The sequence below is a fragment of the Pituophis catenifer genome, unplaced genomic scaffold (assembly GCF_029215685.1).
Source record: "Pituophis catenifer annectens isolate HBS135680 unplaced genomic scaffold, rPitCat1.0.hap2 SCAF_2, whole genome shotgun sequence".
NCBI lineage: Eukaryota > Metazoa > Chordata > Lepidosauria > Squamata > Colubridae > Pituophis > Pituophis catenifer.
The window spans coordinates 285,848,181-285,992,359 of NW_027256882.1; the positions used below are offsets into that span (position 1 = coordinate 285,848,181).

The following is a 144,179-nucleotide window of genomic DNA, read 5'->3' on the forward strand; positions in this document are numbered from 1 at the left end:
CACTTTAAGACTTGTGGACTTCAACTCCCAGAACTCCCCAACCAGCAGAGCTGGCTGGGGAATTCTGGGAGTTGAAGTCCACACATCTTCAAGTTGAGAGTTGAGAAGCACTGATCTATGGGAAGTCTGTCTTATTGAACCCTTGATCTCTTGCAATAGCTCAGGGGCTGCCACAAAGACGAGGGAGTGAAGCTATTCTCCAAAGCACCTGAAGGCAGGACAAGAAGCAATGGATGGAAACTAACCAAGGAGAGAAGCAACCTAGAACTAAGGAGAAACTTCCTGACAGTTAGAACAATCAGTGGAACAAGTTGCCTCCAGAAGTTGTAAATGCTCCAACACTGGAAGTTTTTAAGAAGAGATTGGATAACCCTTTGTCTGAAGTGCTGTAGGGTTTCCTGCTAAGCAGGGGGTTGGACTAGAAGACCTCCAAGGTCCCTTCCAACTCTGTTATTCTGTATTCTTTCCCTCAATAGCATATTCTCACATTAACCTTTCACTTCATATGGAGGAAAAAAACATTTAACTGGTCAGCTTGCTGAGCAAACTATAAACTAAAGTTCTGACATGATGGGGTAGGGGAGAAACACTGATACATTTCACCTTAAATTCCAAGGCTAAGCTATTGGATTTTTAAAACGTCTTAACAAAAAACATTTCCCTACTCCAGAAATTCCACCTAACACATACTTACAACTTACCTTCTATTCATCGGATGACTGAAGAACTTCAAGTCTTAATTCCTCATTCCTACTCAGCTCCCTGAATTAATATTAGGCTACGACAGAATAGCCCCTACCATAATTGTAACCACGGTGTATTAAAATCCCTCATTCACCCCCCAACTTAATTACTATTAGTTTTGCTCACTCTTCAATCTTCACCATCAGCGGATTTGCTGCAAGTCAACTCTGAGAATAATTGGCACTCAGTTTTTGTCTCCATCTAAGTTACAGGTGATCCTCGACTTACGACCACAATTAGGAACAGAACTTCCATTGCTAAGCAAGGCAGTTAAGTGAGCCGCGCCCAGTTTTATGACCTTTATTTTGCCGCGGATTGTTAAGCGAATCACTGCAGTTGTTAAAGTGAATCATTTGGCCATTAAACAAGGACCACTTTTGCCACAGTCGTTAAGCGAATCTGGCTTCCCCCAGCTTTGCTTATCGGAAGCTGGCTGAAAAGGTCACAAATGGCGATCATACGATCTTAGGACAGTGCAACAGTTATAAATACATGGCAGTGGCCAAGCAGCTGAATTTTGATCACATGACTATGTTGCAATGGTCGTAAGTGTGAGGACTGGTTGTAAGTCACTTTTTTTAAAGTGCTGTTGTAACAGTCGCTAAACAAAGGGTTGTAAGTCAAGGACTACCTGTATGCTTCTCTGCACAATTCAAGCCAATCCATATATTTATAATTAATATGAGAAACACCAAGTGTGTTAAACACAGCAGAGCTGATACGTTATTACATATGTTAATATTTAAACAGTCATTCAGATATTTTAGAAAACAGACGGCAGGGTGACAATATTTTCCCCTCCCACATTAAATTAAATGTTCAGTCCAGAATTTTATTACATTTCCAGCTTTAAATTTAAATCCTTAAATGCTCCTGAGGAGCTGGCATTTTTCATTTAGATCAGTTGTTTCTTTCCCTTGGGAATTTTAAAATGCGGAGACTTCAATTCTCCCCGCCAGCTGATCTAAATGAATAAATAACACTGGTGTTGTGATGCGACTGGTCCCCATTTATCAAAAATAAATAAATAACAACTTACCTAAAATGAAAAAAAAAAAAAATTACTTAAGGAACGTAGAGTTGTGTAATGCCATCAGAGGGAACACAATGTCTTTTTTTTTACACTGACTAAATCAGGGGCGGGGAAGCATGGACCCTTTATGATTTGTGGACTTCAACTCCCAGAATTCCATGGTTCCCCACCTCTGGACTAGTTGTACTGGTAGAGAGCTGGTTCGAGATATTCAGAAATGTGTGTGTGTGGGAATTCCCAGAGTTTTACACTTGGGTCAAAAACTTTGCAAAAAGCTAATACAGGTAATCCTCAACGTACGACCACAATTAAGGCCAAAGTTTCTGTTGCTAAGCAAGACAGCTGTCAGTGAGTTTTGCCTCATTTGACAACTTTTCTTTTGCCACAGTTATTCAGTGAAACACTGCAGCTGTTAAGTCACATAATTGTTAAACAAATCTGGCTACACCACTGACTTTGCTTGTCAGAAGGCTGCGAAAGGGGAATCCCATCACCCTGGGACACTGCAACCAGTGGTAGGATTCAAGTAAGTTAACAACCGGTTCTCTGCCCTAATGATTTCTTCCAACAATCAGTTTGCCAAACTGCTCAGAAAGTTAACAACCGGTTCTCCCGAAGTGGTGCGAACTGGCTGAATCCCACCACTGACTGCAACCGTCATAAACCCAGGCCAGGTGCCTAGCGTCCAAATTTTGATCCAAGAAACCATGGGGATGCTGCAACGTTTGTAAGTGTGAAAAGTAGTCATAAGTCCTTTTTTTTTTTCCAGAGCTGTTGTAACTTTCAATGGTCACTAAACCAATAGTTGCAAGTTGAGGACTGCCTGTATAGCCCTGGGGTTTCTCATAGCAATCAGAACATGTGGAAGAGCAGGGGTCTCCAACTTTGGCAACTTCACGCCTGGCGGACTTCGACTCCCAGAATTCCCCAAAGCTGGCTGGGGAACCCTGGGAGTTGAAGTCCGCCAGGCTTAAAGTTCCCAAGGTTGGAGTCCCCTGTGGAAGAGAATTGCATCAAAGTCTGTACAGAATCAGGCTTTTTTCACTGCAAACCTGTTGGCAAGACATTTTAATGGCAATAATACTTTTTGAGTGGCGTTTGGCCTGGGCTCCCTCTCCTTCAGGATCCTTGCATGTTCTCTGCAATCTCACATCATCGCGGACTTCACTTTTTCAAAAAACGAAAGAGCAGGCTGTCTGCTCATCTAAGGCAGTCCTTCCCAAGTTTTCTTTCATTCCCAAAAACCACGTATTGGAAAGTCCTTTCAGCCCAAGATAGGTTAAAAAACAAAACAAAACCCTTTCCATCCATTTCAGTGTCCCTTTTGTGATTGAGTAATGGGGTTGTGTACCTTTAACCAAAAAGAAAAAAACACTTTTACCCAACGGTGGGTTATTTACCCGGGTTTGGGAAGCACTGATATAAGAATATGTGTATGTATATATACAGACATATATATATATACATATATTTATAGAATGGAAGAAAAAAACCCACAAAGGAAAATAATATTCAGTGCAAATGCAAATACCTTGCCCCCAACACCCCCTCCCCAAAAAAGGGCAGAAAAAAAAATCGCTTCTCAATGTCTAATCTAGAATGAGGTTTGGGGTAGGGAGCCACAGAGGACAGCTAAGGAGACCAACCTTTGAAGACACGAGGAGAGGAAGGCGGGGAGGGATGAACAGCGGATGTTCTTTTGGCTTGACAAAAGCTGTCAGTTACCAGCATCTGGGGTGGAACAGGTCTGTCTTTGTCCCCCCCCCCTCCTCTCCCCCAAAGACATCTGCTGTGGCCTGCCTCCCGCCAGTTGGCCAACGCAAGCTGCTACAATGCTTCGGAGACCATCCGTTCTTGCCCTCCAAGTCGCTATTCAACCGGCCATGTTCCTCCTGAGCCGCAACAATAGCCTGGCGGGACGTTGAGTCGATGAGCCACGGGTTGCATAAAAGGGAACTTTCAACAAAACCACAGCAGGGAGGAGAGGGAAGAAAGGAGGAGGGGGTGGCACCTGAGGACGCGACTGAAAAAAAGACATGCTTCGCCCCAACGAACGTATTCTTAAACATGCTGTGGGTTGTCTTTTTAGGAATCGGACCACTGAACGGTCACGCCGTCCCTTCTCCAGTCCCTGTAACTCGAGCGCTCCTGCGTCCTTTTAGAATATTCTGAATGTGTGTTTTGTGTTGTTTCTTTAAAGTGCGTGTCTTGCTCCCGGCACTGGGCTGCGCCCGCCTGCTGCCTTCAAGCTGTCAGTTTCTGGATTGTCTTGTTGTAATACTGCGTGATGGTCGGGGTCAGGGGGTTCCAACTGTTGGCATGCAGCTCAATCACCTCCAGGAGCAAGGACCGCGTCAGCATGGACTCCGAGGGGCACAGCATCTTGTCGCGGGCGGTGGCCAGCAGTTCCGTCATCAGCTCGGGAAGCTGTTCTTCCAGCAGCCGGCCTGCGCTTTGCAACTATTGAGGAAGAAAGAAGGGAGGTCAAAAGCGGAGGACCAGCTGGCTTCCCCTCCCCGTCTGGCCCTTCTTTCCATTCTCCCCCACAATGGGAAGAAGAGAGGCAGAGAAGAAGGCTCTGCTTCCTTTTGCAAATGCTCGATTTAGTTATTGCTTTGAGGCACACGGTTCTGTTAGAAATAACTATGTTCTATGCCAGGAGTGTCTAACCTTGGCCACTTTAAGAATTGGGGACTTCAACTCCCAGAATTCCCCTAGCCAACCATAGCTGGCTGAGGGAATTCTGGGAGTTGAAGTCCAAAGGTCTTAAACGTGGCCAAGATTGGGCACCTCTGCTCTATGCTTCACAAGACCCTGTAAACTGCCATTTTAAAAGCCAGAGGCAAATAACATAAAACTATAGGATGCTGGAAAGGCGAGAAATTCCCTAGGAGAGGCATCGGAATGGATACCAGGCGAAGAGGTGTGTTTTTGTGTGTTCAGAGTTTTTCTGATGTTTTATTTTAACATTTTGCCCACGGCACAGAGCTCTGGCAGTAGAGCTAAGAAAAGAATGGGGGGGGGGGGGTCCTCCAGGCCAACAAAGGTGTGCCATGAATTCTGCAGTTTGAATGCTTTGGATGGGTAGGCGGAGGAAGGAGGTGTAACAAACTTTTAAATTGTCCCTCCTCACATTGGTCCGAGCAGATGTTGGTCAACTAGGTACATGTTTATTAAGAGTCAGATCTCACAATACATTTTGGATACTGAGATTTAGGGATTTAGAATAAACAACACAATGTGGACTTTGTTCTTTGTTTTTTTTAGAAAGCAATTTACAGTATGAATTTCCACACTGGACTTTTGAGATGTTTCTCCCAAGTTCTGGCTACAATATGCCAGTTAAAAGAAAAAGAAAGGAACCATAGTAAACATCAAATAACACAGATATCACGGGTATATGATATCAACAAATGGCTTTTTCAGTTAATTTTCTAGATACTAGTAGTCCTTGACTTACAACCATTAACTGAGCCACAAATTTCTGTCGCTAAGCGGGACAGTTGTTAAATGAGCTTTGCTCCATTTTCCTTTCTCGCCACAGTTGTTAAGTGAATCACTGGAGTTGTTAAGTTAGTAACAATGTTGTTAAGTGAACCTGGCTTCCCCATTGACTTGGCTTGTCAGAAGGTTGCAAAAGGGGATCATGTGACATCGAGACATCGCAACCGTCGTAAATGTGAGTCAGCTGCCAAGCATCCAAATTTTGATCACACGATGCAAATGGTTGTTAAGTGTAAAAATGGTTATAAGTCACTTTTTGCTTTGCTGTTGTAACTTTGAACTGTCAATAAACAAATGGTTGTAAGTCAAGGACTACCTGTATTTTTTAAAGCAATTTTAGGCCTGCAGTATCATAAATTTTCAGCTAGTACCACTGACTACACTAAACCCTAAAACTCAGCAAGTGTATTATGATGGTAGACTGGGCATAACAGAGCAAGTTTCTCAGTCTTGCCATAAGTCTATAGCAGAGGTGGGTTTCAGCAGGTTCTGACCAGTTCTGGAGAACCGGTTGCGGAAATTTTGAGTCGTTCGAAGAACCGGTAGTAAAAATTCTGACTGGCCCCGCCCCCATCTATTCTCTGCCTCCCAAATCCCAGCTGATCGGGAGGAAATGGGGATTTTGCAGTAACCTTCCCCTGGAGTGGGGAGGGAATGGAGATTTTACAGTATCCTTCCCCTGGAGTGGGGATGGAATGGAGATTTTACAGTATCCTTCCCCTGGAGTGGGGGGGGGAATGGAGATTTTACAGTATCCTTCCCCCAGGAGTGGGGAGGGAATGGGGATTTTACAGTATCCTTCCCCTGCCGTGCCCACCAAGCCACGCCCACCATGCCATGCCACACCCACCAAGCCACACCCACAGAACCGGTAGTAAAAAAATTTGAAACCTGGTCTATAGGAAACATTTATGAAAACAGCTCCTTAGGATAATAAATATAAATAAATACTGTTATGGCTTTAAAAAGATTCTTCTAATATTAGTTTCTGATTTTGTGCAGTAAAAGGGCTGTACAAATTCTTGCTCTTATAATTTTGGCATTCTCTAGAAAAGAACAGCCCTCTTTACTGAGCAAAGAAGTGGTGGAAATAGGTTAGATAAACATTTCCAAATATCTACCTCCATTGAGCAGCAAAGCACCGCATCTTCTTTTATATCCTGAGATTGCAACAACTGCAGAAACAGAGAAAAGGAGACATGGAAAGAAAACCCACTTAGAAATTCTTCTCCTGGAGGAAAAACTCAGGTGTTGAAAGAGTGAGATTTGCTTAGGTCAGAGCCAAAGCAGACTGGCAAAGACCTGTTTTATTTTGCATTCATTCTTTATTGACTCCCTTGATACACTGCAATAAATGGATTTGCAGGTTAGTTTGATATCTGCCCTGTTTTTGAATTCTTTCCATTTTAGATGATGAGGGGACTGGAGGCTAAAACACATGAAGAACGGTTGCAGGAACTGGGTATGTCTAGTTTAATGACAAGAAGGACTAGGGGAGACATGATAGCAGTGTTGCAATATCTCAGGGGATGCCACAAAGAAGAGGGAATCAAGCTATTCTCCAAAGCACATGAAGGCAGGACAAGAAGGAATGGGTGGAAGCTAATCAAGAAGAGAAGCAACTTACAACTAAGGAGAAATTTCCTGACAGTGAGAACAATTAATCCGTGGAACAACTTGCCTCCAGAAGTTGTGACTGCTCCAACACTGGAAGTTTTTAAGAAGATGTTGGATAACCATTTGTCTGAAGTGGTGTAGGGTTTCCTGCCTAAGCATGGGGTTGGACTAGATGACCTCCAAAGTCCCTTCCAACTCTGTTATTCTATTCTATTCTATTCTATTCTATTCTATTCTATTCTATTCTATTCTATTCTATTCTATTCTATTCATTAATAATATTTAATTTAAATGGAATGTTCTGGCATTCCATAAATTATATATAAAATTGAACATGAATGTCTTTTTTTTCTTATTCATCCATCAAATTTCTTGAACTCGCGAGAAGGTTTTCTTTTACAGAGTGTTTTCCTGGAAATGGTGAGGAAAGCGATGGAGCTTGAAAGATAAGATCTACATCCCGCTTCTCGCCCGTCCCACCTGCCACCCCCAAATTACATCCCTAAAGGGGGCGGGTGGCTAAGCGAGGGGCAGGAGCCCTGCCATGCCCGGCGAAGGGGGAGAAGAGGCGGCAAGGGGAGCCATGTCTCGCTTCTCCCCCGCCCCACCTGCCACCCCTCTCGATAAAGAGACGGCGGGGGAGGGAAGCCGCTGTTGCCATTGGGGTGGGGTAGGACATGTTGGACCGCTCAGCTGGTGTGAAGAACAGGGAGGGGAGGCGACGGCAGCAACGGGACATCCAGTCCCACGCTTGCCAACTTGTGCACCCCGAAAATAATAAGACTCCCCGATAATATGGCAAAGCCCTTATTTGGAGGGGTCAAAAGAAAATAAGATCCTGTCTTATTTTCGGGGGAAAATGGAAATAAAATCCTATGATAGGTGAATGCGTCTCCCTGGTTCACAGAATATATTGACCCAACCAGTTTAATGTATTGTATACATCTAAGGTAAGAATTGCACATCCAAATTCATTGGGAGGATCCTAGTTTAAGGCCTCCTGGAGGAAAGCAATGGAAAATTACTGCTTGCTAAGACAACTAAAAGGACACGGCCATGAAAAAGAGCATGTAGTACAGTGGATTAAAGCACTGTTATTAACATCTGCTGCCTGCAATTACTGCAAGTTCAAATCTCACCAGGCTCAAGGTTGACTCAGCCTTCCATCCTTTCAAAGGTAGGTAAAATGAGGACCCAGGTTGTGGGGGCAATAAGCTGACTTTGTATAAATATACAAAAGTATGAAGGCTATTGCTTAATGCATTGTAAGCCGCCCTGAGTCTCCGGAGAAGGGCGGCATATAAATTAAAGCAAAAAAAAAAAAAAAAAAAAAGCAGAAGCTGAGATGGAAGGAGGATCTACCTCAGCTTAGGACCTATTCAAGAAAAGAGGGAATAGGATTTCCCCACTTTCTGTGCCCGAACGTGAATTCAAATCTGGTCCAGCCCCTTCACTATTATCTACACTGAAGAATTCTGGGAATTGTAGTCTCATTATATCTGAGGTGGTGGTTAAAGTTGGTGGCAATGTGGGTGAAAGTAGCACTGGAGCCATTTTTCTCCAAGCAGCAGAAAAACAGGACCCTGGAACCCTGTTGAGTTAACCCAGCCCTGATCGAACAGGCCCCCATGTAGAAGTTGCGTACAGTGTACATCCTCCTCCATTGAGTTGCTAACCTGGCTGCTTTCTCAGGCCAGGCCTATGACTGAACGCAAGTCCATCGCTTTCCAAGAATGGAAGCCAAGATGAATGGAATTTAAAAAAAAAACAAAAAAAACCAGTGAAACCAAACAAAGCAGACAAGGCTGAAATGACTCAGGCAAATGCTTCTCATGGCGACATCGCTCTTTGACTGTCTGCCTTCAATAATAGCAGCTCATGACCAGGGGGAGTTTGGGGGTGGGGAGAGAGAGAGAGAGAGAGAGAGGAGAGAACGACACACAATTTTCCAGAGGATGTTTTTTTGGCTGCGTCTTGTGAATTTTGCTGTGATGACACTGAGGGAGATTATTGGTAACAGAAATGGCTGAACAAAGGTCTTGTTGAAACCTCAAGCCAGGCTGTCTCTGTGTTGGATGTTGGTGGAATCAGAGAGAAGGCAGTTTTAACAGAGTTGGAAAGGGACCTCGGAGGTCTTCTAGTCCAACCCCCTACTCAAGCAAAAAAAAAAAACACCATATACCATTTCAGACAAATGGTTGTCCAATCTCTTCTTAAAAACCTCTGGGGTTGGAGGAACCACAACTTTTGAAGGCAAGCCAATTCCATGGATTGATTTTTCTCAACGTCAGAAAATTTCTCCTTAGTTCTAGGTTGCTTCTCTCCTTGATTAGTTTCCACCCGTTGCTTCTTGTCCTTCCCTCAGGTGCTTTGGAGAATAGGTTGACTCCTTCTTCTTTGTGGCAGCCCCTTAGATACTGGAACACTGCTACCATGTCACCCTTAGTCCTTTTTTTTTATTAACTTTGGGCTTTAGGAGATAAACCTTGATTAGATTTATCTCCTAGAGTCCATAGAAGGGCTGATGGTTCTTTGGAATTTATATCTGCCTCCACCATCTGCCTCCACCGGGGTCCATCTATAGCAGTGACAGTTATGCTTGAGAGTCCTCAGATGTAGTAAGTTTCCAGCAAAAATGTTATAAATTGAGGTCGTGTATCTATAAATGCTATATACAGTATGACCATAAATGGTGGCCAGCTGCTGAGTGCCCAAAATATGGTCACGTTACCATGGGATGCTGGTCATTGGAACTTGGAATTCGGGTCATAAGAAGCTTTTTGGGGGTCTAACTTGACTTTGAATGGTCACCAAGTGACTAATCATAAATGTAGGACTACCTGATGAAAGGTTTCCCTTAGTTAAAATGCTAGGCCTTGACCAGGCAAGGAATGTTTATTTATTTTTATTTATTTATTTATTGGTTCGATTTATATGCCGCCCTTCTCCGAGGACTCAGGGCGGCTTACAATGCGTTAAGCAATAACCTTCATACTTTTGTTTATACCTGCGTAGTAGGGCTTTCGGCCCCCCCTAAGCGGTGTTCTTTTTTATACAAAGTCAGCTTATTGCCCCCACAATCCGGGTCCTCATTTTACCTACCTCGGAAGGATGGAAGGCTGAGTCAACCTTGAGCCTGGTCAGATTTGAACCTGCAGTAATTGAAGGCAGCTGGTGCTACTTAACCGCACTTTAGTCCGCTGCGCCACCAAGGCACAACTCTTGTTGTGTTCTAACAAATGTTGTTTTGCCACATTTATCAATATTTATCGGGTGCTATAGGAATCCTCCCTCTTTTCAGGCAATGGAGTCCCCAAATAGAACTCAGGAGAAATTTCCTGACAGTGAGAACAATTAATCAGTGGAACAACTTGCCTCCAGAAGTTGTGAATGCTCCAACACTGGAAGTTTTTAAGAAGAGGTTGGATAACCATTTGTCTGAAGTGGTGTAGGGTTTCCTGTCTAAGCAGGGGATTGGACTAGAAGGTCCCTCCAAGGTCCCTTCCAACTCTGTTATTCTATTCCCTCTAATATTGTGCCCTGCAATTTTATACATTCTCAATTGGGATCTTGCAAAACACAGAATTTTCCAGAGCTGACAATGGCAGGCAAGTTTGCTCTCTTCTTTCTTTTGTCAAAAGTGCTCTGTGGACAGGGATGGATCGTAAGCAAGGAAGACGTGCCCTCCACCCCCAATCGGACTCACCTCCCTGAGGCAGGTGTAAATGGGGCAGACAAGTACACGGAAGGGCTCCCCGGTGCTGCTCCTCATGGTGCCAAAGACTTCACAGAGGAAGGTGATGAATCCCAGCCAGCGTTCCACGTCCTTCTGCTGCAGCTCTTCTCGCATCGTGAAATCTTTCTGCACAAAAGAAAAGAGGGCAGAGGAAAGTCAGACAGCAGCTGCTGGGAACAGAGAAGAAAGATTTCCCTCCCCCCAAAAAAACCCCCCAAGAAGATGAGGTTGAAGTGGCCCTCAGTCAGAGTTCATCTTTCTGAATGTTTCCTTTAGTGATTTTTTTTTTTTTTTAAAAGTCACAGTTGTAGAACCAGCAGAACAAGGAGCAGGTTGGGTTGGAACTTGTCACTCTGATGCATTTGGAAGAAGTTTGGAACGGGACAACACCTGACTGCCAGAGATAGCTTCCTGCCTGTTTCTTGACAGAATGATGGGACGTGGGTGGTATTGAATGTTTGGGTGACTTTAGTCTAGTCTACAACCCTGGGATTACAGTCCTGGGATTCCCAGGGATGCCCTACCCAGCAGGGGTGGGTTTTAAATTTTTTTACTACCTGTTCTGTGGGCATGGCTTATTTTGTGGGCGTGGCTTGATGGTCATGTGACAATTCTTTAGATTTAGCAGAGGTACTGGTCTACCAGGCTTTTAACTGCTTGATTGTACCGGTCTACCTATTTGTTTTTGGAGGCACTGGTCGATCCATTTATTTTTACAGGCACCGGTCTACTCATTCACTTTTGGAGGCACTGGTCTACCCATTTATTTTTGGAGGCACTGGTCTACTCATTTGTTTTTGCAGGCACCAGCCTACTCATTTGTTTTTGGAGGCACTGGTCTACCACCACACTGCCTTTTAACACTGATCAGCTGTAGGGCGGCCCTTTGAAGCCCCGCTGCAAGAGTTTAAACAGTTTTTTTCCTTCTAGCCGATCAGCTGGGACTCAGGAGGCAGCAATAGATTGGGGATGGGGCCAAATAAAAGGTAAGAATAACGCAGGGGGGCGGGAGGGCCCAGCTCCTGAACAAAGAAAACCGGTTCGGTGACGTCATATCGTCACCGCTACCGGCTCGGCGGAACCAGGCGGAACCAGAGGAACCCACCACTGCTACCCAGGTTCTAACTGGGTTTACCTCTGCTTTGCTTTCAAAATCACTCACTGGAGATCTTCAGAATACAGGACAGCCATTTCTTTTATATACCCCTTATATATAACCCTTGATTTACAACTGTTCATTTAGCAACCATTCCAAGTTACAACAGCACTGAAAAAAGTGACTTACAGCCAGTCCTTGTACTTACAACCATCCCCATCCCCATGGTCACATGATCAACATTTGGGCTCTTGGGTTCAACAGGCATGATATTGCAATGGTTGCAGCATCAATGGAGTCATGTGATTGCCATCGGTGACTTTCCAAGCCAGCTTCAGACAAGCAAAATCAATAGGAGAATTGGATTCACTTAATGCTTGCATTAACAATTGCACTAAACAACTTTGGTGATTCACTTAATAACCATGGGAAAAAGGTTGTAAAATGAGGTGCAATGCATTTAACAACTACATTGCTTAGGGAATGGAAATTCTGGTCCCAAATGATGGTCGTACATTGAGGGCTATGTATGTATGTATGTATGTATGTATGTATGTATGTATGTATGTATGTATGTATAGATAGATAGATAGATAGATGATGGATGGATAGAGATTTTACATAATTTAAATAAAAACAAGAATATAAAATAGGAAAGTAGAAGAAAAAAGATAAAAGAAAAAGTGCTAGTAACAGTAAGATAAAGATAGAAACAATAAGATAAACAGGAAGAAAAAGGAAGAAAAAGGGGAAAAAAGTCAAAGCAGCAGCATCTGATCTTCTTTACAGCAGCTACATACTTTTTCCATTTTACCTACTTTATATAACCCCTTTCTTCCCATTGTCAACAGTTTTTAATCAGAATTTTAATCCAGAAATCTCCAGTTCATTTTTATCAGCAAACAAACTCATGAAAGTTTTCCTATCTTTCATAAAAAGTACTCATTGTTCTGTCTCCAATCAAATAGGTCAGCTTTGCCATTTTGCAAATTCTGCCATCTTCACTGTCCACTCCTCCTTGGTGGTGGTGGGGGAAGGAACACAGCCATTTCTAAAGATGTCATCCTCCCAGCTGCAGCATATTTGTGGTGGGTCGCAGCTGTTTTCTGCTGCTGGGACAAACTAGCCAAAGCTTTATCCAGGAGATGTTTTGTGCTCCGGTTCCCTGCCTGGGAGTCAGTTTGGCTGCTGGTCTTTCAAAGAAGCATGCTAATTTCTACATGCCTCTGTTTCCTCCTGTATTTATTTCTGAAAATGCAAGCCTCTGAACTGAAGCTCTGCCAACCAGCAGCTGCCCTTTTCCTTTTAAAAATCTGCCCTGGCAGGAGTTTCTTGGGGTGTCCAGCCAGCAGGAACTATCCAACCCCCAGATTCCTCTTCCCTTCCATTCTCTTCCCCACCACCCAATTCTGAACCTGTGTGTTTTGAAGGCTTTTAATTGGCAAAGAGACTTTTTAGGTAATTCTTTTTCCAATGCTGTTGGTTTCTACCGCTTTTTATGCTGTACCTTTTCCACCCATTAGGTTTAGTTCCAAGTTTTTAAAAATGTGACCTTAAAGAATTCTAAGCTGTCATGGGAAAACTGTCTTCTTAAAAAAATTAGTTTAAAAAAAAAAAATCTAATGGATATTCCTTTGAAATGCAAACTGTGGTTTGAGAGAGGAGATTTCAACTTTGGCAACAAGAGAAGGAGCTGAATTTTTCCTTTGGTGAAAAGTTACAAACCTGAAATTGTTTGGTGAAAATAATCTACTATACAAAGGGAAGTATGCAGTGGGGTAACCCCAGGGCTCTGTCTTAGGCCCAGTGTTCTTCAACATCTTCATAAATCATTTAGATGAAGGAATAGAGGGGGAATTCATCAAAAAAAAATATTTTTTTTTATTTGATTTATATGCCGCCCTTCTCCGGAGACTCAGGGCGGCTTACAATGCGCTAAGCAATAGCCTTCATTCTTTTGTATATTTATACAAGGTCAGCTTATTGCCCCCACAACTGGGTCCTCATTTCACCTACCTTAGAAAGGATGGAAGGCTGAGTCAACCTTGAGCCTTGGAGAGATTCTAACCTGCAGTAATTGCAGGCAGCTGGTCTTAATAACAGGGTGCTTTAGACCACTGTACTACCAAGGCAGATGACACCACGCTAGGAATTGCTAACACTTTGCAAGACAGACTTAAGATTCAGAAATATCTTGACAAGCTTCAGCATTGGGCCCTACACAAAAAATAATTCAATTCAGTGATGAGAAAAGTAAGGCAGGAAAAACCAAATGCAGAGATAGACCACCACTTAAATATGGAGCCAGCAGTGTGCTGCAGATGCCAAAAAAGCCAACCGCAGCCCTCAGTTTGCATCAACCCTGGGATAGCATCAAGATTGTGAGAAGTGATACCCTGTTGGCCCCAAAAGAGCCTGTAGTACAGTGGACTAAAGCACTGTTATTAACAACTGCTGCTTGCAATTACTGCAAGTTCAAATCTCACCAGGCTCAAGGCTGACTCAGCCTTCCATCCTTTCAAAGGTAGGTGAAATGAGGACCCGGATTGTGGGGGCAATAAGCTGACTTTGTATAAATATACAAAAGTATGAAGGCTATTGCTTAACGCATTGTAAGCCACCCTGAGTCTCCGGAGAAGGGCGGCATATAAATCAAAATAAATAAATAAAAAAAAAAAATAAAGGTGAAGGCTTGCTCATCTTTGTTTCTTAGCTGAGGGAGCCCAGCATTGTCTGAAGATGCTTCCATGAAGGGCGGCATATAAATTAAAGCAAAAAAAAAAAAAAAAGACATCCCCTGATAATAAGCCCAATTGGGCTTTTGAGCGCATGGCAATAAGGCCATGCGCTTATTTCAGGGTTCAAAAAAAATATAAGACAGGGTCTTATTTTCGGGGAAACACAGTAGTACTTATTATACTGCACTTGGAATACTGTGTCCAGTTCTGGTCATCATGGTCCAAAACAGATGCTGAGGACTGAAATTCACACGTCAAGTTATACCAAGTTGGAGAAACTCTTGTTTTGTATGAATTAAAAAAAAAAAAAAAAAAAAAAGCTTGCCTAAAGCTTTTGATCACAAGTGGAAGACTACATGATGCATTTTTTTATCAATTATGCTAACCAATATTTATAACCCAGTAGTGCAGGTTGTGAAACTTCACAACGTCAATATTTGAGATTGGCTCAACTGCACGAAGGCTCCACTAAAACTGATCTGTTTGGACTTGCCAAGGTGATTCACAACCAGGCTATGCTTTAAAGGCATTTTTCCCAACCTGGATTGAGATGGGAAGCAACTCCTAACATTCCTAGCCAACGTCACTGAACGTTTGGGAGAAGTACAGGTAGTCCTCGACTTATGACTACAACCGAGCCCAAAATTTCTGTTGCTAAATGAAATCGTTAAGGGTAGGCCCGGTAGGCCTGTTTTTCACCCTCCCCAGGCTCCAGAGGCTTTCTAGGAGCCTGGGGAGGGCGAAAATGGCCTTCCCCACCCCCCAGGAGGCCATCCAGAGGCTGGAAACAGCCCATTTCCCAACTTCCGGGTGGGACTGAAAGGCCCAAAAATCAGCTGGCTGGCATGCGTGCTGGAGCTGAGCTATGGCAACGCTCACATGCCCATTGATATGGCTCCGTGTGCCACCTGTGGCACCCGTGCCATAGGTTTGCTATCACGGCCATAGCCGTTAAGTGAATCACTGGAATTGTTCATTTAGTAACATAGTTGTTAAATTGAATCTGGCTTCCTCATTGACTTTGCTTGTCGCAAAAAGATGATCACATGACCCCAGGACACTGCAACCGTCATAAATATGAATCAGTTGACAAGTATCTGAATTTTGATCATGCAAACGTGGGGATGCTGTAATGGTTGTAAGTGTGAAAAACAGTCATAAGTGACTTTTTCAGTGATATTCTTAAATTTGAACAATCATTAAATGAATGGTTTTAAGTTAAGACTACCTGTATGCAAGAGAAGAAATCAGAAACTCTAAGTATTCCCATTTATTTTTGTGAATAAGAACTGTTGAGATGTTCTTGTTTTTTTGGGGGGGGGGGGTTAATTCTGGGACTTTGACAACTCCAGCGTTGGAACCTCACCTAACTGAATCCCTTCATAACACAAACCAACAATTTAACACATCAAATGCCATTTCCAATGCTTTTAATTTTCTTGTTTCCTTATTCGTAGCTTGGCGATATACCCTATCCACTTTTTCCTACAGTAAAATTTGGTCTGTCTGGCTAAGAGCTGTATTTAGAATTATAGGCCTGGAAGGAACCTTGGCGGTCTTCTAGTCCAACTCCCAGCCTATGCAGGAGACCTTATACCCGTGATGGCGAACCTATGGCACGCGTGCTACAGGCGGCACGTGGAGCCATGTTGCCTGGCACGCTAACTCAGCTCCGGTGCGCATGCGTCGGAGTCTCTGGAGGCTGGGGACAGCAAAAAAGTCACTTCCTGTCCAACCAGAAGTTGGGAAACGGGCCGTTTTGGGCATCCGAGGGGGTGGGGAAGGCTGTTTTCACCCTCCCCAGATGCATAGAGAGGATCTGGAGCCAGGTGAGAAAGAAAAATGAGCCTACCGGGCCATCGTGTGCTAGGAGCAGGGGGAAGGGGGGGTCGCATGCGCGGGGCGGGGTGCATAGAATTATGGGTGTGGGCACATGTGCACGCGAACCTCCCCCGCTCCCCCCTTCCTGGCACGCGATGGCAAAAAGGTTAGCCATCTCTGCCTTATATCATTCCAGACAAATGGTTGTTCAATCTTCTCTTGAAAACCTCCAATGATGGAGCACCCACAACTCTGGGAGGCAAGCTGTTCCATTGACTAATTGTTCTCACTGTCAGGAAATTCCTCCTTACTTCCAGGTTGGATCTTGGATCTTCCTCTGAGGAGCTTCCACCCATTGCTTCTTAGCTATTTTAAGTCAAGCGTGAATGCTGATAGCAACATGAAAGAGACATGAAAAGGAAATTCTTTATTTTTCCTCTGTTGCTTGGTGTATTATTCTATGGGGTGTCCTTCAATTGGTGAGATGCTATCTATAAATTTTATATCCTCCACCCTAAACCTAAAATGCTAATGCAATTGTTTAACTTGATGGTCACCGTTCAGTTTTTTTTTTATAACAGAATGAAAATATGGAGAGAGGGGATCTGTACGAACACAGAAAAAAGAGGAAAGCCCTTTTGTAATTCTTTACAACCGTACTTGATCTCGGAATTATGTATGTCGTTGTGGATGTTAATGGATCATCATGTCCCTGTGCTCAATTTTAAGACCTCTTTTTGATAGTCATGATGAAAACACCATGGTCATGAAGTGAAGCCCTTTCATCCAATGGCTGTTTGATTTTGGGTTTTTTTTTGCCAAAAACTGGAAATAAATGTGGGAAACCAGAAAAAAAGACTGAAAATTGTGGTCATGTGGCTCATAGGATGCTGCAAACAGCTGTAAATGCGAGGCAGTTGCCAAATGGCCAAAACACAATCACATGACTGCAGAGAGGGAAGGGGTGGCTGTCCGAACGTCAAAATCGGGTCTTAAGTACATTTTGTGGGTTGGTCCATCAGAACTTCATTTTCCCACCATTTTGAGAAAGAAAAAAAAAAGTAGACTTTATGTGGTATCCAAAACACCTTTCTCCAAAAGCCAGAAATTCTGTCTTCTATCTGCCACTATTCTCATTCCCAATTATTTTACACAGCCTTGGCCACCAAAGCATAATTTATATCAGAGAAAAAAGGATTGGGAGAAAAAATTAAATTGTCAGGTGCAAATAACCAGCACCATTTGTTGACTTTGAAGTACAGCAGAGTTTATTATTGCTGTCCCTAATACAAGAGTCTAGTCCAGAGGTCAGCAACCTGTGGCTCTGGAGCCGCATGTGGCTCTTTCAGGTAGAGGAAAAAGGACGCCACGTTAGGAGGAGACTCTATGGTGGGGGAACCGGACTTCCAGTCGGCAGAGGAAAGGACGCCATGCTAGGAGGAGACTCTATGGTGGTGGAACTGGACTTCCGGTCGACTCCAGAATTGAACGGGGGGCTTCCGGTTAGGACCTTTGTGGCTCTTTTGAGTTTTTAAGGTTGCCGACTGTGGGTCTAGTCAACTAACAATCAAGGCTAAATTGGCGCTAGATAAAGGTCAATGGAATTCAAGGATGACTCCAAAATGATGACACGCTTAATGCCGCCTTCTATACAAATCTCAGATTGAAGTTCTGAGATAAAGTGAGTCTAATGCCTCAAAAGGTTGAAGAATGGAGATGTTTACCCTGATCTTATGAATGTGGGTTTGAACAGGAATTTGAGTTCAATAGGGCAGGTTCAGAGGACAAAGCATCCCAGGTTTGCAGACTGATGTAACTTTGATGGGAGTGTCATAAATCTCACGGGAAATATGAAGAATATCTAAGAATAGCTTAGTAAAATGCAACAGGAGGTCATCTCTCAAATCTCACTATTTCCCCCCAAGAAAGCAGAAGCCACCAATGAGCAATGGTGTGTTACATTCCGGCATCCTTCTAAGATCTAATCAGATATTTTCACTCACTCACTGAATGCAAAGGAATTTAGCCATGTTTAATTTAGGCTGGATTATATCTTTGATGATTCTGTTATTTCTAAAAGTGTTTTTCAAAAGCAAGTCATTAATTGTCCTAACCCTAATTATGAAAAAAAAAAGCTTAAAGAAGATAGATGTTTCATTTTAAGTAATAAAATTGAGAACATTCTACGATTTGACTATTGTGTTACTTGAAGAGGGAGCTTTACTGTGGCCAGCAAAAAGCCTTCAGATAGAAAAATATATCTTCTTCTATATCTTACTGCATTTTCATGGCCCCGACTGATTTTTCAGAAGCTGCTGTAGAGTTGGCCAGAGAACTGAGAATATGTGACCTCTTTGTATGTCGGCTAGCAATACATGCTTGCTTTCCACTATTTTAGTCTCTTCTTAATGGCAGAGGGTAAAAAAAAAAAAAGTCAGATATTGAGTTTCCAGGAGTTTGCAGGCATGCATACACAAATGCTTAGAGAAAAATGGTTAAAAACAAAATGCAAATCCTACATGGTGGAAAACTCCCTGGGGGTTACACAAAGCAGGAGCGCAGGATTACTTAGTTCTAATTAAGGGCATTTATTCCTTTTCCAATTACAAGGTTTTTGAAAGAACTTGTTTTATCAAGGGAGTTCATGATTAAGGATAAAAGGAGGAAAGAGGAAAGACAGGTATGGAAATCCGAGTTGAAGCTCACATGATCAGGTAGGAACTCAAGTGACCCATTTGTTTTCAAGCTTTCTCCAACTTCCAAGAGGACTGGGAACTCATTTTAAGCAGAGAGAGGGACAAGTAGTAATTAAAAGAAAAAAGAAAAAGCTATATAAAGGCTCAAATCCCCATGCTGTAACTGCTGCCTTCTAGTTGCAAACAGTTTAAGGGATGTGGTTCATCCCCGCAGAAAAGCAATAGGAAATATTAAGCAAAAAAATAAATAAATTAAGGGCATGACATAAAAAAAAGGGAAGAGTTTTAATGAGTTTTAAACCACTCTCCATACTTTTCTATCCTTGCAAATTATTTCCGTTGCTGCACAAATCCCATCACACTTTCTGTGAATCTTTCTTAATGTTAGTATGAGTTTTCTTCTGCTTTTCACTGTTCATTTCCGAAGTGTTGTGCGTCTCTCTGTGTATGTGTGTCTCCTCTTCAGAGTGCTGCAGGGGGAAGATTGTAGTTTGTGCCATAATTGGAGTGGGCGTTTATCCCACGTTGAGGGAGTTTTAGGGTTTGCGAGGTGATGCCTTAAGCTTTAGGTACCAAATACGCCAAACACCACCTTCCTGGCAAAACCCTGGGAAAAATGGCGTGAATTATAGCTGGTTTCAAATGTTTTCGAGACATCAAATGGATGGCACTCATCTTCTCCTTAAACATTCCAAAATGTCGAAGTGGCCCCCATTTCTAGCTCGGCTCATTCCAGTCTGCTCTGCATGTATTCTGGAGCCAGCAAAAGGGATAAAGTAGGGCAGAAGAAGCAGTCCATGGGTGGTGCACCTACAAGCTAGAGCAATTCTTAGGAACAAAGATTCCTACAGGGCTTTGGAAAGCATCGGGAAAACTGTTCTTCCAAATTATGGGGTTGCGAGCTGTCTGGGACGGGCGATGGTATCAAGGGAGGGTGAGTCATGCCCATTGCTACAGCTCTTTTTGAAGGACTCGGTTGCCAGGGCTGGGCTTAATTCTCCAAGGAATCCTTGAGTCTTACACAGCACTTTGAGAACGCTCAAAGCGCTCGGCAGATACCTTGGCTGTCCTCGGATCACCCTGCAAGGTAACTCACGGCTATCTCCCACAGCATCTCAGATGATCCAGCCTTGCCCAACTTTTTGGATCTGATCTTAGGGAGAGTTACAGACTCCCTCGGATTCCAGAAAATGCCTGCTATTGTTATAGTACATTGACTCAACGCCCCAAGGAGAGTGGTTCACGCACAGGGCTTCCATTCACTGATTTAGGGATGAGTTTGGGAAGGTGGGGAGTGCCTGACCTCAAATGACACCAAGAGGGAATCTGGGGTGGGCAGCTTCTCCGGCCTTATCCCCAAGCTGGAATTGTGCTTTTCGGCTGTGCTAGAAGATGAGTGAATGTTGAAAACCAGACTCTAGAGAGACTGATGGATGCAGAGCAGAAATTGCTTCCTGCTCCAAGCAATTGTTTCCTGTTCCAAAACCGCTGTCGTTGTCTTCCCTCCCTCCTTGCAGCCAGAAAAGACCAACTGAGGCCAGAGACAAAGGAGCTGATTGTTGCTCAGCTTTCCACAGCAGGGGCAGTGAAGCGTCTAAGCATCTCCGCCGCATCATAAGAACTCCCAGTCTGTTTCACACACCTTTGCCACAGTGTCAGGAGAGATTTTGCAGATTCTGCATGATCACCACAAAAAGAGAAGAAGAGGGAATCGTTTGGGATCCTGTCATATGCACCCAGTGGTGTGTTGGAGCTAGTCGATACCGACTTGCAAGAGTTGACAGTTAAATTTTCTGGAATTTGGGGAGCCAATTAAGAGCAGAGCTGAACCATGGTGGATGGGGCATCAGTTGTTTGTCCTTTGTGGTGTAGCCGTGGTAATGGAACCAGCAGTATCAGCAAGGCCTGGAGGTGTTGGGAGTTGCTTCGCAAAATGACCTTTGGGGTGAAGGTAGCCACAAAAGATGTACAGGTAGCCCTCGGCTTATGACCACAACTGAGCCCAAAATTTTTCTTGCTAAGCGAGACAGTTGTTAAGTGAGTCTTGCTTGCCCCATTTTATGACTTTTCTTGCCATGGGAGAATCTCTACAGTTTTTAAATTAATAACACGGTTGGCAAGTGAATCTGTCTTCCCCATTTGCTTGTCAGAAGTTCACAAAAAATAATTATATGACTCCGGGACATGGCAACCTTCATAAATGTCTGGTGGGCAGGAAGATGGCTATGGCGGCTCCTTCCTAGCAGTTCACAGAGTATGTCTATATTTATTGCAGACAGCTGTTTTAGTTTGGCAAGATTCTGTTTGTAGGTGAATAACAATAAAGAAACTACCCAGAATAATTCCACGTGTTGCTCTTGGTTCTCAGAGAAGAGGTTAGAGATAGATAGATAGATAGATAGATAGATAATAATCAACCAATCCATTTTCTTTTCAGAGAGCTGGTTGTTAAACATTTTCTAGCACACCACTGCATGCACCTCTGACAGATCTAATCGAAGAAATCATAACTGGGATCCAAGTAAGAACAAAAGGTGTCATTTCATTGCACTTCCCCATTGCATTGGGCTGGTGATCAGGGGTGGGTTCTAAATTTTTTTACTGCCGGTTATGTGGGCGTGGCTTATTTTGTGGGTGTGGCTTGGAGGTCATGTGACTAGGTGGGCGTGGCTAGCTGGTCAGTCATTTCTGGAAGGTCCTCACACTTACGACCAGTCCTCGCACTTACAACCTGACTCATTTGTTTGCTTTTAACACTGATCAGCTGTAGGACGGCCCTTTGAAGCCCCACGGCAAGAGTTTAAACAGTTTTTTTCCCTCTAGTCATCAGCTGGGACTCAGGAGGCAGCAATAGATTGGGGGTGGGACCAAATAAAAGGTAAGAATAACGTGGAGGTGGGGTGGGGGGGGCGGGGGGGGGAGAACCGGTTCGGTGACATCATATCGTCACCGCTACCGGCTCGGCCAAACCGGACCGAACCAGGAGGAACCCACCACTGCTGGTGATGCCTGCTTATGAGAAGCAGAGGCCCGCCCAATTAAACCTGTTCCTGCAATCCAGAAAATGAGATTTAAAACAACCTTCATGCCTCTTTGACACACATAAATAAATGCGAAGCTTAAGGGGAAAAAACCCCTCCATGAGCAGCAATGGAAGCTGCTTCTTATAAATCCGAGTCACGCCGAGGGTGGGGTTTTGTTTCCATCCAACGAACGAGGTTTTAAAAGTGAAAATAAAGGTTATACATGCAATGGGTTGACGTGGGTGGGCAACCTCCAGCCCTTCAAACCACTACTCAAAAAACAAAGCATAAGTGCTTGATTACATATATCAGCAAAGTTATAAATAAGAGAAAGCCATTTTATATAATCTATCTATCTATCTATCTATCTATCTATCTATCTATCTATCTATCTGTTTTTCTTTTAGCCAGGTTTTTCCTACGTAACCAAGATTTTTCTACAGCCCTAGCTCAGTGGAGTCACATCCACTCGATTCTGGGCTTTTTTCCTTCTGGCAGCCAGCAGGCCCTATGCTGCCCTATGCTGCCTAGTGAGAGACTTATATAGATCTATTTCTGGTTCATTAGCCATCATCAGTAAGCCACACCTACATCTCATGTATCCTCCCTGTAAAGGTACAATATCTCTTTTCTCTTACTTTTTCGTAGGTTTTATGTATGTTTTTCTTTTAGCCAGGTTTTTCCTACGTAACCAAGATTTTTCTACAGCCCTAGCTCAGTGGAGTCACATCCACTCGATAGATCCACTATTATCTATCTATCTATCTATCTATCTATCTATCTATCTATCTATCTATCTATCTATCTATCATTATCTATCTATCTATCTATCTATCTATCTATCTATCTATCTATCATCTATCTATCTCTTGTGTGCATATTTATGTGTATGTGTGTGTATACGCATATCATATAAATAGAATGGCTTTGATCTTGGATTAAACTCTCATGGGAAAATCTAGGTTTAGCAAACTTTCCACTTAGGTAGAGATTGGACAGCCACTTGTCTGGAATTGCATAGGGTCTCCTGTTTGAGTAGGGGGCTGGACTAGAGGACCTCAAAGGTCCCTTCCAACTCTATTATCCTGTTAAAATATTTTCTTTCCGAGAGAGGAATTCACACACAACACCCTATTTATGAAAATATGTATTGTTTCTCTTTTGAGACAATGGTTCTCCCAGACCAAATCCAAGGAATATTTATTTTTTTGATGCGTCATCTGTTCATACACCTCCAACATCAACCTATCAAAAAAGTTCGCTTTGATGCAGCTCTCGTTCAGGAGGACTTTCTCTGGCCCAATGTTCACTTCGATATATCTGTCTCTAGACAAGTCACAAGGCACCAAAATGTCTGGGGCACTGTGGCTTAGAAAACCCTCTTGGGATGAAGTGCAGATCTATCAGTTCCCAAGATGTTCAGACAGATACTCGGCAACAAGGGACAAACAAAAAGAAACAAATCTTCAGCTGCTGTAGGCTAAACCTCACCGCCTCTTTCCTCTTATTTTTTCAACGGGCAGGTTGAAAAATACTCCAAATCATAGCAGTTTGAATGGGTCATGGAGTTCTTGGATTCAAAGAATCACAGAAAAATTATCTATCTATCTTCTATCTATCTATCTATCTATCTATCTATCTATCTATCTATCATCTATCTATCTATCTATCCTGTTTTAATCTTTTATATATTCAAAGTCTTTGGCTATAATCACTATCCAATTATTATATTACAAATGGATTTCCAGAATCACAGAAAAAAAATATTTCTTTCTTTCTTTCTTTCTTTCTTTCTTTCTTTCTTTCTTTCTTTCTTTCTTTCTTTCTTTCTTTCTTCTTTCTTTCTTTCCTTCCTTCCTTCCTTCCTTCCTTCCTGTCCTAATCTTATATATACTCAAAGTTTCTCACTGTGATCATTATCCAGTTTTTACAATATTACAATTGGATTCAAAAGACCACAGAAAAGAATATCTCTACCTCTCTATTCTATCTATCTATCTATCTATCTATCTATCTATCTATCTATCTATCTATCATCTATCTATCTATTTATCTATCTATCTATCCTGTTTTAATCTTTTATATATTCAAAGTCTTTGGCTATAATCACTATCCAATTATTATATTACAATTGGATTTCCAGAATCACAGAAAAAAATCTTTCTTTCTTTCTTTCTTTCCTTTCTTTCTTTCTTTTTCTTCTTTCCTTCCTTCCTTCCTTCCTGTCCTAATCTTCTATATACTCAAAGTTTCTCACTGTGATCATTATCCAGTTTTTACAATATTACAATTGGATTCAAAAGACCACAGAAAAGAATATCTCTACCTCTCTATTCTATCTATCTATCTATCTATCTATCTATCTATCTATCTATCTATCTATCTATCATCTATCTATCTATCTATCTATCTATCTATCTATCTATCCATCCATCCATCCATCCATCCATCCATCCATCCATCCATCCATCTTCTATCATCTATCTCTTCCTATACTAATCTTTTGTATACTCAAAGTCTCTACATGTGATCATTATCTAGTTATTACAATATATTCTACCTCTTTCTTCTTTTAAGTCCTCTTCCATTCGCTCTCTCCCCCCTCCCCCCACCCTCTCTCTCACAGATAAACACGCATACACATTCATTCCCTGTGTCTTCTTTATTCAGCCCAGGAGCCAAGGAGTCTAGTGAGTGCCGTCAGGTCAGCAAAAACCGAGAGAGCAAAGGAAACTAAAAATGTCCGAGTGAGTCCTGTTTGCATTGGCATCTCCCTTGCAACTTTTCCAGCGGGGATTAATCTTTCACTGGACAGACATAATTTGACGCAAAGTGCCAAGTCCACAAAACACCATCCCTCCTGGTTTCCTCCTTTAGCAACCCTGGGAAAGTTGTGGGGGAGCCTGTCACGGCATTTCCCCCTCTTGACCTGTATGGGGCGTGTCCCTTCCAAAAAGGAGTTGAAGAGCTCGGCTGCCCTCCTGTTCGATGCTTGGCTTTAATTTCTCCTGGGTAATTTTTCTCCTGGGTTTTTCCTTTATTTGGCTTCCCTTCTCACTCAAAGGAAAGCAAGCCTTCACCACTAGGATGCAGCAGGGATCTCCAAAGATGCATTTCCAAAAGGCAATTGGACTTTCTTGGTTTTTTTTTTCTTGAAAATGTATTCAAGAAACAAAACTTTTCATCTGAGAAGTGAAACCATCATCATCATATTATTATTATTATTATTATTATTATTATTATTATTATTATTATTATTATTATTATTTTATTATTTTACTTTACTTTATTTTATTTTATTTTATTTTATTTTATTTTATTTTATTTTATTTTATTTTATTTTATTTTATTTTATTTTATTTTATTATTTTATTTTATTTTATTTTATTTTATTTTATTTTATTATTTTATTTTATTTTATTTTATTTTATTTTATTTATTTTTTATTTTTATTTATTTTTATATGCCGCCCTTCTCCGGAGACTCAGGGCGGCTTACAATGCGTTAAGCAATAGCCTTCATACTTTTGTATATTTTATACAAAGTCAGCTTATTGCCCCCACAAACCGGGCCCACATTTTACCCACCTTAGAAAGGATGGAAGGCTGAGTCGACCTTGAGCCTGGTGAGAATTAAACTCGCAGTAATTGCAGGCAGCTGGATGTTAAATGCTGTCTTAGTAGGAGGCATTAGCCTCCTACGCCACTCAGGCTCCTATTCTTCTTCTTCTCCTTCTCTTTCTCCTTCTCCTCCTGCTCCTCCTTCCTCCTCCTCCTCCTCCTGCTCCTCCTCCTGCATGGAATATACTCACTACTTTTTTGCAAAGCTGGCCAAGCCTTATCAGACATCATATCACTCCCCACCCTCCTGTAAGATCAGGGAAAAGTGAAACATTTACAAGAAAGCCATCCATCCATGATTAATCTGTCTTATAATCATAATACCCCTGTAAGGTAGGCTAGACTGGTCAGGACTTGCCCAAAACCACCAGTCAAAGGTATGGTAAACAGCAAAAAAGATGCTAAGGGGCCTGGAGGCTAAACCATATGATGAATGGTTGAGGAAGATAGCTATGCCTAGCCTATCAAAGAGAAGGATTAAGGGGGACAGGATAACTGTCTTCCAGCACCTGAAAGGCTGTCACAGAGAAGAGGAATCAACTTATTCTCCAAACCACCTGAGAGTAGGACAAAAAGCAATGGAGTTCATCAGAGGGAGATCCAACCCAGAACTCAGGAGAAATTTCCTGATACTGAGAACAATTAATCAATGGAATGCAATATTGCCAGCTAAGTCTGTCCACTGCCAGGAGTTCGATCCTGACCGACTCAAGGTTGACTCAGCCTTCCATCCTTCCGAGGTCGATAAAATGGGGACTCAGATTGTTGGGGGCAATAGGCTGACGTTGTAAACCGCCCAGAGAGCGCTGTAAAACACTATGGGGCAGTATACAAGTCTAAGTGCTATTGCTATAATAAAGTAATTTTACTGCAACTGTGGGCTTCTGTCCTCAGTAACTTCCTGAACGCCACAATTAGGTTTTGCAAAGTTGAGATTTATTATTGAGTCTGGCCTAAAGCCCGACAGTGCTCATTATATCAGCTCATTAAAGAGGAGGTATGCATGCTAAGTACACATATTTCTTTGAGAAGCCTACCCTCTTTGTGTATCAATAACTGCTGGGATTAATGGGCAAGGTATATAGAAAGATAATTGGTGTGCCCAAGAATAACACAAAAATAAATTATTTTGAGGGTCTGAAATTGGGCAGAGATTGCAGTGAAGGAAGCAAGTGTTTTGAAATGACTAATATGTGAGTGTAAGCTGGGGTAGCAAAGAGGGAACTATTTTAGCAAGGGCCTACTGCCTAGCATTTGGAGGCTGGTGTGTGTATGTGTGAGTGTATGCATGTGTGTTTGTTTACAGACACACAGCAGATGGAAAAATGTCATTGTCTTGTCCTTGCACTGTCTACGTGAATATGAGTAATGTCCCTTTGTGTTGTTCTTGGCAAAAGATCAGCCATCTCCAAAACGTCAGGCAGACCTTAAACTGGTCCGTGGGTGCTTTCCTTGAGGTTGACTAGATCAGTGGCAGAATTCTCGGAGTGGAGATATCCACCAGAACCTTCCCAGTCTGTCAGAGGAACTCCTGCAGCAACAATAAAAATTTCAATGGATACAACCTCATTTTTTCCTCTTCTATAGAAGGGGTATCTAACGTTGGCCACACAACCATGCTGGCTGGGGAATTCTGGGTGTTGAAGTCCACGGGTCTTAAAAGTGGCCAGAGTTGGACACCAATGTTCTATCGCTTACAAACCGCAACAATCGTCAGAAAAAATAAGGTTGGAAAATCCCAGACTATGTGCGTATGTGAATGACACCTTCGCTCTCTTTCCACCACCTCCCAGCAGTTTTAGATGCTCTCCCATCATCCCTTTCCAATTTTGGCTGCTCCCCATAGACTCCTTGGCACCTTGGCCGTATAAAGTGGATGCCCTGGAAGTGTGAAGCTTAAATGAAGAATGTGGACTCTTGGCAAACTTCAGCAGATGATGGCTCTGGCCTGCTCTTGTGTATGTGATAACGGACACCGTGCCTCGTTTTAGATGACCGTCTCTTTTTCTAAGACTGCGAATCAGCTGGCAGGTATGTGCACGAAAGCTTGAGCAGAGGCCATGAGGCTTAAAAGGCTTGCTGCGATACCAGGATCTTTTCTTGGGATTGGCATGGCTTAGAGAACTGGCTGCCACAAACTTTTTTGATGGATCAGGAAGATACATCATCTGTGTTGGAAGATCTGTTTTCAAGAGGATCTTGACTTTTGCTTTGCATGTTCGTCACCTGAAGCTACCTTGCTCCAAGTCAGAACAACAATCCACCTGTACCGATACTGTCCATCTCAACAAAATCACCCCCCCCCCAAAAATTAGCTGATCTCTCGGATCCTTCCAGCTGAAGAATCCAAATGTTGAATTCCCTGAGATCGTTTTTGTGTGATGTGCTTCCTCTGATTGGTGTATAGTACAGCGGTACCTTGTTACTCAACTGCTTTGAAACTCATCAAATTTGGTACTCGGTGCATTTTGATGCAAACGTCTTGTCCTTGTACTCATCATTTGTTTGTTACTCAATGCATAAGCTAGGACTTGTAGTTGTCGGCTGCCTTGTGACTCACTACATTATTCCTTAAGGGAAAATTTTGTTTGGTTCTCATCATTTTTGGTACTCATTGTACCTCCTGATGATGAGTACCAGGTATCTGTATATATGCCCAGTGGGAAAGGAAGCCTCAAACTACAATATTTATCCACAATTAGATATTTATCCACAACCAGATGCTTTGCTGGTAGTTAACACTGGATTAACCTTAAAACTAGAGGAGGTACTTCTGCCAGATAGGACTCAGCCATGGCTATTTGCCTACCATAGTTAAAAGAGCACTACACTAGCATTCAGTGCTATTATAAATTTATCAGAACATAGAACATAGAGTCATAGTGCTTGAAGGTCTTCTGGTCCAAACTCCTCCCCGAGACAGGAGACCTTATTGCATCCTAGAAAAATGGCTGTTCAATCTTTTCTTGAAGACCTCCAGTGATGGAGAACCCACAACTGTGGGAGGCAAGCTATTTTAATCACTGTGCCACCAAGGCTAAAAAAATGAAGCTGCATGCACACTGAAGATCTGCTTTCTGCAGTACAGGTAATCCTCGACTCACAATAGTTCATTTAATGTCTGTTTGAAGTTATAACTTACAACAGACAACTGGATAGCTCAGCAGACTAATGCACTGTAATTTAACTCCAGCTGTCTGCAATTAGTAAGTTCGAATCTTGCCAGGCTCAAGGTTGACTCAGCCTTCCATCCTTTCTAAGATAGGTAAATTGAGGACCCAGTTTGTGGGGGCAATAAGCTGACTTTGTATAAATATACAAAAGGATGAAGGCTATTGCTTAACACATTGTAAGCTGCCCTGAGTCTCCGGAGAAGGGCAGCATATAAATCAAATTAAAAAAAAAAACCAAAAAAACAACGGCACTGAAAAAAAGGTACTTATGACCATTTTTTCACACTTACGACCATTACAGCATCCCCAGCATCATGTGATCAAAATTTGGATGCTTGGCAAATGAGTCATAATTATGACAGTCACAGTGTCCGGGAGTTATGTGATCTCCTTTTGTGACCCTCGGACAAAGAAAGTCAATGTTCTAGTCCAGGGGTATCAAACTAGATTTCATTGAGGGCTGCATCAGGATTGTGTTTGACCTCAAGGGGCCAGGGTGAGCGTGGACCAGGGTGGGTTCTTCTTATCTTTACTACCGGTTTGCAATGGGGCCGCACGTGCACGCTCGCTTCGCTCATACACTCTTCTGCGCATGCGCAGAAGCGTTCTGATGACGTCGGGGTCGGTGGGTGGAGCCTCCCTCCGGTTTTACTACCGGTTCTATAGAACCAGTCTGAACCGGCGTGGCCAGGGTGGACGTGGTCAGCTTGATGTCAGTAGTGTCGGGGGCACCCGTGGTGGCGTGAGTGCTCTGCCAGCGAAAATGGGCTCCCGAACTCCATTTCCGGCTGCAACGGTCTCCTGCAACCCTCTGCCAGAGAAAACAGCGCTTGGGAGGGTCATACGTGGCCCTCATGAGCTCTGTTTTCACTGGCAGAGGCACCGCAGGCCGGTCCTTGGCTGTTTCCAGGGCAGCTCCACGGGCCAGATCCAAGCACCCTATGGGCCAGGTCGAGCCCGCGGGCCTTTTTTTTTTTTTTTAATTTGATTTATATGCCGCCCTTCTCCGAAGACTCAGGGCGGCTTACAATGTGCTCAGCAATAGCCTTCATCCTTTTGTATATTTATACAAAGTCAGCTTATTGCCCCCACAAACTGGGTCCTCAATTTACCTACCTTAGAAAGGATGGAAGGCTGAGTCAACCTTGAGCCTTGGCGAGATTTGAACCCTGCAGTAATTGCAGGCAGCTGGTCTTAATAACCAGCTTAATAACAGGGTGCCTTAAACCCCTGTACTACCAAGGCCTTGAGTTTAACACCCCTGTTCTAGTCCCACTTTAGGCATGAAAGCTGGCTGGATGACTTTGTCTAATCACTAGGAGACTGTGAGTTCTAGTCCCGCCTTAGCCATGACTTTGTATTTGACTTGTACTTGATCAGGAACGCCAATCAAACATGGTGTCCTGTCCATGTTGCCTGAAAATTTCTTAATGGTCTCATGATGCCGACAGACTTTCACTCACCAGGGGTGGCAATCAAGCCGGCCTGTTTCCAAGCACTGCATTTGCAACCAATTCCAGGGAAAACTTAATTAGTCCATGTTCTGCAAAGTACTTTGAATTACGTAAACCATTCTCATTACTTGGGTTAGAAAGGAAACTGTTCATGCGGTTCAGACCTTGGGGTGCCTGCCAGAATGTCAAGCTGGATCAAATTATTGCCTGCACCAATATTATGCATACTTTCAAAAAAAAACAAAAAAAAAACCACCAGAGTGAATAAAGGATATGCTTTATGCTCATTAGCTGCTGTCATATTTCCTAGGAACTTGCACCTATCGCCTTTCCCCCCCGTGCTTCTACCTTTAACTTTGATCTGCACAGCACCACTTCGACTGCCATTTAATGAAGCACAATTTAAAAAAGAATGGCATTTGCAAAACCCAGAGCAGGTTAGAACAATCACACAACACTAGAGGAGTTCACACAGGAGAAGCCGCAAAACTGCATTGCCTTTGCTTCAGTTTGGGTACAGTGCGTATACATAGCTTACAACTGGCTCCACCTTCTGTTTGAAGGACCTCCAAAAGTCATGTTCCTCAGGCCATCGTGGTCTCCACCTTAGCTCAGTGTTTGTCAGCTTCAACAACTTTAAGATGGTTGGACTTCAACGCTCACAAATATCCCAGGATTTCTTATCAAGTCAGAAAAACATGGACATCGTTGATTGTGGAAATTCACTTTATGGAGGAAATGAGGAAGTTATGGCTCTTTAGATGAAGAGCTACAGTTCACTGCATCCCACACAACTGCTCGTGCCAGTTGTGGTTCAACAGCAGCTGGAGGACCAGAGATTTCCTATCTCCTGTCAGGTGTACTGTGGGATGCCCACAAATTTTATACCAACTGATAAAATACAGTGGGATTTTCTGCAGTTCAGATTCAAGTGGAGACAAATCACTAAAAGTTGCAACTGGATCTAGGTGTCCCAGTAGACCACTCTGCTTAAGTATGAGCCAGCAGTATCCTACAACTGCCAAAAAAGCTAATGCAGTCGTAGGTTGCATCAACAGAGGGACAGTTTCAAGATCATGTGAAGTGATACCCTGTTTCCCCCAAAATAAGACATCCCCTGATAATACTGTAAGCCCAATCGGGCTTTTGAGTGCATGGCATTAAGGCCAAGTGCTTATTTCAGGGTTCAAAATAATATAAGACAGGGTCTTATTTTCGGGGAAACTCGGTAGTATCGCTTCATACTGTGCTGATGAAACCACACTTAGAATACTGCATCCAGTTCTGGCCACTATGATACAAAAATGATGTTGAGACCCTGGAAAAAGCACAGAGAAGAGCAGCAAAGATGATCTATAGGGCATGGAGACCGAAGCCTATGATGAAAGGTTGCAGGAACTGGGTAGAGAAGGAATAGCAGTCTTCCAGTATTTGAGAGGTCATCATGGGAAGGAGTGGGGTCAACCTATTCTCCAAAGCACTTGAGAGCTGGACAACCAGTAATGAATGGAAGGTTATCAAAGAAAGATCTAACCTCCAATGAAAGAAAAGTCTTCTGACAATGAGAACAATTAATCAGTGGGACGGCTTGCCTCCATAAGTTGTAGGTGCTCCATTACTGGAGGTTTTCAAGAAGAGACCGAACAGCCATTTGACCAGAACTGTATAAGATCTCCTGCTGGAGCAGGGGGTTGGACTAGAGGACCTCCAAGGTCCCTTCCAACTCTATTGTTCTATATTTTTTGTTCCAAGTGAAAACAAACTTAACAAGCCATCAGTGAGACAGGACATGGCTACTGGGATCGCACAATATGAAAGAGCTGACTAAAATGGGATGAGTTGATGGTGGTTAAGGCACCAGGAGACTGTGAGTTCTAGTCCTGGCTTTGACACAAAGCCAGCTGGATGACGTTGGGGCAGTCATTCTGTCTTGGCCCTAGGAAGAAGGCAACGGCAAACCACTTGTGGAAAGCCTTACCAATAAAATGCCAGAGACTAATCACCAGGGTCACCTTTTGCAACTTTCTGAGAAGCAAAGTCAATGGCGAAACGAGATTCACTTAACAACCGTGCTACTAACTTAACAACTGCAGTGATTCACTGTGGCAAAAAAGGTCGTAAAACGGGACAAAATTCACTTAGCAACAGAAATTTTGGGCTCAAGTCAAGGACTACCTGTACAATGAGGGACAACTGAATTCCAATCCATTAAACAAATTCCAATCCATTAAAGAAGACCTGAGCAGGATCTTAGCTTATTACATTTTTTAACTAATAAGATAACACCCAACCCCACCTGTCCATTCTCCCCTCAATCTCCGCTATTGCATAAACCCATTGACTATGCGTCTGATGAAATGAATGAATTGCTGCTCTGATGAAACCTTATGCCTCAATAAAGTTTGCTAGTCTTAAAAATGCTTAGAATCTGCATCAGATTATTCAGTTCCCCTAGATGGTGGCATTGCCTGTATTAACAGTAATATATCATTCTTCTGCACATCAACTCTTCCTTGGGAAGTGGGAAGGGTGGATAAAAGAAGCAAAAAGGGAAGGGAAGGAAAGGGAAGGGAAGATAAAAAAGGGAAGGGAAGGGAGAGGAGAGGAAAGGAGAGAGGAGAGGAGGCAGATGGTAGGGAGGGAAAGGAGAGGAGAGGAAAGGAGAGGAGAGGAGAGGAGAGGGGAAGGGCATTTCTCAAGGGTTTGATTGGGGAAGTCCATGTTTCTGAGCTAACCCACCATCTCAAGCATCTGTCAATTTTGCTTCGCTGGCTTGAATGAAACCACCACTAAGTATGCATTTAAACACAAATACACACACACACACACCAGCATTAACTCAACACTCCATCTGTCTAGCAGATAATCTCCAATAATAGTAATTACAATCTAACCACACAGGGAGGGGAATGCACTAAGCATCTTCCCAGATCCCCTTGGGGTCCCAAACGCTGACACATATCCCAAGATATTCATTGCTGTCTTGGCATGATAAGCTTTTGATCGGGAAAAGCCAGGAAACAAATTAATGCCTTGAATTTCATTAATGCCACATGGAGGGATCATTTAAAGATACAGATATAGGTAGTCCTCGACTTAAAACCATTCGTTTAGTGGCCATTCGAAGTTACAATGGCACTGAAAGAAGTTGAGTTATGACTGATTTTCATACTTATGACCGTTGCAGCATCCCCAGGGTCATGTGATCAAAATTCAGATGCTTGGCAACTGACTGATATTTATAATGGTTGCAATATCCTGGGACCATGTGATCAACTTTTGCGATCTTCCCACAAGCAAAGTCAATAGGGTGCCAGATTCACTTAACAACTGCGCCACTAACTTAACAACTGCAACAAAACTGTGACAAGAAAGGTAATTGTTGTTGTTGTTAGTTGCAAAGTTTTGTCCGACCCATTGCGACCGCATGGACAATGTTCCTCCAGGCCTTCCTGTCCTCTACCATCCTCTGGAGTCCATTTAAGCTCACACCGACTGCTCCAGTGACTCCATCCAGCCACCTCGTTCTCTGTCGTCCTGTTCTTCTTTTGCCCTCCATCGTTCCCAGCATGAGGCTTCTCATCTCCAGGGAGTCCTTCCTTCTCATTAGGTGGCCAAAGGATTTGAGTTTCCTCTTCAGGATCTGGCCTTCTAAAGAGCAGTCAGGGTTGATCTCTCTAGGACTGACCAGTTGGATCGCCTTGCAGTGCAAGGGACTCGCAGGAATCTTCTCCAGCACCAGAGTTCAAAGACCTCAATTCTTTGGCTCTCAACCTTTCTTATTTATTTATTAGTCCAATTTATGGACTAATTTCTTATGGTAAGAAAGGTCATCAAAGGGGACAAAACTCACTTAACAAATGTCTCACTTAGCCACATGTAATTATTACAATTGGTCCTTGACATACAATCATTGTTTTAGTGACTGTTCAAAGTTACAACAGCACTGAAAAATTGACTTATTCCATTTTTCACACTTACGACTGTTGCAGCATCCTGATGGTCATGGGACATTCGGATGGTTGCAGTGTTATGGGATAACCTTTTGTGACCCTCCGGTGAGGAAAGTCAATGAGGAAGTGAGATTCATTTAACAACCATGTTACTAACAACTGCAGTGATTCACTTAACAAATGTGGCAAAAAAGGTCACAAAATTGGGCAAAATGGGATTCATTTAACAACCATGTTACTAACAACTGCAGTGATTCACATAACAAGTGTGGCAAAAAAGGGTCACAAACTTGGGCAAAATTCACTTAAAACTATATTACTTAGCAATGAAAACTTTGGGCTCAATTGTGCTTGTCACGTTTACCTATATTGTTCTCCAGGAATAAAGCTCACAAAGAGAAGTAGCAGGGTTACAAAAGATGTAATAGAATAGGGCAGAGGTCCCCAACCCCCCCTGGTCTCTGGACCAACACCGTTCCACTGTATGCCAACAACCGGGCCATGGAAACAAGCGAAGTCCCATCCGCGGGATACAGGCAGCATGCAAAACCACGCCTCCTCCGGTCCACAGAAAACCCTTTCTCCATGCTACCAGTCCCTGGTGCCCAAGAGGTTGGGGGCCGCTGGAATAGTCGGAAAGTAGCCTTTGAGTATGTATTGGTGTGTTATGGAGAGTGGTGGTCCTCAACCTTTGTGGCTTGGCGGCCTGGGTGAGGAGAGGGGAACTGGACCGCACAAGCAGCAGACTGGCTCATGTGTGAGCAGCAGGCCGGTGCGCTGCCACTTGTGTCGAGTTGCACGTGTGCTGGCCCACCACTCACGTGGCCCAGTTCCTAATAGACCGGGAGTTGGGGACCCCTGGCCTAGAGGCCAGGTCAAATTGGGTTGTGTGGGCGGTCTTGGAGTTTTGTAGCCCGCTGCCCTGGGTAAACAACCCGTGACACAAACAGGCCAAAGCAGAACGTGCTACAAGTGAGTCTGCCTTCCTGTTACAAATAAAGCGTGGCTCTGATTCAACTTCCCTCTGGTTCGTTCTGGAAATTTTGGGTTCCGTTGTGGTCATAAGTCAAAGACTCCCTGTATATCCTTCCTCACCTTTGGCCAATAAAAAAGCGGGAAGAAGCCGAGTCCAAAAGGGAACACCGTGCCCAAAATTATCCAGTGACTATCCAGCCAAGCTGGGGATTACGGCACATGGCTCCATCCCCTCTCAACACACCAACAGCCGTCCAGCTGCCTCAGTTTCCCTGGATGGGAGTGGACTGATTCACCCATTTCTCCAGGTTCCCTTTCAGGATCTGACTCCAAGGGGCACTTGAGAGAAAGGGCAAGGTCAGACTTACATAACATGGCAAGCAAATTTTCCGTAGCTGGGAACTGCCAGGAATGCAGTCTCTCTCTCTCTCTGTGCATGTGTGTGTGTGTGTGTGTGTGTGTGTGTGTGTGTGTGTGTGTACAGCCTTCTCCAGCCTAGCCAATATCAGCAACCTCTTCCCTCAACTGCCTGCCAGACGTGCTTGTCTTAAACTGAGCTTCAGCCCATTGCTGTTTAGCGTGCCAGAGATTCTCCGGCCAGTTTGATTGACTAGACAGGAGTCAAACCAAGCCCATTGGCTTCGGGGTGACAGAAAGGTTATTTGCATGAGCTGCTTCTCCGATGCATCCAGCCTGAGAGGTGCCATCGCTCCTCTTATGCCCTGGGACAGTTCCCTAACCCCATGGTTGGCTGGACACTTAATACCAGCTTCTTGATGGCTCACTTGATCTGCTCGGATCCAGGTGCAAGAGGCTCACGTAACATTAACAAAGCATAGAGGGGGCAGCCTATCGGGAGATTAGAAGGGGGAAAAAAAATTGCATAGATGACGGCTGGGCCAGGCCCAGTTTCACAAAGCTCCCAGTTTCTCACCACCCCTGCTATGTGCATCTTCTGGAGCTCTGCGGAAAATATCACGGTGACTTCCCACACAATCGGTGAAAACAATAAGCTAGCAAATCCGAATGTTACAAAAACAAAGGACAGAAGAAGACAACACAACCGGCTTTGAATATTGTTTCTATATATAGGGCTTGTTTTTGAATCACAGCAGTTGCTGATGCTGTCAGGATTTACCCCACTGCACGGAACAAACCACTTAAACAAGACCACAAGCAAGCCACAAGAAACCCAGAAATTTTCATAAATAATATTTATTGCAGCAAGCAAGGATTTCGGCGACTGCTGTGAGATTGAAGAAAAAAGCCCTATAAATAGAAACAATGATCCAAACCCTCCTTTGGTTTAGTTTCCCTTTCGGTCCATTTGGATGGTGTGCTTTGGACTGGCTGACCTACCTATCTCCTTCTATTCCTGGCTTTTGTAAGTGGTGAGGTTTTCTACCATGTTGTCTTTCACTGACCGTATAAGAACCAGGGGTGGCTGCTGGGGGTTCGCAGGGGTTCGGGAGAACCTGTAGCTAAGATTCTGTGCAGTTCAGAGAACCCCCAAATCCCACTCCTGGCTGGCCCTGCCCCGCCCACCTTGCCCCTCCCCTCCCAGGAATCCCCACGTAGCCCGTTTTGGATGCAGGTAAGTGCAGGGCGTGCATGGAGGCTCGGGGAGGGTGAAAAACAGGCCTACCAGAAGTTCAGGTAGTCCGTTACTGGCCTCCAGAGGGCCTCTGGAACCTGGGGAGGCCATTTTTGTCCTCCCTGAGGCTCGAGAAAAGCCTCCGGAGCCCGGGGAGGGCAAAAACGCCTGCCCCCCACCATGGTGCAGGAGGCAGACTAGGCCATGCCCATCCAGCAACCGGGCAGAGAACCCCTTGCTAAAATTTTTGAAGCCCACCCCTAGTGAGAACTAACTCTCACAGAGAACTTCAGCTTGTACAGCATCGGGGGCAGTGCATAGGAAGAGGGGCCTTAACTACAAAGAGCAGTTAATGGAACTTGGTATGGATGTTTAGCCGAAAGAAGAGAAAGCAAAGCGGAGACAGAATAGCAGTTTTCCCCTATAGGAAGGATATCACAGAGAAGAAGGAGTAGATCTATTCTCCAAAACATTTACAGGTAAGAGAAGAACCAGGTGGAAGCTTTGCACAGAGATCCTAACTTGAACTGAGGAGGGACTTCCTGACTGTGAGGGCTGTTTGAGCCAGTTTGGTCTTGTGGTTAAGGCACCAGGCTAGAAACCAGGAGATGGAGAGTTCTAGTTCTACCTTAGGCATGAAAATTGGCTGGTTGACTTTGGACCAATAACCAGGAGATGGTAAGTTCTAGTCCTGCCTTAGGCCTGAAAGCTGACTGAGTGTCTTTGGGCCAGTCACTCTCTCTCAGCCCAACTCACCTCACAGCAGAGGTGGGTTTCAGCAGGTTCTGACCAGTTCTGGAGAACCGGTAGCAGAAATTTTGAGTAGTTCGGAGAACCAGTAGTCAAAATTCTGACTGGCCCCGCCCCCCATCTATTCTCTGCCTCCCAAGTCCCAGCTGATCAAGAGGAAATGGGGATTTTGCAGTATCCTTCCCCTGGAGTGGGGTGGGAATGGAGATTTTACAGTATCCTTCCCCTGTCATGCCCACCAAGCCACGCCCACCAAGCCATGCCACGCCCACAGAACCGGTAGTATAAAAATTTCAAACCCACCACTGCCTCACAGGAGGGGAAAATTGTACGGAAAGTAGGAGGAAAGGGGAGAATTGGGTATAAAGTAATATAGATATAAAATAATAAAGGTGGAATAAAAATATAATTAATAAATAAATATTGGAGTTCACAAGATTGTGATGGTGGCAGTGGGAACAATTTCAGTAAATTCTTTGCCCCATATAGGAAAACAGAGGGTTTTTTTAAAGTGTAGGCTCTTGAGTCAATGGTTTATGACATCTGATACAGGCATTAAAAGGTTTTAGCAGGGATGTTGATATGGCCAAAGAGAACATTCTGGATTCTTCGGTAACCTGTCACTTGGATGCTGCGAATTCCAATATGATCCAGGCTGTCTCTGATTGCAAGGCTGCCTGTCTCTCAGGGGTTTCAGCTTTGTGATCAGGTAGACAGGGTGACAAATTAACGTTAAAAGCAATTCAAGCTATTGGGTGCCATTTGGGATATTCAATCGCAAGATACATTTTTATGCCAACATGGAAGCCGTGATTTTAATACTGGCTAGAGCTCTCTGAGGATCTGTGGAACCCAATGATCTTGTCTGCCAAGTGACCCATCTGGGACCGAAAAGGTTAGAAAGCTATATGGAATTTTGGTGAGCAAATGTGTGTGCACTGAAATCGAAACGTTTCCTAGAGCTTCACAAGCCACTGTCTATGTGGGATTGGTAATCTACAGGTAATCCTCAATTTACGACCACAGTTGAGTCCAAAATTTCGGTTGCTAAGTGAGACAGTTGTTAACAAGAGCCTGTAGTACAGTGGACTAAAGCACTGTTATTAACATCTGCTGCTTGCAATTACTGCAAGTTCAAATCTCACCAGGCTCAAGGTTGACTCAGCCTTCTATCCTTTCAAAGGTAGGTAAAATGAGGACCCAGATTGTGGGGGCAATAAGCTGACTTTGTATAAATATATACAAAAGTATGAAGGCTATTGCTTAACGCGTCTCTGAGTCTCCAGAGAAGGGCGGCATATAAATTAAAGCAAAAAAAACAACAACAACTGGATTTTACCCCATTTTACAACCTTTCTTGCCACAATTGTCAAGTGAATTACCACAGTTGTTAAGTTACTAACATGGTTGTTAAGTGAATCTGTCTTCCCCATTGACTGTCAGCTTTGGAAGCCATATTAGGCCGGAAGCTCCAATGCTGCCAATTTCAGCACTTGTCTGACCAATCTGACGTGGTCTTCCATATTTTCGCTGAATATAAGAATGTCATCAAGATAAACAAGAACCCCCTGATATAAACGCTCATGCAAAATTTCGTTGATCAGTTGCATGAAGACCACGGGGGCCCCCTGGAGTCCAAAAGGCATGACCCAGAATTGGAAACTGCCCAAGGGGCAGTTAAAAGCAGTCTTCCATTCGTCTCCCTCCTTTAAGCGAACTCGGTAGTAGGCTTCTCTTAGATCTAGCTTGGTGAATTTTTTTCCTTTCGATAGGTGGTTCAGCAAGTCCTTCATCAGTGGGAGGGGATAGGTATTTTGTATGCAAATGGCGTTAACGGATCTAAAATCAACGCATAATCTTAAAGTACCATCTTTTTTTTTCTTTAAAGAGTACTGGGGCGGCCATACTGGATTTCGCAGGCTCGATGAACCCTCTGGCTAGGTTGGTGTCAATGTGCTTCCTCAACTCGCTCATCTCAGCAGGTGTCATGGAGTACATTCTAGGTTTTGGCAATTTGGCCCCCGGTTATAATTTGGCTGACATTGACTTTGCTTGTCAGAAGGTGGTAAAAGGGGATCACATGACCATGGGACATTGCAACTGTCATAAATATCAGTCAGTTGCCAAGCATCTGAATTTTGATCACTTGGCCATGGGGATGCTACAACAGTTGCGTGAAGAATTGTCACAAGCCACTTTTTTTCAGTGACACTGTAACTTTGAACAGTTATTTTATTTATTTATATTTGAATTTATATACCGCCTTTCTCCCCCTAGGGACTCAGGGCGGTGAACAGCTGAAATTAAAATACATAAAATATAAAAGTTAAGATAGCTAAAATAAATTAAATCAATCGGCCCCCAATTTAAAACCCCAAAGCTATACAATTAAAAAACTAACCCATAAAAAACCTAATTAGGCTAGGCCGGCTTGGTGAAATAAAAACGTCTTCAGGGCCTTACGGAAAGTGCGGAGATCCGGGATCAGTCGTATTCCGGAAGGAAGCTCATTCCAGAGGGCGGGTGCTCCCACAGAGAAGGCTCTCCCCCTGGGGGCCGCCAGCCGACATTGCTTGACTGACGGCACCCTGAGGAGGCCCTCTCTGTGAGAGCGTATTGGCCGGTGGGAGGTTATCGGTAGCAGAAGGTGGTCTCGTAAATACCCTGGCCCTAAGCCATGGAGCGCTTTAAAGGTGAGAACCAACACCTTGAAGCGACACCAATAGTTTATTAAATGAACTATTGTAACTTGAGGACTATCTATATCCTGTGGATCTATGTGGGTGCCTCTCTCTGTTTATCCATCCATCCATCCATCCATCCATCCATCCATCCATCCATCCGGGTATTTTGATGCTGAAGCATCTCTTCCAAAAGTACCTGGAATTTTGCTACCCTGACAGAATTCATAGCTACTGAAGATGCTCTGGGATTACAACACTTATCAACATGAGTTGTTGATGGGAGTTGTAGTCCCAACACATCCCAATATGATACTATGGGAAGAATGGATTTAGGGAATTCAAGCTCAAGGGAAATCCTTTTTTTTCCCTCCCAAATGTGTTTTATCTCTTTCATTTGTCCATAACAATTTTTATTTATTTCAAAAATAGGGTATTAAAAAAAAACCTAAAAGATGAAAAAGACAAAAAAAAAGACAAAAATTACAGGCACAACAAAAGAGAAATACTTTTGATTGCTCTTTGCAGATTGTCTGTGTGATGCTGCAGGGTTTTAACTAAAGGTTCATTTTCCTTTACAAATTTCCATAAGTGGCCTGGCTGGCATGATCAGTAGTATTCCCCATGCCTAATTCCCCAACATGAAGATTCTTAGCTTATTGCAACTAATCACAGATAGATCTGAAAACACAACACTGAAACATGTGTATTCTGCCTCCCTTTGTTTGGTATGCTGCTCCAAGTACAGGTAATCTTTGATTTAGGACCGTAATTGAGCCTGGAATTACAGTTGTATGTCCTGCCAGTCTGTGCCCAATTTTATGACCTTTTTTGCATTGGTTATTTAATGAGTGCTCTGGTTTATTTATTTATTTAATTAATTTAATTTATATATCGCCCTACTCCCGAAGGACTCAGGGCGGTGAACAGCCAAAAGATAAAACACACATAATACAAAATTTAAAAACAATATAAAAGCCCATTAAATAATTTGGCCCAAACAATTTAAAACACCCCTATTATTTTAAAACAAATTTAAAATTAACAATTAAAAAGGAGGTTAGGCCAGGCCAGCCTGTTGAAATAAAAAGGTCTTGAGGGCACGGCGGAAAGTGCGTAAGTCCGGGATCCTCGGTATCTCCGGGGGGAGCTCGTTCCAGATGGCAGGTGCCCCCACAGAGAAGGCTCTCCCCCTGGGGGCCGCCAGTCGACATTGTTTGGCCGACTGCACCCTGAGGAGCCCCTCTCAGCCCCACTTGTTAAGTGAATGCGGTGGTCGTTGAATGAACCCATTTACCCAATGGGCATTTTTTGCTGTAAACTGGAAGTAAACACCAGTTTCTGGCAAAAATATCCTAACTCGTGATCATAAACGCCCAAAATGTGATCATGTGACCACGGGGTGGGATGGGGGAAGCACGTGGCCACTGGAGCTTCAAAATTGGGTTGTCAGTAGCTCTGGGGAAGTCGATTGTAACTTCAAATGGTTGTCAAGTGATTGATTGTAAGTTGAGGACTATCTAGACTACTTTAAGACATTGCTTTTAAAAAACATGAGACTCTTCTCCACAGAAATGCTGAGTGCTGTTCAAGCACATGGCTGAAAATGAATAGGAGGGAATGTTTTATTGATCATAGAATTTGGACTACCACCTGCAACAGAAAAACTTAACAGTCTACCCCAGTGTTTTGCAAACCTGGCAACTTTAATATGTGTAGATTTTAACTCTCAGAAATCCCCAGCCAGCATGGGACACATTTTAACACAGCAAAGTTGCCAAGTTTGAACAACACTGGTCTAGACCCATTTTAGCCACTTAGAACCTTGACCTGTTGAGATGACAAGTTCCAGATTCTGAGCCAAAGATTATGCAGCCTAAGAATGATCAAACGTGCACTCCCAACACCTCCAAGATGATTTAAGGATGGAAAATGCCAGCATTGCTTCTCATTTCAAGAAGTTGATGCAGGCAAGCTTCCTAACAGATTGGGTCTTATGTTAATCCCCAAAAAAACAGGCAACAGGTGGATCAAATCCAATTAATTAATTAGTTAATTAATTCATAATAACAAAGTTGGAAGGGATCTTGGATGTCTTCTAGTCCAATCCCCCGCTAGAGCAGGGGATCCTATACCCATGATGGCGAACCTATGGCACACGTGCCATAGGTGGCACACGGAGCCATATCGGTGGGCACATGGAGCCATATCGGTGGGCACATGGAGCCATATCGGCGGGCACACGAGCATTGCCCTAGTTCAGCTCTGGTGTGCGCCAGCTGATTTTTGGGCCTTCCGGGCCCACCGGAAGTCGGGAAACAGGCTGTTTCCGGCCTCCAGAGGGCCTCCAGGGGGGTGGGGAAGGCTATTTTTGCCCTCCCCAGGTTCCTAGAAAGGCTATAGAGCCTGGGGAGGGCGAAAAATGGGCCTACCAGGCCATCATGTGCCAAAAACGAGGGGAGCACGGGGGCGTCGTGCATGCATGTACGGGGCACATTGAATTATGGCACACACGCATGCGAGCCCCCCACGCTCCCCCCACTTTTGGCACGCGACAGCAAAAAGGTTCACCATCACTGTCCTATGGTGACAGACAAATGGTCTGTCTGATTCTTTTTTTTTTTTTAAAACCTCCAGTAATGGAGCATGCACAACTTCTGAAGGCATTCATTCATTCGATTCTATCTATTCTCCATGAGCATGAGGCAGCATTTACAGCTCTTATTCTTCCATTTTTTGTCCGCTGCAACCCTAGGAGGTTGGTTATGCTGAGCAACATTTTCCTTGGATGAGGCTGGATTAGAACTCGGGATTTCCTGAACTGTGACATCACATGGTCAACACAGTTTACTATAGCCAGTGGTATTACGGGCAAAGCTTAAAACAACACTGTTGTTATTATTTTATGCATGCAGGTAAAGCATTACAAAACATTTATCCTTAAAAATGTTAAAAAGGCATATATGAAACAATATAAAACAGTAAGACTATGACAGAAAAGACATTGAATTTTTTCCCCTTTCTCTAAGGATGCAGTCTTTGGGACTGCAAACTAGAGAGATTCCAATAAAGGAGAATATTTTTAGCTCAAGGTTGAAATGAGGGGGTGCTCTCTGAGCTTGGTTGTTTTCTTGCATACATTTCATTACCCAAACTAAGTAACATCATCAGTGCAGTCAAGAGATTGCAGCCAAGGATTAGATAAACTCTTTAGCAAAACACAAATCTATGGTTCATTAAATCTATGGAAAAATGGAAGGCATAAATATATCCATTTGCTGGTTGGAGATGAAAGAATTAACAGTCCAAGCCATCGGCAGACCAACAGTCAAGGAAAGCTTTGAATGCATTCATTAAAAGTATCCTCCCTGGATTCTATCCCTTGTTTACTTGATAATGACAAGACATAACAACTCGGTCATAATAAGAATTGTTTTAGGAAAGTTTTATGCATTTGTTTCTGTTTCTCTCTTTTGCAACAAGCCGGCAGTCCAGGAAACAGGGAAGAGATCTGCTAGTTTGGGACTTTCTCTCTCTCTCTCTAAGCCCACCTACCTTTTTTTTTTTTCCTGAAAGGTATCACATCCTTCTGTTTGACATGTTGTTGGAAATGGTTGCTAAGGAGAACAAGGTTCTGTTACAACCAGCGAGGCTTGCTCTAATAATACCCTTCTCTGTGCATAGTTCAGGACCAGACACCTCCCGGCTATAAAGAGACTGCACATTTCAGCAGAGGAATACTTTAACTTATGTTACATCCCCGGAGTTTGCAGGCAGGCCAGTTAACCTCCTGGCTCCACACAGCCCAGAGATGGGAGGGCTAATATTTATAACAATGGCCAGCAGAAGCTTCCCAAGAAAAATAGCTTCCAGCTTCTACAACTGGGGATGAAGATCATGTGAAGATTTACTGCTTTATATAATGCCTTGGTAAGACTAGATCTGGAAGAAGTGCTTGGATAGACACCACGCCTCATAGGAACACAGCATCCTTCATTCACGTTTTCCCCACGTCGACAAACCCTGTGAGGTGGGTTGAGTTAAGAGGCATCCCACTGGCCCAACATCGCCCAGGCGGTATCCATGGCTGATGATGGATCGAGAGTTACCTCCTAATCCAACATTTTAATGTCTAAGCCATGCTGGCCTTTGGTAGCTGAGGTCTATTGGGATTTAGGTAGACCTGTGAGTTTTGCATGGGTATAAAAAGAGCCTTGGTAGTACAGTGGTCTAAAGCACCCTGTTATTAAGACCAGCTGCCTGCAATTACTGCAGGTTCGAATCTCGCCAGGCTCAAGGTTGACTCAGCCTTCCATCCTTTCTAAGGTAGGTAAATTGAGGACCCAGTTTGTGGGGGCAATAAGCTGACTTTGTATAAATATACAAAAGGATGAAGGCTATTGCTTAGCGCATTGTAAGCCGCCCTGAGTCTCCGGAGAAGGGCGGCATATAAATCAAATTAAAAAAAAAAAAAAAAAGGTAAAGATTCCCCTCGCACATAGTCGTTCCTGACTCTAGGGGGCGGTACTCATCTCCGTTTCTAAGCCGAAGAGCCAGCGCTGTCCGAAGACGTCTCCGTGGTCATGTGGCCGGCATGACTAAACGCCAAAGGCGCACGGAACGCTTTTACCTTCCCAGCAAAGGTGGTCCCTATTTTTCTACTCGCATTTTTTACATGCTTTTGAACTGCTAGGTCGGCAGAAGCTGGGACAAGTAACGGGAGCTCACCCCATTACGCCGCACTAGGGATTCAAACCGCTGAACTGCTGACCTTTCGATCAACAAGCTCAGCGTCTTAGCCACTGAGCCACTGCATCCCCCTTGCATGGGTATGGAACAGAGCAAAATAAACTACTCCCAGTTTGGAAGCAAAATAGAATTTGGTCTATTTAACCCAGCCATAAAAAAAAGACCCAAATATACACTAAGCTGGGAGAACAGGAATCTGCTCCAGAATCTGTTTATCCGCCAGGTGGGAAAGATGGGATGCTATGACAAAATTGTGTAGTCTTACTCCCTTCTGCACTCCATGGGGTCTCTTCTGTAATGTTTCTGCAGCCATCTGTTCAGTAATGTAGAAAACCCAACACACCGCAGAAATGGATAGACTAACTTTAAAATTAAATGATAAGGAAGACTCACAGTATTTCAAAATATGGGACAGATGGTATGACTGGATTAATCAATGGAAAAAAAGGTAATGTCAAATATAGTAGGAAATCAAAGGTAACAAATATACACCGTCATTAAGATAAAAGAAGCAAAGGTTAATGTATATATTTGTATACTTATATATTATAGATAGGCAATCCTGTTTGTTAGTTCGTTTATAAGTAGTTTTGAATGTATTTTTAGAGTTAAGAACTTTTTGTATAACTTTTATCTTTTTATATTGAATAAAGTTTGTTTTTAAATCAAAAAAAAAAAAAAAGAAAGAAAAGAAAACCCAACACACACACAAACAGCCAGAGCTAATCCCAGGATTCATCCAATCTACAAGAAACAGCAGATCCTCCCCTCCCAACAGCCCCCTTCCCCTTTGACAGCGACAACAGATTATTCGTGGGTGGTGGGTTGCTTGAGAGAGAGAAAGAGTCACTGAGGACGTCTATCGCCTAAAGCTCGTGCGAGATGTCTCTCATTCTTCAACAGACTTTCGGCTGGCGGGCGGGTGGGCAGCTGGGGGGGGTTTGCTTTCACAGCTCCAGGTCAGCAAGGGGGCAGGCAACAAAAGGAGGGAGGGGGGAGAGCTAAGCTACAAGGACTGTTTTTCTGTCCAGATGGCACAAAGCTCCTGAGTTCCAAGCAGCTCCTACGTGACTGGGTAGCAGGTGACAGGGAAAATTAATCCAGCTCTCAACAGACCACAAAATAACCTGGGGTTTTCTAAGCATCTTTTGCCAGGATGGCCCCTTTACGACCTGTGGACTTCAACTCCCAGAATTCCTGAAGCCAGGCGATCGCGCGCAAAGTGCGTGGCGCGATGCGAACCGGTGGTAAAACAGATTAGAACCCACCACTGCCCTCATGCCATCACTCTGCTAAACACCTAATCCTCACAGTATTATCTTTTGTCTGTTTATCCAAGTTGTATGGCTGTAGTTTTATTATTATCCTTGTCATCTTCTCTATTACCCCCTCTTATTGGTATCGTTATTATGATTATTATTACTCTGTTGCTTTGCATGTAAATTGAGAGCTCCTGCACCGGAGACAAATTCATTGTGTGTCTAATCACATTTGGCCCAATAAAGTATTCTATTCTATTCTATTCTATTCTATTCTATTCTATTCTATTCTATTCTATTCTATTCTATTCTATTCTATTCTATTCTATTCTATTCTATTCTATTCTATTCTATTCTATTCTTCTATTCTATTCTTCTACTCTACTCTACTCTACTCTACTCTACTCTACTCTACTCTACTCTACTCTACTCTACTCTACTCCATTCCATTCCATTTTATTCCACTCCACTCCACTCCACTCCACTCCACTCCACTCCACTCCACTTCACCCCACCCCACTTCATGAAAGCTAAAGCTGGACTTTGAAGAAGTAGGATAAAAAGAGAATTGATATTTTTGAATTTTGGCATTCGAGAAGAGAATACATGGACAGTCAAGAAAACAAACTGGCAGATCATCAAATCAACACAGAGGTCTAACTGTCCTAGTTCAGACTCTTATCTGAAGAATTAGTCCTCCGGAGAAAAAGAAGGAGGAATGGAAAGAAAGAAAAGATGAGCAGCAGTGGTGATGGGTATGCCTAAAGCACCCAGGCAGGGGTCAGATCATTTTAGAGAAGATATACCTAGTCCACTAAGTCAAATGACTTGAGGCAAAAATGACCATATTTATTTATTTGTTTGTTTATTAAAGGCATATGCTGCCCATTTTGCTAAGCACATATCCTTCAGACATATTGCATGAAGATCTTGCTCTCTGGAAGAAGAGGATAACTAGTAGCTTTTGTAAAATGCACATTCGCCCTCAGATATAGACAAAATGGACAGTTCAAGCTCTCCTATTCAAAGTCAGTCTTTAAAAAGGATATACTGTATGCTGGCTGGGGAATTCTGGGAGTTGAAGTCCAAAGGTCTTAAAGTTACCAAGGTTGGACATCCTTGCTGTACATCAGTGTTTCTCAACCTTGGAAGCTTGAAGATGGGTGCACTTCAACTCCCAGAATCCCCCAGCCAGCGCTGCTGGCTGGGGGATTCTGGGAGTTGAAGTCCACCCATCTTCAAGCTACCAAGGTTGAGAAACACTGCTATACATGATCCACTAAAAAAAGAGGGCGTAAGAGAAACTCCACTGATCACCCACAATACATACAAAACTGGAGACTCGCAGCCAACAGCTAGCTGGTGATTTCAAGCCAGCACAATAAATTCAGTTCTCCAAACTCTTCAATCTTCCTTCCCACCAACCCTGTTGCAACTCCTCCTGTCCCTGGGCCCTGCTTGAGGTTTTTCCTTCCCCTGCTAGCTCTTTCACCTCATTGGGCCTTAGGAGTCACACATATTTACTCAAATGGGATGAAAACCCCTATATAAAGCCAGCTCTTTTGAGCACAAGCCAATGTTCAAAGCAAAAAAGGGGGGGAAAAAAACCTCCATCCCTCTGTAGATCAACAGAGGCAGCCTTTCAGCCATTTCCCCCCCCCCAAAAAAAACCAGTCCCCCTCTCCCCATATGCAGAACAGAGAAGAATCGCACCTCGAGAAACTGAGTGTTTGCTAAAGCGATCATTTAAAATAGGCCTGGAGAAGGATGGCGGTGCCTATAAAAATTATAACGATTCCCTGTAACCATGAAACGCATCATGTCAACAAACAGAGATGCCACCGCCCCTTCCCTTTCTCCCTGCTGTTTTTATTTTTCTAAAATTAATTGGGTGCAAAAGGAATGCTGGCTTGCTTTTGAAGCATGGCCAGATGGTATGGAGATCTCACCCCGCCAGCAAAGGAACGCCTGAAGGCGCCGAAGCAATAATTTATCCGGTTACCTGAAGCATGTTGAGAAGAAGACTCCGGAACTTGGTGCCATCCACCATGAAGAGAGCCATCTTGTCACACAGTTTGGCCGCTGTGCACGCAAAGCTACGGTCAGTCACGGCCTTCTGGTAGATGGTCTTGACGATCTCCCCCAGCATCTCCTCGGAGTTGGTGGAATTCTGGGCTTCCTCCATGAAGTTGGTGAGCTTGGAGTCCACCCCGCTGCTATTGTTATTCCTCATGCTATTGAGAATCTCAATTAATTTGTCCATTTTGTTCCTTTGTGGGTCCGTGGACTCCACCACCACTTCGTCCTGATCCGTGAAAAGGGAAAGACAAGGCATCTGTTACGCAAGGGAGACATGGAGGGAGAAAGAGAAGAGAACACAGATCAGCACTTTGTGACAAGCCATGGTGGTTAGGAGGCATCAAACAAAAGCTAGCATAGAAACCTGCCTGTTCAACCTAGGACCCTCCAGTCTAGGGGATTCTGGGATTTGTGGTCCCAAGGCTGCCATATTGTGAAAATAGTAGAATATTTTTAGTGGCAGTTCTCACCTGCTATCAATTTCTAGCTAATCTCTACTCAAATAGTGGTACATCTCCATAGAATACCAGAATCAATCTAAATCAGTGTTTCTCAACCTTGGTAGCTTGAAGATGGGTGGACTTCAACTCCCAGAATCCCCCAGCCAGAGCTGCTGGCTGGGGGATTCTGGGAGTTGAAGTCCACCCATCTTCAAGCTACCAAGGTTGAGAAACACTGATCTAACTGGTACCTTTCAAATTTTTCAATTGATCTACAGGTAATCCTCAATTTACAATAGTTCATTTAGTGACCATTCTAAGTTACAATGGCACTGGAAAAAGTGGTTTATGACTGTTTTTCACGTTTACGACCCTTGCAGCATCCCCATGGACATGTGATCAAAATTTAGATGCTTGACTACTGACTCATATTTATGACGGTTGCAGTGTCCCGGGATCATGGGATCAACTTTTGCGACCTTCCCACAAGCAAAGTCAATGGGGAAGCCAGATTCAATTAACAACGTTACTAACTTAACAACTGCAGTGATTCACTTAACAAATTTGTCAAAAAAGGTCATAAAATGGGACAAAATTCACTTAATAAATGTCTTGCTTAGCAAAAGGAATTTTGGGCTCAATTGTGGTCATAGGTTGAAAACTACCTGTATTTTTTTAACCAACGAATTTCAATATCCAAGGTCTTCTGTAAAAAGTACTGTCCTGTTTCTTCAAATTCTGTGCTCTGGAAATGGAGATAACCACATCCCCTAAAATTTTTTCACAGACCTTGGAGTGTAAAAAAGATTCTGTTTTTTGGGCAGAAACTCTGCACTTTTAAGGCCCATATGGCAGGCAGCAATTAAAGGAATGAATAATCCTAAAGAAATACTGACGTCTGTAATACTGAAGCCATGCCCATTGAAGAAATTTGCTCATCATTTTACATGATGAAATTTATTTTCATTGAATTACTCATTCCATGGTGTGATAAATAATTAAAGTCCCCTCCAATGTTGGAGGTAAAATTGCATTCTAATTTTAATTAGCTGGCTTGCTTCAGGTAAATTGGCACAAGAAATAAATGGGCTATGGTTGGTTTGCTAAGATTCATGAATCATACCCAGGACACTGTTTTAAGTAGGGACTTTCTTGAATGTGGAAGTGAGATTATCTGGGTCAAAACTAAGATTAGCTCTGATCAATAGAAAGCAAAAGCAACAAATAATACAGAGTGACACCTAGAGGCAGAACATGGTATTACAGGACATTGCGCTGGTTTTGCTGAAGCAGAAGAGAAATTAAACAGGGACATTAAACATGACTTTTTCAAGACAAAATAAAGCTAAAGAGCAATAGTTTATGTAAAGTTGACAATAGCAATAACAATATATTAGTATTCATTTATATTCTACTTTTCTTTCTGGAATACAACATGATTTCCCTATGATAAGGCCATGAAAAGCTAACTCACTAGAAAGGGCCTTCTCTGTGGTGGCTCCCTCCCTTTAGAATCATTCCCCCAGCGATAAGATCGGCCCCAACCTGTTGCTTTCTGCAAACTCTTGAAGAAACTGTTTGGTCAGGGACCCCATTTGGAGCCAATCAAGTGGCTTGCTTGATTCTCCTGTTGCCACCATGGGGCGGGTAGTGTTAAACTATGAATTTTTAACTGTTGACTTTTAATGTTGTACACTACCCAGTGTTTCTTTGTGCAAGTTGGGCAGCTATATAAGTTTGTTTAATAAATAAATAAGCAATATTCAACATAACAAATGCATCTCAATTCTGCTGATTAATTTCATGCATCTGGATTGAAATACAGATAAGAGAGGCAGCTTGTGCTTGAAATAAAAAAGTGTTCATATGAAGGAATCATACACAGATGACTCCAGAGAACTGAACTTATTGTATAGGTTTAAAGCACTCATTTGTGCCAGTCCACCCCCTCTATTTTTTCCCCATTTGGGAGGATTTAAAGGCAAAATGGATGCCTTAAGTCTTGTCTGAACCATTGGTGGGTTGCCCCCGTTTCAGACCGGTTTGCAAGAACTGGTAGTAAAACCAGCCGGAAGCTCCATCCACCGACCTGGACGTTATCAGGAAGTTTCTGCGCATGAGAACTGGTAGTAAAAGTAAGTAGAACCCACCTCTGGTCTGAACATTTTGATTCCGCTTATTCCAGTGACATCATGGTCACAAAACCTCAGAAACAAGGTTAGCGCAGCTCCCTAACACAAGAAACTTGCAAATGTCTGATGCTTTGGTGGCTCAAGAAGTGAGTGAGGAAAACAAGATGGATGTGTGTTTTCAGATTGGGTTTTTCCCCCCCTGTTATGATGGATCAATAGAATGGAGGAAATATGGGATTTTTTTTTCTTTCTTTTTTTAGGGCCATATTAACGGGGAAATATAATATATGCCGATGAAATAAATGTAAAAACTAGTAACAAAAAAGCGGATTGTGAAAAAATGAATTAACAGAGACGTGGAAATGGATTACTATGCTTGTTTTAAGATTTTGTTTAGGTTGATTTTTAAACTAGAGATTATTTTTGCAATCTGGTTTATTAGTTTTTATTTATATCCTGCCTTTATTACTTTTTATAAGTAGTTCAAGACAGTGAACATATCTCCTTCCTCCTATTATCCCCACAACAACACTGTGAGGTGAGTTGGATTGAGAGAAAGGGATTGGATCAAAGTCACCCAGCTGGTTTTCATGGCTAAGGAGGAACTATAATTTAAAACTCTCCCAGTGATTGGGCCAGTTACCCATCCAGCTTTCATGGATAAGTTGGGATAGAACTGAGAGTCTCCTGGTGATTGGTCCAAAGTCACCCACCTAGCTTTTGTGCCTAAGGCGGGACTGGAACTCATCATCTCCCAATGATTGGCCCACAGTCACCCAAATGGGATTCATGCCTAAAGTAGGATTAGAACTCACAGTCTCCCACTTTCTAGCCTGGTGCCTCAACCACTGGACCAAACTGGCTTTGATAATGATGAATAGGTATTTCTGAATTAATGATTGGATGGCTGGATTTGTTGAAGACTATAGAAATATTGTAGAGGTTTCTAAATTTGAAGTTCGTTATCAGTTATGTTAGGCTTAATTTAGATATTATATATTTGTACTGAGAAAAGTTGAATGCCTTTCCCTACTTTTCTCCTTACCCACCCACTCCTCCCACTTTTTAACTTTATCTCCTTTTGAATTTTCTCCTTCCCCTGTTTTTGGTAGTTAGTGTCAGAGGTGGGTTTCAGCAGGTTCTGACCAGTTCTGGAGAACCAGTAGCAGAAATTTTGAGTAGTTCAGAGAACCGGTAGTAAAAATTCTGACTGGCCCCGCCCGCATCTATTCTCTGCCTCCCAAGTCCCAACTGATTTTTTTTTTTAATTTGATTTATATGCCGCCCTTCTCCGGGGACTCAGGGCGGCTTACAATGCGTTAAGCAATAGCCTTCATACTTTTGTATATTTATACAGAGTCAGCTTATTGCCCCCACAAACTGGGTCCTCAATTTACCTACCTTAGAAAGGATGGAAGGCTGAGTCAACCTTGAGCCTGGTGAGATTCGAACTTAAAGTAATTGCAGACAGCTGGTGTTAATCACAATGCTATCAGTCTGCTGAACCACCAGGCCCTGATTGGGAGGAAATAGGGATTTTGCAGTAACCTTCCCTGGATTGGGTAGGGAATGGAGATTTTACAGTATCCTTCCCCTGCCACACCCACCAAACCACGCCCACAGAACAGGTAGTAAAAAAATTTGAAACCCACCACTGGTTAGTGCCCATTTTAATTCTTTCTGAAATTTAATAAAGTTGTATTAAAAAAAAAAAGAATGAGAAACAAAAGCAGCTACCTTTTCTTTTAGCCTCCGGCGTAGTCTGTCCTTGGAAGACTGCAGCAAGTTAACTTTGGGTCTCTCGTTTTTCCGTTCGTGGAGGTTGTCCTTCCGCTTGCTTTCGGGATCCTGGAGGTACTGCGGCGATGGCCTCTCGGTGGCGTCGTGGTTGCGGTGCATCTCCAGAGGGATGTGCACCGTGCAGACAGAGGTATCTTCTATTTTCAGAGTCTCGGTCTCTTTGGTGTTTCGGTGCGTCTCTTTGTCATTGGGGGAGTGTTTCTGGTTGTGATGCCACCGCCGGTTCTGGCTGTAGCCGTGGTGGCCACATCGCCCCGAGGAGTGTGGCGCTTGGCCTCCTTGTGAGGGTTTCTGGTGTTCTTTGTTGTGCTTGGTGGTGCCTTGTTGATTTTCTGAGTGCTGCTGTGGCTTGTTTCCTCCAGGAGCCCTTTGTTTCCTGCAAAGCCAAACCAAGAGAGTCAGCAGGGGTGTCCGTCTGCATGTTTATGGAGATTCTCAGTCATCCAGGTCACGGCTGTCCCCAAAGGTACTTTTTCGAGAGGCAACTGGACTTCCTGGTTTTTCTTTGAAGACGTTTCACTTCTCGTCCAAGAAGCTTCTTCGGCTCTTCTCAGAGCTGAATCCATTCTGAAGAAGCTTCTTGGATGAGAAGCACCTTTGGGTGGTCGGCCTGTACGTGGCCATGAAGTAGGCCTCTTGGACACCATTCTCACAGCACACCCTGCCTCACAAAATATCTGTGTGAGTCCTTCTGAGAAACAATGCAGGTAGTCCTTGACTTACAACAATTTGTTTAGTGACCACTGGGATGCTGTGATGGTTGTAAGTCCAAATCCCAGTTTTAACTCGTATTAGTGCCATTGTAACTTCGAATGGTCGCTCAACAGAGAGTGGTAAGTCGAGGACTACTTCTAGAAATACAGGTAGTCCTTGACTTACGACAGTTCATTTAGTGACCGTTCAAAGTTACAACGACATTGAAAAAAGTGACTTATGACCGTTTTTCACATTTACGACCCTTGCAGCATCCCCAGGGTCATGTGATCGAAATTCAGATGCTCGGCAACACTGACTCATATTTATGACGGTTGCAGTGTCCCAGGGTCATGTGATCAGCTTTTGAGACCTTCAGACAAGCAAAGTCAATGGGGAAGCCAGATTCAATTAACAATTCTGTTACCAACTTAACAACTGCAGTGATTCACTTAACAACTGTGGCAAGAACGGTCTGAAAAAATGAAGCAAAACTCAACACATGTCTCGCTTGGCAACAGAAATTTTGGGCTCAATTGTGGTCATTAGTCGAGGACTACTGGATAAGATAGGCCTAAAGTCTAATCTAGCCCTGCCAGATCAAGCTTTAGGTCCATCATATCCATCATTCTGTTCATTACTCTGTCCAGTTTCTTGCATTTGCAAATTCTCAAGTATGCCCAAAGAATTCATTAGGTGATTTTGGAACCAATGTCTAGTGAGATAAAGGGCTACCCAAAATCTTTAAAACATGAGAAATGCTGGGGCTCCTTATGAAGGTAGAATGTCTACACCCACTTCATCCCAGTTCTTCTCATCCCTTAAATGTGGTGCCAACAAATATCAGGTGACCAACTTTGGATTTAAAGAGTAGTTAACTTGACACATTCCAAATATTTTGGGCTACAGAGTTCATAACTGTACTCTGAACATAGTTCATAACTATGCTGGTTTGGAATTATGGCCATTGTATTTGCTTTATCTGGAATTAAGTCCTATTTGATTGACTTCCTGGTAAACATGAATAAAATTGCATAGTGAAATATAAAACAAACCAAACAGACAAGCAAACAAACAAAAACTTTGAAATATTGTAAATTCTGATCACTGGTTTTCCATGCAACTGACAATCCAAACTATAAAAGTTTTTTTTTTTTAAAGGAGATTGCTAATATCAAGCAGCAAATTCAAAGGACAGAATCATAATCAAATAAACACACAATTATTTGTCATAATCCCTTTTAAAAAAATATATGCATATAAAATAGCTTCATTACTCCTTTTCTTGGCCCCCGACTGGCTCTTTCTGGACATTCAGTGGAAGGTTTATAAACAGCCCCATCAATTATTTTAAAATCAGATAACTAAGCACACAATCACTGTTGGAGCCCCTAACCTGGACAAACTTGGTCCTCCATTAATTTAAATTACTCCACCAGTCCATTTCTTTTCCTTCCTTCCTCCTTCCTTCCTTCCTTCCTTCCTTCCTTCCTTCCTTCCCTTCCCTTCCCTCCATGAACCTTTGACCTAGGGCCGTGATGGTGAACCTATGGCACCATTTCTGTGGGCACACGTGCTTTGCTCTAGCTCAGCTCCAGCATGCATGCGCACACCGGCCAGCTGATTTTCGGGCCTTCCAGGCCCACCGGAAGTCGGGAAACAGGCTGTTTCCTGCCTCTGGAGGGCCTCCGGGGGGGGGGGGACAGTTTTCGCCCTCCCCAGGCTCCAAGAAAGCGTCTGGAGCCTGGGGAGGGTGAAAAACAGGCCTACCAGGCCCAATATGCCATCACGTGCCTTAGGACGTGGCTTAGGACCTGGTTATTTACAGGACCGCCTACTACCACAAGCAACCTCCCACCGGCCAGTATGCTCTCATAGAGAGGGGCTCCTCCGGGTGCCGTCAGCTAAACAATGTCGACTGGTGGCCCCCAGGGGGAGAGCCTTCTCTGTGGGGGCACCCACTATCTGGAACGAGCTCCCCCCAGAGATATGGAGGATCCCGGATCTGCGCACTTTCCGCCGTGCTCTTAAGACTCTCCTATTCCAGCAAGCCGGCCTGGCCTAATTTTCTCCCCTGTTTTAAAATTCTTTTAAATCGAAATTTTAATCTGTTTTAAATTATTGGGATTTTTAATTGTCTCGGGCTAAATTATTTAATCTGGTTTTAATTATGTCTTTTAACTTTTGTATCTATGTATTTTATTTTGTGCCTGTTCACCGCCCTAAGTCCTTCGGGAGTAGGGCGGTATATAAATCTAATAAAACAAACAAACAAACGTGCCAAAAAAGGTGGGAGTGTGAGGGAGGGTTCATGCGCGCATGCGCAGGGGGGCGTGGCATGGGGGAGCATTGAATTATGGGTGTGGGCACATGCATACACAACCCCCCACACTCCAATCCTGCTTTTGGCACGCGATGGGAAAAACTTTAGCCATCACTGATCTAGGGCAATTAGTCATCTCTCTCTACCTTTTATTTTATTTCCCCAAAATACTTCCTAGCCAGGCCTTTTGAGTCAACAAACTAGGGTTGTTCAAGCATCAGACAGAGAGCGAACTCCCCTGGGGGCTCTCAGGAAGGATAAACTAACCCCAATTTTCCATGACATACAGTGACTTCCGATCTGTGGCTTTTGCAAAAGGCACATCGCGCTTGGGAGCATGCGCCAAGGGCTGCCAATGAACTCAATGCCATTAGTTCTTCCACATGTATCTATAAGTAGGGATGTGCAGCCAAGGATGGGGTTGGTCATTCTGAATCATGGTGAAAGCCGGCTCTCATCTCTGTAACCACGCTCGGAGTTTCTGTATTTTTTTTTTTTTAATTCAGAAAAACTGACTTCACACTTCCCTTTCGGCTGCTGAATGAATGATTCACAACATGTTGTCACTGAACCTTGTCAGCAGTTATAATATGTATGAATGTTCCATGACATATGAGCACCTTGGCCAATTCCTGGGAAGAGAACTCTGACAGAACTAGGTCCAGATGCAAATCCAAATATATTTCTGCACATTATGTTGGCTATAGAGTTATAATAACTTTGTGGGTAGCTTAACAAGATGATTAGTGGCTCACATTAAAAAAAAACCTGCTTTCAGTCATTCTCCGCTCCAGTTCTTTGGAAGCAGGCTGATAGTGTAACCGGATTGCTATGTGGGTCTGACGCATTTTCCCACCGCATTTTCAGGTGGAAAAATCCAAAATTTCCCACAAGTGAAAAGAACAACTTTTGGGATTGGCATGGGGTTCTGAAATTGGATTGTTTCATCTTTGTTCTTCCTGGAACAAACTAAAGATTCTTCTTGAACCCAGGGCAGAATCAATTCTAAAAGATGTTAAGGACCAGAAATTGCTGCACAACCTATCAACTATGGGAGTAACAATTATGGAAAGATACCTAAATTCTGACAATGGATGATTGGCAGCTGATGGAGGTAGCAAAGATGGCTAAACAGACGGCTCTAATTAAAAGAAAAGAATACAACTAACTTTGTCTCTACTTGGAAATTGTTTCTGGACTTTGTGTTTGAGGTGGGGGGAAAAATGAAACTTTGCTTTTGGGTTCTGCTGATTAGGTAAGTTTTTGGTTATAGAAATCATTAGTAAATATTACTATGTAAAAGTAAAAAATTGAGACTGTATGGTATTACTTTATGCTACTGTGCTAAAAAGAGTCGAAATCAATGCTTTTCTTTCTTTTTTTTTTTACCTTTTACCCATCACTTTCTTCTCTTCCCTTTTTTCTTTCCTATTTTCCCATTATTTTTATTTTACTTTGCATTTTATATTTGATAAACTAATAAAACTTGAAACTGGGAGTACAGGTAGTCCTCAATTTTACGACCACAATTGAGCCCAAAATTTCTGCTTTTAAGTGAGACATTTGTTAAGTGAGTTTTGCCCCATTTTATCAACTTAAGAGTTGTTAAGTGAATCACTGCAGTTGATAAACTAGCAACACGGTTGTTAAGTGAATCTCGCTTCCCCATTGGCTTTGCTTGGCAAAAGGTTGCAAAATGTGATCACATGACCTTGGGACACAGCAATGGTCATAAGTATGAACCCGTTGCCAAGCATCTGAATTTTGATCACGTGATCATGGGGCTGCTAAAAAGGTTGTAAGCATGAAAAATGGTCATAAGTCCCTTTTTTCAGTGCCTTTGTAACTTTGAACGGTCACTAAATGAACTGTTGTAAGTCGAGAACTTCCTGTGATAGGTTCCAAAGGTGCTTTTTCAGGAGGCAACTTCAGGAGACTTTCTTGTTTTTTCTTTTGAATGGAAGGATTTATATTCCTTGAAGGATTATACTCCCTAGATTTTTAGCTATACAATTTGGGATGAGCACCCTTTGAATGGTGTGGGAGAGGAATGGATTTCCAAAGGATTTTTTTAAAAAAAATTCTATTCAAAGAAAAAAATGCAGACTACAGGAACCAGGAGCACCACTCAAGTGAGCCTGAGGACAGATAAACCTCCAAGTGCTTCAACGACCCTCTAAAAGGATGCAAATGACCAGCTGTCTGCAAGGAATATAAATTCTTCCCTTCCCCACTATCCTGTCAGAGCTGAAGAAGCTTCTTGGATGAGAAGCAAAACATCTTCAAAAGAAAAAACAAGAAAGTCCAGTTGCCTCCTGAAAAAAAAAGAGCCTTGATAGTACAGGGGTTTAGTGCACCCTGTTATTAACACAGCTGCCTGCAATTTCTGCTGGTTCGAATCTCTCCAAGGCTCAAGGTTGACTCAGCCTTCCATCCTTTCTAAGGTAGGTGAAATGAGGACCCAGTTTGTGGGGGCAATAAGCTGACTTTGTATAAAATATACAAAAGAATGAAGGCTATTGCTTAATGCATTGTAAGCCGCCCTGAGTCTCGGGAGAAGGGCGGCATATAAATCAAATTAAAAAAAAAAAAAAAAAGCACCTTTGGGACAACTATGACTTGGATGAAAGAGCCTTGGTGGTGCAGCGGACTAAAGCGCTGTTAAGTAGCACTTAAGTAGCACTTAGCTGCCAGCTGCCTGCAATTACTGCGAGTTCAAATCTCACCAGGCTCAAGGTTGACTCAGCCTTCCATCCTTCCGAGGTAGGTAAAATGAGGACCCGGATTGTTGGGGCAATAAGCTGACTTTGTATAAAAAAGAACACCGCTTAGGGGGGCCCAAAAGCCCTACTAAGCAGGTATATACAAAAGTATGAAGGCTATTGCTTAACGCATTGTAAGCCGCCCTGAGCCTCCGGAGAAGGGCGGCATATAAATCGAACCAATAAATAAATACAATAAATAAATAAATGACTGAGATTCTCTACAGACTTCCTGTAATAGGGTTCTTCAGCATCCGTGTCTCTGCAGAGAGCCTAGAATGGAACACACCACCTGTTTTTAAATTACTGCAAATTATATTTTAACCCAAGGGGGGCAGTTAAAGATGCTGAGCTTGTCAGCTGGAAAGCTGGCAGCCCAGGTTTGAGATGCATTGGGGTGAACTCCCGTTACTTGCCCCAGGTCCTGCCTACTTAGCAGTTCGAAAGCATGCAAATGCAAGTAGATAAATAGGTACCACTTTGGTGGGAAGGGAACAAGTGTTCTGTGCATCTTGGCACATAATCATGCTGGCTACATGAACATGGAAGCATCTTCAGACAATGCTGGCTCCCTCAGCTAAGAAACAAAGATGAGCACCGACCCCTAAAGTTAGACACGACTGGACAGGGCAAGCCTTCACCTTTATTTTTATTTTTTTATTTTTTTTTAAATTTGATTTATATGCCACCCTTCTCCAGAGACTCAGGGTGGCTTACAATGTGCTAAGCAATAGCCTGCATCCTTTTGTATATTTATACAAAGTCAGCTTATTGCCCCCACAAACTGGGTCCTCAATTTACCTACCTTAGAAAGGATGGAAGGCTGAGTCAACCTTGAGCCTGGCGAGATTTGAACCTGCAGTAATTGCAGGCAGTTGGTCTTAATAACAGGGTGCTTTAGACCACTGTACTACCAAGGCTCCTTTAAGGCTTTACCTTATACTTTAAACCAACCATTTCTAATCTGGTGCCTTTCATATAAATTCATACACAATTCTTATAATTCACTACTGGAGAGGCCATAAATGCAGTGTATGAACTCAAAAGTTTTCGAAAAGCAACACTGCTTTTTTATATTATCTCCCATAAATCACCAGACTGAGATGGGCTGGCTTAGATGTAGCTAAATAATGTAACTGTAAAAAGATGAAAAGCATTTCTGATGATATCCTCATTACTAAAATGATAAAATAATGCCATTAGATCAGGGGTCTCAAACTGGTGGCCCGCGGGCCGAATGCGTCATGAACAGGCCATGCCCACCCCAGCTCCGCGAAGGGGGAAAACATTGTGAAATGTCACTCGACGGCAACGTGACGCGGCGAGTTTGACACTTGTGCATTAGACGGATTCATCGTTGGCTGAATGTCCAAACTGAGAGTATTAATCATATGAAATTGGAGAACGGTATTTGGGCAGAAGGTCAGAGAGCTTTGTGTTCAGCGTTTTTATTAGTAACCTCGATGAAGGGGTTGAGTAGATGATTATCTGGTCTGTGGGTGATATACATGTCATCCTTGTTTTACAACCATAACTGGGCTCAGAATTTCCATCTAACTTGTTGCATTCATAAATCGAGCCAGAGCTGATTTTATTCCATTTTTATGGCAGTCGTTAAGTGAATGCAGTAAATGAGTATTTTTTTTTGGTGCTAGAAATAGACAAAAAAGGTTGCAAACATATTCATGTGACTGGAGGATACTGCAATTGGTCATAAATGTGAGACTATTGCCATGCACCTGAATTGCAACCATGTTTGTATGTGTGTGTGAGAGAGACGATCGTAAGTGTTAGTACAAATGGTAAGTTCCTTTTTTCAAGACTGCTATAACTTTGAACTTTTGAACTTAAACAGTCATAAGTCGAGGAGTACCTGTAAAACAGGAAGGATGGATAAATATCTTAGAAGAGATAAAGAAGACTGAAAAGCTCTTGATCATGTTTGCAACCTGAACTCTGGGGCCTGAAAAGCAAGATGAAGTTTCAAGGAAGGAATGTAAGTTCTGTATTTGGGCAAGAAAAATAAAAGGAACAAGTAAAGAAGGGAAAATGTGGCTTGGCAGGAATATTAGTAAAAAAAGATCCAGGTGGTTGAAATTGTGGAGAATGGGTTACAAGGTCCAATTATCTCTGCTGGGCAACCTGCAGAGCAACTGAAAGAAAATCACCCCAAAACTTGGCCGCTTAAAAAAAAATCAAGAAATTGTAAAATTATAAAAGTCAAATCCATCAGTCAGAAAAAAAAAAGTATGAGATTTAGCAAATAAATTGTCTGGAATCAAATATTACTGAACAACTTGTGGGTTAGAGAAATTTCATGCTTAGAAAAAGAAACACCAGAGTTTAAGGAAGGTAGTCCTCAACTTACAACAGTTCATTAGCGACTGTTCAAAGTTACAATGACACCGAGAAAAATGACTTATGACTGTTTTTCACAGTTACAACCTTTGCAGCATCCCCATAATCATATGATCAAAATTCAGACGCTTGGCAACTGCTTCATATTTATGACCGTTGCTGTGTCCCAAGGTCATGTGATCACTTTTTGCGGCCTTCTGACCAGCAAAGTTAGTTGGAAAGCCAGATTCACTTAACAACCGTGTTACTAACTTAAAAACTGCAGTGATTCACATAACAACTGATGCAAGAAAGGTTGTAAAATAGGGCAAAACTCACTTAACAAATACCTCCCTTAACAACAGAAATGTTGGGCTCAATTGCTGTCGTAAGTCGAGGACTACCTGTACATTGGAAAATCAATTAAAAATTTTAAAAAAAGTTTTGAAACTGAAAAAAAGAAGGTCAATACAAACATCCATTTGGAAGCAGTCAGTGAAAATTCTGAATCGTCAATTCGTAATTATAAAACAGAACCACAGCTGTCTGAATATTAAAAGCTACTTAGAGGAAAAAAGTTTTGGAATGCATGAAAGAAACGGTAAGAAAAAAGATTACCTCCTTTGATATCTATTCAAAAGAAACATTTTAAAAAAGTTTTGTACAGTGCAAATAGGGCTGTCCACTCAAATGATCAAAGGGATGAATCAGCTCATGAACAGCCTTGCAAAAATAACAGCAACAGAACTAGGTTATAAATTAAAAGCAAGCCACCAAACTAAAAATCAGAAGCCAACCTAGAAAATTAAATTGGAAAATGAAATAAATCAATTTAAAAAAAAAAAATCACGATATATAAAATGTAGAGCAATAAAAGTGGGTAAAATGAGAAAATAAATGCAAATGAGAAAAAGTAAGACAATCCTGAAAGCAAAGTAATTGCAGAAGTCATGGAAGAATTAAAATAAAGAATACCAACCACTTCTAACAAAATGGAACAATATGAAAGGAGAGCTAAACAATTCCAAAAACAATAGGTACATTCAAACAAAGGAACACTTGTTTTTCCAGAAAGCTTAATTGAAAACATACAAATCAAGTGGACTCCCAAAAATAAGGAAGAAATATTGGAATTTTTTAAAAAATGAGATAACCATCCCAAAAACAGAATTATATGACCACATGGATACATACAGAAAGACAAATAAAAATAAAAATCTGAGGAAACAGTAAACATAATCGCAACAGCAGAAAAGATAAAAAAAAACAAAATCAGAAGGTGAAGAATTTGAATACCATAGGAAAAAATAAACTTCATGGATTTTAGCTTGAATATCTATTTGACATTCCTGTTTTACAAATCCTTTTTGATTAAGTGTTGCGACAAAGGTTAAGAGAGATGGTTGGCTCAATACAGGCTGGCATTTTTGATCATGAAAAGCAAAAGAAAACACACAACAAAGCAAAGAGCTTTTGGGTTGAATGGCTGTGGTCTCATTTTCTTTTGTTCTGACGTTTTGCCAGCAGCTGTGGCTGGCATCTTCAGAGGCAGAGTGAGTTGCTTTGTGGTGTATCTCTTAACAGATGACAGACAACTGAAATGGGATGAACAGGCTTTGGAATTTAAACCGGATAAGATGTCTAATGAAAAGAAGGACTAGGGGTGACATGATAGCAGCATTCCGATATCTGAGGGGCTGCCACAAAGAAGAGGGGGCCAACCTATTCTCCAAAGCACCTGAAGGCAGGACAAGAAGTAACGGATGGAAACTAATCAAGGAGAGAAGCAACCTAGAACTAAGGAGAAATTTCCTGACGGTGAGAACAAACAAGTTCAGAAGTTGTGGGTGCTCAACCACAGAGGTTTTAAAATGAGGTTCGACAGTCATTTGTCTGGAATGGTTCAGAGTCTCCTGGTTGAGAAGGGGGTTGGAGTAGAAGATCTCCAATGTCCCTTCCAGCTGTGTTATTCTATATTCTGTTCTATCCTGTATTCTGCATTTTGTCTACTGGTGTGGCTGGTCTACACACTCAGCAATTTTTGACCAATCTTCTGCCTACAACATTCAATCTGTTAACAAGAATCCTTGCCAATAACATCGACAAACACCTGGTCTTGAATTCATTGTACCTTCTAGAGTAATATTTTTCAACCTTGGCAACTTTTAAGATGTGCGGACTTCAACTCCCAGAATTCTCCAGTCAATATTCTAGCTGGGGAATTCTGGGAGTCAAAGCCTACACGTCTTTAAAATACCAAGTTTGAAAAACACTGGCCTATAGGAAAAAGGGAACTTCACACATCCAAGCCCAGTAGTTGATTGATAAAACAGTACTATTATGAATTATCCAATCAAGGACAAACGTTTTTACATTTGCTCTGTATGGATAATAGGAAACTATGTGCAAAAGCATGGAAAAAAGTTACTTTTAGGAATCTTTAGTGATGTCGCGAGAATAGAATTTAAACTGATCAAATGTGCAGCACTAGCAATTACAAAAAGAAAAAGTTGAATAATGGATTTGAACTATGGATTGGTACAAAGCCTTGACAATGGAGGGAAGTTATAAGTATTTGGGTATTTTAGAAGTAAATAATATTTTGTATGCACCAGTGAAAAAAGAAAACCCGCATGGAATATGTAAAACAAGTTAGAAAAGTTTTTAAAAGGAAGTTGAATTATGATAATATAATCAAAGCCATTAATATCTGACCTATGTTTACAATATCCCACAGCAGGCATTAATGATCGGACAAACGTGGAATTAGATGCTTTAAAACACAAGACCCAAAACATACGACAATTCAGCATGCATTTACACCCCAAAATTGACACAGATCATTTGTATCTATCAAGAGAAAATGGTGGTTGTGATTTGTTGCAAGTGAAGTAACTGAGAATGAAATTTTATATAAATTATTACAGGTAGTCTTTGACGTACAACCAAAATTGGGACCAGATTTTCTGTCGCTAAACAAGCATGTTGTTAAGTGATTCCTGCCCAATTTTACAATCTTTTTGCCACAGTTCTATGCAAATCATTACAGTTGTTAAGTGAATCATGTGGTCATTAAGTGAATTCAGCTTCCCCTATTAATCTGGCCTGTTGGATGCTGACTGGGAAAATTTATTTATTTATTTATTTATTGGTTCGATTTATATGCCGCCCTTCTCCGGAGACTCAGGGAGGCTTACAATGCGTTAAGCAATAGCCTTCATACCTTTGTATATATCTGCTTAGTAGGCCTTTCGGGCCCCCCCAAGCGGTGTTCTTTTTTTATACAAAGTCAGTTTATTGCCCCCACAATCCGGGTCCTCATTTTACCCTCCTCGGAAGGATGGAAGGCTGAGTCAGCCTTGAGCCTGGTGAGATTTGAACTTGCAGTAATTACAGGCAGCTGGCAGCTAAAGTGCTAAACAGTGCTTTAGTCCGCTGCTCCACCAAGGCTCTTATTAAAATGATAAATGGGTGATTCATGATCCCAGGATAGTGCAATTGTCATAAATACATGTTGATTGCCAAATGGCTGAATTTTGATCATATGACAGCAGGGATGCTGCAACAGTTGTCGATGCAAGAGCTGGTTGTGAGTCCTTTTTTTCAAGGGTGTTGTAAATTTGGTCACTGAACGAATGGTTATAAGTCAAGGACTACCTATACATAAAGGTAAACAAAGAAAGGATGCTAATAAGGGTCTGCCAGGAAAACATTTTGAATGTGGCAGAATCAAAGGTGAACATACAAAACCGCCTAGCTAGAAAAGTGAATGAAAAAATGGAATAACAGAATAACAGAGTTGGAAGGGACCTTGGAGGTCTTCTAGTCCAACCCCCTGCCCAGGCAGGAAACCCTACACCACTTCAGACAAATGGTTATCCAACCTCTTCTTAAAAATTTCCAGTGTTGGAGCATTTACAACTTCTGGAGGCAAGTTGTTCCACTGATTAATTGTTCTAACTGTCAGGAAATTTCTCCTTAGTTCTAAGTTGCTTCTCTCCTTGATTAGTTTCCACCCATTGCTTCTTGTCCTGCCCTCAGGTGCTTTGGAGAATAGTTTGACTCCCTCTTCTTTGGGGCAACCCCTGAGATATTGGAAGACTGCTATCATGTCTCCCCTAGTCCTTCCTTTCATCAAACTAGACATACCCAGTTCCTGCAACCGTTCTTTATATGTTTTAGCCTCCAATCCCCTAATCATCTTTGTTGCTCTTCTCTGCACTCTTTCTAGAGTCTCAGTTTTACATCGTGGCAACCAAAACTGAATGCAATATTCCAAGTGTGGCCTTACCAAGGCATAATTGACCTATGCATGGTCTACGGTTGAAAGAAATTGAAGGCAAGGTGAACAGTATGTAAATTTGGCTATGACTTTAAGTTGGAGGAAACAGAAGGCTTAACATTTGCTGTACAAAAAGTACTAGCAACAAATCACATAAAAACATTTTAAAAAGCAAAAAGTGAAACCAGAGCACATGTAGACCACACAAATAAAAAAAATAAGACTGTTCATTACCTAAATGCGCATTATAAGACATGACTGTGCGGTTAAAATGATATGCCAAAACTTATACATGGCCCAGTATATGTCATAACCTGGGTTATAGATGTATTGGGTATGTTCATAAGGTTGACAAAGTGCTTCAGAATAGTGGTGGAAAGCTATTACGGTATTTCTGAATTCAGACAGATCTACGCCTAGAATACAGCTTGCCTAACATTACAGTATAGGTAGTCCTTGATTAACTACAATTGAACCCAAAATTTATGTTGCTAAGTGAGGCATTTGTTAAGTGAATTTTGCCCCATTTTACATCCTTTCTTGCCACAGTTATTAGGTGAATCCGTGCAGTTGTTACGTTAGTGACACCGTTGTTAAGTGAATTTGGCTTCCCCACTAACTTTCCTTGTAAGAAGATTGCAAAAGGGGATCACATGACTTCCGGACACTGTAGCCATCATAAATATGAAGCAGTTGCTAAGCGTCTGAGTAAGTAAGTAAGTACAGTGGTGAAATCTGAACTGGTTTACTACCGGTTCACTGCCTGCGCATGGGCTCTGTGCAAGCGCCCACCGCACCCACGCATGCACAGTGCGCACCACGTGCCTGCTGCACATGTATATGCGCAGTGCGCACCACGCACCAAAAGCTAGGTGCACGCACACACGCAGTGCACACCAAAAGGAGGCATGGGAAGGAAGATAAGTAGAATAGTGCACGGGGGAGTGTCTGTGATCAGCTGTGGCACGCAATCGTGGGAGCCTTTTTCTTTTTACTTTTTAAAAGCATTTTTTTACTACTGGCTCGGGCGAACAGGTAGTAAAAGAATGCATTTAAAAGGTAAAAAAATGGCTCCGACGATCACAGCTGTGGCATGCAGTCATCAGAGCCTTTTTTTCTTTTAGTAGGTAGTAGGTAGGTAGTAAAAAAATGTTTAAAAAGTAAAAAAAAAAGTTCCCATGATCACGCATCGCTCAGCTGATCGTCGGAACTTTTTTTTTTTTTTTAACATTTTTTTACTACCGGTTCAGCAAACCAGTAGCCTTTTTTTACTACCAGTTCGGGTGAACCGGACCAAACCAGTAGCATTTCATCCCTGAGTAAGTAAGTAAGTAAGTAAATAAGTAAGTATGAAAACCGCTTTCATAAGTCGCTTTTTTCAGTGCCGTTGTAACTTTGAACAGTTACTAAATGAACTGTTGTAAGTCGAGGACTACCTGTACTTGAGGAAAGTGCAAGCTTGATTTATAGATGTAGCACTAGACAATGATATCGGAGTATTGGCTAGTCTAAAGAAAAAAAATTAGGAGTGACATAATAGCAGTATTCCAATAAGCCACAAAGAAGAGGGGGTCAAATTATTATCCGAGGCACCAGAGGGCTTAGTTACCAAACTATATTTGGTAACTAAGCAAAAAGTGAAGCAACCTGGAATTAAGGAGAAACTTCCTAACAGTGAGAACAATTAACCAGCGGAATACCTTCCCTTCAGAAGTCGTGGGTGCTTCATCACTGGAGGTTTTTAAGAAGAGACTAGATAGTCACTTATCTGAAATATTATAGGTTCTCCTGCTTGAGCAGAGGGCTGGACTAGAAGACCTCCAAGGTCCCTTCAAGCTCAAGTCTAATTTTAATTCTAATTCTACTCTAAGTTTACCTCCCATCATTGTGAACATTTTCAATGGTTTTGCTACAAACCAGCCACTGCTGTGGAATGGAAAGGATCTGGCCAGCCAACTAATCTGTCCATCCCTCTAGTCAAAAAGTAGTACCTGATTCCTAGACTCCCGCCAACACTTGAAGCCTGAGTGGCGCTACAATCCATCAAGAGGCATTTTCCCTTCTCTTTGATGGCAGCAAGATTATTTTGTGCACAAAAATGGAAGGACACTTTAATTTCCACAATGGATGAATGCAGTGGTGAAACGTAAAATTTGTTACTGTGGGCGTGGCTTGGTGGGTGGGTGTGTAATGTGACTGGGTGGGCGTGGCCATTTTTTTTCTTTTTACTTTTTTAAAGCATTTTTTTACAATCTGAATAGGTTGTAAAAAATGCTTTTAAAAGTAAAAAAAAAGGCTCTGATGATCACAGCTGTGGCGCACAATCGTCAGAGCCTTTTTTTTTTTACCTTTTAAAAGCAGGAAGTAATGACATCCGGGTGGGTGGGTGGAGCCTCGCGCCACCATCGCTACCAGTTCTCTGAACGACCTGCCACAATCGCTACCGGATCGCCCGATCCGGTCTGAACCAGGAGCCTTTCACCCCTGGATGAATGGCTGCAGAAGTTGATGGAGTTAGCAGAGATGGCTAAACTGACTGTTTGGATTAAAGACAAAAACACAACTACTTTTGTTTCTACTCGGAAGCCGCTTCTGGACTTTGTATTCGAGGTGGGGGAAAAAAATGAAACTTTGATTTTGGGTTTTACCGATTAGACAGGTTTGTTGTTATAGAAATGGCTAGTTTTATAATAGCCAGATATTGGAAATTAGATGTGAATTTTAGAATAGAAGAATGGTATTGTGAAATGTGGAAATTAGCTTTAAACGATAAAATGACATGTGATATTAAAATTAGAAATGGTGACTATAAAGAAGATATTTTCTGGAAAATTTGGAAACCATTTGTGGACTATGCGCTAGGAAAATTGGATGCTTCGGTACCTGTACCCCGAGAACGTGGATTTTGGCGATCATGAGGATATATCCGAAGAACCAAATCTTCCTTTCTTATGTATAGCACAAGGTGAAATATTGTATACGTTGTTTGTAATATTAGTAATTTATTTATAAAAGAAAAAAAAGAAAAAAAGAAATGGCTAGTTTATACTATTATGTAAAAGTAAGAAATTGATATTATTACCACTGCACTATCCCCTATCTTTCCTATTATTTTCTTTTGTATTTTTATATCTTATAGTATTCATATATAAATAAATTATATATTTATTTATATATTTATATATATAAATTATATAAGTTATCTGTTGTTCCTTTTCCCTCCCTCCATTCCTTTTAGGTGTTTTCTTCCTGTTTTAAGGGAGGAAGAATAGGATGCGGTAATGGGTCAACCAGGTTGGTGTAATATGTGAAGGTCCTGAGCTAGAAACTGGGCGATGGTGAGTTCTAGTTTCCCCTCAGGCCTGCAAGATGACAGGGTGATTTTGGGCCAGTCATTCTCCCTCAGCCAAACCCACCTCACAGCCATTTTGTCGTGCGAAAAATAGGAGGGGCAACCATTGTGTACACCGTTCTGGGTTGTACAAATAAAGGCAGGATCTAAGCCTAACAAAAGTACATAAATAAAGCCTAGCTAAGTAAACTATTAAGAAGGCAGGGGTGGGGGGGAGAGAAATCTTATCCAGCTTCTTCTTCTCCTTCAGAAACCTCAGCCAAGCTTGTTATCAAAGGTGGAAACGAAGAAAAATGGTTCACCGGGAAGGAGCTTAGAAAATGCTTTTTTTTTTTTTTGCGGAAACATAACAAACAAAGCGTATTTGCCAACAGCTATTTTAAGCTTCATATGGAAAGCAAGGTGTCATTTCCTCCAGATAGGAAGTCAATTAAAACATTAGCAACAAAAACATTTTGGTTTTGGTTATTCAAACACCGAGTCAAATCACCTGTAGAAAAGTCACTCAAGTAGAAAGGCTGTCTCTTGTTATTTAATCAGTGAATATTGACCAAATACCTCTTGCAGCCTGAAGAGATAAGGAATGAGGGAGTTTAGCTTATACAGGTAGTCCTTGACTTAAAAACCATCCATTTAGTGACTCTTTGATAGTCATTTTTCACAGCATTGTAGCATTCCCATGGTCACGTGATCAAAATTTGGATGTTTGGCATGTATTTATGAGGGTTGCAGTGTGACCTTCGGACAAGCAAAGTCAATGGGGAAGTGATCACTTTTTGTGACCTTCGGACAAGTCAATGGGGAACCCAGATTCACTTAACAACTGCAGTGATTCACTTAACAACCATACTAAGAAAGGTCATAAAATGGGGTAAAATTCATTTAACAACTGTCTTGCTTAGCAATGAAAATGTTGGGCTCAATTATGGTCGTATGTCGAGGACTACTTGTACCGCATTCTTCCTGTACTGCAGGCCCATATAAACTGAGGCCTGAGGGTTTGCAAGAACCAGACTGAACTGGTAGCAACCCACCACTGGGAAGGACCCATCTAAGGACTTGTGGACACAGCACTTAAGAAGAAGACTTAGCTCTCAGCTCTCTTTTCTGTCAGCTTTGGAAGCCATATTAGGCCGGAAGCTTCCATGCTGCCGCCTTCTCATGTGTGGGAAAGTAGGAGGGGGGATTTAGTAGTGGGGTTGTCTGTAGACATAATAGCATTCTTCCTGTCGGTCAAGGTCAGGCCGATCCTGCATCTGGAGGAGTGGTTGAGTGCTGTCTCGAGATGGGACGGATGTTGATTGGAGCATGTGATCGACTGAGGACTGAGGGGATGGTTTTGGAGGTTTTGATTTACTGAGGGAAAACCCGGACCTCTCAGAGTCAGGTTTTCCCAGATGTGCCAGTTTACCTATTCTAGTAAATAGAACTTTGAAAAATGCTTGCTTCAGAGTTTTACTTGGAGTTGGGGGGTTTCTAGAACGCTGACACTTTCCATGTGCTCCTTGCTTGAGAGCAGTAGGGCCACCACTCATCCCTGCTGTGAGGGAATTGTGAGGCATCTGTCAACATGGCTCCCTGAGGATGCCTTCACCGTGATGCATGTATAGAGTAGAAAACAATTTCACAGAGTGGAGAATTGTACAAGCTCTGATTCACTGCCTATCCTGGTTCATCACTGGAAGCAACTTTTTGTTGCTAATAATAGGATGAGTCCTGCAAAACTTCAAACTGGCATTTGTTCTGCCCCAGCTCTGGATTTCCGAGGATATTGACACACACCAACGGTCCTTATCAAATTTATTAAGTAGCAAGAATAAACCAAAGTCCGGCAAAGGTTGGCAACCAGCTCAGAAAACAAAATACGATAAGACTTTTCCAAAAATGCTCTGATGATAATTACAAGTTGTTTCCAGCAAGAAACTTACTAACCGTGTGTGACTTAACTAGGCTAAGGGAGTGGCCAATTATCCTCAAGCCTTACTCTCGAGGAGACCTCCTCCTCCTGAGTAGCCACTCCTGCCTTTTGGCAGCCCTGCGTGCTCGAGCATTGAGAAGAGGCTCCTCCACTTCGCTCTCTCCACTTGAAGGAGCCTCTGGAGGTTCTGAAGGCCCTGGCTGAGTCTCTGCCTCTGGCACCACATCCTCTTCAGCCTCCTCACTGTCCGACGCAACCGCCGGCTGCTGGCGCGACACCACACCAGCCTCCTCGTTGTCGGGATCAGCCACGATCTGTGCAGGCCGCTGGCGGGCCACAACAGCATTGGAAGTTTCCATCTCTGCTTCATTTCTTTGCGCCCGACCTTCTGCGCATGCACTTTGCTGGTGCGTGTGCCTTTTGCGCATGCGCCCGGCTTAAAAAAAGTGCCTAAATAGGATGGCATAGAGCTGGGGCAGGTGTGTGGGCTCACCCGCAATTTCTGCTACCGGTTCAGGTGAACTGGTCCGAACCGGCTAAATACCACGTGTGTGTGTGTGTGTGTGTTTGTACACACACACACGCACACACACACGCACACACACACACATATATATATATATGATGTATATAAGATATACATCAACTTCAATACATGAACAGTGTGGCATCTGAGTATCATTCTTTTTAGTACAAATAACAATGATATTAATAATATTTGTTATATTAGTCAAGCTTTTGTAATCTTAGTGTTGATACACATTTTCGTATTAAAATATAATCCTTCATTATTTAATTGTTCAGTGTTTCAGTGTGCCATTCTAATGCCAATCACAATATTAGCTGGGCATATATAGTAATACCATCTTTCAATCTCTAATCTTTCCATCTGGTTACTGCTTTTATTTTATTATATAAAAATGTGTATACTAATATTCCCCCCGTTTCTTATTTCTAACTCTATTCTGACTTTTATTCAGGCCACCATTACTAGATCTGCTTCATTTCTGATGTGGACAATAAGAAGAACCAGTTTTTGGGGAGGGGGGCAAGGGGGAATTATTGACAGAAATTCAGAATGCAAAGTCTTTCCCCTACCTCCGGTCGTTCCTCCTCCTCCTGAACAGTTTTTTGGTGTGTGCAATTTCTGCTTCATGTGGCAATGGGTGACAGCCCTGGCATAAAACAGGGGAAAAAAGGAAGATGGTTATAAGTTCAATAAGAAGAACCAGAAAATACTCATGATTATGGCAAGGAGCAGAATGTAACTGTCTCTGGCCTTCCAGATCTTTAGAACCTCTTGAAATGCTGGTTCAGACAAACCGCTCATTTTAATTTTTCCTAAGAGTTGCTAGAACAAAGTAAGCTTATGATGATTAAGAGTAGAATTGCATGCTATTCATACAATCAAACTTCACCATTGCAATGCAGTGTGAAAAATGCTATTGCTTCAAAGTTTTAAGACCATCACATATCATGCATCCATGACCATCATAAAGTATTCTGGGAATTGAAGTCCATAGGAACTCAGATCGTGGATGCTTGGACTAGATTTTTCAAATTCTGGTATTCATCCAAAATTATTGTAATAGGAAAATGCTTTCCATTTGTGTACAGTATCACCAGGTGTCAACTTTCCCAGGTAGACCAGACAGGAAAAACAACCAAATGAACTACTGTAATTCTACTTTATTGCAAGGCTAATTAACAGAATTTTGCAAATCTGAAAGTAAAGATCACTTTTTACAGCCTGATAAATGCAGAAGCATCTGGACAGTCACTTTGAGAACAAATTGTAGGATCGCAACTGGTTGTTTTTTTTTCCCCAACTGCCTTTTTATTAGCATAATACAATTCTGACTTGCCTTAGAGGCAATTTCATTGTTACTTGAGATGTTTTAAAATGGTTTAATCCGGTAACAGACTGAGCACAATTGAACCCCTATCAAATTCCACTAACTTATTTACTTAATATACTTCTATGCTGCATTCCAGGGTAAAACTTCTCAGCGAGAGGCTCATAATTGGAATAAAAGAGAAAGTCCAGGCAAGGAAATAATTTATGATAAATCAAAGCATTCAATATAAAACAAATGTGAAATTTGGACATTTAAAAGGTGAGAGTGGAAGGAAAAACATTCATGAGCATCAGTCATACAACTGTGGCACCAAGACTTAATCTTAAAAGCCTCTCAAATAGCATTTCAGAAAGTGAGGCCATTCCTGCAGTAGAAGTTTGCTTGCAATTAATAGAAATGACAGTTTGTAAGATCCCAAGATGCCTACAAGTCAGGAGCCCCTTAGAACAGCTTTCTATATTGGCTCATTCATAAGAAGAGGTTGGACAACCATTTGTCTGAAACGGTATAGAGTTTCCTGCTTGAGCAGGGGGTTGGACTAAAAGACCTCCAAGGTCCCTTCCAACTCTGTTATTCTGTTAAATGAACATACCAACTCCAGAGTGCTCTTCATGAAGAATAAACCACTGTTGTCCAAACTGAAATGGTTTGAACACCAGAGTGGTTGCTTCTTGACCAGTTGGATGTCAACCTCTCCGGTCCTCATCCTACTTTTCTAGAACTTGCCTGGTCTCCTAACATTTCTTACATTCCGCGCTTCCATATCAATCTTCTCCCCATCTAATAAGAAAACTACATTAAATCATCCTATCTCCTCTCCTTTTAGAATGGGTTATCTCATCAGATCCATTAAACCACTGAATATGGATTTAGTTTACAACCCAATGTATGTATGTATGTATGTATGTAATTTATATGCCGCCCTTCTCCCGAAGGACTCAGGGCTGCTTACAAAGAACAGAACAAAAATTACATAAACATTAAAAATCCAATTAAAAATTAATTAAAATTATTTAAAATCACCCCTGCGGATCAGCCCATTTGATGAAAGAGCCACATCTTCAATTCGCGGCGGAAGGAGAGGAGGTCAGGGACTGTCCTAAGGCCAGTGGGCAGCCCATTCCAGAGGGTCGGCGCTCCCACAGAGAACGTTCTCCCCCTAGGGGCCACCAGCCGACATTGTCTGGCTGACGGCACCTTGAGGAGGCCCACTCTATGGGAGCGCACAGGACGATGGGACAATTCAACCTTTGAAGTCAGAAAAAGGGAAAGCTCAGCTCCACCTTCCTAGCCAGTATGGCCAATGATCAGGGATGACAATTGGAGGAATTCCTTATGAATTCTCTACTCCTGTGGCAGACATTCCACAATGTTGGAATTATCTTTGTCTGTCTGGCACTATTTGAACCCAGAGAAAAGGTCTGATGGTATGTTTACCTTGATTTACATGGCCGATTTGTGTGGTGCACTCAAACAAATCAGCCATCAATAGGCACATAGAGATAAACAACATCTACATACCATTTTAAAGAGACAATCAAAAAGTCCAAAAGGAAACAAAAAGACCAAAATACCTCCTCACCATCAGTCAACACCCGGATGAGCAGAAATTGAAGTCAAGATAACACTAGGCCAACAATCAAGAAGCAAATAATACCCCAGTCAAGAAACTACTAACTCAAACAAACAAGCTAACAAATAATAAAAATAAAGAACAGCCTAATCAAGAAAGACCACTCCCACCAACACTGACAGGGCAAGCCACAAGTATATAAAATGAGAGCAAACCCCACTCCTTTACTAGCACTGATGATGTAACCTAGTTTGGTAATGAAATGTCTGCAAGAAGTTTTAGCGTTTCATTACTATTGTTTAAAGCAGGGGTCCCCAACCCCCAATTTGCGGGCCTGTACTGGTTTGCAGTCTGTGGGAACTAGGCTGCGTAAGCAATGGGTGAGCGAGCCCAGCTTCATCTGCACGTGTGCAGGAGTTGTATAAGCTGTATATGTGAAACCACGGAAGACAACTTTTCTTCCAAAGTTGGTCCCTAGAGCCAGAAAAGTTGGGGACTGCTGGCTTAAAGAACACCCCATTTCTTGGAAGAAGAGGATCCCTAATAATTGCAGAGTGTTACTCATTTTCCTAGCACCACAAAACTGTCAGTTTGCAAGCAGTAGAAGTATTTTATTCATGCTAGCCAGTGCCCGGCATCTAAAGAGGGATTCAGTCTGCAACTATCTGGAACAATTCGTTTCCCTGTTTATCTTATAATTTTCTTACAGGCTACCTTTATCTATATAAATCCTTTTCTGAATAAGAAAACTAAATGTGGATGTTTTAAATTCTGGGCTTCTGAAGATTACTTATTTTGACGTTCTTTTTATCATTCGTTGTATTTTGTTTTGGATATTCTGTCCTTCTCTCCTTTCATGCTACCTGCCCTCTTGTGCATTAAGAACAGTTCCCGCTGTATGTTTTAGAAAAACACGTAGCAATGTGAATTTATTTTAAAATATTTCAGAACAGATAATACAGGCCAGTGTTTTGTTTTTCTCAGTGCCAGGGCCCTTTGAATTACAATTAAGGAGAATATTTGTAGATCAGGGTTGAAATAAGGGGTCCTTGGTGTTCTCTGAGCTCGCTTGTTTTCTTGCAGGCGTATCATTACCCAAACTAGGTAACATCAGTGCCTTTAAAGTCTTCCTTTAAATAAAGTGAACAAAACCAAAAAGTAAAGATACAGTAGGAAACTCGCAGGGAGGAAGAAAGATTTTTAGGTGTCTGTTTGTGTTACCTGTACGTATTACCTGCCTCTAATTTTAAGGTCTGGGATTCAGAACTACCAAATGACTTTCAAATGGGTCTTTTTTTTTTTTTTCAGGTGAGAAAAAGAAATACGACAGGTGCAAAGTAACACTTCCAAGGATAATCTCTGAGTTTGCCCAACTCTCTGGCACTCACCCGCCTGCAGGTGCCAACAAGGTGTGTGTGGTCAAAAAAAGATGCGATGCCCATTAAAAATCAGCACAGCCTCAATCACTTCGCAGCCAGCCTCTAGATCCGTGATGGCGAACCTATGGCACGGGTGCCACAGGTGGCACACGGAATCATATATGTGGGCACGCGAGCATTGTCGTAGTTCAGTTCCCGCGCACATGCATGTGCCGGCCAGCTGATTTTTGGGCCTTCCGGTCCTACCGGAAGTTGGGAAATGAGCTGTTTCCAGCCTCCAGAGGGCCTCTCAGCGGGTGGGGAAGGCTGTTTTCACCCTCCCCAGGCTCCTAGAAAGCACCTGGAGCCTGGGGAGGGTGAAAAAACGGGGCTACTGGGCCCACCATGCCATCATGCTAAAACTGGGTGGTGCAATTATGGGGGTGGGCACACACGTTGGCAACCTCCCCGTGCTCTTCCCGCTTTTGGCACGCGACAGCAAAAAAGTTAGCCATCACTGCTCTAGACCAATATTTTTCAAACTTGGCCAATTCAACATGGCCTGGACTTCAACTCCCACAATCCCCCAGCTGGGGACTCCATGCTATTTAAACTTGCCAAGTTTGGAAAACACTGACTTTTTCGACTGCATCCTGTGGATGCCCCTGTGTGACCTGCCTCAACGGAAACCCCAACAGGACACGGATTCAGTGTTCGCTCAGATGCAAGGAAATGGTTTTTCCGCAAGCCACATTGATAAAAGGATCTCACCACTCTGTGTGTATGTGTGTGTGTGTGTGTGTGTGTTAATATGTGGGCTGCCTGCGTGGGAGAAGATCTATCCAGCACCTGAGTACCAAGGTTTCCTTGGAAACAAGGCTGTGAGGATCATGGTTAAGTGGGTCACAGCAGTCCAAGATAAAGCTATTTTTACTCCTGCTTTTGCAATTGAAGGCAGCTGTAGCAGTATTTGGAGATCTTTATTATGTTTCGTATCCACAGCTTGCTCAAGCGATCTCAGAGATCTTGGGGTGGGTGGGCGCGCAACAAGGCAGCTGGTAGCATTCTCAAGATGACTTGTTCTTTGTCAGTAGTCAAAATCAGGAAACGGACTCTGCTAGAAATAATAATAATATTATTTCTTATTATTAATATTTTATTAATAATAAAATAAATAATATTTTATTATTAATTATTATTAATAATAAAATAAATAATATTTATTTATTTATTTATTTATTTATTTATTTATTATTTATTTATTTATTAGTCCAATATATATGCCGCCCTTCTCCGTAGACTCAGGGCAGCTTACAATGCATTATAGCAATAGCCTGCATACTTTTTATGTATATACCTGCTTATTAGGGCATTCGGCCCCCACTAAGCGGTGTTGTTCTATACAAAGTCAGCTTATTGCCCCCACAATCCGGGTCCTCAATTTACCTACCTCGAAAGGATGGAAGGCTGAGTCAACCTTGAGCCTGGTGAGATTTGAACTTGCACTAATTGCAGGCAGCTGGCAGCTAAATGCTAGCACTTAACAGCACTTAGTCTACTGCACCACCGAGGCTCTTATACTAGCACTCTTATTGCTGTAGGCCAGGGATCTCCAAACTTGGCAACTTTAAGACTTGTGGACTTCCCCAGCCCAGCACCTTCCTTGTCTACCAGCCTTCCTTTGCTGGTCTTCAGAAAATTTAGAACTTTTCTTTGCATATTAAAATTATTTGTTTTGTTTTGTTTACTGAATCACAGGGACTCGTGAAAGTTTATTTTAATTGATGCATGCTGGGCTGGGGAATTCTGGGAATTGAAGTCCACCTGTCTTAAAGTTGCCAAGGTTGAGAAATTTTGTTCTATGGGATATTATTGCCAAGTATTACCAACTCGGATTTTCTTTACCATTGCAGCCAGGAGCGTTTCCAGCACGCTCTGGGGAAGCTGTCCAGTGAACGTGAGACCGACCTGCAGCCTACAAAGCAGGAAGAACTTCTGCTTCCCTTTATCCGAGACCCAGGCGCCAGGTAGACCTGGAAATGTTAATGCAATGCCTCTCTCTATCACGCTCCACTTAAAACCATGGAGGCTGCACAGCCGACTTAAGGAAGAGCACAAAAATAACTCACAAAAGAAAATCCTCTTTTGTTGAGAGAATCAAACCAGTCAATGCGAAAATCAGTTACAATCTGATCTAGGAAATTCAAAGTACTTTTCCCATGTTACGGCTGCATATGGAACAATGCTTTTACCCGTGGATGTGACTGTGATTGTTTTAGCTGATGTTATTTTAGTTCTGTTTGGGTCTATTGCTTATTTGTATGCATTTCCCGTGATGGAGGTCACGTTTAAAAACAGTCGTTTAGCATCGGTGAGCCTAAACCGGGCTGCAAAAGAGATAAAAGGGGTGGGGTGAAGGAAACCGGTCAGAAAAATGAGTGGGAGATTAAAAATATATAAAAAAACACCCAGCCATTAAGCTGTTGAGGCTAAAGATTACGGAAGGCGGCAAAGACAGAAGGCGCTTGGAGTCATTTTGGGGGGGAAAACAGTCGCGAAAAACATCCGCCTAATTGTCAATATTTAGTGCGACGTGCTTGAATAATAAATCAAAAGTATAGAAGCCTGATAATAGCTTTAAAGTTGGCACTGGTAGGCCATGACGTATGACTACAATTGGGACAAGAATTTCCATTACAGATAGTACTCAACCTACAACAGTTCATTTAGTGACCATTCAAAGATACAACGGCACTGAAAAAAGTTTCTTAAGAACACGTAACAACTACTGCAGCACCCCCGACGGTCACAGGATCAAAATTCGGACGCTTGGGAACTGACTCGTATTTATGACAGTCGCAGTGTCCCGGGGTCTTGTGATCCCCTTTTGCGACCTTCTGACAAGCAAAGTCAATGGGGAAGCTAGATTCACTTAACAACTCTGTTTACTAACTTAACATCTGCACTGCTTCACTTAACAATTGTGGCAAGAAAGGGGGTTAAAATCAGTAGTGAAATCCATTTTTTTTTTTACTACCGGTTCTGTGGGCGTGGCTTGGTGGGCGTGGTGTGGCTTGGTGGGCATGTCAGAGGAAGGATACTGCAAAATCTCCATTCTCACCCCACTTCAGGGGAAGGATACTGCAAAATCACCATTCCCTCCCTACTCTGGGGCCAGCCAGAGGTGGTATTTGCTAGTTCTCCGAACTGCTCAAAATTTCCGCTACCGGTTCTCCAGAACCTGTCGGAACCTGGATTCCACTGCTGGTTAAAATGGGGCAAAACCCACTTAACAACTGCCTCACTTAGCAACAGAAATTTTGCTCAATTGTGGTCATAAGTCGAGACTACCTGTACCTTCGTTTGGCTGGGTATAAACCCTGCAAGGCTTCCTTTTTTTTAGCCATCGATGGCATTCCCTTCTCTCTGTCGCTGATAAAGGAATATTTCCTACAAGCTCCAGAAAACTGGAAGTTGACAGAAATTCCCTCAGCCTAAGAGGGGAGGGGAGAGAGACATAGTCAAAGACTGGATGGCAAGCCACATTCTCTTTGTCCGCTAACAGCAAGCTTTACGAGGCCCAATTTACAGAGAAGATTCAGAGAGGGTTTTATTTGTTCCAGATGCCTGTTCCCTTTCACCTCTTGAAGTGGCATTTCCTAGAGGGACACAGTTTGCTACGCTTTGCTTTTTATTTTTATTGACTCAACGCCGGAAGAAATAGCTTTAATCTTGCTCTAGTGGAGGCCAGAGAGGGTAGACAGGAAAGAAATGGCTGTATTTGCTCGTAACTCCAGAAATAATAGGAGGATGGCATCACCCAAAGAAAGAAACGCTTGCAGGAATTGGAGAAGAAAAAGGACAAGATTAGAAAGGTACAAGGAGTGAAACAGTTAGGCCACAAGCATAGATGTTTTTCACCTTCTACAGGTAGTCCTCGACTTACGACCAAAATTGAGCCCCAAATTCTTGTTGCTAAGATAAACATTTGTCCCATTTTAGAACCTTTTGTGCCACTATTATTAAGTGAATGACTGCAGCTGTTAAGTTAGTAACACGGCTGTTCAGTGAATCTGGCTTCCCCATTGACTTTGCTTGTCAGAAGTTCGCTGTTGTGGCCCGCCAGCAGCCAGAGGAGCTGGCAGCAGATTCAGACAGTGAGGAGGTTGGGGAGGAACATGGGCCAGTCCTGGAGTCTGGGGAAGGCTCTGATGAGGGCTCTGCATCGGAGGCAGAGAGGGGGCCAGGGCCGGATGCCAGTGATCAGCTGCCTTTGGAGTCAGACATCAGTGAGGCAGATGAACAGCTGGAGCCTGTTCCCAGTGTGTGCATGGGCAGAGTTGCCAGATGAAGGGAACAGCTAAAGAACAAGGGTCGACTTGGGAGTAAGGCCACAAGTGGACGATGAATAGCCCCTCCCAGAGGGAATAAAAGAGGAGCGAAAGGGGAGTGGAGTTTGCAGGAGACAATTAGTTCACTTAATTGGTTCGTGACTCTCCGAGACTTCTTGCCAAGTTTTGAAGATATCGGCCTGGCAGCTCTCCAAGCCAGATAAGGTCTGTGACTGTAAATTCTCTCTTAAAAGTCTTTGCTGAGTGTGAATGAGAAATTCACAGTAACTTAATGAAAAGGGGTTCCAGAGTTATGTCATCCCCATTTGCTACCTTCCCAGCCAACTTCCAGCAAGCAAGGTTAATAGGGGAAACTGGATTCGCTTAATGACCTCATAATTCACTTAACAGCTATGACCAAAAAGGTTATAAAATCAAGCATAACTCACTTAACAACCATCTTGCTTGGCAACAGAAATTCTGGTCCCAATTGTGGCCATAAGGGGAGGACTATGTGTATTTATTAGCAGAAAAGGGATGGAAGAAGTCCTCCATGTGGTCTGTAGGATCCCTGCTTCTTCTCACATCAGAGTTGTTTTTCATCATCATCACCACCATCATCATATCATGTGATCATCATTTGTGACCTTCCCAGGCAGTTTCCAACAAGCACAGTCAATGGACAAAGCTATATTCACTTAACAACCGCATGACTCCCTTAACAACTGTAGTGATTTTCTTAAGAACCCTGGTAAAAAAAACATGTCGTAGGACCGTGATGGCAAACCCAGAGGTGGCACGCAGCCCCCTCACTGTGGGCACGCAACCCGTCGCCCCAGTTCAGCTCCATTGTGCATGTGCGCGCGCCTCCTGCCAGACAGCTGGTCTTTGGGTCTCTGCCGCGCATGTGCAAGGGACTGAGTGCGTGCGGGGGGGCGGGGCAGATGCGGGCCCCCCACGTGTGCATGCGTGGGGGGGAGGGCGCATGCACGGGCCACACACACATGCGTGAGTGGGGTGCGTGCAGAGGTGTGTGCATGCGTGGGGGCAGGGCGCATGCAGGGGCTGCACGTGCATTGCATTTGGGGGGGTTCGGGTGCGTTCGTGCGCTTTGGGCACTCAGACTGGAAAAGGTTAGCCATCCCTGTCCTAGGATCTGGGACAACACTTCACAGCTTTGCTTAGGAACAGAAATTTTGCTTCCACTTGTGGTCATGAGTTGAGGCCTACCTGCATTGTCTTTACTCTTTTTATCCATTTTTTGTTTCATGCTTTAATTCCCTGATGGCGAACCTATGGCATGCATGCCCACAGTGGCACATGTAGCCATGTCGCCAGGCATGTGTGGCGTCGCCCATTCCACTTTCCGGTTTCTGGCACGCATGTGCATGCGATGATCAGCTAGCCTTTGTGCGTGCGGTAGTGCCAGAAACTGGAAGAGCTGGTCTTCCATTTTCTGGCGTGAGCATGTGCGCCATCCAGCTAATCGGCGCGTGTGCATGCACAGCAATAACTGGAAGACTTGCTGGCATGCATGCCAGAAACCGGAAGTACCTTATCTGGCATGTGCATGCCCTCTGGACCAGGGGTGGGTTCTACTTCCCTTTACTACCGGTTTGCAACGGGTTCGTGCACGAACACGTGCTTTGCTCACATGCGTGCCTTGCTTCTGCACATTCACAGATCACTGATGATGACATCCGGGGCAGTGGGCAAGACCTCCCGCTGGTTTTACTATCGGTTCTTGCGAACCGGTCTGAACCGGCGGCAATCCACCACTGCTCTGGACAGTTCCTTTTTCTGGTCGCGGCCCTGACACGCGCAAAGTACTTACAGTTCGGCATCACTGCTTTAATCATTATTTTTGCCCCCAAACTAGAAGGCAGAATTCTAATTTTGGATCCACATTTTGGGTTACAAAATCCCAGGGAGAATGAATGGGATGGAGACTGCCAAATAGTTTTCATATAAAAAGAGCTACAGAAATCTGATTTATTTAATTATAACTTTCCCCCCTTTTTTCCCTGCTATATTAAAAACAAACAAATAAAATGTATCAGCGGCATGGAATCCAGAAGGAACAATCCCTAAATAAATCAAACTCCGCACGATGCCAATGAAAACTAACCATTTCTAAATTGGCCCAACTTCAATAGCTCAAGACTGCAGAAAAGGTCATCCTTGACTTACAACCATTCATTTAATGACCGTTCGAAAGTTACAAATGGCACTGAAAAAAAGGGACTCAATTATGTCAAGGACTACCGGTACCTGGGAAATGAAACTTTAAATTCTTGTTTGCATTTATATGGAGCAATTCTCATCCATCCACCATCATCCTTTTCCACCATCTCCACCATCATCCTTTTCCCTACCTGGCTCCAGGGGTGGGTTCTAAATTTTTTTACTACTGGTTCTGTGGGCATGGCTTGATGGTCATGTGACAATTCTTTAGGATTTAGCAGAGGTACTGGTCTACCAGGCTTTTAACTGCTTGCAGAGCTGTACCGATCTACCCATTTATTTTTTGCAGGCACTGATCTACTCATGTATTTTTGCAGGAAGTAGTCTACCCATTTATTTTTGCAGGCACCGGTCTACTCATTTGTTTTCTTTTACCACTGATCAGCTGTAGGGCGGCCCTTTGAAGCCCCAGGGCAAGAGTTTAAACAGTTTTTTTCCCTCTAGCCATCAGCTGGGACTCAGGAGGCAGCAATAGATTGGGGGTGGGGCCAAATAAAAGGTAAGAATAACACGGGGGGTGGGTGGGTGGAGTGTGGGGTGTGGGTGGGGGCGGGCAGAACCGGTTCGGTGACATCATATCGTCACCACTACCAGCTCGGGAGAACCGGGCCGAACCGGGAGGAACTAACCACTGCCTGGCTCCCTGTAGATGTGTTCAGACCACAAGTCTTGGAATCTAGGAAATTCAATTTGGCAAGACCGTGGGAGATCTCATTGTCAGAAAGAACAGGTTTAAAATTCATCCTACATCCTGATTCGGCCATGCAAGTGCAGATTATGGGGCCAAGTGTTTGTGTTCTAAGCTGTGTTACAATCAGATAAATTGCTGGCTCATAACGATGATTAATACAGTTTTTGTTCTACCGCGGTTTTGAGAGCCGTGTTTCTTTTCAGGGCCTAAATAAATACTAAGGTATTTTGCTGGACACATCGATGTTTCCGTGGGTGGCCTGCTGTAAAGAGCACTCGAGAAACCAGCCAGGAATCACAAACCCAATTTATATATTTTACAAAAGAAACGTGAGAGCTGCAAAAGTGGGCAAATTAAAACTAAAAGGCTCTTATTCCCTAACCTAGCCATTTCCAGATGCACCGAGAACACGACCTAAGACTTCCCAGCCCCGTAGGCTCTGCTGCCTGCGGTTTCTTTCTTTTCCTTATGTAAAAGGTGCCAAAGATGTCCTCAGATACTCTGTGCTTGGGATAAATAGATTTATGCATTTCTTAGTGCTCTCTGAGCTCGGTTATTCACTAGAATCCAGAACATGCCGGCAGAGGAGGCATGATGTGGGTCCCATCAGCCCGATTATTCCGGCTGGCAGGGTCCAGGCGGAGGACTTTCTCTGCTGTGGCTCCTGCCCTCTGGAATATCTTGCCCCCCTCCCCCCCCCCGATGTGAGGTTGGCCCCAACCCTCCTATATTTTCGTAAGGGCCTAAAGACCTGGCTCTGCCAGTGGGCTTAGCGGCCCAGTGGAGGGATCAGCGAAATGGAGGTGGTTGATTAATAACAGATCCCTCCTCCCACCGCTCTGTCCCCACTCTTCCCATGTATCTTTGGTAGTAAGGTTTGATTTTAAACATTTTATGTTTTAACTAAATTGTAATTGCAAGCTGCCAAGAAGAAAGAAAGAAAGAAAGAAAGAAAGAAAGAAAGAAAGAAAGAAAGAAAGAAAGAAAGAAAGAAAGAAAGAAAGAAAGAAAGAAAGAAAGAAAGAAAGATAGATAGATAGATAGATAGATAAATAGATAGATAGATAGGAAGGAAGGAAGGAAGGAAGGAAGGAAGGAAGGAAGGAAGGAAGGAAGGAAGGAAACGAAAACGGCCTCCCCCCCCCCCCCCGAGGCCCTCCAGAGGCCGGAAACGGCCCGTTTGCCAACTTCCGGTGGGACCAGAAGGCCCCTTTTTTTGCTCTCCCCAGGCTCCAGAGGCTTTCTAGGAGCCTGGGGAGGGTGAAAACGGCCTCCCCCCCCGGAGGCCTTCCAGAGGCCAGAAAGGGCCCGTTTGCCAACTTCCACTCCGAAGGGCCTCCAGGGGGGGGGAGGTCATTTTCGCCCTTCCCATGCTCCTAGAAAGGCTTTGGAGCCTGGGAGAGCGAAAAAGGGTCCCATCGGAAGTTGGCAAATGGGCCGTTTCCGGCCTCTGGAGGGCCTCCTGGGGGGGGGGGCGTTTTCGCCCTCCCCAGACTCCAAGAAAGGCTCTGGAGCCTGGGGAGGGTGAAAAACGGGCCTACCGGGCCCACCGTGTCATTGGTGCCAAAAGCGTGTGGGAGCACGGGGGGACGGGCCACATTGAATTATGTGTGAGCGCAACCCCCCCGTGCTCCCCCCACTTTTGGCACGTGACGGCAAAAAGGTTAGCCATCACTGTTCTATTCTGTTCTATTCTGTTCTGTTCTGTTCTGTTCTATTCTCATTCTGATAAGCAAAGTCAGTGGGGAAGCCAGATTCACTTAACAACTGCAGTGATTCACTTAACAACTGTGGCAAGAAAGGAAAACAGAGCAAAGCTCACTTAACAAATGTCTCGCTTAGCAACAGAAATTTTGGCTGCAAGTCGAGGACTACTTTAACTCAGAGAGTGCAGCAAGCCTTGCTGATGGTGTGGGAAGTACGCATGTTCTGTCTGCAGGAGGATTTCTTTGGAGGTGGATCGGTAGGTGGGAGAGAACTTTGTCCCAGATTCCTCATGTCCTTGTGGCCCCCTGCCATTAATTATTCCAAGGAACACTGCGTTTGGCCTGTGTTGTGTCAGCCTGCCCCGTGCTTACTAACACCCTTTTCTGAAATCCCCACCCAGACAAAGCTCCAAGAGAGGAAATTAAGGAAATGCCTGAGTTTTCCAAGAGGAAAAACTATTCTCACTAGCTTTAAAAAAAGAACCACGTTACGCTGGGTAAATTACTTCCTCCTTGCTCTCTTTTACCCAACATGGTCTCGCGTCTGCGGTGATTAAGGAAAGGCGCTCCAAGAGAAACACCCTAAGATGGAAACGGACTCAGCAGTCTCCTTGAATGAAGACAGGAATCGTCACAATAAAAGGAAAGATCAATTTAGTCAGGGAAGACCCTAGCAATTTAAAAAAAAAACACACACACCAAGTGCAGTTCTGCAAATTTATTCAAATTTGGCTGGTTTGTTTTTTCAACAGAAGAAGTCCTCTCTGGTACCTGCTTGCATACAATTAAAAAGCACTGATTTTTAGGAATTGTGCTGCTGGGTTAAAAATACACATGGAAGCAAGCTGGTGCTATCAATTAACTCAAGCAGCTGATTAATTAGTTAAAATGCATTTAAGTAATTGTGTTAGATTATCCAGAGATCCAAAAGACATTTCAGAGATATTTGGGGGGGGGGGGAATAAAATGTATCTTTACTTTTAAAATAATTATTCCAAAATATCTTCTGCTCTGGTCAGTTGAGGTCTTTTCTAAATTTACCTTTGTATATCGATACTCTCCATCTTTGAGAGATGCACCTTTGGCATTTGAGAAAAAGTTACAGTCACTCACAAAGTGGCTACTACACAGCCATGACAAAAAGCTTATGATAGTTGCAGCTCTCCATGGTCACGTAATCAAAATTCAGATGCTTGGCAACTGGCTCATATTTATGACGGTTGCAGTGTCCTGGCATCATGTGATCACTTTTTGTGACCATCTGACAAGCAGAGTCAATGGGAAGCAAGATTCACTTAACAACTAACTTGTTAGTAACTTAACAATTACAGTGATTCACTAGTGGCACATGAAGTGTGGCAAAAAAGAGGTTGTAAAATGGAGCAAAATTCACTTAAGAACTGTGTCGCTTAGCAACAGGAATTTTGGACTTAACTCTGGTCGTAAATCGAGGATTACCTATAATACTTTATCTTGGTAATATATACTGGTAGATTGTTAGTGACAATATTTATATATTACCTGGACTTTCATTAAGACCTGCAACTTATCAAACAATATAAGATGTGCATAAAACTAGCTCATAAAATATTGAAAATTCTTTTCTAACCATTTTAGTCCTGTTTGACTCTATGAAGCTTGTACCTTCCTGTTTATTCCCTCTATATTTTATTTTTCCTTCTTTGCGTTTCTCTTTTCTTCTTAGTCCTTTTTTCCTTTCTCAAAAACTTTAAATAAAAATGTAATTAAAAGGAATAAAATAAATAGGCTCATGGTCAGTGATTAGGGGGGAAAAAGCAGAAATCCTTAACTTGGACATGAGGTAATAGCATAAATGACTGTCAGAAAAGCCTCCAGTTCTACAAAGAGTCACAACTGGAACCCAAGATGTAGTTTAGGGATTCCTAACCTCCATCTGTAGTTTAGGGATTCCTAACCTCCATCTGCTGCTTCAGCAGGAGCTGTGAGTTCAAGAACCCAGATGACAGTTTTGCGAGGGAGAACACAATTTCCTCCAGGACAAGAAATGGACTTTTTAAGGAAGCAGAAATAGAAATTATGGGAACTAGTTTACTCTTTTAGGTGTCAATATTTTGACTATGATATTTCTACCTTGCTGCATGGAAGGAAGGTTAAATCTTATTAAATGGAGCAGATCAATGCCCGTGCGTATAGCGTAGAGTTCATTCCACACTTCTTTGCCCTAAGATGTGGGGTGAAACACTCCCAAGTTTACCTACGAAAGGCCCAGCCTGGGGAACTTGTCTACGTGTGTGGACACACAGCTTCAGCCAGCTAAGGTGATGTTTACCTTGGGTATCTGTGATATACAATAGAGTCTCGTTGCAGTGACAAACTTTCCCACAGGCAGACTTATCATCTCCCAGAAGGGAGATGGGAGGGGATGTAAGGGTTGTTTCTTTCCACAATTCCCTACACAACGTGTCAGGTTGCACGTACTTGAAGTCTGGCTGCAGGATTCTAAGAAAAGAGGGAATTTCGCCCGATTCATGGCGACTTCCTCTCCTGAAACTTGTCGGTCTCCAGGAAAGTAACTCCGTTCTGAGGAAATCTTTGGCTCCAGCTAACTAAGAAAAGTTGTAGCATCTCTCCATTTATGGGAGCCATGAGCACGTTGCACACACACACTCCAAAAAGGAGGAAAAATTTAAGATTGGCTAGCTGCCGCTTTTGTTCATGGGAAACCCTAAAGGTGGAAGGTTTACATGTTCAGAATGTACTGCCATCAGCTCACTGGAGAGAAAGAAAGGAGCTAGCAATGGTAAATAGCCTTCTGTTTACATTAGCTAACGGGACAGAACAGGTGAAGTAAAACCTTTGCTGGACCAGCATATGAGGGTGAAAAAACATGCCATTTTTTCCATAGCTCCAGTTTGAGACAAGGGCACCTTGTGTAGGTCATTTTATCACCCTGAAAAAGATAGAGAGAAAGAGGAAACCAGTTTCTCAGATGTTGAAAGCTGGATTCTCCTTGACTTTCTGTCTACAATTTATAGCATGTGCATGTTGCACGGAGGAACTGAATACTACAGCCTGGAGCAAGGGTCTCCAACCTTGGCAATTTTAAGACTTGTGGCTGGCTGAGGGATTCTGGGAATTGAAGTCCATAACTCTTAAAGTTGCCAAGGTCAACTGAGATCCTTGGCCTGGAGGACAGAAGAGAAAAAGGGGACATGATTGAAACCTTTAAATATATTAAGGGCGTGAATAAGGTTCTAGAAGGCAATATTTTCAATATTAAATGGAAATCAAGGACACGGGACTATAACCTCAAACTGACAGAAGGCAAGTTCAAAAGTAATATTAGAAAGTATTACTACACAGAAAGAGTAGTAGAAGCTTGGAACCAACTTCAAACAGAGATAGTAGGTCAAACATCAATAACTGAATTTAAACATGCTTGGGGTATTAACATGTCCATCATCAAACACAAATTAAAAAAAATAGATACAAATTTTTTTTAAAAAAAACCCTCCAAGGACAGATTTGATAGAGCAAGAGGTTTTTTTCAGTCGTCAGTTTTCTATGTTTCTATGTCTGTTTTTTCCTTTCTATAGAACATGTCCATGAAGACTCATCCAGGCAAAAGTGTCTGCAGATTGAATCATGGCAACTGGGTAAATTTTTGTTAGCTTGATGTTAGCTTGAGACATTTCACTGCTCATCCAAGCAACTTCATCAATCAGAGCAAGTCAGTTAGGCAGAGAGTTTTTGGAATGCACCAACTCTTACCAAACTGACTTCAGGGGTTTCCTTCCCAAAATGGGTTCCAATATGTCAATGAACATTTCTATAGAACCTTCCAACATAATTTCCACAGCTCTTCTAAACTCTTCTGGTGGTTTTGTAGGAGTTTGCTGTTGGTGCGAAACAATATTCAGGAATGTGTAAAAGCTTCATAGGAAGAACAGTGTAGTTAATACAACTGTATTGGACTAAAACAACAACCCAAAGATTAATATCAAAATGGAACACATGCCAAAACTGTTTCCCAAACTTGCTTCTGGCAATTCACTGTATCCTGAGCACATGGAAAACTTTCTTATTTTTTTCCCCCTACCACAATGCCAAGGAACTCTTTTTACGATGAGAAATGGATCTGAACTCCTGGCTGGGTTTACACAACATGATAAATCCTAAACCTGGGTTAGCAGACAACATAAAATGCTCACCTATCGTGCAGCAATTCAACCATGGTAGCTTAGCACAATGATCTGATTCACATAATATGCTAAGACAATAATGCTTGTGGGGGGGAGGGGTGTCCTTGATGCTGTCTGGACTCAGTGGTTTTCTTGCAGATACTTCATTACCAAACTAGATATTGCACTGAAGATGTTACTTAGTTGGGTAATGTAATGTCTGCAGGAAAACCACCAATCACAGAGAGCAAGGACCACACAACTCAACCCTGAGCTACAAATATTCTCTTCTATCGGTAGCACATAATGCTTTTGTGGTTTTCCAGAGACTGTAAGCCAGCAGCAGGATAAAAGTCCTTTACATTAATAGGGGTCGCTTACACAGAGCCCAAGCTGATCCAGCTCATCTTCTCTCAATCTTCTGTTCTCCCAGATGTTCTGGCTACACTTCAAATCCACCACAGTTCTGGGAAATCTAACGCAGTATCTGGGAGCACAATTCAACACACTTTCTGAAGGGCTCCAGGCTGAGAAATATGGTACCATCCTAATTTTCTCTGAGTTAAAAAACCCCCAAAACCTAACCAATAACTCAAGATAGTCAAATTACTCTAGGAGATTCCACAAGAATACTTCTATTAGGAATAGACAAAAATGGGATTTGCCAGTTACATCATGTTTCATAATTCCTTCTCAGACCAATATTTGTCATGCAGCTAAGGACCTACTGCCTTGAAATTCCAAATTCCAAATAATAGTATTTTAGGTTAGTCCAGTGAATAACCAAGCAAGCAAGCAACAGGTAAGATTGGCCTTGATGGATGTCTTTTCAGCCAGTGTGAAATTCAGATATCCTTCAAAATGGCGCGAGATACAAATGATTGTGAACGCAACCACTGAATATTCTCAAGCCTGTGGGCAAAATCAGGAAAAATCAGAGCAAGCTCAGCATGGTTGGTGAGCTTGCAGTGTTTCTCAGAGGTTCCAGTGTTTCTCAGAGGTTTTGCACATCCACACCCCTTCCTTGGCCACCTTATCACTAAGCAAGTAAAGGTATAACATGCCCCACCCATGAGAATTTATCTGAACTTTCCTCTCCTTGAAATGAATTTCTAAAGCAGAATCTCTTCCATCAAATTAAACGAGAAGTAGTTAAAAACTGACTCCGGGATAATTTCCCCAGCCTAGTGCCAGTAGTAAAGTTGGGAAATCCACAGCCAGATCAGGACGAGGAGAAAGGAATTACAGCATTCTCTGTAAAGCTCATGGATAGATCAATCCAGATCAGATAATGTGTGCCAAGGTTTCTGTCTGAAAACATGCAAAGCTATCAAGAGACCTCAAAGATAGCTATCAAGAGCTATCTTAGCCACAATGATGAGCAACCTAAAAATGCAAGGATTTCTCTTCAGCGGTGTGGTTTATTAATTTCAACAGGAAAGAGGGACATTAGCTGAACTGAAACTACGTCATATGGCTGCTGTGAGTTTCAAAGTATGTCATCTTTCAACTTTCTCTTCAACAAACCATGATAAGGCTTTCCCCAAATGGAAGCCTGCCAACTGTTGGCCATCCCAAGCCACCATGGATGAGGTTGTAATCCCACCATCCAGAAATTGCCAGATTGGGAAGCCTGAATTGGCATCTTAGTGGCCTACAGGGCACCACGCTGTAATAAATGGCTGAAACAAACCTAGATGGGCATGTACTTGATTCTCATATTACGGTGTAGTAGTTCTTTGGACAGGTTCAAGGTTTACTACACTCACATTTCAAGGAGACTAAAATTGTTCATTTGGTCGCCATGGCATAAAAAAAGATGATGAGACTCCAGAAAGAGTACAGAGAAGAACAAAAATGATTAGGGGGCTGGAGGCTAAAACATATGAATATTGATTGCAGGAATTGGGTATGTCTAATCTATGCAAAGAAGGTCTAGGGGTGACATGATAGCACTCTTCCAACATCTAAGTGGCTGCCACAAAAATAGAGGGCCTCAACCTATTCTCCAAAGCACCTGAAGGCAGGACAAAAAGCAATGGATGGAAATTCATCAAGCAAGAGAACCAGCTCCAACTGGTCCAGAACGCAGCAGCGCGGGTTGTGACGGGAGCAGCATGGCACTCCCATGTAACACCGCTCCTGCGCGAGCTGCACTGGCTCCCAGTGGTCTTCCGGGTGCGCTTCAAGGTGTTGGTTATCACCTTTAAAGCGCTCCATGGCATAGGGCCTAGCTATCTTCGAGACCGCCTGCTGCCACCGACGACCTCCCATCGACCTGTGCGCTCCCACAGAGAGGGCCTCCTCAGGGTGCCATCAGCCAAACAGTGTAGGCTGGTGACCCCCAGGGGGAGGGCCTTCTCTGTGGGGGAACCCACCCTCTGGAACCAACTGCCTCCAGAGATAAGGAGAATCCAAGACCTCAGTGCCTTCCACCGTGCCCTTAAAACCTTCCTTTTCCAGCAAGCCGGGCTGGCCTAATTTTTTTTAAGTGTTTTTAAGTGTTTTGTTTATTGTTTTTAATTAACGGGGCCAAATTTATATATGTATATTTTTAACTGTATTTTAATATTTGTACTTGATGTTTTTACTTGGCTGTTCACCGCCCTGAGTCCTCAGGGAGAAGGGCGGTATACAAATTCAAAATAAAATAAAAATAAAAAATAAAAAAATCTAGAACTAAGGAGAAATTTCCTGACAATGAGAACAATTAATCAATGGAATGGCTTGCCTCCAGAAGTTGTGGGTGCTTCATCAGTGGAATTTTTAAGGAGAGATTGGACAACCATTGTTTGAAATGGTATAGGGTCTCCTGCTTGAGCACATTGGACTAGAAGACCTGCAAGATCCCTTCCAACCAGTGGTGAAAGCCAGTTCTATCTGGCTTGCACGAGCCGGTAGCACTAGTGGTGTGTCATTCAGTGAACGTTGTTACTTCCTGGTTTTTAACCCTCTGCACATACGCAAAGTCTTCTGCGCATGCGCAGAGGGTCAAGAATCAGATGTGACGCGGTGCGCGCACTTCCAAACCAATGAAGGTAAGTAGATTTCACCCCTGCTTATTTGACCCATTGCATGGTCTTGGTATCTTGGTCCAGCTTGGCATGACTATCAGGAGACCAGGTTCATCCTCTCCACTGGCAGCACTAGCTGTGCCCTTCAATGCCGAATGCTACGAACATTTCACCATACAATCATTCTTAGGAATCCTACCTCCACACCCTACCCCAAGGAAATACAATCAGCCTCAAGGACTTGGAGCATTCTTTGATGGAACCAAGATTATGAACATCAAACCTGGTCCGGCCAGACATTCTCTCTCCCTCCCATCATGATATCACGAGCTTTTGCTCAGCTCTGGAGTCCAGAAAACAGCCTGGGATTCTTTGCACAATGGAAGGAAGAGGGTGTAAGGGAGAAGATCTCACCGCTGACCCCTTTATTGTTCTTGGGCTAGAAAAAGCCTTCCTCCAAGCTTCGGAACTGCCACGTTGAAAAATATTTTCCAGCCAAGTCAAGCCATACGGAGAGTGACTTTCAGGTTTCTCCCTTCCCGCCGCCTCCCGTCTCTGTTTGGCTGAGCCACAGGGAGTCACCGGGTTGAAGTCCATTCACAAATACTTGCTAGTTATCACGTACTCTCGCCCCCACTGGCCCCAGCCACGCAGAGCCACACAGAGCCAGGAAAGGCCAGGAGCAGAGGGCCTTAGCTGGCTAAAAACAACTTTCCTCCCCCCCTCCTCCTCCCCGACAAATACAATGGGAGGGGGGGGAACAAAGAAAGCAATATTTTCCCCACCCCAATGCAAGTGATGCTTGCAGTTTTTAGATACAAGGGAAGTAACCTCCTTGCGGGAGGAGACCCTGGCCTGTATGCAATGGCCAGGGATGAAAACAAAATCCATATTTGTTCCTAAAGGCATAATGGCAATTTCTCAAAAGTGTCCATTGGGATCGGAGTGTCACAAGGGTTACCCCACATCGGCCAAATGGAAAAACCCAAAGGCAACATTGCCTTTTAATTGGGCAAACAAAGCCTCAGAAGGTAGCATAGAAACGTGATGCAAGTCCAAGAAAGGCTGATCTTCACTTTTGCCTTCTTTGTTCCTTGGGGTTAAGATTAGATTGGCCCTGATCCTGTTGGCCTTCCAGATGGCCCTGGAGATGTGGCTTTGCCAGCCGGACTGGGAGATCCGGTTGCAGTCGACAGCCGGTTCAATAGTTACTTGGAATGTTGTAAATCTTTGCCATTTGCCTGTTTGTATGGTTTTAATATGGTTTTAACGTACATGTTTTGGAGTGGTGCGGTGGCCTAGAGGTGGAGCGCTTGCTTCACAATCAGGAGGCTGTGAGTTCGATCCTAGGTACAGGCAGATATTTCTCTTTCTGGGCACACTGAGAATATATCCGCCGAGCAAAACTCCGCATTGGTGACAGGAAGGGCTTCCGGCCATTAAAACACTCTGCTAGCTCCATTCGGTTGCCCAGACTCTACCCTGCAAGGGATTATGGGGTTGTTAAATGAAGATGATTTAACATACATGTTTTGTATTGCATTGTGCATTTTTATCAGTTTTATTTTAAATTGAGGGTTGCCTAGAGTCACATATGTAAAATGGGTGGCTGCAAAGTGAAGTGGAATGGAGGGGTGTGGAGAAGGAAAAAGCCTGTAGTACAGTGGACTAAAGCACTGTTATTAACATCTGCTGCTTGCAATTACTGTAAGTTCAAATCTCACCAGGCTCAAGGTTGACTCAGCCTTCCATCCTTTCAAAGGTAGGTAAAATGACGACCCAGATTGTGGGGGCAATAAACTGACTTTGTATAAATATACAAAAGTATGAAGGCTATTGCTTAACGCATTGTAAGCCGCCCTGAGTCTCCGGAGAAGGGCAGCATATAAATTTAAAAAAAAAAAAAAAAAAGGGAAGGGAAGGGAAACCAAGTCAATCAAGTCAAGTCAAGTCATCTTGATCTATATAACTTTGATAAATAAATAATGAGGTGGGGTATTTTTAGCTTCCGTTTCATATGGTTTGTATCTCTCGCTTTTCTGATAATTTATTAATATGGATTTTTATATTTTAGTTATTTGTTGCTTTTAATCTGAGCATTGTGCTCTGCACAGAGTTGCTTTAGGTGAGACAGATAGCTTTGTAAGTCTGATAGACAGACAGAGAGGCAAATCAGAAGCCCTCTTTGCTCCATTCCTACTTTTTCCTTTTCAGTCAACACTCTATTTAGACTAGAAACAACTCTTCTTCCATGCCAGGGATGTCTATAGAGTAGAGTCAAGATGGCAGCTGTAACGATACAGTCAAATTTCTGCCTGCTTTTTAGGTGCATTGCCTGTCCATCAGACAACCAGACTGATCTCATTACGACTTATTACTGAGTAATCATGTTAAATGTTCTCCCAATCCTGGTGTTCTCCAGATGTGTTGGGATCTATATTTCCTGGAATTCTGCATGCCGCTGGCAGGTAGCCAGTTAAGGAAGATTCCTCGCTAGAAGCAGTTCAGAATCCATGGAGTCTTTGGCTGCCTAATTTAAAAGATTGCTCTGCATTTGAAGAGAGTGCCAAGCAGCCTGCTACTTACAGCTACTGTTCTGCCAAAGAGCATCAGGTTGGAAAAGAAACAAGAAGGGGGTAGAAGAGAGAACAAGGCCAACCTCTCAGCAGCTGTTGGATGTTACAGGTTTCTGAATTGAATTATGGGGGTTCTAACAGGTCTCCATAATCAAGCACATCTAGCACAAATCACCATTATGTTAATCCCTGGCAGATATTTGGAGACCGGAAGTCTAAATTCATGCCAGTCTTGCAGCAATTCTGGCTGCTGCAGCCCCCAAATATCAGAAGGATGCCAACTTAGAGATGGTTGTGTTAACTCAAGAGTTAATGCCCCAAAGCCTTGCTGAAGACCATGTTTTCTTTCACTGGAAAAGAGACATAATCCAAGAGTCAAGGTTGCTAGGGATCAACTCATAACAGGGCACTTGCAGACAACCAGATTTTTCATCACCCAGCTCCCTTGGTCTTAAGCATGGAAGAGCTGTGGTGGCACAGTCATTAGAATGCAGTATTGCAGGTTGACTCTGCTCACTGCCAGGAGTTTAATCTTGATCTGCTCAAGGTTGACTCAGCCTTCCATCCTTCCGAGGTGGGTAAAATGAGGACCCAGATTGTTGGGGGCAATAGGCTGATTCTGTAAACCACTTAGAGAGGGCTGTAAAGCACTATGAAGTGATATGTAAGTATAAGTGCTATTGCTATTGGACTCTCTTGACTATACAGGATGTCACGGGCATCTCTGCCCTTGCAGATGTCATCGTTGATCTGGGCTTAGTTACTAGCCAATAACCAAGTTCCTTGTTCAGAAGAAGGAGGAGGAGGAGGAGGAGGAGGAGGAGGAGGAGGAGGAGGAGGAGGAGGAGGAGGAGGAGGAGAAGAAGAAGAAGAAGAAGAAGAAGAAGAAGAAGAAGAAGAAGAAGAAGAAGAAGAAGAAGAAGAAGAAGAAGAAGAAGAAGAAGAAGAAGAAGAAGATGATTTTTTTGCTGGGGTTAGCTTTGACGGTGTCCTGCCACCGTGTTCTTTGGTGGCCAACTTTCCTTTCACCACTAAGTCTTCCAAGCACAATTGCTTTCTCTAGTAAATTCCCTAGCATGACTTGGCCAAAATAAGTGAGATGCACTTTTGTGATTTTACCTTCCAGTGACATGTCTGGTACCACCATCCCAACCAAATAATAAAGAGCACAGACCTTCTCTAATCGCTATGGTGGCCTTCCATTTAACATGCTGGTCCTAAATTTTGATCCCTTTACCATGATCTGCTTGTACTGTCATATCACCAGAAAAGCAGGAGCTTGGCGTCTCATATTGCTTCTATTGGCTAGGCAGGTAAAGACAATATTGTGAATGTTATAATATTGTTATAACAATTAGCGTTGCTTTTACCTGGAAGATCCCTACTTGCCAAGTGTTTTGTGATCACAGGAGGGAGTTTATACCTTTACCATGAGTAAAGGAGAAAAGGCTGTGATAATGCCATATGTGACACAAGCTGGTCCAAAGCAATGTTTCAAAACGCTTATAAACTACTTTAGCTCTGAAAGCTGGCTATCTTCCTGCCTCTCTGACATGTAAATTGGCATGTAGTAAGCATAAAAGTGAGAATAGCATCTTGATCATTGATATATGAACAGCAACAAGTTAATTGCCCCTTTTGGCCATGCCTTAGAGTCCCACTGGAGTGTGACAGCAATGAGGAACAGAAGGAATGCTTATGTGCCATCTTGCCTGATTGGCTGCTCAGTCAAGCCAGGCTGGTAGGTACAGTATGAACACACTCAACCACAGCTTCAACTGGGAAGTTGTGACCATCCTAGATTAAGCCAAGTCCAAAAATGCCAGAGTATTCCTGGAAGCCTGGCACTCAGACAAATCAGCCATCAACAGGCACACAGAGATAAGTAACATCTACATGCCATTCAAGAGATAATCAAAAACCCCTAAAGGAAACAAACAGATCAAAACACACTCTCACCAGCAATCAACACCTAGATGACCAGCGATTAACACCAAGTTTAACACTAGAACCAACATTCAAGCAGGGTGGATAAAAATCAATGATTTAAAAAAAAAAAATTAAAAAAAATCAGATTTTTTTTAATTTAAATCGGATTTTTTTGATTTAAATCGGATTTTTTTTTATTTTTATCGAATTTATTTTAATAAAAAACTTTGGGGTAAAAATCTATCGTAAGATAGTTTTCTATTTAAGATACATAAATAATTTAGTTTATTCAGCATGAAATAGAGCTTAGTTATGTAGCATGAGGCTGTATATTCTGCAACACTGGGACTATCGGTGAGTCAACAGTGGGTCAAAGGAGTAGCAGAGATGACAGTTGCTCTTTAAAAATTATGATTTAAATCGAGTTGATTTAAATCAAGCCTTTTTACTAGTGATTTAAATCATGATTTAAATTGTGATTTAAATCAACTCAATTTAAATCAAATCCACCCTGCATTCAAGTAAACAATACCCTAATCAAGGAACAACCAATGCAGACAAACAAGCTAACAATGAACAACAGCCCAATCAAGGAACCACCAGGAACATCCCCACCAACACTGACAGAACAAACCAGTTGTATATAACTAGAGAGAAATCCTCTCTCCTTCCTTCTAGCACTGATAATATTATCTAGCTTGGTAATGAAATGTCTGCAAGAAAAACAACCAAGCTCAGAGAGCACCAAGGACCCCACAACTGAACCCCAAGCTACAAATATTTTCTTCTATCAGAAGTAAGAATGATTTAAGCAGCTTTAACAAAGCGGTACATGCCATGCTCTGGAGTGCAAAAAAGCAAGCCAGAAGCGTGCCTTCAACTAAATGCAGAGAATTCTGCGCTGTCAGTCCTTAACATGGCTGGCGCCATATTTATTAAATCCAGGTCTTTGTTTGACATGGGGAAGAGAGAATCCAGACTCCGAGGCTACACTGTACAATAACTCCTAAGTGCCTACCTGCTAGCTGAGGACAGGAAACCAGCATTTGAAGAATTTACATTGTATTGGTTGCTATTTTCATAATATCGGAGGAAATGCTCCAGGGATCCAGGCGGGGGAGGGAGAGAAGAATTGAATACCGAGGACAACCACAAGCAAGCGGAGAACCCATTTTAGTCTCAACAGGAAACATTAACCTATTATATTACGAGAAAGGATGTCCCATTACCACAGATCTAGCAAGGAAACCAAAGCAAGATGATGCGTGGTGCTTGAAAGGCTAATTTTCCCTAGCAGGAATGGGCCCTGATCTGGATGGCCTCCCATTTTAGAGGCATTTTTCAATTTTCTCCTTGGCTAAAACCAAGATCGTGGAAAGATCGGCTAATATTAATTTTATGTTTGATCCATAAAAACAGAATTCAGTTTTTTAAAAATGGATGAAACGTGGCCCCGTTTAGGATATGGAGTTAAACCAACTTCAGCGGTGTCACCGTTCAGGATCAATCCGTTATGGCAGGGCTCTCCAAACTTGGCAACTTTAAGATTTGTGGATTTCAACTCCCAGAATTTCCAACATTTCTTTTTTTCTTTTTTTCTTTTTTGCCAAATCATTTTTTTTATTTTAAAACAAAAAAAGAAGAAAAATAAAACATACAAACATCATTCATTCAATCAAATACAGACAGTACATCGGTCGGTTTGCATCCCTAGTGCCCTCTCCTCTCTTCACAATATTACTACATATCCAAAACTTATTCTTATGTAAAATATATCAGTTGTATCATCATTTAAAGTATTTCAGCATTTACTTATATATCACCATTTTTTATTATCTACCCAATGGTAAAATAAATCCCATATCAAATAATATTATTTTTCTTCCTGCTCTCTTATTTCTAATGTCAGTTTACTCATTTCGGCACAGTCCAACATTTTCCTAATAATTTCTTCATCTGTAGGTATCATTTCTACTTTCCAATTTTTAGCAAATACAATTCTAGCTGCTGTTCAGAATTTCCAACATTTCTGTTGCTAACCAAGGCAGTGGTTAATAGCAATAGCAATAGCACTTAGACTTATATACCGCTTTACAATGCTTTACAGTCCTCATTAAGCGGTTTTACAGAATCAGCACATTGCCCCCAACAATCTGGGTCCTCATTTTACCAACCTCGGAAGGATGGAAGGCTGAGTCAACCTTGAGCCGGTGAGATCCGAACTGCCAAACTGCTGGCAGCCAGGGATCAGCAGAAGTAGCCTGCAGTACTGCACTTTAACCACTATGCCACCGCGTCACAGCGAGTTTTGCCCCATTTTATAACCATTTCTTGCCACAGTTTCTATAGTTGACCCTGGGACACTGCAACCATCATAAATACATGCCAGTCATGTCAGCAATGAACAACCCTGAATAGGATTCGCACCTCACATGGTGTCTGCTGTGACTCTCTATATAAATGCGGCATAATATCCTCCCCTCTGTGAGACTTCGGGGTTCCACATCAAACTGTACATCACATTATGACTGGCTTTAAGCATCTACTGGTCGAGTATCTGATTTTTAAAAAATATAAATGATGCTGTGCTTCAATGGCTAGATAACCTAGACCAGGGGTGTCAAACTCGATTTAATTGAGGGCCGCATCATGGTTGTGTTTGACATTGGGGGGCCGGGCTGGGCGTGCCCAGCTTGACATCACTCATGTTGGGGGTGCCTGTGGCCCAAGCACTGTGCCAGCAAAAACAGGCTTCTAAGCTCCGTTTTTGACAGCGACGACCTCCTGCAGTCTCTGCCAGTGAAAACAGAGCTGGGGGGGGGCCCACACGCGGCCCTCGCAAGCTCCATTTTCGGCCGCAATGGCCTCCTGCAGCCCTCTGCCAGTGAAAATGGAGTTGGGGGACCGCACGTGGCCCTCGCGAACTCCATTTTCAGGCAGGACAGCCTCCTGCAGTCCTCTGCCAATGAAAATGGAGCTTGCGGGGGGGGCTATGTGCGGCCCTCGCAAGCTCCATTTTCGGCCGCAACGGCCATCTGCAGCCTTCTGCCAGTGAAAATGGAGCCCGTCCAAGCTTCATTTTCACTAGCAGAGGCACCTCGGGCTGGACCTTCGCTGTTTCCAGGGCTGCCCTGGCACCCTTGAGTTTGACACCCTTGACCTAGACATTGTTATTTGAACATAGATCTTTTTAACATATATTCATATTATGTTCTGTTCTACTAATCTAAATGAAATGTTGATATATACTAATCAACTGGACTAGCTGCTAGTCCCATGCACGATATGCCATGCGCTAAATAAATAATAACATGCCGGTTGCTAAGCATACAAATTTTGATCACAAAATTTGTGATCAACGGATGCCTCAACAGTCATAAGTGCGAAAAAGTCATGTCAATTTTTTCAGTGCTGTTGTAACTTTGAATGGCCACTAAACAAATCGTTGCAAGTCGAGGGCTACCTGAATTAGGGCAGGAAATCTCTCAACTCCTGCGCGAGCTGCACTGGCTGCCGGTGGTCCTTCGGATCCGCTTCAAGGTGCTGGTGCTTACCTATAAAGCCCTTCATGGCATGGGCCCAGGGTACTTGCAGGACCACCTTCAACCGGCCTCCCACCGCCCAGTGCGCTCACATAGGACTGCCCTCCTCCGGGTGCCATCAGCCAGACAATGTCAGCTGGTGGCGGCCAGGATGAGGGTGTTCTCTGTGGCCGCACCGACCCTCTGGAACGAGTTACCCACTGGGCTCCGGACAGCCCCTGACCTCCGCTCTTTCCGCAGTGACCTGAAGAAATGGCTTTTTCAGCAAATCTTCTGATCTGTTTGGGAGCTAGAGTTTTAATTTGGGGATTTTAAATTGGATTTTTAACATTATTTATTGTCTTGTTTTATTGCTGTGAGCTGCCCTGAGTCCTTTGGGAGAAGGGCGGCATATAAATATTATCAAATAAATAAATAAATAAATTAGATTCCCTTTCTGAGCAGGGGTTCAGAGTCAATGGTCTGAATTACTGTCCAGTTTGACGATAAGAGGGGAAACCAAGCGCAACCTCCCTTTCCGAAATCCACCTCGAGTCCTAGGCCTTTTTATGCAAGGCTGAGGGTTACGTTGGCCAAGCACTGTTGCTTGTAGGTAGCTTGAGGTCAGCCGTGATGACTTCAATGGGAAGACAGCGCGCCCTGACCCTTGTTCAGGATGTGTATAGAAAGGCTGCTACTAACATACACTGCATTCTACTATTTGGAAAAAGTGACAACAGCTTCCTTTCCCCCCAGAGCTCTGTTTAGCTAAAGGAGTCGGAGCCAACAGTCATCTTTTCGTTAAGCATTGTAAAGATCACAGTGCCCTCTAGTGGTGGCCATGCAAAGTGCAGGGTTGAAAATTTCCCCTAGGTAGGTAGAAGGACTTACAATTTTTCATTCGAAGAAGAAAAAGAAAAGCTTAAAGTAAGAGAAGGGAAATAAGAGGCACGCTGCAAGTGGTCCTCAACTTAGGGCTGCAATTGAGCCCGCAATTTTTGTCGTAAGTTAAGTCACAACAGTCGTAAAGCAGGTCGACACATGACTGAACCCGCTTTTTGCAAATATTTGCAGACTGTTAAGTGAACGGTACAGTTAAGCAAACCCATCATTTTGCTACAAAGCGGTTTGGAGTGACTGTATGACTGGTTGTCGCATGTACAACTGTGGCAGTGTCCTCACAGCCACATGATCAAAATTGGGATGCTTGGAACCAGCATGGATGCTGAGAAATGCCCAGCCGGGCAGGCAGGAGGCAGGGAATTAGCCTTAAATCCAGTGGTGGAATTAATTTTTTTTTACTACTGGTTCTGTGGGCTTGGCTTAGTGGGCGTGGTGTGGCTTGGTGGGTGTGGCAGGGGAAGGATACTGCAAAATCCCCATTCACACCCCATTCTGGGGCCAGCCAGAGGTGGTATTTGCTGGTTCTCCGAACTACTCAAAATTTCCACTACCGGTTCTCCAGAACCTGTCAGAACCTGCTGAATAGCACCCCTGCTTGAATCCTTGTGCAGTCGCAAAAGATCCAGAACTGATCCCATTGAATTCCACAGAGCCTTATTTATGTGTTCCCAGGCAAAGGTGTCTGGGAAGATTCCTGTATTATAAGCTGAATATAATAAAGCGGTTAGCTGAATCAGAACAGAGCTGGTAGGGACCTTGGAGGTCTTCTAGTCCAGCCCCCTGCTCAAGCAGGAGATCCTATATCAGGATCAGTTTTCGGCACCGAGTGCTGAAACAGGAATGCACATGCGGGGGGAGCGCCAGAAACCGGAAGAGCAGTTCCCGGTTTCCAGCACGCGCATGCGTGCTGGTCACCTGGTTTTCCGGTTTCTGGCACGCATGCATGTGTGAAGACCAGCTGGTCGGCAAGCATGCACATGCTGGAAACCGGAAGCTCAGCTTCCCGGCATGCGCATGCGTGCCAGGGAGCTGCTCTTCCGGTTTCCGGCACTCTCACACGTGCGAAGACCAGCTGGCCAGTGCACATGTGCACGCCGGAACCCGGAAGAGCAACAGGCGATGGCTGGCTTGCCAGGAGAGATGGCTCTGTGTGCCACTTTGGCACGTGTGCCATAGGTTCACCATCACGGTCCTATATCATTCCAGAGAAGTGACTGATTCATCTAACAATTGCGGCAAAAAAAATGTTCATAAAATCGAGTGGGATTCTTGCTTAGCAACAGAAATTCTGGTGCCAATTGTGTTCAGTTGAGAACTACCTATACTACTCGTCCGTACAGGTAGTCCCTGACTTACAAAAGTTCATTTAGTGGACGTTTGAAGTTACAACATCCCAATGGTCAAGTGATTTACATTCAGATGCTTGACTCATATTTAAGATGGTTAAGATGGTTGCAGTGTTCAGGAGTCATTTTGCAACCTTCTGGCAAGCAGAGTCAATGGAGAACCCAGATTCACTTAACAACTGTTACTAATTTAACAGCTATAGTGATTCACTTAACAAAAGTGGCAAGAAAAGTCGTAAAGCGGGACAAACTCACTGAACCAATGTTTCACTTAGCAACATAAATTTTTGGGCTCAGTTGTGGTCGTAAGTTGAGGACTACCTATAATTCAAGGCACCTTCGTTTGGTTTGGTGGAACCGAACACACTACCTCCTCGAAATCGATTAACTGTGCCGAATCAAATATGAATATATGCTGCCCTCTCCTGGTTATCAATAAGAACAAACATTTCTTGATGGGAGTAGGGAATAATGGACAATAAGAACTTGGGTTTCTTCAGGCTAATTTGTCCCTGTGGAGAAAGCCACCAGCCAGTTGTTAGAAAACTTTAGTTTCACAGCCACCAGCATTTTAGGCAGAGCAGAAAGACAAACGCTTGAATCTCCTTTCTTGTTTTATTTCAACACTAAAGAGGTGACCTAGATATAGTTGATCTCGTTGAAACCTTGAAAGACTTCTGTCTCGATGACACAGATGGAGCCCTCAGTAATCTGAGGCTTTTTAGCACCAGAGGCAGGAATGAAACTGCCCTCTTTTTTAAAAATAAATAATAAATAAATTTTAAAATAAATGCAGAGTTGCTCTAGCCCAAGGGTCTGAAACGTGATTTTATTGAGGGCCACATCAGGGTTGTAGTTGACCTCGGGGGGGCCAGGTGGTCATGGCCGGGTGGTCATGGCCAGCTCAACCTTGTTCACTTTGGGGGGGGGAGCTGTGGTGGCCTGGGGGGGGGCTGGGGGGATCCATTGTCTCCAGCGCATGCCCAGAGGCCGGTGGCAGCCCCGCTCTGGTCCAGGGAGGCCCCGCAGATCTAAGGCTGACTGCGTTCTGGCCCAGATGGCCCCCAAGTTTTAGAACAGCACCTGTTGTGGCCCGTACGAGGCCTGTGCGGCTGGTGGCTGATTCAGACAGCGAGGAGGCTGGTGTGGTGCTGCGCCAGCAGCCTGTGCAGCTGGCACTCGAGTCCCCATGGCCAGCTGACCATCAAGTGCGCATGCATGCCAGAAACCCAGAAGAGGAACGGACGACACCGCGTGTGCCAGGCGACATGGCTCCGCGTGCCACTTCGGGCACGCATGCCATAGGTTCGCCATCACGGCCCTATACCATTTCAGATAAATGGCTATCCAATCTCTTCTTAAAAACCTCCAGTAATGGAGCATGTGCATCTTCTTGGGGGAAAGCCATTCCACTCACAGAAAAATTTTCCTTAATTCTAGGTTGTTCTCTTCTTGATTAAGTTTCCATCCATTGCTTCTTAACCTGCCTTCAGGTGCTTTGGAAAATAGGTTGATACCCCCCCTTCTTTGTGACAGCCCCTCAAATATTGAAAGACTGATATCATGCCACCCCCAGTCCTTCTTTTCATTAAACTGGACATACCCAATTCCTGCAACTGTTCATATATTTTCACCTTCAACCCACTTAATCATCACATTTATACATCCTGATCTTTTCTGCCAAGCCTCATGTTATTTTCTATTTTATTTTATTTTATTTTATTTTATTAATTTGGTGCTAGTCACCTAGATCTGTTACAGATCCTGCATCTATCTTCTACCCATCCCAGTTTTGTGTTATCTGTATCTCTATTATTATTTATTTGTGACAATTATAGCCCATCTAAAGACTCCCAAGTGGTATACAAGGGAAAGTAGGAAGCCAACATAAAAGAATGAAAGAAAAACAATGACCCACAATAAATTACTAGAGGTAGTCCTTGACTTGTGACCATAATGGAGTCAAAAATTTCTGTCACTAAGCAAGACAGTTATTGAAGAGTTTTGCTTTATTTTACAACCTTCCTTGACACACTTGATAAGTGAATCACTGCAGTTGTTAAGTTAGTAGCACAGCTGTGAAGTGAATCTGGCTTCCCTATTGGCTTTCCTTGTCAGAAGGTCACAAAAAGTGATCACATGACCCCAGGATAGTGCAACCGTCATAAATAGGACCCAGTGACCAAGTGTCTGAATTTTGATCACGTGATTATAGGGATGTTGCTACGGTCATAAGTGTGAAAAACAATCATAAGTCACTTTTTTCAGTGTCATTGCAAATGCAAATGGTAATTAAATGGTTGTAAGTTGAGGACTACCTGTATATCAAAAAATGATCACTATATAATTAAAATTTTATACCAGGCATCAGTAGTTCTACCAGAATCGAGTCCATAAGGTGTTTCAGAACTCCACAACTTTACAACTTCAAAAAGGTCACAAAAATGGGGTTCACTCCAGGGGTGAAATGTAAAATGTGTTACTACTGGTTCTGTGGGCGTGGCTTGGTGGTGGTGGGGGTAATGTGACTGGGTGGGCGTGACCAATTTTTTTTTTTTAACTTTTAAAACCATTTTTTCTACAACCTCTTCGGCCAAGAGGTTGTAAAAAAAATGCTTTCAAAAGGCTCTGACAATCCCAGCTGAGTTGCCTGATCGTCAGAGGCTTTTTTTCTTTTAAATGCCTCTGCTGATCAGGCAACTCAGCTTGGATCGTCAGAGGCATTTAAAAGAAAAAAAGGGTTTTTTTCTTTTAAAAGCCTTTGATGATCCCAGCTGAGCCGCGCGATCATCAGAGGCTTTTTTTTTTACTTTTAAAAGTATTTTTTCAGCCGAAGAGGTTGTAGAAAAAATGCTTTTAAAAGTAAAAAAAAAAAAGCCTCTGATGATTGTGCGGCTCAGCTGGGCATGGGGGGGGGGAGGGCAGGGATTTTTGCTACTGGTTCTCCGAACCACCCGCCTCCATCGCTACCGGATCGGGCGATCCGATCCGAACCGGGAGCATTTCACCCCTGGTTCACTCTCAATTCGGCAAACAAGCTTTTATGGAAGAGGGGAGATCGCACAGGATGCCAGATTTTTGGCCCCTCCCTGTGGGGACCTTCAGAAGACCTTCTCCACAGTCTTGGGTTGGATTGACAGAGGTTATACGGGAGGAACAAACTAACCAACTTTTTGAACTGCACTCCGAAACACACAAGTAACCAATGCTACTCCTGAGCAAGTGATACAGCATGGCAGAAACTTTACAGCTTAATGAGAGTACGTGTTGCTGCACCTTGCACCAACTGAAGTTTCTAGATAGTTTTCCAGGGCAGTTCACTTTTACTTAGAAAGTGAACTACATTAAATCATGAGAAACAGAAAATCCAAGTTATTTCCTCACACCACCCCAAAAAATCAACCAGATCCACAGATTTGGGATGGGGCAGCCCCACCACAGTATGGTATCTCCAACTTCCAACCAAGATACTACGATTGAGAGTTTCAAAAGCTGCTGAGGGGTCCAGCAGGACAAGGATGGTTAAAAAACTTCACCATGAACAAAATCAAGAGTGAAAAAACAGCAACAACAGAAAGACGTCGATTTCTCTATTTTTTGTTAGAACTTCAGCAGGTGGCTGCTGTGTCCATTCCCAGCCACAAGATGGAGCAAGGATAATCCAGAAAATATTCCGGGCAAGAGAGCCGGAATATAAATTTCAATGCTGGAGTCCAAGACACACACCCAAATTCCTGACAAACATCATCCTTGCCAGGAAAAGAATTCTGGCAATTGGAGTAATGCAAAGGAGGGAAAGGTTCATCAAACAGAGAATTCACAAAGGCAACTGGCAACTTCAATTCCAAGCATTCTTGATGAATGTCACAACAGAAATCTGGCATTAAAAATAAGTGTGTTTATGCAAGTAATTCTCGATTTATGACTGTAATGGAGGCCAGCATTTCCATCATACATCGTGACAATCAGAAGTTGAGGCACTCAAATGACTGACATGGTTTTATGACATTTTTTGGCAGAGGCCATTAAGTGAACGTGGCAGTCGTTAAACGAACCCATTTTCACAACGGACATTTTTTGCTGGAAACTGGAAATAAATTTTTTGCTGGTTTCTGCCAAAAAAAAAAAAATTGTCATAAATTGTAGTCATGGGATTATGGTTCCCTGAAAACAGTTGCCAAGTGCCCAAAAATGTGATCATGTGAATGCAGAAGGGAGGCGGCCATCATAACTTTGAATCTGACTCATAAGTATCTTTTGGGGAGTCTATCATGACTTCAACAAGTTATTAAGCAACTGGTCATAAATCGAGGATTACCTGTAGTTTTGATCTGCTCTTAAGGTCTGGATATTGCTATTACATCACTGCACACATATCTTAGAAAGTAACCATAGGATCCGGTGCTTTGATCAAAATGATAAAATGAGCATCATCCTGATGTACATAGAAAAAGGGCGGAGCCTGTGTCATAATAGCGCAATGCTTGTTTGATCTTTTGCTTCCCCTTACATGAGTCTCTGCTAGTAAATGACGCATATGCAGAATGCAGCCACATGGGTTGTTACGGGAGCCCCTCGTTACTCCCATATAACACCTCTCCTGTGTGAGCTGCACTGGTTACCAGTGGTTCTCGGGTCCGCTTCAAGGTGCTGGTTCTCACCTATAAGGCCCTACATGACTTAGGTCCGGGATATTTGCCTGCCTCTCACCGTCCTGTTCGCTCACATAGGGCTGCTCTCCTCAGGGTTCCGACGGCGAGCCAATGTCACCTTGCTGTGCCCAGGGGTAGGACGTTCTCTGTGGGTGCTCCCACCCTCTGGAATGAGTTGCCTACTGAGCTCCGGACGGCTCCTGATCTCCGCTCCTTCTGTGGGGATCTGAAGACTTGGCTGTTCAAGCAAATAGGCTGACTCTGATTCTGGGTTTTATTATTTATTATTTATTAGTTAATTTGGTTTAAAATGGGATTTTGTTGTACATATTTTTAACTTGTGTTCACCGCCCTGAGTCCTTCTGGAGAAGGGCGGCATACAAGTACATGAAATAAATAAATAAATAAATAAATAAATAAATAAATAAATAAATAAATAAATAAATAAGTAAGTAAGTAAGTAAGTAAGTAAGTAAGTAAGTAAGTGATATCTTTTCAGAGGCAAACAAAATTAGGGAGCTAAATGGCCCAGATTCATTGAGCCATTGGTAAAGTGCAAGGGTGTCAAACTCGATTTCATTGAGGGCCACATCATGGTTGTGTCTGACCTCGGGGGGCCGGGGTGTGTGGCCAGGGGAACATGGCCAGCTCGATGTCACTCGTTTCGGGGGCACCTGTGGTGGCCCGGGCGGGGCTGGGGGGATCCTCCTGCAGCCCAGCGAAAACGGAGCTCGGGAGGGCTGCACCACAGGCCGGTCCTTCGCTATTTCCAGGGTGGCCCCATGGGCTAGATCTAAACACCCTGTGGGCCAGATCTGGGCCGCAGGCCTTGAGTTTGACACCCCTGGTCTAGTGGTTAAGAGCACCAGGCTAGAAAATGGGAGACTTGGAGTTCTAGTCCTGCATTAGGGATGAAAGCCAGCTGAGTGATCTTGGGCCAATTACCAGGAGACTTTGAGTTCTAATCCTGCTTTAGGCATGAAAGTCAGCTGAATGACACTGGGCCAGTCATTCAGTCAAACTCACCTCACAGGGTTGTTGTTTTGGGGAAAAGAGCCTTGGTAGTACAGTGGTCTAAGGCACCCTGTTATTAAGCTGGTTATTAAGACCAGCTGCCTGCAATTACTGCAGGTTCGAATCTCGCCAAGGCTCAAGGTTGACTCAGCCTTCCATCCTTTCTAAGGTAGGTAAATTGAGGACCCAGTTGTGGGGGGCAATAAACTGACTTTGTATAAATATACAAAAAGAATGAAGGCTATTGCTTAGCGCATTGTAAGCCGCCCTGAGTCTCGGGAGAAGGGCGGCATATAAATAAATTAAAAAAAAAAAATAGGAAGAGGAAAGTGTGTTGGATATGTTCGCCACCTTGAGTTATTTGTAAAAATAATAAAGGCAGGATACAAATAAATAAATAATTACTGTATTTTTCGGAGTATAAGATGCACCAGAGTATAAGACGCACCTTAGTTTTTGGGGAGGAAAATAAGAAAAAAGCTGATTGGCAGGTGGATCGGCCTCCCAGAATACCCCAAATCAGCTGTTCCCAGAGGTGAATTTTAGCAACAGGTTCCTTGGTTTTGAGCTCTGTGCCTTGCTTTTTTTTTGCTTTTTTTTCTGCCTCTGAAACTTCTGAAACTCTGTTTCAGAAAAAACTTTTCCCTGCCTTTGAAAGCCTCCAAAACAGAGCTTCAGAAAAAAAGCCTCTGAAGCTCTGTTTGGGGGCTTTTTTTTCTGAAGCTTCGTTTCTGATGCTTTTTCAGCCTCTGAAACCTCCGTTTGGAGTATAAGACGCAGCCAGATTTTCACCCTCTTTTTTGGGGGGAAAAGGTGCGTCTTATACTCCGAAAAATACGGTAGGTAGTACTTACAAAAACAATTTGAGCCCAAAATTTCTGACAGTTGTTAAATGAGTTTTGCCCCATCGTATGAAATTTTTTTGGCCACAATTGGTAAGTGAATCACTGCAGTTGTTAAGTTAGAAACTTGGTTCTGAAGTGAGCCTGGCTACCCCATTGATTTTGCTTGTCAAAAGGTAGCAAAAGGTGTTAACGTGATCCTGGGACACTGCAACCATCATAACCATCATATGCCGATTGGCAAGCATCCGAATTTTGCTCATGTGACCATGGCAACATGCTGCAACAATTGTTGAGTGAAACATGTCATAAGTCACTTTTTCGGTGTTGTTGTAACTTCAAATGGCCATTACATAAATGGTCTTAAGTCGAGGGTTACCTGTATTAGATGGTTTGTCGCACAGTTTCTTGTTATTATCCTCTTGGCACCCAGATGGTCCACCAAACAAAAATACAGATTCTAGGGGATGGGAGAAAACTTACCTGCCAGGCTGGGAGAACTTTTCCAATGTCATTTAAATTGATTCCATCTCCTTCTTCACATTTTCCTTTGCCAATTCTAAACCAGGGATAGACAAATGAGTCAAGTAAAGCACGATTTATGTATTTACCCTGTTTCCCCGAAAATAAGACATTCCCTGATAATAAGCCCAATTGGGCTTTTGAGTGCATGCGGTAAAAGAAGCCTCCCCCCAAAAATAAGCCCTCCCTGAAAATATTTAAATGCAGAGCTGGAAATCAGGTAAGATGGCAAGAGGAGCTCCAACTTGCTCCACAATAAGACCTCCCCGAAAATAAGGCCAAGCGCTTATTTCGGGGTTCAAAAAAATATTTTATTTTTTTCTTATTTTATTTTTGTCTTATTTTCGGGGAAACACGGTTTATTTATTAAATTTATTATTTATTAAGCAAATTTATATATATATATATATATATATATATATATATATATATATATATATATATATATATATATTAATTTTTAATTTGATTTATATGCCGCCCTTCTCTGGAGACTCAGGGCGGCTTACAATGCGTTAAGCAATAGCCTTCATACTTTTGTATATTTTTATACAAAGTCAGCTTATTGCCCCCACAAACTGGGTCCTCATTTCACCTACCTTAGAAAGGATGGAAGGCTGAGTCAACCTTGAGCCTTGGAGAGATTCGAACCAGCAGAAATTGCAGGCAGCTGTGTTAATAACAGGGTGCGTAGACCACTGTACTATCAAGGCTCTTACTGACCATCTCACACACGGTGATTCTTAATGGCTTACAAGATTAAAATTTCACAATGTAAGAATTCATAACACAGAGAGAGAGGGGAGGGGAGGGAGGGAGGGAGGGAGAGACAGAGAGAGAGAATGAGAGAGAGAGAGAGAGAGAGAGAGAGAGAGAGAGAGAGAGAGAGAGAGAGAGAGAACACTGGCCGCAATCACAGAACCACACCAACCACTTGATCAGCTCCATATCACCCTGGACTCCCTAGGCCTGCGGACAGAACCACATCTTCAGGACGTTCTGAAAAGATAGCAAGGTGGGGCCAATCTTATCTCTGGGCCAATGGCATTTCAAAGGGAGGAAGTCACCACAGAGGAGGCCCTGCTCCTTTGTCCCACTAGACCAGGGGTCTGCAATCTTAAACACTCAAAGAGCCATTTGGACCCATTTACCACAGAAAACACCGGGAGTCACAAAACCTGGGTGGGCCCTCTTTTTCCACTCTCACTCTCTCCCTCCATCATTTTCTCATTTCTCTTTTTCTCCCCTTTTGTCTCATTTCTCTCTCTCTCTCTTTCTCTTTCTCACGCTGTAAAATATGCATTCTGAGCCTTAGCTCTCTTAACTGTCTCACTTAGCAACACAATTTTTGGGCTCAATTGTGGTCATAGGTTGAGGACTACGTGTACAGTATTGTCACAAGCAGCCAACTGGCACAGCGTTACATGTCCAATTCAAGTGACTGAAATCTTTCTGTCTTTTGATCAATGTTTATTCTAATTCTCCCCAATTTGGTATCTGCCGTTCTGATGGTTAGGAATTCTGTGATTAGTCCCAGTCCCTCTGCAAAGCCAGGAAAGTCACCAGGGTAGCAAAACTTATTTCTTGCATTTTAAACTGTTTCTTTCGTATAAACTGGATACTTACCCTTCTCTGTCTATCTGTGGAAGAGGATGCTTAGGTGTGTTGCGGAGTTTTCTGTGGAACTGTGTGAAGTCAAGTTTCTCTGGTTGCAAATCCCAGGTTGCCCCACTATAGAATAAAAAAATAATAATAATGGAGAAATGGAGAAGGCTGAAAGACTGAAGATTTGGAAGGAACCACCATACAAAATGGTAACTGGGTTTAACAGGGAATTGGGAGCACTAGGCAAACAAATATAACTGATATAACATTTCATTACCAAAGTAGGTAACATCATCAGTCTGGTAATGAAACACTTGCAAGAAAACAATTAAGCTCAGAGAGCTCCAAGGAGTCCTCAGTTCAGCCCTGAGCTACAAATATTCTCTTCTATTGAAACTGATACAAGGCTATGCATTGAGTATGGGTGCAATCAAATAAACAAACCATATTAGTGAAGTGAAGAAGGCAGTCCAAATAAGGCCTTCTGCCCTTGTGAAAAACAGAGTAAGAATCAGAACAAGAGAAGGTCTACGTTGCAAATTTGTTCCAGCATTGACAACTGACTGGTTTGATGGCAAACAAAATTATACTCGTATTAGTCCTTAAGCTGAATTACTAAAATATTCATTAAGACCCAACTGGTAAATGGAGATGTACAAAATGGAACTGAAATTATGACAAGACTGACAGAGCAAAATGTAAATTAGAAAAGAGCGATGGAATCCAGAAAAGTTATTAAATCCTCAAATGGCATCTGAATGTTGGGCCTCTTTTGACAGCTGAAATGGCAGGTAAGGCCAGGTGACCAAAACTTCAGCTATTAGGATCAAACTGGTCCTTCAAATATGAAGACCAAGGAAGGGCTGGAGACAGAGAAAATCAGAACATTTGCTTTATATGCCTGTGTTCAATTCCTGTCACTCAAAAAAATCTTTTCCCCAGCTCTGTCTGTAAATTTGGTGAACTACAGCTAATTACAGGTAGTCTTTGACTTACAACCTCATGTAAGCCCCAAATTTCCATTGCTAAGCAATTTAACATGAGTTGTGCCCCATTTTATGATCTTTTGCCCCAATTGTTAAGTAAATCACTGCTGTTAAGTGAATCATGTGGCACTACCTAAGAGTTAACAAATGCTTCCCACATCCTCCTTCGTTCTGTGGGCAAGATTCCTTTTACACAATGGTTGTCCAGCCTGTGGGTCTCCCTCCTGTCTCCCAATGTCATTCTCATTTATCATTGTTATTGCTGTTAGTTCGTGTCCGACCCATCGCGACCCCATGGACAACATTCCTCCAGGCCTTCCTGTCCTCTACCATCCCCTGGAGTCCATTTAAGCTCATGCCAACTGCTTCAGTGACTCCATCCAGCCACCTCATTCTCTGTCGTCCCGTTCTTCTTTTGCCCTCAATCGTTCCCAGCATTAGGCTCTTCTCCAGTGAGTCCTTCTTTCTCATTAGGTGGCCAAAGTATTTGAGTTTCCTCTTCAGGATCTGGCCTTCTAAAGAGCAGTCAGGGTTGATCTCCTCTAGGACTGACCGGTTTGATGGCCTTGTAGTCCAAGGGACTCGCAGGAGTCTTCTCCAGCACCAGAGTTCAGAGACCTCAATTCTTTGGCGCTCAGCCTTCCTTATGGTCCAACTTTCACAGCCATACATTGCAACTGGGAAAACCATAGCCTTGAGTATACGCACTTCTGTTGGCAGGGTGATGTCTCTGTTTTTTAGTAAGATGTCTAGATTTGTCATAGCTTTCCTCCCCAGGAGCAAGCGTCTTTTAATTTCTTGGCTGCAGTCCCCATCTGCGGTGATCTTGGAGCCCAGGAAAATAAAATCTGTCACTACCTCCATTTCTTCCCCAGCTATTTGCCAGGAATTGAGAGGGCTGGATGCCATGATCTTAGTTTTCTTAATGTTGAGTTTCAAGCCAACTTTTGCACTCTCCTTCTTCACCCGTATCAAGAGGTTTACCATTTACCATTACAATTTGCTAGAACCCAGAAGGAGGACTTTTGTCACTGCTTCAGCCCTAAGGAGCACCATTTCCCCTGAGATCCATATGGACCTAAACCTGACCTTATTTAACAAAGACCTTCACACTTAGTTTGCCTTCAAGGACTTGAGCTAGCCCCTGGTGAAGATCTCCAGAGTACTCCCATCATGGCTAGATCTTCTGTGTAAAATTACCTTTTGGTGTTTTTGATGCTTTTTTAAAATCAATTTTAATCACTGCATCCCTCTCTTACTTATCTACACTCCTGTTCCTGCTTCTCACACAAAAAAAATCATTGGTTTTAGGAATTTAGGATTAAAAAAGGACAGAGGCTGGGAAAAGATTAAGATGAGAAATACTCGCTTAGAAAGAAGGTCGGAAGTCATAATTGTATGGGTTTTTTTCTTCTTTTTCTTATCTCCTTTTTTCTTCCATTCTTATTTTCAAACTTTGCTTTTCTATGTTCTATTTTGTTATTATGTTGAAAAATACATTAGATAGCTAGATAGCTACTGTAGTTTGCTAGAAAGACAGACAGATTAGATGGGTGGTTGGGTGGACGGACAGACAGATGGACAGACACTGGAATTTTAACTATGGAATACAGTGGTACCTTGGTACTCATCATAAATTGGTTCCAGGAGGTGTAATGAGTACCAAAAAATTGTACAAAACAAATTTTTCCTACAAGGAATAATGTAGCGTGTCACAAGGCAGCTAATGCTGATACGCTCTAGCTTGTGTGTTGAGTACCAAACAACTATGAGTACCGGGACTAAAATTTTGCGTCAAAATGCATTGAGAACCAAATTTTATGAGTTTCAAGCAGTTGAGTACCGAGGTACCACTGTACTTTGACAATTACAGGTTGCAAGCCAAAATATTCATCTACGGAAAATGAAAGTAAGCTTACCTGAAAGATTCAAGAGTGTTGGCTGCCCAGATATCCGTTCCCAACATGTCCAGAGAGCTGTTTTTGTTTCCATTCTTTAAAAAAGAATGTAGACAAGATAATTGAGATATTTCCTTATATGTTAAAAGTTTGCTTTGCAGCAGCATGTTTTTAATACAGGTAGTCCTCGACTTAGAACAGTTTGTTTAGTGACCATTTGAAGTTACAATGGCACTGAAAAAAGTGACTTACTATTTTTCAAACTTACAACTGTTGCAGCATTCCCAAGGTCATGTGATCAAACTTTGGATGCTTGTCAACGTGATCCTCTTTTGCAACTTCTGACAAGCAAAGTCAACGGAGAAGCCAAATTCACTTAACAATGTTGCTAACTTAACAACTGCAGTGACTCACTCAACAACTGTGGCAAGAAAGGTTGTAAAATGAGGCAAAACTCACTTAACAACTGTCTTGCTTAGCAACAGAAATGTTGGGCTCAACTGTGGTCGACTGTAAGTTGAGGACTACCTGTATACAGCCTGTGAGTGATTCTCAGAGATTCATGAAAATATTGTTTTCATGTAGGTTTCTCTCTGCTTGGTTGGTTGTAGTAAAACGTGAAATGTGAGGAATATTGTGGGTTCCTAATGGCAACGATTTGAAAGCTGTAAGCTGAGATATTTAGGTAATCCTCAATTTATAACCACAATTGGGACCAGAATTTCCCATTGACAAGCTCCCAGATTTTGATCAAATTATTGTATGGATGCTCTGAGGACTGGTTGTGAGTTACGTTTTTTCAATGCCACTGTAACTCTGAATGGTGGCTAAATGAATAATTGTAAATCTAGAACAGTGTTTCTCAACCTTGGTAGATTGAAGATGGGTTGGACTTCAACTCCCAGGATTCCACAGCTGGCCATGCCAGCTGGGGAATTCTAGGAGTTGAAGTCCACTCATCTTCAACCTTCCGAGGTTGAGAAACGTTGGTCTAGAACTTCATGTAAAACTTCCAACAAACAGAATGGCTGCATCCATACGAGCATTCAGGTCCATTAGAGATAATGAAAGCATAGGACCCCCCGGTTAAACCTCCCAGTAGCTGCAGAGGAAGCCTGCTCTGCTTTTTAGAAAATGCTGTATGATTTCTTTTATTCTCTGTGGAACGTATCTTGAAGATTCTATGATTCTATGAAGCCTTTTGGGTTGGAATAATAAACTTCCAGTGAGGTGTCAAAGAGGAGTCAGCGTTTCATCCCTTTCTAGTTAGAGAGGAAAGCTAACACCAAGAATAAGAAGAGCAGGAAGTGGGGCAGAAGGTATGGGTAGAACTGAGACCCTTTTGGTTGTCCCCATCCTAGCTTCTGATCTCTCTTGATGTCCTTCAGATAGTGTCGTGTTAATAGCCATTGCCACCATTGTTGACACAACAGTTGGGAAGAGCTGAGGATTGTGAATGAGGGTGGGGCCAGGGGTGAAATCCAGCAGATTCTGACAGGTTCTGGAGAACTGGGAGTGAAAATTTTGAGCAGTTTGGAGAACCGGCAAATACCACCTCTAGCTGGCCCCAGAGTGGGGTGGGAATGGAGATTTTGCAATATCCTTCCCCCAGGAGTGGGGAGGGAGATTTTGCAGTATCCTTCCCCTACCATGCCTACCAAGCCATGCCCACCAAGCCACGCCCACAGAACCGGTAGTAAAAAAAATTGGATTTCACCACTGGGTGGGGCACATTGTATATATGGAAGGGATCCATATCTGTGTGTATAGCTTCTTTGCTTTTTTAACTGTAATGCAACTCCTATACTTTGCTGAACATTGCTCAAAAAGAAAGGCAATATCCCAAATGCTTCTAGAACCAGATGAAGGTGTAAGAAATTCTGCTCCTTAACTGTGCATGCAATTTGCCCATTGCCAGTTTTGACCCCTCCCAAAGATCAGGTGGGCCCCTGGCCATGCAAAGCTTGACCATCTCTTCTGTAAAGGATTTCCAAGCCGAAACGATCCGTATCTCTGACCTAGTAAAATGATGCATGAAAAGATTTGGACATTGTGTTACCCCCAGCCATAGATTTGCAATCATGGATATTGTCGTTCTGAAAAGGAAACCTTCTAAGGTGACCCCCCGCTGTCTCTTCAAATGGAGGGGGAGGGTGGAGGAGGACTTTGGTCCTGGGGTGCCCTATTTTGCAAAGGGCCCCTCTTGTGATGGGCAGAGAAGGAACGGTGGTGCAATGTATCTTAAACAAAGAACTGCATCAAAATCATTGCTACCCTGGAGAAGTTGACTGGAAGAGCCCCTGGCGGGAGGAGAATATTGTGCAGAGAAGCATTGGGCAACTTCTGCTTTGGGCATCTAGCTTGGACTCGCCGAAATGTTTTCTGCACTCTCAAAAGAGTGCATAAAAGAACAACAAAGATAAGTAGAGTGCTGGAGGCTAAAACATATGAAGAACGGTTGCAGGAATTGGGTATGTCTAGTCTAGTGAAAAGAAGCACTAGGGATGACTTGATACCATTGTCCCAATATTTGAGGGGCTGCCACCAAGAAGAGGTCAACCTATTTTCCAAAGCACCTGAAGGCAGGGCAAGAAGCAATGGATGGAAACTAATCAAGGAGAGAACCAACCTAGAACTAAGGGAAAACTTCCTGACAGTGAGAACAATTAACCAGTGGAACGTCTTGCCTCCAGAAATTGTAGGTGCTCCATCACTGGAGGCTTTTAGGAAGAAACTGGACAACCACTTGTCTACCATTCTAAAGGTTCTCCTGCTTGAGCAGAGGGTTGGATTAGAAGACCTGTCCCTTCCAACTTTGTTATTCTGCTAATTTGTGTGGTTCCTTGAGGAAGGAAACACTTATCTGCCATTTTTAATAGTAGGCAGTCCATTCATGTGCAAGTTCAAGCTTTCATTCAATTTTGAATTAAAGACAGAATTAGGAATGGAACTCATTCTTAACCCAATGGTCTGCCTTTGTTCAATAGTCCCACTGGGTTTTATTTCTAGGGAAGTCTGTGTAGATGTGAATTCACTCAATGGTATTTACTTTCCAACAGAAACACTACTCAGCTGCTCTCTAATCAAAATATATAAATATTTAATATATAAAAAGAGTGCAAACCTCACTCCCTTCTAGCACTGATGGTGTTACCTAGTTAGGTAATGAAATGTCTGCCCCCCCCCCAAAAAACCTCAACTAAGCTCAGATAGCACAAAGGACCCAACAGTTCACCCCTAAGCTACAAACATTCTATTCTATTGGTACTAAAGGATGTTTTTCTGCATTAAAAAAATCCAATTTTTATTACCTGATTTTGGTTATGGGGTGCTGACCCCTTGCCTCTGTAGCCGGACATGCTGCTTTCTATTTCCTCGTTACAGTCAACGGTCCACTAAAAAAGAGAGAAAAGACTAAGGTTTTGCTGTGTGTCACCCAGAGTCATGTTGGGTTAAATGGGACAGCTATATAAATTTGATTAATGAACAAATGAATACATTCTGACTGAAACAATGAACAAAATAAGGTGGCAGTGAGAGCAATGCACCAAGAAGGTAATTAGAGAGTTGGCTTTTGCTGGCAGGTTCGAGATGAAACACCCCTTCTTTCATACCTTGTATCACAGAATATACCTGTGTCAACAGGTAATTGCACTTGGCCAATCTTACTGGAACTTGAAAGCTAAGCAGGGTCTGGCCTGGCTGGTTCTTGAATGGGACACCCCAAAGAAATTGCATAGCCTTTCCAGATTGTCGCCAGATAGGTGGCATATCTAACCAATTGTGGTTGACCTAAAGAAGCTAAGTGGGATCAGAGTTCATTAATATTTGGATGGGAGTCCAGGATTTTAAACAAGGCTAAAGTCAGATAAAAATATATCTGGTTTCTATTTCCTATAACTCAAGAGGAATACAAAATGAGTCATATTCTATTTTGCCCACAAAATAGAAGAGGGAGGGAGATGGGGGGGGAGGGGAGGGGGGGAGAGGAAGAGGCTGGCCCCAAATCACCCGGTCATCTTGTATTCCTAAGGGAGGAATAAAAGGCATCACCATCTTCTGAGATTGGCTCAAAATCAGCCAGCCAGCTTTCACGCCTAAGGCAGGATTAGAACTCACCATCTCCTAGTGATTGGCCCAAAGTCACCCAGCAGGATTTCATCTCTAAGGGAGGATTCATGGTCTCCCAGTTTCTAGTGCACACCCTATCCACTAGATCACATTGGCTTTTAAGCCACCTGTAGGAAGCCAATGAGTCATGTGCGGCCTTCTGGTAACTGATAATAATTGGGGGCTAAAATTAAGCCCCTTAGAGGTTCCTGAGTCACGTTTGATTTTTGGTGACTGATCTGCCAAATACATCATTCTTGACTCTTATTCCTAAAAAACATCTTTCTAGAGACCTGGAAGATTGCCCCAAACTTACCTTGGTGACCAATTATTAATTATTATTATTATTATTAAATTTATTTGCTCCCCATCTCGGTGTTTAGAGACTGATGCCATCACTGATCATTCCTCTGCAGCCTCCAAACAAACTTTTATTGTTTGTTAAAATGGTGTCCATGCCTGATTTAAAACACACAGCTTGGAACTATCTGAAAAAACATCCAAACTCTAATTCAGTTCTGCAGTGATTGTTATTCTTCTCACGATGCCTCTTTTTTGTGTTTTTAAGCCAGTGGGAATGACCCACTCCAGGCCTGCCACCCACCTGCGAAATATTGGACTGTGTTTTCTCGTTCTCTTCATCCCCTTCAGTTTTTTCGGTCAACAAGCCTTGGACTTGATACTCCAAAACGTAGCTGTCGATGAACCTTTCCAGCTCCTCAATTTCTTGTGACCGGTTGCTTCCTGCCTCAGAAGAGGCAGAAGCCACGGAAGAATTTTCCATCCCCCTCTGTAATGAACCAAGAATTGAGGTGTCCTAAAATGGGGAGAGGGAAAAAAACAAAAACAAAAATTAAGCCAGTGACTGAGACATTATACACTCCATGTCTTCCTCCTAGCTAGCAAAACCTACACAGGTAATTCTCGACTTATGACCACAATTGAGTCCAAAATTTCTGTTGCTAAGCAAGATGGTTATAAAGCAATTTTTTCCCCATTTAGCAACCTTTCCCTGCTATAGTTATTAAGTGAATCACTGCAATTGCTAAATTAGGAACACATTTGGTAAGTGAATCTGGCTTTTCCATTGACTTCACTTGTCCGAGGGTTGCCAAAGGTGATCTATGACTCTGGGACCCTGCAACCGTCATAAATATGAACCAGTTGCCAAGCATCCAAATTTTGATCACGTGGCCATGGGGATGCTCTAATGGTCATAAATGTGAAAAACGGTTTTTTCAATGTCTGTAGAGATTCTCCGTCATCCATTCTCAGTCATCCAGGTCATGGTTGTCCCAAAGGTGCTTTTTCAGAAGGCAACTAGATTTCCTTGTTGTTGTTTTTTCTTTTGAAGACGTTTCGCTTCTCATCCAAGAAGCTTCTTCAGCTCTGACAGGATAGTGGTTTTTTTCAGCGCCGTTGTAACTTTGAATGATCAGTAAACAAATGGCTGTAAATTGAGGACTACCCTGTAATGTACTAGTTGATGAAATTCTTTATTGTCTGAGCAACAAATCCTTTTAGAACTGCAACTTAATGTATGGTTTTTGCACCTGGCAATTTATTAAGTAATCCGGGAACATGGATAAGTAATATTTACAATATTGAGAAAGTATCATGTTTAATCAGTCTTTTTATTCTCTCTCTCTCTCTCTCTCTCTCTCTCTCTCTCTTTCTGACACACACCTGGGAAGGAACATACTGTTTCCTTTTCGCCTTTCAGCCCCAATCCAGAAGCCCTCAGGCAGTGGCTTTCAAAACAAACTATTTTGTGTTAAATTTCTATTTACTGACAAAGAAATAAAGGGAGACGAGTATAGATCTATTTCAAACTATGGGCCCAGGTTCGAATCCCAGAAGGGTATGGCTAGCTGATGAGAGCTAAATAGCTTGAAATAGATCTATACTAGTCTCCCTTTATTTCTTTGTCAGTAAATATACTGCTCAAAAAAATAAAGGGAACACAAGCAGAAGACATCTGAGATCTGAATGAATGAAATAGCCTTATTAAATACTTTGTTCTTTACATACAGTAGTTTATATACTGCTCAAACAACTAAAGGGAACACAAAACTACTGTATGTAACGAACAAAATATTTAATAAGGCTATTTCATTCATTCAGATCTCGGATGTCTTCTGCTTGTGTTCCCTTTATTTTTTTGAGCAGTGTATATGTATCAAATTTATATTTCACTGATAAAGAAATAAAGGAGACTAGTATAGATCTATTTCAAGCTATTTAGCTCTCATCAGCTAGCCATACCCTTACTTGGATTCAAACTTGGGCTGCCTGCATGCTAGGCCGCTGTATTAACCTCTGAGCCACAAGTTCTCCTCCCTTCATCAGCTTGAGCCAGGAGAGAGATTAAGTGTTTTTCTATCGAGACACCTGATCTACCCCAGCATGTGAGAGGGAGCATACTGCATAAATATATATAAATCTCCTACCTAGTGTTTAGTTTTTCTTCCCATTCCACCTAGCAGACAATTGGCATCCTCTTCTGGCTGAGGGATCTGGCTCGTCTCCATCTTTATAAAGATCAAACTAGCTATCACAATGTTTTTCAACTGGGCTGGGTGAGAACTAGCTCTGCAACATGCTTCGTTTTTTTTTCCTTGGTACTTTTGTACGATGATAAATCTGCTCCTTGGAAGCCAGTCAAGATTTGAAAGTTGTCAACGTGCTGCAAAAAGCATATTCTAAAAATCTGGAATTTGTCTATTTATGAAGAACTTTGGGTTTTATTATGCTTGGAGTGGGGCCAAAAAGAGCATCATGTATTCCTGGAATGATACGTGTATATGCCAATTATCAAAGATTGGTTTGATGAAATATGTATAGTCTCAGCTTTAGAGCTGGCACTTCATGGCTATAAGTGAGAAATTTGTTGTGAGTTTTGCCTCATTTTATGACTTTTCTTGCCACTGTTGTTAAGCGAATCACTGCAAGTTGTTAATTAGTAACACGGTTGTTAAACAAATCTGGTTTCCCCATTGGGATTGTTTGTCAGGTCACATCAACATGATCCCGGGACACTACAACCGTCATAAATGTGAATGTAAATCACGTGACCATGGGGATGCTGCCACAGTCATAAGGGTGAAAAATGGTCATAAGTCACTTTTTTCAGTGCCATTGTAACTTTGAAGGGTCACTAAGTGAACTGTTGTAAGTCAAAAACAACCTGTATTTTGCTTCTTACAGTTTAATTAAACCAATGTAATCATCATTTAAAGGATTAGTGTAATGGGCAAACGAACTAGGCCTGTCTTCACAGCAACTGAGATTCGTTTCAATCCACTGAACTTTGCCCCATTGAAGCCAAGATGGCACCCACTGGCCTTGGCAAAACCATTCATGGGATCCGTCAGGGAAATTGCGCAGCCGGTGTCCCAATGAAGTCAAAGATGCTGAAATGAACTTGTAGTTTTATATTTGGATTTATAAATATATTTAACATCTATATTTACAGTAAATAAGATACCAAGTCACTGATTAACATCATGAGGTAAATCGTCCTCATTAAAATCATGAGGTAAATCATCAGGTAAATCACAGAACAGCAAATGGAGCGCACAGAAAAAAAAAGGCGGGAAAAAAGGGAAACTCCCCCATTACACCCAGCAACCAATCATAATGTAGATTGCCTCAGGCAGGAGCTCGCACTCTCCAATCAATCAACTACCACTGTTATCTGTCCGTTATCCGCTTTACTGTTCCAGCTATTAAATTAAATATCTTAATAGGCCCCTCAAGCAGTTGGCCCCCTTCCTTGTACAAGTAGTCCTTCGCTTATGACCAGAATCTGAGCCCAAAATTCATGTTGCTAAGTGAAACATTTGTTCAGTGAATTTTGCTCCGTTTCGCCACCTATGTTGCCACAGTTGTTAAGCGAATCATTGCAGTCGTTAAAGTTAGTCACACGGTTGTTAAATGAATCCTGGCTTCCCCATTGACTTTGCTGGTCAGAAGGTTGCAAAAAGTTGATCACGTGACACCCCCCCCCCCCCCGGGACTCTGCAATGGTCATAAATATGTATCAAGTTTGCCAAGTGTCTGAGCTTTGATCATATGACCACGGGGAGGCTGCAACGGTTGTAAAATGTGAAGAATGGTCATAAATCACTTTTCTTTTCAGTGCCATTGTAACTTTGAACAGTCACTAAATGAACTGAAGGACTACCTGTATTGGTAGTGCTTGCAAACTGGCTCTGCCATCTCTCTTGGCAAACACCACTCACTTCCTACCCAGAATAGAATAACAGAGTCGGAAGGGACCTTGGAGGTCTTCTAGTCCAACCCCCTGCTTAGGCCGGAAACCCTACACCGCTTCAGACAAATGGTTATCCAACATCTTCTTAAAAACTTCCAGTGTTGGAGCAGTCACAGCTTCTGGAGGCAAGTTAGATGGAAACCTGTGCTTCTCACTTTGCAAAAGTCACACAGGAGGAAGGAGAAAGTGAAGAAGGCATTGCTAAGGTTATAGAATAGAATAACAGAGCTGGAAGGGACCTTGGAGTTGCCTGATCATCAGAGGCTTTTAAAAGCATTTTTTAACAACCTCTTCGGCAGAAGAGGTTGTAGAAAAATGCTTTTAAAAATAAAAAAAAAAAAAGTTGGCCACGCCCACCGTCACATTACACACACATCCTCGACCAAGCCACACCCACAGAACCGGTAGTAACAAATTTTACATTTCACCACTGCTTCAGGTGCTTTGGAGAATATATGCCTCTTCCTTGTGGCAGCCCCTCAAATATTGGATCTGGGCTATCATGTTACCCCTAGTCTTTATTTTCACTAGACTAGACATACCCAGTTCCTGCAACCGTTCTTCGTATGTTTTAGCCTCCAGTCCCCTAATTATCTTGGTTGCTCTTCTCTGCACTCTTTCTAGAGTCTCCACATCATTTTGGCGACCAAAAAGATGATGAATCGGTGAACATCACGGTGACCAAAACTGGAAGCAATATTTCAAGTGTGGTTGAGGGCAACCTATATACTGTGGAGCCACAGGGAAGCCCAAACAATGGGCAAACAACTCACTTCCATGGTTGACAAACAAAAGGCAGAGGATGGGGGGAGGGGCGAAAAAAGACTTAATGAAGCCTGCTCTTCAAATGGAGAGGGGGAGGGAGAGAGAGAGAAAGAAGGAAAGCAGAGGGAGTCTCCAACTCCGTGTTGTAAAGTTCCGTGCTGATCTGCAAAGAAATAAAAGGCAAACGCTTTTGCTACGAGAACGTGACCTGTGAGGCAAACTCATTGTTCCACCCGCTGCAGCAGACAATGGAGAGACGCCATGGAGGACCGTCATTCACTGGAGCTGCTTTTCAAGAAGTGACAGATGGACAATGCTGAGCAGGCATGACATGTGGGAGCAGGAAAGAACTTGGGGGTGGTGGCGATGATGGAATGGCAAATCATTAACTGGTTGGAGTGGATAAGGACCACAAAGGAATAAGTGATCCTTCTCTATAAATCAAGTGTTTTTCTTAATAAGCCCTGCTAAAAATGTAGGATAAATGAACGGCTCCTGCAGCAATTACATGCTGAATGTCAAGCCGTTGTTTTTTTTTTTAAAAAAAATGCTAATTACTCAAGTTCCCAGACCAATTAAAAAAACTAACATTATTTAATTAGCAGAAGAAAAACTGCTATACCTGAAAATATAATTGATGAAAAGGAAGGACCAATGGACTCCTGCATTCCACAGTTTTTGCTAATAACGTTTTTTGGTGGTTGGACATGTTTGATATCGTAGAAGGAGATCAGTAGTCTCTTGATCAGGAAGACAACTAAGATTTCTCATCAGGTTGGATAAAAATCAATGATTTTTTTTGAAAAAATCAAAAAAATCAGATTTTTTTGATTTAAATCAGATTTTTTTTTATTTTTATCGAATTTATTTTAATAAAAAACTTTTGGGGTAAAAATCTATCGTAAGATACTTTTCTATTTAAGATACATAAATAATTTAGTTTATTCAGCATGAAATGGAGCTTAGTTATGTAGCATGAGGCTGTATAGTCTGCAACACTGGGACTATCGGTGAGCCAACAGTGGGTCAAAGGAGTAGCAGAGATGACAGTTGCTCTTTAAAAATTATGATTTAAATCGAGTTGATTTAAATCAAGCCTTTTTACTAGTGATTTAAATCATGATTTAAATTGTGATTTAAATCAACTCGATTTAAATCAAATCCACCCTGTTTCTCATCAATTGGATCCATGAGTGTGGGATCCTTAGTGCTCTCTGAGCTTGGTTGTTTTCTTGGAGATAGTAGGTGACATCATCAGTGCTAGAAGGGAGTGGGATTTGCTCTCTCTCATCAAACTCAGCAGTGAAAAAAGTGACTTAGGACCAGTTTTCACACTTACAACTGTAGCAGAATACCCATGATCAAATGATCAAAACTCAAATGCTCACCAACTGATTCATATTCATGACCCAGGGACATATTACAGTGTCCTTGGGTCATGCCATCACTTTTTGCAACCTGACAAGCAAAGGCAATGGGGAAGCCAGATTCTCTCAACAATCATGTTACTAACTTCAGTGATTCACTTAACAGATGCGGCAAGAAAGGTTGTAAAATGGGGCAAAACTCCATAATAAATGTCTTGCTTAGAAACAAAGAGTGTATCTCAAAGATTGAGCTATCACCGAATCTACAAAGATTGGGTTAACATTTTGAGAACTAAGGTTTCATAAGAGCCATTGCTGGCTGTATTCACTTCTGCTTCCTCAACCTGGGTGCCCCACAGATGCATGGATCAGTTTTCAATAACCTTTAACCTTCCTGGCTGTACAGTACCTACAAATCCTGCAAGTTGAAGTCTACACAACTGGAAGAGAAACAGTGTTGGAAGTCTGACTTAATACATAGTTATCTCAAGACTCTTCCCTCTCATTCCACTGCGTGCAACATCAGATCTGATTCAAAGAGCTTTGTTGATTGTAAATATGAGTTATCAGTATCAGGGGTCAAGGCCATGAATGGGAAAAAAATGGAAACTGCAGGAAAGAGAAAGGATCAGCCTTCTGGTGAGTCACCTGTCTCCAAAGGTTTTGAAATCAAGAGGAGTGATCTCTTGACAGTGTAGGAAGTTAGCACCCACCCCTTTCCTGGAAGAGTGAAATATTTTAGGAAATATGAAAAAGGCAGAATATTATATTTCCCTGGATGAGAAATGGAGAAGCATATTTTACAGACAAAGCAGCTCCCACCTTCCTGCCCCCCCCCCCTTTGTCAATGGGCCATTAAGGCCTGGGCCAGTCTATTCTACATAACAAAGATCTGCCTCCTTCAGGCAGAGCCATAGTGGGAATTGCCAAAGATCCAACAAAGATAGGATTAGCCCTCTACACAATAGCAGCAGAAACTCACGACATGTGACCTGGGAAGCACATATGACCATCAGCTAGCAAGGCCCCCACCCCCTGGGAGTCTGACAACCAATCAGGATACTCTTTTGGGGCCCCAAGAAATGCAGAGCCAGAGAGAGCATAAAAACCCGAGGATTTACTGTATCTGCCCCCCTTTTCTGTTCAGGAACTCAAGCCATGTGATCCTGTCCACCATTAAACCATCTTTCCAAGCAGTCTCCATGTTTCCAGTGTCTTTTTCCCCACTTGGAGCAGAACCTAGAAGGATGTTTCTTCCAACAACAGAATCTTGCTGAATTGTTCCTACCAATCAAGTGTCTGGTGTAGGCAGATTTAGATACTGTAAATACTATTCAAGCGAAAAAGAACTCACAAACTTCTCAAAGTCTTCTACTCAGCGAAAGCAATCCTTATTTATAGCAGAGCTGCGCCTAAAATTTTTCCTCTAATGACTTAGCTATGTGGAAAAATATTTCCCAATTAACCTTTAATCCCCTGAAAACAGATATTTAAGAGGAAATGCTGACAGATTCTTAAAATGCAACATCACCAGCAGGTGCCATCCTAATTATTTTAAAGGCATCTCATCTTTCACCTAGTCTATTTGTTTCTCAAAAATACTTTGTGGGCATAATGTGGTAGCCAGAGAGAGACTTTGGGGAAAGGTGCTTTCAGGTGAAACACAACTATATTTCTCAACATGGAAGTGGTTAAAAAAAATAATTTGCAAACATTGTTTTGTGAAGTGAAAGAAGGAAGTCCCAAACAGGTAGTCCTCACTTACAACCCTTCATTTAGTGTCTATTCAAAATTACGATGGCAATGAAAAAAGTGACTTATGACCATTTTTCACACTTACATACAGCATCCCCATGGTCACATGATCAAAATCTAAATATTGAGCAACTGGCTCATATTTATGACAGTTGCTGTATCCCGGGCTCACGTGATCCTCTTTTGCGACCTTCTGACAAGTAAAGTCAATGGGGAAGCCAGATTCATTTAACAACGTTACTAACTTAACAACTGCGGTAATTCACTTAACAACAGTGACAAGAAAGGTCACACGCAATATGGGGCAAAATTCACTTAACAACTGTTTCGCTTAACAACAGGAATTTTGGACTCCATTGTTGTCCTAAGTCAAGGACTGCATATATTGTAATAACCAGAGCTGTTTTGTGTATTTTTTTAAAGCCGTGATTCTTGCTAAAAGACAACCTAGAACACTGTTTATCATACCAGCTGGAATATCCTGGGATTTGAAATCCACACGTGTTAAAGTTCATGAGGCTGAGTTACACTGATCTCAAAGGAATTGTTGCTAGTCCCCCATTTTTGTGAACTTAAGAGGCTTTGTAACAGTTCTGCCTTTGGACCAGGGGTCAGCAACCTGCAGCTCCGGAGCCACATGCGGCCCCGCCTCTCGCCCTCCCCTCCCAGTCACTCCTTGCCTGGCCTGAGAAGGTAAGGGTGACGGCGGGGAATGGGAGAAGTGGCCAGGGCAGAGACAGAGAGATACAGAGATGGGGGGAGAGAGAGACAGAGAGAGAGGGAGAGGGGGAGAGGGAGGGAGGGAGGGGAAAGAGAGAGATGTCAAAAGGATTTTGTGGTTCCCGGTGTTTTTTAACAACTGGTTCTCTGCCCTAATAACCGGCTGGGTAGGCATGGTTAGAGGGTCCTGTGACCGGTGGGAGTGACCGAGTTGGCCACGTCCACCCAGGTTTTGTGGCTCCCGGAGTTTTCTTTTCTGTGGAAAATGGGTCCAAATAGCTCTTTGAGTGTTTAAGGTTGCAGACCTCTGGTTTGGACTATCCTTAAAAAATGGATTCCAAAAAACAAACTCTTCTGAAATGCCTTTCCCAGATCTCTCTCTCTCTCTCTCCCCACTCTCTCTCTCTCTCCCTCTCCCTCCCCTTCCTTCCTTCCTTCCTTCCTTCCTTCCTTCCTTCCTTCTTGGCTGCCCAACTCTAAATAAACTCTTCCTTATCTAATAAATTTTCCTTCTCATTTAGGCCCAATGGGCTCTTCTACACAGTTCTACACTGCCAACCTAACTTGCAGTATTTTTCAGGCTCTGCAGCTCTGTGATGCCAGGAGAGAAAAGCTACCCTGGATTACCTGGAAGAAACACAAAACTGCCTTAAAGAACTGCAGTTAGATGCACATATCAACACGCCTTTTTGGAATCAAACGCCGTTTGCAGCATCCCACAGTCACGTGACTGCGATTTATGACTTTGTTTTTGCTGGAAACAGGCATTTACTTTCAGTTTCTGGCAAAAAAATATATTGGCTGAGAAATTCTGGGAGTTGAGGTCCACACGGACTAAAGTACAGGTAGTCCTCATCTTACAACCACAGTTGAACCCAACATTTATATTGCTAAGTGAGAAATTGGTTAAGTGAGTTTTGCCCCATTTTATGACTCTTTTGCCACATTTGTTAAGTGAATCACTGCAGTTGTTAAATTAGTAACACGGTTGTTAAAGTGATTCTGGTTCCCCCGTTGACCTTGCTTGCCAGAAGGCCGCAGATGTGGATCACATGACCCCAGGATGCTGCAACTGTCATAAATGTGAATCAGTGCTCAAGCCTCCGAATGCAAATCACTGGATCATAAGGATGCTGCATTGGTTGAACAGCCAAGGTGGCGCAGTGGTTAAGGTGCAATACTGCAGCTACTTCAGCTGACTGCTAGTTCAGCAGATCAGCAGATCAAATCTCACAGGCTCAAGGTTGACTCAGCCTTCCATCCTTCCGAGGTGGGTAAAATGAGGACCCAGACTGTTGGGGGCAATATGTTATTTAGTATACTGTCTTTGGTGTAAGCCGCCCAGAGTCCTCGGAGAGTGGGCGGCATAGAAATATGAAAAATAAATAAATAAATAAGTGTGAAAAATAGTCATGTCACTTTTTTCTGTGCCGTTGTAACTTCCAATGATCACTAAGTGAATTGTTGTAAGTCAAGGACTACCTGTAAGCAAGGTTGAGAAACACTGCTTTAAGGAGTCCTAAGGACAATAGAAAAGTTGACCCGGGTTACAAAACCCACACCACCACAAAACCACCCTTTTCTTCAAATTTATCTTCCCTACCGAGTTTACTCGCGTCGATGACTAGCAAGCTTGTTGTGAATACAGGTGGTCCTCGACTTACAACAGTTTGTTTACTGACTGTCAACAGCACTCAAAAAAGTGACTTAGGAGCGTTTTCCACATTTATAACTCAGGGGTTATAAGTCAAAGAGCCATTTGGACCTGTTTCCCACAGAAAAGAAAACACCGGGAGCCACAAAACCCTTCCTGTGTCTGACTATTTCTTGAGCAACCACAAAACTAGCATATGTAGTTGAATTAAATTTTCTCTTTTCTTCTGAAACTTTTCTTTTTTTGGATTTATCCATGGTTGGCCTACGGGGGTTGAAAAGCTCAATAAATCACGTGCCGGCGGGTGTCACACATTGGCGGTTGTGACGCATATTCTGAATGACAGGGAGCCACAGCAGAGGGGTGAAAGAGCCACATGCTGCTCCAGAGCCGCAGGTTGCTGACCCCTGTTATAACTATTGTGGCATCCCGATGGTCCCACAATGAAAATTCAGACGCTTGGCAACTGATTATTTTTATGACGTTTCAGGGATCACTGATTCTCTTTTGAGACCTTCTGAAAGGAAAATCAATGGAGAAACCAGATTCACTTAACAACCCTGTTACTAATTTAACAACTGCCATGATTCACTTAACAAACGTCACAAGACAAGTCATAAAATGGGGCAAATCAAATTTCTCACTTAGCTACATAAATTTTGGCTCAATTGTGGTCGCAGGTTGAGGACTACCCATACTGGCTGCGGAATTCTGGGAGTTGAAGTTCTCACAATCTAAAGTAGGCAAGGTTGAGAAATATGGCTTCAGGGAGTTCTAAGGAAAATCGAAAAGCTGATGTTACAAAACACATTGCAAAGCAAATTTTTCTTCAAATTTTTGTTTACCCATGTGAATGACTAGCAAGCTTGTTATGAATAATTTGCCCTTTATTGTTTGTTTATATTGATGGGTGTTATTAACACACCCTACCCTGAAACTTACAGATTATTATAATTTGTGCCAGCAGCCTCTTCATAACCAATTTAATCATCTTTAATTTTGTTTGCTTTTATTTGACTATTATCCTAAGAATGAGGGCTTTCCTTTAAGTGGGCTGTGTTCTTTCTTTGCTAAGCAAAATTGTACTGAAAAGATTTGGTTCCTATTCTATTTTTAAATGTCTGGGTTTTTTTTTTTTTAATGACCCAATCATTTTCTAATCTAACCAGCTCTTCTTTTTCAAAGGAAATATCTTAAAAGGCTGTGACTGTGAAACAGGAGACTTGCAATTTGCCTTTGAGCTGGACAAGAATAAAACAAGAAAAAATGGCGGCACAGATCATGGTGGCTAATAACAATGTGGCACAACTAATTTCTCGACTTAAAATCGTAGTGGAGGCTGCCCATCATGGTCATAAAATGGGTCAGTCATAAAATGGGACTGATCCATTTTATGATCTTTTTTGCACATATTGGTAAGGGAACCCCACAGTTAAGTGAAACAATGGTTCACTATGGGTGTAGTTTTACCAAAACTGCACCCATAGTGCAGATAGTTTGGGAAAAACTATCATAAAACATGACCGCACAATGCTATAATTGGCCATAATTGCAGATATATTGCTGAGAGCTCAAAATTCGGGCACGTGACTGCAGGCAGGATGGAGGGGCAACTGACAAAACTTTGAATTAGGGACACAAGTAGCCCCAAGGCAGATCCATTGTAACTTCAAATGATTGCTAAGCAAGCAGTCATAAATCGAGGACTACCTGTAGAGTAGATTAAACACCAAGAAACTTTGCATTCCAGTTGATGACATCAGGCCATTTTCTCTCTCTCTGTCCTTCATTCTCCACCCAACCCAGCTCCTCTTATGGTGTGGAAAATGGAAGTCCAAAGCATTGTGTACGTCACCTTGAGTTATGCAAAATAAATCTAATAATAAACAAAAATAGAAATAAAAAGTAAAGCATCCTTCAAGCTTAGCCCAACCGTTAGCAACATCATAGACACATCTGTGATAAGGTACAACATTTACGACCACAATTGAGCCCAAAATTTCCATTGCAAATCACTGCAGTTGTTAAGTGAATCATGCAGTCATTAAACGAATCTGGCTCCCTCCACTGACTTGGCATGTCAGAAGCCGGGTGGGAAAGTTGCAAATGACGATCACATGACCCCTGGATACAGTGCAACTGTCATAAATACATGCCAGTTGCCGAGTGCCCAAATTTTGATCATGTGACCATGGGGATGCTGTAACGGTCATAACTATGAAAAACTCTAGTCCGTCACTTTTTCCAGTGCTGTTGTAACTTTGAACACTGACTAAACGAATGGTTGTAAGTCGAGGACTACTGTATTGTCTTTTTCCAGGAAACCCAGGGTTTTGATAGGTTTCTGGATTACAGGGCGGATAAAAATCAATGTTTTTTTAAAAAAATTTAAAAAATCAGATTTTTTTTATTTAAATCGGATTTTTTTTATTTAAATTGGATTTTTTTTATTTTTATCGAATTTATTTTAATAAAAAATTTTGGGGGTAAAAATCTATCGTAAGATAGTTTTCTATTTAAGGTACATAAATAATTTAGTTTATTCAGCATGAAATGGAGCTTAGTTATGTAGCATGAGGCTGTATATTCTGCAACACTATCGGTGAGTCAACAGTGGGTCAAAGGAGTAGCAGAGATGACAGTTGCTCTTTAAAAATTATGATTTAAATTGAGTTGATTCAAATCAAGCCATTTTACTAGTGATTTAAATCATGATTTAAATTGTGATTTAAATAAAACTCAATTTAAATCAAATCCACCCTGCTGGATTATTAATTTTTATTTCCTGGTCGTATTCCACAACTTCGTAATCCATCTAGTAGTTTTTCTATTCAAGAAAGGAAGTATTTTTGCTACTCTTCGGAGGCACTTTTTCCAACAAGACCATTTGTGTAGAGGTTGTTTTTTTCAAAAAGGGGGGCATGCATTAAATTGTTAAAGCATTAATCTCTAATGCCCTCCATCGTTACAGCTCTTTGCTGGACATAAAATTAACGGGAGACATCTGATCCTGACGTCTGTCCTAGCCCTGAGCTGGGCTGCTGGCCGCAGCCAATGTCAGCTCCTTGACCATCCCTGGCAGTGTCACAGAAAGAGGAAAATTCCTAAGGACTTTTTTGAAAATAATTCTGGGTGCCTTACCAGCTGGGATCTGACTCAGCCTCCATCTTCCTAGAGCAGAGGTGTGGAACGATGGACCTGTTATGACAGCATGGCTGTCTCAGGAATTCTGGGAGTTGAAGTCCACAAGTCATAAAGGGGACATCGTTCCCCAGCCCTGCCCTAGAGGTTTAGGACAGACACACCTGGCCCACCCACCCACCCACCCGTTCCCGCCCTGCTTTGAGCATTCTCATTCCCCCCCACCCTTTAATTAAAAGCCACTAAATAGAAATCTGGCACGACATAAATCAATGTGCCGTCCTCCAGCATCTCTCTTTCTGAGGAGCACCTCCTAAACTCTGAAAGCTACACTTAGAAGGAGCCTGGTGGCGCAGCAGACTAAACTGCTGCTGTTAAAGTAGCACTTAGCTGCCAGCTGCCTGCAATTACTGCGAGTTCAATTCTCACCAGGCTCAAGGTTGACTCAGCCTTCCATCCTTTCGAGGTAGGTAAAATGTGGGGGCAATAAGCTGACTTCGTATAAAATAGAACACCGCTTTGGGGGGGGGGGGCAAAAAGCCCTACTAAGCAGGTATATACAAAAATATGAAGGCTATTGCTTAATGCAGTGTTTCCCAAACTTGACCTTTTGAAGATGTATGGACTTCAACTCCCAGAATTCCTCAACCAGGCATACTGGTTGGGGAATTCTGGGAATTGAAGTCCATGCATCTTAAAACAGCCAAGCTTGGGAAACACTGGCTTAATGCATTGTAAGCTGCCCTGAGTCTCTGGAGAAGGGCGGCATATAAATCGAACCAATAAATAAATAAATAATAAATATATAAATAGAAAATGAAGCTGATTGCAGCTCTGCCTTTGTTCTGGAGGCCTGACCAATAATTAAATAAGAAAAGCAAGAAAGGGGAATGCAGGCCCAGAAAGATCTACAGGTCATCCTCGACTTAACAATCATTCTTTAAATGGCTGTTCGAAGTTACAACGGCACTAAAAAAAAAAGTGTTTTATGATCATTTTTTCACTTACAACCGTTGCAGCATTCCCGTGGTCATGCTAACTGGTCATGCTAATCGTGTCAGCCATCCTGGTAGTATAAATGAAACACTCAGCACAGAATCGCCTTGTCGATGAGGTGAGCGGCATATAAATTTAATAAATAAATAAGATCCCACTTGTGCAAAGATGGCTGCCAGCTCCAGACCCAGAGTGTGGGATAATAGGGAGCCTACTCATTTCCAAATGAATGTCAACTCTGAAGCGAACCTGGCTGAAGCCATGGTTTGCTGCCTCATAGTTGCCACAAACTCTGAGAGGGAGAAAGGAGGGAGACCGGCTACCAGTCAAAACAAAAGGTTTTCTTGTGGGAACCAAGGTCATCCCAACAGGTGGCAGTTGAAGGAGGAGAGGAGTGACCAAGCAGCCTGCCAGCTGATTTCATTGGACAATGTGACTGGGGACATATGAGGAGGGAATTATTTGCTCTTTTAATTAGGGGAAAAATCCCGGGAACTTTTAGAGTTGGTTTTCACTAGCTGTGCCGGTATGATGTATCCAATAAAGATGTTCTTTACCATCTACTCCAGACCTTATAATACTTTGATTCTTCTTTCCCCTTAATTTCTTTAGTTAATTTATCCAATTCTGCACACTCCAGGATTTTTTAAATTAAATCCTCTTTCGTTGGTACTGTTTCTTTCTTCCAATATTGTGTGTATACAATACGTGCTGCTGTCAATATATGCAATATAAGGTACTGTATTTCTTTGGTATAATTTTCTATCGAAATGCCTAACAGAAACTGTTCCGGTAGATGGTATGAATGGTTGAAAAATAAGGAAATAAGTTAAATGTATGAAGAAAGGAGGGGAAAAATGTGTATGATCTTTTGTTAGTAAAGAAGAAATGATATAAAGTAAAAATGAACGTCAAATAAGTTAATACTTAAATATCTGTAAATATTGATGTATAGAAAGAATAGACCGCTGTATATAGCTGAAAAGAAAATGATATTTTGTTTTTTGTTGTGTTACTTCTTGTTGTTTATACATGTTTGATTTTAATGTTGTTTTAATGTGTTTAAAATAAAAAACTTTTTAATTAAAAAAAAAGATGTTCTTTAAGGAATCTACCTGCCTCAGAGTTCTGCTTTTGATGGATGTGTTACTCAGAACGCTGCCACTGAAATGAAAAAAACCTCTCCCTAGTTAGCTAAATACAGCTAAGTTCTTGACTTATAACAGTTAATATAGTGACCGTTTAAAGTTACATCACTGGAAAAATGACCAGTTTACCAGTTTGCACGCTTGCAATCTTTGCAGCACGTGATCAAAATCCAGATGCTTGGCAACTGACTCACACTCACACTTATGACGGTTGCAGCGTCCCAGGGTCACGTGATCACCTTTTGCGAACTTCTGACAAGCAAAGTCAACGGGGAAGCCAGATTCATTTTACAACCGTGTTAATAACTTAATAACTGCAGTGATTCCCTTCATAACGGTGGCAAGAAAGGTCATAAAATGAGGCAAAATTCACCAAACAACTGTCTCGTTTAGCAACATAAAATTGGGGCTCAATTGTGGTTGTAAGTCAAGAACTACTTGTATCTGGTCTTCTGAGTCTTCGTGATATTCAGGAGGTCCCACTTTGGGGAGAAGATGCAACTAACAAAATGACTTCTGCAAATGGTGATCATGCAGCCTCTGTTACCCTTGGGCCTCTTCTGTCGGTCTGCCCTACCCTGGCGCTCACCTCCTGCAGATGGGTTTGGACTGCGATACCCAGAATCCCCAGACAGCATGGGTATTGAAGTTGCTACCTATGAGGATTAATTTTAAAATTGCATGCTAAAGGCCACGGCCTACTTTTGGGAAGACTGCAATTATAAATTAGGATATATGGCCAAATAGGGCCGCAGGTGGACTCTTGGGCCAGAGAGCCAAGCAAAAATTACTGTCTGTCCAACTTCTTTCTCATCCAGCAAGATCAGCCTTTAATTTCTTCATGACCCGTTCTGCTTACAGCAAAGAGATCTGTTTATTTTTATTTATTCAATCTATATCCCGCCTTTATTATTTTTACAAGTAATTCCAGGTGGCGAGCATACTTAATTTTCCTTTCTCCTATTTTTTCTCACAACAACCCTGTGATGTGGATTGGGCTGAGAGGGAGGGACTGGCCCAAGGTCACCCAGCTGCCTTTCGTGCCTAAGGCGGGACTAGAACTCACAGTCTCCTTGTAATTGGCCCAAAGTCACCCAGCTGCCTTTCGTGCCTAAGTAGGGCTAAAACTCAGTGTCCCCCTGTGATTGGCCCAAATTCACCCAGCTGCCTTTCATGCCCTAAGGCCGGACTGGAACTTTCAGTCTCTTGCTTTCTAGCCTGGTGCCTTAATTACTAGACCAAATTGGTTCTCGATGCCAAAGATTTAAAGTGGATGTTTGCATGGAAAGACGAACATTTCGGGATAACATCGCGGTTTTTAAAAAAACAAAACATGGTCATGTGATCAAAATTTGTGTGCTTGGCAACTGGAAATTCGGGCCCCAATTGTGTTTCTCAGATTAATAAGGGGCAGACAGATGGTGGAGCAAAATAAAATAAAAAGAGAAGGATTGAGGAGGACATGATAGCTGTATACCAATACTTGAGGGACTGCCACAAAGAAGAGAGGATTGACCTACTCTCCAAAACACCAGAGGGCAGGACACGAAGCAATGAGTGGAAGCTAATTAAAGAGAGATCCTAGGTAGAACTAAAGAGAAATGCCCTGACAGTGAGAATAATTAATTAATGGAAAAGCTTGTCTCCAGAAATTGTGGGTACTCCATCATTGGAGGTTTTCAAGAAGAAATTGGACAGACATTTGTCCAGAATGGTATAGGGCCGTGATGGTGAACCTATGGCACGCATGCCACAGGTGGCACGCGGAGTTATCTCTGCGGGCATGCGAGCTGACGCCCAGGTCAGCTCCACTGCGCATGCCCGTGCACCAGTTGTGGGTTGCCCCCAGTTCGCACCAGTTCTATAGAACTGGTAGTAAAACCGGCGGGGAGCTCCGCCCACCGACTCCGGCATCATCAGAACGCTGATGCAAGCACACGCAGCCCCGTTGCGAACCGGTGGTAAAGGTAAGTAGAACCCACCCCTGCCATACGCCTCCCGCCAGCCATTTTCAGGTCTCTGCTGGGGAGAAGCACGTGCATACGTGGGGGGGGGGGAGTGTGGTGCCCCCCCGCCCCATTTTTTGTTCAAGGAGGCTTCAGAGAGGCCTGCTAACACCAAAATGGGTGTCACATGTGCATGTGCAGGGGTGGGGGGAGCGTGCAGGGGTTGCACATGCATGCACGGGGCCTGCAGGGGGCCATTGCATTATGGGTGTCAGCACATGCATGTGTGCTGTCAGGTGCGGGCGTTTTTGGCACCTGAGGAAAAAAAGGTTCGCCATCACTGGTATAGGGCAGTGATAGCTAACCTTTTTGCCATCATGTGCCAGGAGGAAAGGAATGGGGCATGCGTGGGCACGGGCCCACACCCATAATTCTATACACCCCACACATGCACGCACGACCCCCCCCCCCGCCCCCTGCTCCTGGCACATGATGGCCCGGTAGGCCCATTTTTCTTTCTCCCCTGGCTCCATGGCCTCTCTAGGAGTCTGGGGAGGGCGAAAACAGCCTTCCCCATCCCCCCCCCGGATGTCCTCCAGAGGCCAAAAACGCCATGTTTGACAACTTCCGGTGGGACCCTCCCAAGCCCTCCGGAGGCAGGAAACAGCCTATTTCCCTACTTCTGGTGGGCCAAGAAGACCTGAAATTCAGTTGGCCTCACATGCCCATTGATATGGCTACACGTGCCACCTATGGTACGCGTGCCATAGGTTCGCCATCATGGGTATAGGGGGCTGAGCAGGGGGCTGGACTAGAAGACCTCCGAGGTCCCTTCCAGCTCTATGATTCTATAAAATCAGAAGTCACAAAATTCCCAGCCCTCCCAATTCTTTTTCCCACTTAACTCAGTTACAGTACTAATCCCAGGTTGTCTGTTGCAACGCAGTCTGCTCTTGGCAACCGGTAGTAAGCCCTGGGCAAAGCTCACAAGTGAACAAAAATAGCAACTGCTTTGTTGATCTGCTTTCAGACGGGTCGGTATGTATAATGTATGTTGAAATTCTAAAAGCTGCTGTAGAATAGGCAGCACTCCAGTTCATCTCATTCCTACTCGCTCTTTCTCCCTGCATGAGGAAAATTAAAGACTTGCCAAGCGAAAAATCTAAAGCACGCGGAGAAGCGAGGAGGAAAAAAAAAATCATGGATTTTTACACCTGGTATGGAAACGGCCTTGTTTAAAAATGCAGCCTGAAATGGCAGGAGATCAGTTGGATGCCTAGCGTGGCTGACCCGGACTATTTTTGGCTTTCTGGTTGACATATCATCACACACGCACACTTTTGCACTTGAAACCGACCCCTTGTTTTGCTCAGACTCTGGAATGTGTTTTAAATACCACTGGTGGCTTGCAACGCAGGGGGTTGGCAAAGGCCAGTTGCTAGGTGTCTGCAGAGCTGCGTTTGATCAAGAGAACGAGCTGGGCATGATCCAAAATGTGAGCCTTCTCTGGCGTTCTTGGTTTCAGAAGGCACTTGGGCAGTTCCTGAGCTGCCCTGCTATTCACCAAGATGAATGCAATTTGAATAACATGCTGCAAATATTCTTCTGAGTAAATAGGATAAGGCTGTGATGGCAAACCTATGGCACATGTGCCCAAAGTGGCATGCGAAGCAAACAAACCTGTTTGTTTTCCAGGTTTCTGGCACACATGTGTGTGCAATGATCAGCTGTCCTTCATACACGTGGCAGTGCTGAAAACCAGTGTGCGCATGCGTGCCAGAACCCGGAAATTTGGCTTTTTCAGAGTGCGATCCCATTGCGCACAGTAGTGCCAAAAACGAGCCTGCGCATGCGCACCGGCCAGCTGATCATCGGGTACGCATGAGCGCTAGGACTTGGAAATTCGGCTTTTCCAGAGCGCAGCCCCGTCGACACGCAATGTTTCCATGTGACCTTTCTGACACTCAAAACTTCCATTGTTGGAGCATTCACAGCTTCTGGAGGCAAGTTGTTCCACCGATTAATTGTTCTCACTGTCAGGAAATTTCTCCTCAGTTCTAGGTTGCTTCTCTCCTTGATTAGTTTCCACCCATTGCTTCTTGTCCTGCCCTCAGGTGCTTTGGAGAATAGCTTGACTCCCTCTTCTTTGTGGCAACTCCTGAGATATTGGAACACTGCTCTCATGTCTTCCCCGGTCTTCTCTTCACTCGACTAGCCATGCCCAGTTCCTGCGACCGTTCTTCATACGTTTTAGCCTCCAGTCCCCTAATCATCTTGGTTTCTCTTCTCTGCACTCTTTCCAGAGTCTCAACATCTTTTTTTTACATTGTGACCACCAAAACTGGATGCAGTATTCCAAGTGTGACCTTCCCAAGGCATCGTAAGGCATTGCCCGCCTGGACTATTGCAACGCTCTCTACATGGGGCTCCCCTTGAGGAGCACCCGGAGGCTCCAACTGGCGCAGAGTGCGGCCGCGCGGGTGGTGATGGGAGCGACATGGCGTTCCCATGTAACACCTCTCCTGCGCGAGCTGCACTGGCTCCCGGTGGTCTTCCGGGTGCGCTTCAAGGTTCTGGTTACCACCTTTAAAGCGCTCCATGGCTTAGGACCCAGGTACTTGCGAGACCGCCTACTACCACCAATAGCCTCCCACCGGCCGGAACGCTCTCATAGAGAGGGACTCCTCCGGGTGCCGTCAGCCAAACAATGCCGACTGGCGGCCCCCAGGGGGAGAGCCTTCTCTGTGGGGGCACCTACTATCTGGAACGAGCTCCCCCCAGAGATACGGAGGATCCCGGATCTGCGCACCTTCCGCCGCGCCTTAAAGACCTTACTCTTTCACCAGGCCGGCCTGGCCTAATTTTCCCCCCCCCTTTTATAAAAGATTTTTAAAATTTTAAATATCTTTTAGTATTTTATATATTCAATTTTAAATTCGTTTTAAAAGTTTGGGGTTTTAAATTTGTCGGCGCCAAAATTATTTAATTTGATTTTATTCTATTTTTTAAATTTTGTATTGTATGTGTTTTTATTGTTCGGCTGTGCACCGCCCTGAGTCCTTCGGGAGTAGGGCGGCATAGAAATCTAATAAAATGAAATGAAATGAAATGAAATTACCAAATCCTCTTCTGAGCAAATTGGACAAGGGACTTGCACCATCCACCAAATTCTCTTCTGAGTCAATTGGACAAGGACAAGGTGATTGGTGCAAGTCCTTATTTGCTCAGAAGAGAATTTGAAGCATGTCATTTAAATTACATTTGTCGTGCACTGGCCTTCAGCAGCCTTGTCACCCATTGCATAGCAAACCGATTTATTATGTTCTGCCCACTTTGAACTATAGATGTAGGCCAGAAATCAAGGCCTGTTAGTGGGGAGTTTTGTTTTGTTCTGGAGAGATTGGATCGGGGTGGGCTGCTGGGGGTTCACAGGGGTTTAGGAGAACCTCTAGCTAAGATTCTGTGCAGTTCGGAGAACTCAAATCCCACTCCTGGCTGGCCCCGCCCACCCTGCCACGCCCCTCCCAGGAGTCCCCACACAGCCTGTTTTAGATGCAGGTAAGTGCAGGGTGCGCATGGAGGCTCGGGGAGGGTGAAAAACGGGCCTACCAGAAGAACAGGAAGGCCCATTTCCAGCCTCTAGAAGGCCTCCGCAGCCTGGGAAGGCTGTTTTCGCCCTCCCGGAGACTCAAGGATAACCTCAGGAGCCTGGGGAGGGCAAAAACGTCCGTCATGTCCCCCACCGCTATGGTACAGGAGGCCGACTAGGCCACGCCCACCCAGCAATCTGACAGAGAACCCCTTGCTAAAATTTTTGAAGCCCACCCATGGATTGGATATTCCAGTACAGAAATGAGAAACATTAGAAAGTGAGTGGCCATTACTGGTTAAAATCTTCCCTTTTGGGCTCCAACAGCTCTTTCTGATCTCAGTCGCACATATTGGGGAAAACTCTTCAAAGCAGGGGTGAAATGCTCCTGGTTCGGACCGGATCGCCCAATCCTGTAGCGATGGCGGTTGCTGAGTCGGAGAACAGGTAGCAAAAATCCCTGCCCCTCCCCCCAGGCCCAGCTGAGCCACGCGATCATAAGAGACTTTTTTTAAAAAAAATTTAAAAGCATTTTTTCTATAGCCTCTTCGGCCGAAGAAGTTGTAAAAAAAATGTTTTTAAAAGAAAAAAAAAAGCCTCTGACGATCAGGCAACTCAGCTGGGATCGTCAGAGGCTTTTAAAAGCATTTTTTCATAAGAGGTTGTAGAAAAAATGGTTTTAAAAATAAAAAAAAAGTTGGCCACGCTCACCCAGTCACATTAACCCCCCCCCCACCAAACCACGCCCACTGAACCGGTAGTAACAAATTTTACATTTCACCACTGCTTCAAAGGAAGATGTGGCCTCAAGGAGCCTGGTGGTGCAGCAGACTAATAGCCTGTTATTAACATCCAGCTGCCTGCAATTACCGCATGTTCGAATCTCCCCAGGCTCAAGGTTGACTCAGCCTTCCATCCTTTCTAAGGTAGGTAAACTGAGGACCCAGTTTGTGGGGGCAATAAGCTGACTTTGTATAAATATACAAAAGGATGAAGGCTATTGCTTAACACATTGTAAGCCGCCCTGAGTCTCCGGAGAAGGGCGGCATATAAATAAAAAAAAAAAAAGAGAGAGAGAGAGAGAGAGAGAGAGAGCTAAGGCAGATCTGGGCAAGGACCAGCTGCACCAGCTGACATTTTCTCCAGGCTTTGTTTTCCTCCAGGCCTGAGTTTGAATGTTAAATTAATTCCAGCTTCCACTTTGCTGAAGTTGAGGGTTCAGCTTGTTTTCAGGAATAAATATTTCTTTAGCAAACATCAGAGAAAACCCTAGCTTGGCTACCTTCCCCTGTTCCTCAGCCAGATGCTGTGTTTGGTTGCATCCTTGCTGGCTGGGGAATTCTTAGCAGTGGTGGGTTCCTCCCGGTTCGGTCCGGTTCGGCTGAGCCGGTAGCAGTGACGATATGACATCACCGAACCGGTTCTCCCCACCTCGCCCTCCCACCCCCCCCACCCCCCCACGTTATTCTTACCTTTTATTTGGTCCCACCCCCAATCTATTGCTGCCTTCTGAGTCCCAGCTGATGACTAGAGGGAAAAAAACTGTTTAAACTCTTGCCGGGGGGGGGGGGGGGGGCCTTCAAAGGGCCGCCCTACAGCTGATCAGTGTTAAAAGCAAACAAATGAGTCGGGTCGTAAGTGCGAGGACTGGTCGTAAGTGCGGGGACCTTCCAGAAATGACTCTGACCAGCTAGCCACGCCCACCTAGTCACATGACCTCCAAGCCACACCCACAAGATAAGCCACGCCCACAGAACCGGTAGTAAAAAATTTTTAGAACTCACCCCTGATTCTTAGCGTTGATGTTTGTTTGCCCTTTTTAAAGTTCCCAAGATTGAGAAAGAGTTATATTTATCAATATTTTACCTCATTACAAATTTAAATTAGTCCCCCACTTAAAACCATTTACTTAGGGACCATTCAAAGTTAGAACAGCACTGAAAAAAAAAAAAGAGCCATGAGTCACCATCTGTGACTCAAGCCAAGTCAGGGGGGGGAGCCAGATTCACTTAACAACCGCAGGATTCACTTAACACCTATGACAAAAACTGTGCTATGTCTACCTCAATCTTCCTGTGGTTTCTTCCCTATATTATATACACCAGTGGTGAAATATAAAATTTGTTACTACCGGTTCTGTGGGCGTGGCTTGGTGGGGAGGGGAGGGGGTAATGTGACAATGGGCGTGGCCAACTGAGTTTTTTTTTTTTTTTGACTTTTAAAACCATTTTTTCTACAACCTCTTCAGCCGAAGAGGTTGTAAAAAAAAATGCTTTTAAAAGGCTCTGACGATCCCAGCTGAGCCGCGCAATCATCAGAGGCTTTTTTATTACTTTTAAAAACATTTTTTCGGCTGAAGAAAAAAATGCTTTTAAAAGTAGTAAAAAAAAAAAAAGCCTTTGATGATCACGCGGCTCAGCTGGGCATGGGGGGAGCAGGGATTTTTGCTACTGTTTTTTTTTTTTAATTTGATTTATATGCCGCCCTTCTCCAGAGACTCAGGGAGGCTTACAATGCGTTAAGCAATAGCCTTCATATTGTATATTTTGTATATTTATACAAAGTCAGCTTATTGCCCCCACAAACTGGGTCCTCAATTTACCTACCTTAGAAAGGATGGAAGGCTGAGTCAACCTTGAGTCTTGGCGAGATTCGAACTTATAGTAATTGCAGACAGCTGATGTTAATCACAATGCTATCAGTCTCCGAACCACCCGCCGCCATCGCTACCAGATCAGGCGATCCGGTCCGAACCGGGAGCATTTCACCCCTGATATACACGCAGATAAATAGAGCTTTATCTGTTTCCCAGCTTTTTAAAGCTCTCATTAATTCCCACTCAACTCTGGATTCTCTTTATGAAACTCACTCCAAGAGCCTAAGGCATCACATTATTTGATCAAAAGGCACAATGGTTATGCAAACCATCATAAAATCCAATTGGGATGAGGATTCAGCACAACCTCTACCATAAATCATATAGAGCAGTGGTGGCAAACCTTTTACTTACCGAGTGCCAAACAGGAACGCGCTTTGTGTGCTGTACACGCTCATGTGCCATCCGCGGTGATGCGCAGCTCCTCCCCATGCGCTGCGTGCGCAACCGCACCATCTGCATATGCGTGCAGCTTTCATGCATGCACACTAGCGCACACTGAGTGCACAATCTCACCATATGCACGTGCATAGCTTTTGCACGTGCAATGCACATGCACAAAAAGCTGTGTGTGTATGCATGCACTGCACACCAGGTATCTCACGCGCATCCACAAACACACGCGCATGCGCAGGAGAGCTCCGAAGACCAGCTGGGTCCCCTGAATTGCGTGCATGCACACCAGAGGCCTGAACACCAGCTGGGGCACGTGCGCATGAGCAGTTTCAGGTGAGCTCGGCGACGGCTTGCGTACCTAGAAAAATGGCTCTGCATGCCACTTCCGGCACCCGTGTCATAGGTTCGCCATCACGGATATAGAGTGAGTAAGTAGGTCTTCCTCAGAACAACCATACTTGCAGAACAGATAGTTGTAATGACAAAACTTTGGGCATACAACTTGATATGTAGCAGTGGTGGCATTCGCGCGAACCGGTAGCGGCAGCTGCGGGAGGCTCTGCCCACCTGCCCCGATATCATCACGTCCCATTTTTGACCCTCTGCGCATGCGTGGAAGGCTCTCACTTTTGCAAACCAGTAGCGAAGGTAAGTGAATACCATGTTTCCCTGAAAATAAGACCCTGTCTTATATTTTTTTGAACCCTGAAATAAGCACTTGGACTTATTGCCATGCACTCAAAAGCCCGATTGGGCTTATTATCAGGAGATGTCTTATTTTGGGGGAAACAGGGTACTACCCCTGATATGTAGTATAGATAGTCCTTGACTTTCCATGGCTAAGCAAGACAATTGTTAAGTGAGGTTTGGTGAGGTTTGCCCATTTTACGACCTTTCTTGCCACAGTTGTTAAGCGAACCACTGCCATTGTTAAGCTAATAACATGGTTGTTAAGTGAATTTGGCTTCCCTATTGACTTTACTTGTCAGAAGTGTCACAAAAGGTGATCACATGACCTGCAGGGATTCTGCAACCATCATGAATGCAAGCCAGTTGCCAAGCATCTGAATTTTGATCGCGCGACCCGCAACGGTCATAAGTGTGAAAAACGGTCATAAGTGTGAAAAAACGGTCATAAGTCATTTTTTTCAGTGCCGTTGTTAACTTTGAATGGTCACTAACTGTTGTAAATCGTACAACTGTACAGCTTCAGCTTCTAACATTCTAAAATCTTACTTACTAAAATTAGTAGAAATTGATGTAAATGAGAATAATACCACAAAGAACAAAAATAGGCAGAAGTAGTGTAAATGAGAGATACTTATATTTGGTTCCTCCCCGCCCCAAACATTAGTTTTTAATCCCAGGATGTGTGCTTTAAGGGATGCAGAAAAGAGGAACAATAAATATGATCTTCTGGAAAATGATTAAGAGCCTTTGTTTCTGTACTTCCTATCTCCAAAATGAATCTATGCCAATATTTTGGCTATGCAAAAAATTAAACCGATGCTTCATTTTCCTTTTAAAAGCCATTAAAACAACTGATTTTTGGGGGTGGGGTAGGGGTATATGTGTAGCAGTTTAACAATTTATCTCTGTTAGCTGCAAAGTTGGTTTTCCTTCAAAAGCTGTAATTAACTGCCACGCTTTAAGCTTCTTTAGTTTTCCCACCGGCCAGCAGAAACAGGGAGTCCAACTGCTTAACTGCTCATTCAGAGTAGACATTATGCTGCATTAAGCATTTTACCACATCTGATGCTGCAGTTTATACAACTCCATTTCCCATTCATATTCCATTTCTTGATTTTTGAGAGGAGCCTCTGCGGGGAAAAAGTGGAAAGCCAAAAAATATTTGCCTTTTCCCTCCTCGGAAAAGCATAGGGTCTCATGCTTGAGGTCCCTGCCAACTCTGTAATTCTGTTAAGTCATGAAACCCAACGGGAATATGTATTAACCGTTTCAATTCAAATCATGTCAAAAGTCCAGAATGCGCCCGCGCGGGTGATATTGGGAGCGACATGGCGTTCACATGTAACGCCTCTCCTACGCGAGCTGCACTGGCTCCCAGTGGCCTTCCAAGTGCACTTCAAGGTGTTGGTTCTTACCTTTAAAGTGCTCCATGGCTTAGGACCTGGGTACCTACAAGACCACCTTCTGCAACCTATAACCTCCCACCAACCAGTATGCTCCCACAGAGTGGGCCTCCTCAGGGTACCATCACTAAAGCAATGTCGACTGGTGGTTCCCAGGGGGAGAGCCTTCTCTGTGGGGGCACCTACCCTTTGGAACAGGATACCCCCAGGGATAAGAATAATCCCAGATCTTCGTACTTTCCGTCGGGCACTTAAGACCTTCCTCTTTCACCAAGCCGGGCTGGCATAATTAATTTTTTTCTTTCCTTTTCCTAATTGTGTAAATTTTATTCTGAAGATCTTAATTTAACTGATAAGCCAAATTGACTTAATTATTATTTATTGCTTCTATTCATATTTTTATATATATATGTTTATTTTGACTGTTCACCGCCCTGAGTCCTTCGGGAGAAGGGCGGTATAAAAAATTAAATAAATAAATAATAAATAAATAAAAGGAA

At 43.0% G+C, this 144,179-nt stretch overlaps 1 protein-coding gene across 1 annotated transcript; it reads right to left on the bottom strand.

Annotated features, from left to right (window-relative positions):
• Nucleotides 1-3,789: 3,789 nt before the first annotated feature.
• CTIF (cap binding complex dependent translation initiation factor) lies at nucleotides 3,790-117,961 on the bottom strand. Its single transcript, XM_070935998.1, has 11 exons — nucleotides 117,782-117,961; nucleotides 116,379-116,462; nucleotides 113,089-113,162; nucleotides 110,205-110,309; nucleotides 108,540-108,615; nucleotides 71,433-71,509; nucleotides 52,605-53,043; nucleotides 48,219-48,551; nucleotides 10,605-10,760; nucleotides 6,403-6,456; nucleotides 3,790-4,237 (listed from the first exon to the last, which is right to left on the bottom strand). The coding sequence occupies exons 1-11, from the start codon at nucleotides 117,959-117,961 to the stop codon at nucleotides 4,022-4,024; spliced, it is 1,794 nt and encodes a 597-aa protein (XP_070792099.1). The 3' UTR covers nucleotides 3,790-4,021.
• Nucleotides 117,962-144,179: the final 26,218 nt, after the last annotated feature.

Bases quoted from the DNA above. Each gene is read 5' to 3' on its own strand.
- CTIF (XM_070935998.1), bottom strand. From the start codon at position 117,961: ATGGAAAATTCTTCCGTGGCTTCTGCCTCTTCTGAGGCAGGAAGCAAC. The intron at 10,761-48,218 runs GTAACCGGATAA...TCTTTTGTGCAG, and splicing joins TTCTTCTCAACATGCTTCAG to AAAGATTTCACGATGCGAGA. The intron at 6,457-10,604 runs GTGAGTCCGATT...CTGTTTCTGCAG, and splicing joins TTTACACCTGCCTCAGGGAG to TTGTTGCAATCTCAGGATAT.